At 32.0% G+C, this 144,179-nt stretch overlaps 1 protein-coding gene across 1 annotated transcript; it reads right to left on the reverse strand.

Moving 5' to 3' along the window:
• Positions 1-17,877: 17,877 nt before the first annotated feature.
• LOC115881324 (tyrosine kinase receptor Cad96Ca) lies at positions 17,878-116,003 on the reverse strand. Its single transcript, XM_030898759.1, has 10 exons — positions 115,580-116,003; positions 82,571-82,815; positions 70,471-70,902; positions 68,755-68,943; positions 60,981-61,103; positions 60,667-60,802; positions 33,297-33,634; positions 28,403-28,526; positions 25,470-25,627; positions 17,878-18,483 (listed from the first exon to the last, which is right to left on the reverse strand). The coding sequence occupies exons 1-10, from the start codon at positions 115,635-115,637 to the stop codon at positions 18,259-18,261; spliced, it is 2,028 nt and encodes a 675-aa protein (XP_030754619.1). The 5' UTR covers positions 115,638-116,003; the 3' UTR covers positions 17,878-18,258.
• Between the last annotated feature and the right edge of the window lie 28,176 nt (positions 116,004-144,179).

A 144,179-nucleotide genomic window follows, 5' to 3' on the forward strand; every position in this document is an offset into this window, starting at 1 on the left:
TCGAAGAAAATGCATTTTTTATAATTTAGACCTCATTTATCACTATACCCATGGAATATTGACATTTTAGATTTTTTTTAAAGTAACATATGTACAAAATACTATTCAAAAATAATAATATTGCAAGCCCATTTGTTACAAACAGAAAACTATTTAAATCTTTGTAAAAGAGTATACCTATTAAATACAATTTCCTCACAAAAATTAGTTAATTACATACTATTTTAATTAATAAATTATTCTAAATAAATGTGGATTTGACTCAGAAATCAATATAATAATAAGTTACGAAAATGAACGTCTCTGTTATGACAATAAGCAGTCGTGAAAAATTAAAATAAAATTTATTTTTGCACATGTAAAATTCAGTTTTTTAGAATTTGGATTTTTTTTTAGTTTTTAGTATTGATTAATCAACGTAAACAGTCAATTAATGTAGTCTGAATACTAGGATCATATTAATTGGTCCTTTTTAACAAATAATATTTAAATTTTTTTTTTAATTTTTTAATGAAATAATCGAACTATATCGACAATATTAGTATCTGTACTCTTTCAAAATTTGTTACATTTTTAAAAATAATCTAAAATGTCAATATTCCATGGGTATAGTGATAAATGAGGTCTAAATTATAAGAAAAGGCATTTTCTACGAAAACTTGAAGAGATAAGTAAAAAACGGTATAATATAATTTGATAGACAATTAAATAGTGCATATGAATTAAGTATAATATACAGGGTGTTCCATTTAAATTAAACAAGTTACAGCCGTTTAAAGCTAGGCATTATTTAACATAAATATTTGGACACTCTGTATAAGGAAGTATAATTTTTATTATCGCAACACAATATCTGATCAATAAATAATCTTCAGTACATATGTAGTATTAAAAACTTTGATACCCTTGGAGAAATGAAGCCTTAAATTTTTTACTGCAATTTCACAAAATTGAAAATATTTCAAAAACGGTAAGGTTTAAGTGTGATAAACCTTAATCGAATTTACCTTTATTTCATTCGTAGAATCTAAAAATTGTATAATATATAGTGTGTTTCATTTAAAAAATACAACTATAATATTTTTTACATATTTGGCACACTCTGTATCTTGTAAAAATATTTTTAAATTGTAGCTCTAATAGTCCTTCAACGAACCCAAAACTTACAATTTGTAAAAATCTAATCATTTAGCTAAAATGCTCCGTGTCGTATGTGGTGAACAACCCTGTATTATTATAAACTTTTTTTCCGATTTAGCTGAAATTTTGAATGCGTGTATAATTAATTTAAAAATATTAAGAAATACATTACTAAAAATTGTATTAATCAATAATAAATATGTAAAAAGTAAAAATAAATATGTAAAAATTAAAAAAAAAGATTAAAAAGAAGTCGCCTTGACTACGATTCGAACCTGCCTCAATACGGATCAACGCCTTCAAGTCCTAAAGCCGGGTTGTGCTTCATGTCCTAAACTGCGCGAAATTGTTTCGCGAAAAAATGTTTCGCGAGAAATGTTTCGCGAGTGTGTTTCGGACAACGAACATACGTTTCGTGTTCCAAGCTGAAACAAGTGGTGAACCGCCAGTTTGCGCGAGACAATGATTCTTGATTCATTTCTGGCGCGAAACACACGATACACGTTCACACTCTGAGCAACACGGAAGACGAAACTCTTTTGATGCGCGAACGAAAACCGACTGACGCTGGCTCACTTCGAAACATATTCGCGAAACGAGTTTCGGGGTGAGTACGAAGTATACACGAAGCGAGGCTAGTTTCGCGAAACCGTTTCGCGTCGCGAAACTGTTTCGCGCAGTGACAACCCGGCTTAACGCCTTTAACCACGCGGCCACTTAAGGACTTGAAATATTCTGTGTAAAATTCTTACTTAATATTTAGTGAAAGTACTTTTTTATTTATAAACTTTTATTTAATTCTGTCTTTAGTATTTGTTCTCATAGCGACAACATAGATACATTATCTGTTAAAATTTCAACTGTCTAGCTATAACGGTTCATAAGATAGAGCTTTGTGACAGACTGACGGCCGGAGGGACAGACGGACGGACGGTCTTAGTAATAGGGTTCCCGTTTTTACCCTTTGGGTACGAAACCCTAAAAAAGTCAAGTTGCCACATTTATTTATTTATTTTCTGACATTTTCATTTGTTTTGACACTTTAGTTTTGCATTACGAGTTTGTGATTTAAATGAATTGTGCATTCAAACATTGTTTTTTTCAGAACCTTTTTTAATGCAAAGTGTACAAGATAACTGTTGCAAAAAACGCATTGCAACATTATTAGAATATTTTGAACGGGGAAGCGGTAGAAATGGCCCTTTTTGTCCTTTAAATGCTGTTAAGGAGGTGAGTTTTGTTGATCTAAATAATAACTGTTTATATATTTATAATTAATTTATTTTTGTTTTCTAAAATACTTTGAATAAAAGCTGTGCGGGCTATTTTTTTTATTTTATCACGAACTTAAACGTCTTTGAAAATAGGGGTGTTTTGACACCAATAAATAATCGGTATCTTAAAATACAGAAAAATCATAAAATTGGAATAAAACTTTTATTATATTTTTTAATATCATGCGAATACCATAAAAACCAACTTCAGCCTGCTATAACACTATATAACACGTCTTACTATGGTACAATATTATGAAATATACGTTCAGATAAACAGATTTTATGTTTTATAGGAATATTTAATAAACAATATGCGGTGTATGCGGTATTCTATTCTAATTAAATCACAAAGTCCTCACAATATGAATTGACCTCAAATCCAAGGAGGCAATAGAGAAAGAGGGACATATCCTCTATTATATATAGATACGGGACAACACCGGTATCACGTCTAAGGAGAGACTAGGGCTCGTATTCTGTAACTTTGAAAACGCTAAGTGCTCAATAAGTAATTGATAATTTACAACTTGGCAGCTATAAATATTGTTCAAAACATCGAAAATGCTGAGAAGATTCTTCAAAACTTCGCTCGTATAACATGAATAATGACATACCCATAGAAAAATTACTTTGATATAACTCAACAATATGTCATGAAATTCACGTAACATTGACATTTTTCATTGTTGCATCCGTCAGTTATCAACTTTTGACTACTAGCTACATTAGAAATTGTGATGTTGCCAATATCTGCTCAACGCGTATCCAGAACACGATTCGCATGGCAACTTACGCTCACCGCTTTGAAAGCGTAACGTTTTTATGCCAAAGTTACAGAATACGGGCCCAAGTTAAAGAGGTGGAGAAAATGTGGACAGATCCTCCAGCCTACACCTCACGGGTATCTTAGCCGGAGGCAAGCTCCTCGACTGTGAAGGGCACGGAGGGCTAAACTCCAACCGTGGAAGGGTGTGTACCCTCGGAGGACGAACATCTGTTGTCAGAGGAGGATGGGAAATACCCTGTCCCCTCTACAACAGGGGTATGATGGGTTATAGACTGTGTAATGACTCAAGATGCAATAGATTTGACTCAATTAACGAAAGAGAAAGAAGAACCATATGACAAGATTGAGAATATCTACCATTATCAACTCTATTACGTACTATAACAATAGGCCACTCTAACCGTGACTAGGTTAAAAAACGTTCTTGTCCTTTTTTTGTAATGTTTTTACAGTTTTGAAATAAACAAATAATATTATTTAATTCATTATTACAAAGCTATGTCTTTTATAAATTACCAATGTTACCATACGGTTCTTAAAATATTTGAAAAAATGTGTTTATTTTAGTAAAGATTGATTCTCTCTAGCGGACAAACGAAGCACCTTTGTATAGATACCTACATTACATACGTAAATTGTGTCAAATGAACTTATTTTAATTCCAAAATTACGTAGTAGTTCTATGTATACAGAATATTGGGACAACCTGTATATTATCGCTATCACCAAACCATTTTCAATCAAACTTTTCTAAATCTTCTCCAACACCAGCTGGTCATCTGGGTCAATGCAAGTCGACATCCTGCACCACTGCTTTTTGAGAATCAGGTTGAGACCTTGACACCCTTACTTACGGATTTTCCATCCTCCATCTTAAAACCCAGGCTGCGACTCAAACAAGTAGGCCAATTGGCATCTGATAAATGTATTGAATACTGGAAGAACGTGCGGGATGTGATTTTTCCGAATATTCTATTCTTTCCTGAAGCAAGCCGCTGCATATGCGATTTCTTATGCAAAAGGCCGGTTTTAAGAAAGGAAAGTGTTGTTTAAAACATTTTTGCTCCGTATATAGTTGTTTCTTTTTGCATATACTTGATACTGTTATTTTTTTGATAAAACATTTGTGACAAACCTTTTCAGATTCTTCACTCGTTCTGGGTAGCGTGACTATCTTATAATAACCAAGATAATTTAATTGAGCGGTAGGCAGAACTTGAATCAAAAATTGCAACGACTCTTTGGGACGTATGTTTAATGTTTTGTCTTGATGTTAGTTGGACAAGTCTTTTACTTACCTTTATTGCGGCCCAACCTCTGCCTAAAAATCTGTAACTCTTTTCTGGTCTGTTCTGGATCTTATTCTGCTTGTTTATGATGATACTAATTATATAATTTTTAAAACATACAGTTGTTATTATTGAAATGAAACGCCCCGAGTTAGATTACATAAACTTACTTTAATATAAAACAAATAAAAATAATAAAAAAATGTAAGAAAAGTTACATTATGGATTACTTATGGGTACAAGAAAATTATCTGGTGTCTGCTTTTTACTTGAAAATAAGCCAATAAAAATAGAATAATTGATACCGCCCTTCAAAATAGTGAAAAAGTTCGTATAAATGTATGTCTTAAAATACTTACGAGTAGTTTCGAAGGAATAGGGTGTATAGAAGTTTCATTTTTATTTCGATTGTTTCCAAATAATTTCTGAAGTAACATCAATATTTGGATGAAAATTGGTGTCTGGGAGTTTTTTGGCATGAGAAATTTGACTTTGATGTCAATATAACTCCTACTAGTAGAGGGCGCCACCTACATGTGTTTTAACTGTTTTGAAGCGTAACAACTTTTCGTGCCTACCTGTATAAAACTACTGGGTGAAAAAATATACATTTCCGTGATTTTTTACGTGAAAAATGTCTCTTAATGGCTACGAGTAACCGTTCTCAAGATATTTAAAATGGAAATAGTCAATATTGACAAAAAAATAAACATGAGTGGATAGTTATTTGACTGAAATGATAAATTTGGGAACTTTATTTTTTCAAATTAATCATAATTTTCATAACATTCATCAATAACAGTTTTTTTTGAACTTTTGGCACAAAACTATTTCAAATTTATGATTTCAGTCTAATGACTGTTTAGTCAACATGTTTAATTTATACCAATGGCGACAGGTATTGATAATTTTGATTTCAAATATCTCGAGAACCATTACTCATTGCGATTTTTACCATGAGACCTTTATCTAAGTAAAAAACGTCGTAAATGTATATTTTTTTACTCATTAGTTTTATACAGGTACGGACAAAAAGTTATTGCTCTTCAAACTAATTAAAAATTGTGTAGGTGGCGCCCTCTACAAGTAGGAGTCATATTGACATCAAAATCAAATTTCTCATGTCAAAAAACATCCAAACACGAATTTTCATTCAAATATCGACGTTACTTCAGAATTTTTTTGGAAAAAATCGAAATAAAAATGAAACTACCTACACCTACCTACACTCTGTATCTTCAAAACTAAGCATTTTAGGACATACATTTATACAAACTTTTTTTACTTAATTTTATTTGCAGAATATGCTGCCGCTGTTTCCGGAATACAGTTCGGACCACCCTGTATACAGGTAGGAATTTTATTTCTCATGTCAAAAAAATTCCAGATACCAATTTTCATCCAAATATTAACGTTACCTCAAAAATAATTTGAGAAAAATCGAAATAAAACTGAAACTTCTACACCATAATACATCACTGAAACTGAGCATTTTAGAACGAACTTTTTTACTTATTTTCATCTGCAGAATATGCTGCCAAAATTTCCGGAATACACTTAGGACCACCCTGTATATTGGGTCAAAACAACAATCATATAATTATATTGGATAAAGATATATCTATGACGTAGAACAATATAATTTATTACATTTTTAAACACGTAAGCTAAATTGTTGTCTGTTAAGTCTATACATTTTTTGCTAATAGATAAATAGAAAAAAAAAACTGGCCTAAATATTCTCTCAGTTCAATACACTTTATATCTGATATTTTCTAAAATACCAAAGTGCATTATGGCCATTTATGACATGATACACCAAGACATGCAAAAGGGCAGTTGATGTAATAATGCAAACAGGATAAAACTACTTTCTCGTGGTAAATATTAAGATATGAAAAGCTATAAATTACAGTTAAAAACTGATATTGTCCTTAATCGTTGTGTAACTAGAAGGAAATAATATTTTCATTAATCACTCTACTTTGTATTTAAAAAGAATTATTAAGCAAAAAATTCTTTATATTTTAAAAATAAATCTAATTAAAAACAGTAAGGAAGAATGTTAATTAATTTTCTACATTTTTAAGGTAATAATTTTTTTTTTTTCTTAGGCATTGATCACCGGGATCATTAGCCATGGACAACACATTATTGATAACGATGCAATTATTACAGGGGATCAGTCAAGGGATCACTCTTACAATTGAAAATTGAAATCTACATTGACGTAAACATTTAAAGTTGAGTGACAAAAGATCAAAAACCAAAAGATCAAACCCAACCCAAAAAAGTAGAGGAAGAAAAACAAACAAGAAAAATAGGTAAGTAGTCGTATGTACATCACATTATTATAGTATCACAGTATCACAGTTTGACGCTATCTGAGTATGATCAATATTATTTACGATAATAGTAGTACAATAAGGACCCATAAAGGAATAAACAGTCTACATACTAGTCATGACAAAAATTAACTTATTTTTTTTAATATTTTATTTTGAAATTTAATTATACAAAATAAGATATACAGTGTGAGCCTTAAATAAGTGCAAATATTTTCAGGGCTGGTAGATCTCGATAAAAGAAAGAGATTTTCTTATTGCCGTTTTACAAATAAGTCTAAAATAACGGAGTTATTTAATTTTTTTTAAGAGAAATTTTAAAAAATATATTTATTTAAAAAAAAATAAGAGCCACCTGATTTTTCCTGTATTTGCATCCTTTTTAGTGCCGTAACCAAGGTAAGATCACAATTTAAGAAAATATATAATAATAATAATTATTAATAATAGCTCCCGTATAGCGTTTAACGTCTTGGGAGTAGCAAAGTACAGCTTGCCATACTAGAGCCGTTCGGTATACAAAGGAAGGTGATGTGGCTAGCATTACGCTTCAACCGCCTATTATTACCTCAGGATTATGAATCCTAAGTACTCATTTAAGGCTGAGTCGACGGAGGTACCCAAACTATTTTTATTTTATTAAAAAAATAGTCGGCTGATGAAATGCCGGCTGTAGGATTCGAACCCACAACCTTTGAATTGGTAGACGAGAGCTGTACCTCTACGCCACCGGGCACCTAAATATATACCTAAGAAAATATACCGTGGGAAAATTTTCGGTAAACGGGCAGTTCTAAAAAGTTTTCTTAAATATACAGGAAAATATAAAAAATGTACGATTCTCAACCTCTTTGTTGTACGAAAAAAAAGCCTTAGAATATGTAGCTTGTCTATCGGACTTCATCATAATATAAAAAAGTATGATTCGCCTTTTCAAAAAAATGTGTTTTGGACTTTCAGTGCCTTTATTTTTAATAGCGTATAACGTTTTGCCTGATATTACATTTGTTATATAAGTTTTTGAAAAAGTAGTGTGAAAATTCGTGTTATATTTCGTGATTAGTCTAAAAGACTAATTTATTTAGATTAACACAAGATGCTATTTGTATACTGTAAACGGAATATTTAGTTTGTATTAACATACGGAGAAATGCATACGAATATGTAAAAACTAGTTGTACTATAATCAAAAATAAATAAATAGATATATGCATTTCATTTCTTTCGACTATTTTTTTGTGTATTTTGTATAATCTGCCTTGTTTGGCAACCCTAACATTTCTTGTATTTTTTTTAATATTTAATTCTTTTTATTTACATATAAATTAAAAATATATAACTATAAAAAATATCAAATATCAAACACTAAATTAATCAAAATAGAAATGGAAAATAACTTTTAACTTGAATATTAATAATATTGAAATATCGGACACGTGCCATTTAATATAATACAAAATGTTTAGAAACAACTATATTAGATTTCAAAAGCTGTTTGACACTATCTGTATAATTGTCAGTAATCAATAGTTGTATTGCTTTGATATTATTAATTATGATATGCTCATTATTTTGTGCTTCAGCGACTTGAATAGGCGATATCTCTAATTAATATTAATTACAAAACATACAGTATGGATGTGGATGATCTTTACTTACCTTTGATATATACAGGGTGATTCACGGCCATGGTACTTTAGACGTTTATAGAGAACCGGTGATAAGATTTTTTTGAAAATTTGGATTTTTGCAGAGATCTGATCTTTGCCTGCCAGAAGAAGACACCTGCTTCTTCTGTCTAAATTATTTTTAGAGTTACAGTGTCCCAAGTAGCATCTATCTGACTTCGAACTAAATCTGCCCTGAAGCGACGTCAGACTTTGTGCAAATTTAGGTCGGGTGCTGGTGATACGACCGGTGACGTCGCTTTCCTATTAAAATCGACGTCGTTGGATCCGAGTCAGGAAATCCAACGATCTGTCGACGTACAAAATAACAACGTACCATTTTTATTAATTTCCCAACGTCGTTCCCACGTTCGCTTGCACAACGTACATATACTTGAACTAGCCCGACGTCTACCCGTTATCCGAATAGGATACGTCTCACTGATAATCGTCCGTATTTTATGTTCATATTTATAACCTAATTTATGTAGGGGAGACCGGTATCAATTGTAACAGGGGTCAATTATAACACTCGTATTTGCAGATCCACCTGTTATCGAAAGAAACAACTAATTGCACCGTCGTGTTCGTTTAGACACCCGACTGAATCGGCAACAGTGCAACAGTCATTTAATTTTCATTGTTCGTGTATGGTCGTGAATTTATGCTTTCAATACTAATTTGTAAGTATTTTACCTATTATCAAAATGTAAATCGTTCGTTTATGATTACGTACAGGTCCTAATTGTTTAGTATGCTAAAATTAGTGTTTCTTCACGAACATTTCAAGCTATATTGAAGTTTATGAATTTGAGGTTATGTATAAATAATTTGCGCGGGTATTTTCTGATGTGCCCTGGTGTCGGTGGTAACATTTGCATAGGTGTCGTTTGTAACATGTTACAACTGACACCAGTTCGGTAGCCACTGTTAATTTTTAATAAACAATCCGCTAATATATTGCTCTTACTGTAGGATAACTCACATATTGTGAAAAAATGGTCAAACCGAGGCCAAGAAAAACGAATAGAGGCGAAATTCCCCGAGAATTATTTGAAAGAGCCGCACATAAAATAATAAATGAAAATTTGTCTATAAGATCAGTTGCAAAAGATTATGGAATATGTCATGTGACATTGTATCGTTTTGTAGCAGCGTTGAAAAATAATACCATACCGACAATTGGTTATAAACCTCATAATAAAGTCTTCACAAGAGAACAAGAGGAGCAGTTATCTCAGTATTGCGAGGATTCTGCAAAGCTTTATTTTGGATTATCACCAAAGGAGTTACGCAAATTGGCATATCAATTTGCCAAACAGAATGTCTGCAAATTTCCCACTGGATGGGAACTAAAGCAAATGGCCACCGAAGACTGGCTTACGGCGTTTTTAAAACGAAATAATAAACTGTCAATACGTACGCCAGAATCAACTAGTCTTGCTCGCTCTATGAATTTTAACCGGGAAAATGTAAAGAAGTTTTTCGACAATTAAGCAATGGTAATGGATAGGCATCAGTTTACTCCAAACAATATCTACAATGTGGATGAAACTGACTGCACTACAGTGCAAAAACCTGGTAAAATAATTTCAAAAAAAGGTATAAAACAAGTTGGCGGTATTGTATCTCAGGAAAAAGGTTCCTTGGTAACAATGTGCATAGCCATAAATGCCCTTGGGCAGAGCATTCCACCAATGTTCATATTTCCGTTAAAGCGATACCATGAACGTTTTGTAAGAGATGGTTCTCAGGGTAGTATTGGTGGAGGGAACAAAAGTGGTTGGATGCAGGAGGAAGATTTTCTTCAGTTCATCAAACATTTTGCAAAATATGCAAAACCCAGTGAAGAAAATAGAGTTTTACTGATTCTAGACAATCATATTTCTCACCTATTTATTCCAGTAATAGATTTTTGTAAATCAAATTTCATCACTCTCTTATCATTCCCTCCCAATTTTTTTAATTTTTTTATCCTGTGAATTTCTTTATCCATGTACTTTTGTTTTTGCAATAAATGTGTTGAAAAATTCCTACGATCTTTACCAGATTCACTTTAAAACTGTAGTATATTTCATGTTACTATTGAGACGGTGAGCGTTACATTTGACACCTTCCCGGTGTTAATAGTAACACTCGACTTTTCTTCATATTTGTTAATTTTCTTCACGAGAGAAACAATATTCATCCATATATTTGTTAAAACTGTGTTCGCAAAGTACCATTTTAATTATTGACATACAGAAGTAGACAAGATTTTTTTAATCATCGACACAAAAAAATAAAATATAAATTTTGTTACAATTGATACCGGTCTCCCCTATCTCTATTTACGTCCGTAAATACAACCCATTAAGTAGCATTTGCGACCTAATGGACATAACCTAATAAAGTTTTTGTAAACAAACTTATTTTTTTTATTATGCCTAAAAAACACTAAAAAGGAATTTAGACATTCATCTACATTTTACAGAAAGTGGTCGAGGCGTTTGCAAAATAATAATAGTAGTAGTGATGTCTTGCCTCCACCCACGAATGCTTTTTATCCGGAAGAGATGCTGCATTACACTGGTGCATCTTAATTTCTTTTTTTAGGGTTCCGTGTTCCGTACCCAATGGGTAAAAGCGGGAACCCTATTACTAAGACTTCGCTGTCCGTCCGTCCGTCTGTCACAAAGGTCTATCTTATGAACCGTTATAGCTAGACAGTTTAAATTTTTACAGATAATGTATCTATGTTGCCGCTATAAGAACAAATACTAAAAACAGAATTAAATAAATGTACTTTTACTAAACATTATCGTTTAAGTAATAATTTTAAATAGAATAATAATAAAGTGCTCGGTTGGCAGGCGTTGAGGCGTTGAGCCGTAGCAAGGCAGGTTCGAATCGTACTGAGGCGACTTTTTTTTAATGATTTTTTTTTAATTTTTACATATTTTTATATATTTATTTTTACTTTTTACATATTTATTATTGATTAATATAATTTTTAATAATGCGTTTATAGATAATGAATGGTACGGAACCCTTCGTGCGTGAGTCCGACTCGCACTTGACCAATTTTTTAGCTTAGGAAACCAGCAGATCCCATCCTCTCCCCAGCCATTTTAAAATCGTTTATTGTTTTTAAAATTTATATTCACATTCCGAATTCTAGTAGAATAATATTGATAAGGTTGAGTTTGGGGGAACCACAGTACAGTTTTATGATTAAACCAGCTAGAAAATAAAAAAATATATTTTGCGAATTTCTTTTTTATAGATATTTTTATTTCATAAATCTACCTAATTTTGAAGGCATTCGTTGTTTTTCGGAGTATTTTAATCAGATATATAAAAAAAGTGACTTCCGTTGACAAAACTGATGTCTGGATTAATGATTCAGAATTATTATAATATGAAATTACGTAGGCACTTATAGTTATATTCGAGGAGTGATTATGAATCCATTTGTAATTAGGTAATTTGGTTAGTTTTTTATGTATTCTTGGTAGCGAATTTGAAACCAAACATAACGTAAGTGCTTAGCGACGAATTTTAAGTAACTGAAATCCAACGTAATATGACGTTGGTAATTGGTAAAATTACATTCCCTATTAGGTCAGATACCGACGTCGAGGCGACCCGAATATGTATTCCCCATTTAGGTGCAAATAAGGGTCGTCAGGCGGTCGAACCTTCTTGAACGAGGAGGGATTTTTTAGCCGGTAGGAATCCGGCACTACCCAACCTATGGGTGTCTTATGGAAGATTTTTTCCCTCCTCATAGAAAAAAAAAGAAAAAAAACAAGGCGGTCGAACCGACATTGGTACCCGACGTCGGGTTTATTGAACGCGACGTATACCCGACGTTAGATAACGTCCAAATGCTACTTGGGGTTGCCGTTCCATACTAAAAGTGGTAGCACCTTTGTTATTTTAAATGGAACACCCGGTATATTATTATGTTTTTTTGAAACTACTTCCATATCTCAAAATTTTTATATTATATTAACCTATACCAATCCCTAATAGTTTTCGAGATAAAAAATAAAACATTTGTAAAATAGACAAAAACATGATCTTGAACAAGCATTGGTTAAATCATAAATGCGGTATATTGAAAGCTAATATTTGGTTTATGGGTTAAGGAAAGTCGACATATTCGATCTGTCTAAGTCAACTGATTGGATATCAAACGGTTGAGGCTACTAGAAAAGAGACGAGAAAAATTAATTTCCGTTTGTTATAAAAAATTATTGTTATTTTAAATTCAAGTCTATGTATATTATTTAAAAAATCGAAACCCTAATAAAATTGCTTTTCACCGACATATTATGTTCGTATACCTAAACCTTCTGGTTTCTTCAGTAAAGCCATTTAAAAGATAATAATTGTTTCTTTTAAAGAAAACTGTTACCATGACAAATATTTAAACTTTATAAGTATAAATTGGAGTTTACGTGCTAAATTTCTAAAATTGTAATGGCAACGAAATTCTTGAAATGGGACTATATTAATGGAATTATTAATTTTTAAATAGCTCTACTGAAAAAACCGGAAGATTTAGGTATAGGAATATGATATTATATCGTTGAAAACCATTTTTATTAATCAACAGGTTTGATTTTTTTATTATTTAAAAAATCAACAGATTTTTTAAATAATATACCTACATAGGGTTGAATTTAAAATAATAAATATTCGAGCAAGTTTATAACAAACAAAATTAAGTAATATTTTCGCTCTCCCTGTGTAATATCCAGTCGGTTTCTTTAGACAGTTCGAATATATCTACTTTCGTTAACTTATAACACAAATTAATAAAAACTTTAAAAATGTTTAACTCTTTAAATTATTTTACCAATGCTTTTGTCAATTTTACCCATATTTTATTTTTTACCTCAGAAATTATTAGAGAGAGGTATAGTTTTCAAAAAAGTAAGAATATACTGGATGTTTCATTTAAAATAAGAAAGATCACTTTTCAAATGATGCGGCAACACTGTAATACTGAAAATAATGACCGGTTCTCCACAAACGTCTAACGTGCCACCGCCGTGAATCTCTCTCTCTCTCTCTCTCTCTCTCTCACCCTATATATTCAATAAGTATTAATATAAAATAAAAACACGAAAAGTTAACACAAAATATGTTTATTAAAAAATGTGACTACAAAATTAATTATTATTTATTCCTACAATAAAAATTACTGTCTAATATCATATAAATATGTACATAAAAATTTAAAATTATTTTTATTGCTACAAAATTCTTAGTATGTACAAATCAGAATTGTGCATAATATCTATCAACAACCACCTAGAGTGAGCATTCACAGAAACAACATAAAAACCTTAATTCTTATAAATATTAAATTAATTATATTGTAAATCTAATCTTAGTATATTTTTTATTGCTCAGTACAAGTATAACCTATTTTAAGACTAGAGTTTATAATAAACGAGTAGTTTTTTTCTAAATTATTACTACACATACAAGTAAAATAACTTATATCACTTAGTACATTTTGGGAGTATTTATAACATAATTCGTAATTTGCTTTTTTTTGTTAAAATACAGTTTTATAAGTAAAAATACTGTGATGATACTTTATTTTTTTCGAATAAGTAATTAGTTTAGACTAAAAAAAAATTGCTACAACATACTCGACCACTTTGTATATTGTAAAATTTTACCTTCAGCTTTGTGGATACAATATTGAATTTCAATGTTAAAAGTAAATTTTGCGAGACAGTTTTTTTTATAAAGAAACCCGATAATTTTTTTCTAGAATACTTTTATCAAGTCCTATGCTTTCACATTTTTGCTGAAAAAAGGGTTAACTTATTTGGCTTTGTTCTGATGACCATGAAAACTTGTTAATTACATCAAAAAACTGCTGTTAATTAAAAAATGCTAAAGGAACTGATAAAGAAAAGCTCCGAAAACGTTTTGTTTTCGGTTTGTTTATTAAGTGGAATACTGATACTAGTCAAATATTGAGACAAAAGAAGAATAATAAAATCACTTTTTTATTTTTTTTGTATTTCATATCGCTAAGTTATTTTTTTTTAACTTAGTGTTATTATTAAAAATTTTGTTTCATAGTCTCTATAAACAATGAAAACATTAAAAATCTTATTATTCTTATCTTATTTTTCTTAATTCATATTTAAATAAATGAGAATAATATACCGTGAAATTATGATTGCAGAATATGAACCTGAGAGACACTTTGTAAAGCAAGGGGGCAAAATGGTATTAATTAAAGCTTCAGTTATTTTTTAAAACCTAAAAAACCTTTTTTTTGAAGGCATTGCAATATACAGGATGTTTCAAAAAACATGTGCCACCTCTCGTAGGGAGATTACTTACGTAAAAACAATATTTATTTTTTAAATCAACATAGGGTCTGATTCTGCCTTGTTTGATAAAATACCAAGAGACGACACTTAATCGGTATTAAACTGTCTACACAATTTTGCTAAAAAGAGAAAGACAAGATAAATTTCAGTAATATAAAATTAACTTTAATATAAGAGAGGGCAAATGAGAAATTACATTGACTACACCGCATCGTTGAGACAATTTGTCAAGGCAATACATATTAGGGTGGGTCAAAAAAACTGACTATTTTTTTTAGGCTCTAAAAGGTTGGTAGACACTCAAAAAAATTCTCTCCAATTATGAGCTTTTAATTTTTTATAGGAAGGTCCTCCCACCTTTCAGTTTTCTATTTTTTTCCTTATTATTAGAAAAAAAAATCATATCTTGGTATCTAACCATTTGGAAAAATATCTCGTCCCACATATTTGCAGGAAATTGAATTCTCTAAAAAAGGTCATTTACAATTTTTTTTCTAAACCTCACCGTTAGAAAGTTACTAAGGGTTGAAATTTGATTATTTTAAGACAGATTTCTTTTATGAATTTTATAACTCGTTAACAAAAAATCATTGTGAAATGCGCCACTCATTGTTTTGTAGAAAATTTACTGCTCTACAAAAATGGTTTCCTATGATTAGTCGATTAAATTAACCGTTTAAAAGATATTCATCGTCAAACTTCAATGCACAATAATTTTAACAGTTTTCGAAAACAACTTTCAAATTTCAACAATTTAAAAAGTTCCTACAAATATGTGAGACGAGATATTTTTTCAAAATAATAGATACCGGGATATAAATTTTTCCTTCTAATAATAAACGAAAAAATAGGAAACTTAAAGACGGAGGACCTTCTTATTAAAATTAAAAGCTCATACTTCCAGAGAATTTTTTTGAGGGGTCTACCAACCTTTTTTTCATAGTATAAAATGAAAAAAAATGGTCGACTTTTTTACCCACGCTGATAGATATTCTATTACAGTTTTCTATTATTAAGATTGTTATTATTGTTAATTAAGTTTGGTTTGGCTAGATGCACTAGCTATACCCTACTTTAAAGCTTTCTTCAACTAAAGCTCGACATGTAGTAGATATAATCGAGAAATCTATCCAATTCAATGCAATCAGTCTCTGTCGTTATCAGTTTTTCGAGCAGCTGTACCAACCAGTTCAGTTCGGGAAAGGAGAAGTGATAAATTGGTTTTCTTTATTAAAATAGATCTAGATTGGCAAAGTTGCCAGAAGGGGAATTACAAGAACAAGTTATACCATAGAGACCGAGATTAATGAAAAGATGTATAAAAATAATAATACTTATGTCCAGTATAGGAAAAGAAATAATGTAGGAAATTAAATGAATTGATTTTTTATATAGATTTAGTTTCTAAATAATGCCATCAACTAAGTACCAATAAATTTCTTTTTGGTTATTTTTGCTTATTAGATGAGTAAAGATAAAACCTCGCTATTTTCAATAACCTGTGCTACTTTTTTATGAAACAAATAAAGGTAGTAAAGTTGCTCACATGACTGTGATACTTAAATGGGAATAATATTGGAGCTAGAAAGCTCAGGTTCATAAAGACTGCGAGATTCTAACGTTATTAATAAGAGAAATAATTAATTTAATAAGAACAAAACAACTATCACCAAAAGAATTCAATAAACTCAATAAAGTATTTTCTACGACAAATTACGAATTATTTGGGCTACAAGATACAAACGTGTGGCTGCCACTGTTTTTATTACACTGATTTTCCGAGTATTTAAAAAATTACCTAAGCTACACTATTAAAGAAAAAAATGACATCAAATTACGAATTATTTTGGTTACAACGTGGCTTCAAAAACGAGCGTCTATGCACTAAATGCTCTACTATCTATACATTCTGATATTTTACCCTAGATCATATATACTTACGTGGATAACATCGCTATAAGATTAGCATTAGAAAGGGTGTATCTAATATTACGACGTGCCATTTTCATATCTTCTTTGTTGCACTTATAAAGCGTTCAGGGCTGGTCACGTATACAAAATGGAAGAAAACTGCCTACCGAAATCTCTTCTTTTCGGTAAGTTTGTAGACGGTAAGAGGAAACGGGGTGGAAAACCCAAAAGGTACGAGGATATTTTCCATGAAAACTTAAAAGGGGTAAGCATGTAGAATCAGAGGGAAGAAGCAGCGCACAATAGAATGCAATGGGGAAGAATTGAAACTCAGTTAACAACGACAACCAAAAAGTAAAGAAGCAACAAAATAATGTGATTTTTGAATGTTCGGAGTGCGGAAGAGAGATAATATCACATATCGGGCTTTTCAGTCACAGAGAAGCTCATGACAGGAAACGCCGTGTCTGGATGCGTGTCAAATACTCGTCAGCGAGTAATTGCAGTAAGTAAGTAAGTAAGTAGGAGGAATTTTCAATTAGTGGAAAAAGTTAACAAACTTATAACTTTCCACTAATTATACTTCAAAATTTGAGGAATGTCATTTTCGCATTTAATTATATCATCCGTCAAGTAAAAATGTGATTAGAAATTAAAACTTTATTGTTTTATAAGCTAAATATTAGGCTTTCTCTATGGATACAACTCATTACCGCAAGCTCTTGCTGGGATATTCTATTAATTTTAATTGTGTTTATTTAGACATCGTAAAAAATATAAATTAGTGGTTTCAATTACATTGCATACTTTCTAGTTTACGATCATTCACAATGTTTAACAAACACAATTAAAATTAATAGAATATTCTAGCAACAGCTTGCATTAGTCAGTTGAATCCATATAGAAAACCTAATATTTAACTTATAAAACAATCAACTTTTGATTTTTAACCACAATTTCTCTTGACGGAAGATAATCAAAGGCCAAAATGACATTTGCGAGAAATGTCAATTTTGAAGTATAATTAGTTGAAAAATTAAAGGTTTGTTAACTTTTTCTACTAATTAAAAATGCCTACCACTAATTTTGAGGTTCTGAATGCATACATTGAAATTAAAGGAACAAACTTCTACGCTAATGGAAACCACTAATTTATTCTACTAATTGCCAGGTTCTGAATGAAGATTAACACTTTTACATTACAAAGGATGCAAGTGTGTTCGGTTATAAGTTAATTTTATGTTTCTTAATTTATAGTTCTTATTGATTTTTAAAATTCATATTTTCAAATTCGGCGCGTAGTCCTTAGTTGCCGACCAAATATAGATAGAGCAGCAGTACCGCGAGTGCAACAAAGAAATAATATACCTAGTGGCATGTCGTGGATATGTTTACGACAGTTTTTTGGTTCTCTATTTACTCACATAAGTATATTGTGATCTAGATTTTTTTACGCTTTTTATCTAGTAACCTACACTAGCGACACTCTGTGTCAAAGCTTCTCTCCGCTGAGGCTCATCATATTGTAGTAGGAATGATCGGGGAACCTCTCCAATTCGATATAATCAGTCTCTGTCATTATCAGTTTCTCCAACAGCTCTACCAGCTCGGTGAAGGAAGGCCTCTTTTTCGGGTCCTTGTCCCAACAGTAATACATGATATTGTAGAGTTCCCTGCGGCAGTGTTCGGGTTTGTCCAGCCGATATCCATCGCGGACCTGTAATGGTAATGAATGTTTTAGGTGGTTTAAGAGGGTTAACGTATATGCGTAAAGGTTTGGGACTAAAATATGGTCTTAAAAGCACGAACAGACATAACATTTTTAAAAGAAAAAAGGAAACAATAAGGGATATTTTTCATTATTTTTGTTATGGTAAATATTTATTTTAAAATTTGCAAGAGGGTTAAACTTAGGTTCATATACACGCGAATTGCGAAATGCAATACCAAATATCGCAAAATAAAACCGTCTCTTATTTACGCAGTTCATATGTTAGCAAAATTCGTAATGAATTCTAGGGATATTTGTGTTTTGAAACACACGTTGAAAATGTAACTTGAATGAAGTATTTTATTTTTGTCTCCAGTTCTCATTTTCGTTCTATTATGCTGTGATGGCGTTTGGTTATTTTACATAGGTTTATTTTTATAAGCAAACAGGGTGTTAAAAAAAGTGTATCTAACTTTGTGGGGGTGGATTTTGAGGGGTGGATGATTCTATAGATAAAAATAGTAAATGGTTAATTTATAAAATGCTTCCCAAAGAAATTACAGCCCTGGAACGGTTTAATAAAAATAATATAATTTGTTAATTTTTAAGAGCATAAGCAAACCGTTTTTCTTGAAATTTGGTACTCTTACACACATTTTAATGCCAAAGCGAATGGCAATTGCGAAAATTTCCGTAATAGCCTTAAAAGGGTACTTTCCATTAGCGTAGGGTGTATTACTGCTGGTACTTCTTTTATCCTTATAGATAAAGTAATTTCAATAAATGATACACAAAGCTAGGATACTTTTACATAAAACAGGTGCTCTTCGTTTAGCTCGAAAAGGCGAACGGTTTTTAAGATATTTGCGTTTAAAGATTACGATGCATCGATTTTACTATTAGTAATATGATCAAATGTAAAGAAATTAATAAATAAATTTATCTGCTGATTTCGCTAATGCTAAAAGCGATGCATCGGAACATTTAAATGTAAATATCTTGAAAACCGTTCACCGTTTCGAAAGAAAGGAAGAGCACCTTTTTTTCATAAAAAAGTCCTAGCTATAATTTTCATTTATTGTAGTTACGGAATCTACAAGGATAAAGGAAGTACCACCAGTATTATTCTCTACCCTAATGGAAAGTAACCTTTCAGGGCTGTTACAGAATTGTATACTACCGCCATTCGCTTTGGCATTAAAATGTGTTCTTAAAAATGAACAAAATACATTATTTTGATTTGACCTTTCGAGGGCTGTAACTTCTTCGGGAAGCATTTTAGGGCATATATTCATAGGAACTTTTTGTTTTATTTTTAACTCTAGAATCACCCACCAAAGTTAGGTTCACTATTTTTTTGACACCCTGTATTTTGCATAATGGATAAAATTACTTATTTTTTGCGTAGAAGTTACATTTTTGCGTAGAAGACGTAGGAGATTGCTGTATATCTACATATATAAAATGCTAATGTTAATCTGTGTCATCTCTACTGAAGTAACGACTTGTTCTAGAAAGTTGCTTTTTTTACTAAAAGATAGCTAATTGGCTCTTCTAAAAACTGTCGTAGCCGGATTTTTTGTTTTTCATTTAATTAAAAAATAAAATAAAAAGTTTTTTTTTCCTGATGTCGTGGCGGATGCGCCAGGCTTCAACTAGTTTATTAATAAGAAAAATAACAAAAATAAAATACATAGAATAATTGGAACATGTGTAATATTTAAAAAGTGAAAACGGCAAGGAGCATATCACAATTTAGTGCAATAAATGAGAATTAACGATAAAAAAATAAGAAACTACCATAGAATGTCTATAATAGAAGTATTTTCCAATTCTCGGTGTTTTTGAAAAGTTTTACATTAAAACATTACCAGTTTGTAGTCAAAACATTAAACTTCGCACTACAATTTAAATAAAAATTCAATTAGATTGTAAAAAAATAAATACCTACATAATAATTATTAAGTACAGTTTTTTTCATAATTAACCATTGATTATATTATTATAATCATAACAATAAATAAATGACAAGAGATGGCATATTATAACCTAAAAATTCAAAATTCGCAGTGAATATTTAAATTATGCAAATTCGCAAAATACCAAAACAACTTTCTGTCAATTTTGCCGCCTCTGTATTTTTTAAAATCGACCAGTAACCAGAATATTTGAAATTTGCATGGTTATAGTGCAACTATGTATTGTATGGTTATAGTACAACTAGCTTTTACAAATTCGTAACCATTTCTCCGTATTTTAATAGAAATTAAATATTCAATTTACAGTATACAACAGCATTACAAGTTGCATCTCTTGTTAAACTAAATAAATTAGTCTTGTGGACTAATCACGAAATAAGACACATTTTTTCAAAAACTTTTTTAACAAATGTAGTAACAGGCAAAATGTGGTACGCTATTAAAAATAAAATCCAAAACACATTTTTTTTAAGAAAAAGCGAATCATACTTATTTAAATTATGAAAGTCCGATAGACATAGACTACATATAAACAGGGTGAGACTTAATTAAGTGCAAATATTTTTAGGGGGATTAAGTTTATTAATTATTAATAAAATAAGGAAAAGGAATGCAAATCGTAGTAATGGCCATTTATGTCCCTCCAGTGCTGTTAAGAAGGTGAGTTTTGTTGGTGTGAATAATAACTGTTTGTATATTTATAATCAATTTATGTTTCCTAAAATATTTTGATTAAAAGAAAATATATAAAAGCGGGCAATGCTGTGCCGGTCAGGATTAACCACGTGACTAAAAGTTTATTTGGTATGAACTGTATATAAACCTTCCTTAACGTATATGGGTAATTTATTATAGCTTGTACTACCTATTAATGCGTTGATTTTTTTAACACTTTTTTGTGAAAAAAATTACGCAGATATAAATGTTAAAACAACAGTACGGGGGGTAGGGTTTCCTGTCGCATAATATAAATAACGCTTTATAATTAAAAGAATAATATTCTTTTATAATATTATTATTAATATTACTGATGTACTAATTCCATTAAATATGTTTTTTTAATAATACTACAATGTTAGCAACAGCCTACGCTAGACTTTTTTAGATATCTCTGTATATTTAGATTACAATAACGTAAAATATCAAATAATAGATGAATTAATTATTAATTGTAAACTTCCGAAAATAGTTCTATACATTTAAATTATAATTACGAAAGCTATCTAAAAACATGACAAAATTAATTGTAAACTTAATCGATATTTAAATTTGGATTAAATTTGATATTAAATTTAGATTTAATTTAAATTTTATTGCTAAAGTTTCGTTGCCATTTAAGTGCTCGTGATTTATCACCGTTGAATAAATTTCGAAATATACGATTTAATGAAAGAAACATCCTGATTAATTTATTTCATTTCTAGTTTGCCAAATGTACCATATTATCATGTTTTACCGAAATACTTATCTATAAGGAGTAACGAATTAAATTTAATATATGTACAGGGTGGTCCGAACTGTATTACGGAAAAACGGTAGTGTACTCTGCATAAAAATAAGTAAAAAAGTTCGTATAAATGTATGTCCTAAAATGCTTAGTTTCGGAGACACAGGGTGCAGAAGTTTTATTGTAATGTCGATTTTTTCCAAATAATTTCTGAATTAACGTCAATATTTGGACGAAAATTTGTGTCTGGGAGGTTTTTGACATGATAAATTTGATTTTGATGTCAATATGACTACTTGTGGAGGGCACACCTACATATTTTTTGACTGGTTTGAAGAATAATAACTTTTTGTCGATACCTGTATAAAACTACTGAGACAAAAAATCTACATTTACGAAGTTTTTTACCTAAAAAAGGTCTCTTGATAAAAATCGCTATGAACAATGGTTCTTCAGATATTTGAAATCGAAATTATCAATACCTGTCATCATTGATATAAATTAAAATGTTGACTAAATACCGTATGATCGAAAAAAAAAACGGCGTCCAGTTGGCTTGGAAATGAACATCGTTGACATTCCCCATATAATTTTACATATAAAATGACAGCGATCTTCATTTCATAGCCATCGCTGACGCCGTTTTTATTCGATCATACGGTGTTTGTTCTTAAACTGTTTATTTTTTTACAATCAAATCGCGGTTTGCCGTTTTATCAATTTCTTGCAATTTTTTAATTAAACTTTTACATGCAGCCTCTCTTTTGTTTTCATTATGATAGTCCTTTGATTTTACTTGCCATAAACAAAGATATTCTCTATAAATACTAATGAACTCCGCCAATACCTCCCGCATACTTTTTTCATGTTTACTAGCCATTTTTATCTATCTTATAAAAATTATAATATATTATCTTATAAAAAAATAAGAATCAAGCAATAAACCTACAAGAATCAACTTCAGGCTTGCGCAAGTTTGATACACATGTTCATGCATACTTGCGCAAATCACTGAAAAAAATTTGCATGAAAAAAATTTGTACAAGTCTATGCCACTTGCACAAGCCGGAATACTTGTACAAGTTTGTTCCTACATACGTTCAAAATTCTTATACAAGTACGCTTGCACAAGTACACTTGTCAAGTATGCATGAACATCTGTAGCCCCCTTTAAATGCTTTTTTATCATCATTTTTTATAAAAATTTATGATTAATATAAAAAAAATAAAAATTTCACAAATTTATTATTTCACGCAAATAACTATCTACTCAACGTGTTTATTTTTTTTTCAATAATGACATGTATTGACTATTTAAATTCTAAATATTTTCAGAACGGTTGCTCGTAGCGATTTTTACCAAGAGACATTTTTTTACTTAAAAAGTAACGGAAATTTTATATTTTCACTCAATGGACGAAAAGTTATTACTCTTTAAAACAGTTAAAACACATGTAGGTGGCGCCCTCTATAAATTGGAGTTATATTGACATCAAAATCAAATTTCTCATGTCAAAAAACTTCCAGACACCAATCTTCTTATTTTATCTGAAGAATATGCTGCCGAAGTTTCCGGAAACAGTTCGGACCACCCTGTATATTTTTTATTTAACTACGTTTATTAAAAACAGAAGAGATTCTGAAAATTATGTGATTAACAGCGAACAAGTATTTTCTGCAAAAAAATAGATATAAAGTAATATAATATGACATTTTAAATTCAATAAAATACAACATGTTAATTACGGGAAACTACTTGAATTATTATTAAGATGAGTCTTAAATTGGTGCAAATGTTTTTAGGGGTGGTATATTTCGACTCCAGAAACACGTCTATGAGGTTTAACGAAAAAAAAATTGAAAATTTGGAATTTTTATCTAAAAATTTTGGAATATTTTTTATTTTTTAGTTAAAAAACATAATTTCTTGATAAACAACTTGGCAAAATAAATTGTAGATTAAATTTACAAGAAAGAAAACCCAGAAAAGATTAAAATTTAAGCAAAAAATATATTTTTTTTTATTTTAAGTTAAATAACTGGGTGGTTATTTTAGACTTCTTTCAAAAATAGTAATAAAGTAACAGATTAATTCAGTTAAAAACATTTAATGATATTATAAATAAAGTTAACATACTTAAGGTTAAAGATTAGTTTTTTTTTCATACACATATATTATGGTTATTTGTGTCAATAAAGCTCTACTTCGGTGCATAACGGTAGTATAGCCAGCAGCCAGCATAAGAGACATACAGGTACCGTAAGTATAACAGTTAAATAAACTTTAAAAAATCTTAACTTTAGAGAGCTTATGTAAAATGTTCAAAAATGCTGGGAAAACAAACATGTAAACCTAACATCTTTCGCTAATCTCAAAATATTCCAACTGAACAAGGGACCTAGACAAATATTCATCCCTTGATAATACATATCTATCCGCTGTTACGGCACCCCAGGGTCAAGTTTGCGCCATTTCGTTTACAATAAAAGGTAAAAACGAGGGTAAAAATTAGAAATGTCACGTAGTCCTTTACAAGTTAAAATAAACGTATTTTGGATATAAAATTGTGGAATGATTAAATTATATAAGGTGTTTGGAAGTCTGGACGAATTGTTAGAAATAATCTTCCTTGTTTTTTCTTGCAATCTAAATAATAAAAAAAATATGATATACAGGGTGGTTCGAACTATATTCCGGAAACTTTGGCAGAAAATTGTGCACATAAAAATAAATAAAAAAGTTCATATAAACTTATATCCCAAAATGCTTCGTTTCAGAGATACAGGGTGTAGAAGTTTCATTTTTATTTCGATTTTTTCCTAATAATTTCTGAACTAAATTCGGTATTTGCATGAAAATTAGTATCTGATGGTTTTTTAACATGAGAACTTTGATTTCGATGTCAATATGACTCTTTTTTTAACTGGATCGAAAAATAATAAATTTTCGTCCGTATCTGTCTCGGTATCTGTCTAAAACTACTGTTTAGGTAAAAAATGTCTCTTGGTAAAAATATCTTCGAGTAACCGTTTTCAAGATATTTGGAATGGAAATAGCCAATACACGTTTGTTATTGGCAAAAAATAAATATGTTGACTAGATGATAAAAAACGAAATGATAAATTTGTGAACTTTTTTTAAGCTAATCATAGTTTTTGTTTAATCTTTGGCACAAAAACATTGCAAGTTTATTATTTCAGACTAATAACTATACCTTCAACACGTATAATTTTTGTCAATTATGACATGTATTAACTATTTCCATTGCAGATATCTTGACAACGGTTGCTAGCAGCGATTTTTACGAAGAGACATTTTTTAGGTAAAGTAAGGCGTAAATATATTTTTTTTACTCAGTAGTGTAATACAGGGATGGACGAAAAGTTATTACTATTCAAAACAGTTAAAAAATATGTAGGTGGTACCCCCTACAAGTGGGAGTCACATTGACATCGAAATCAAATTTTCGATCTCGACCACATAGAGCCACGGCGGGGATAGCATAGGCAGCAGAGGTTCCTGCTGATTTAAGTATTATTATATTTAAATAATTTTTAGTACCTACCTTTTTCATTACGTCCGCCGCTGATATTCCGGGATATGGCGTGCTTCCTAAAGTTACCACTTCCCAGATGAGAATTCCAAAACTCCATACATCGGACTTCACCGAGAATATATTGTCGTACAGAGATTCCGGTGACATCCATCGAATTGGTAAACGACCTGGCATAATAAAATAATATAAACAAAAAATTAACAATGGTAAAATCAAACAAAATCTATATACATACAAAATATTTCATAAAATAGCTCGATAAAAGTTCTAGCCAATGTAATTAAACTATAGACAGGTTGAAAAAATACTCTGAAAATGTTGACGTTGAAAGAGTAAGGCCGTGTTTATTTTGGAGCTGTGATAAACTTTAAAAGCAAATATACGAGCGAAGCAATGAAATAAAATGCATTGTGTATACTATTTTTGGGTGGACAGCATATCGCTGAGTACTGAGTATGTTAAAAATGTGTTTGCCTGGGTATTGATATATTTATCTGTCATATAATAAAAAAAAATAAAATACTTATTATATCAAAGATAAAACATGTAAAAGATAAAGTAATGTACAACGAACTAGTAGACAGAAAAGACATTCTAATAAATAACACAAAATTGGAAATAGGAGAAAAACACATATAATATATTCGGGACAACTAATACACAGCTCGGGATCCCTACTACCAGAAATCAACCGAAGAGTTAGCATGAAGTACTTAAGGAAGAAACTCAATCATATTTAAATCTAAAATGCTACTGTATCTAAACAAGAAAACATTCAACCAATGTGTACTACCAGTCATGATCTATGCATGCAAAATCTGGACTCAAAATGGACATTTTAAGGAAACTGCAATATGCTGGGAATAACCCAGAAAGACCAAAAAGAATAGAGTGGATACGACAATGGACAAGATACCCAGGTAATAGATGTCATCCACAGAATCAAGTGGCAATGGGCAGGACACCTGGCGAGAAGGATGGACAACAGATTGAGCACAAAAATTAGAGCGTGGTACCCACGAGGAATTAGAGAGACTTAGAGGAAGACCAAACCTGATATGGGACCATGATATTAGAAAATTAGCAGGGATAACTTGGGCCCGCATAGCCAACAATAGACAACAATGAGAAATAGTTGGTACACCATAATTGGAAATGGTTGAATAAACTGACATAGATGATGATGATGATGATGATGATATTAAAAATATGTACTTGAAAAGGTGGTATATTATCAAATTAACGAACCCCTGAAAGTAACAACAGCGGCAATAACCATTCAAATGTACCCTCCTTCGATGCGTTTATATTGGAGCTGTGACAGGTAGAAAAGTAAATACAGTTAACCAGTGTTTATAAAATGATTAACTAACTGGAGAAGAATTTTTTAAATTATCTTCAAAATCTGCAACATGGTATATCAGAAACGACAAGCATCAACGATAATAACGATAATCAACATATTTCGGACTAAATTGAGAGAATTTCTTCATTTATACACCATTTAAGTAATTTAAGACTTCCATATGTGTATAAAGCCGGAAACCTTTTGATTATGTTATACTAGTTTTATGGACCAATGCAAAAAATTTAGTTGATAAAAGTAAAGAAATATAAACATTTTTTGTTCATGGCTGTTTTTTATCGCTCGCCAATAAAAAGTAGTCAGTCTACTACAATTTATTTCGTTTCTTCACTAGCACCTTTGCTTTTATCATTTATCACAACTCCAAGATAATCATGTCCAAAATTTCGTAGATGTAAAACAGATTGGTTGAAAAAGTGAAAAATAAATTTGAGATCAATTTTTTTTCAAGCTTTAGCCAGAACTCTGACTGATTACTTTTAAAATGAAGATACTGTTTTGCTAAGTAAGGTAAAAAGGTAAGACAGAATTTGGCACTGACATTTGACATTTTCTTTGCGTCACTCTATGTCAAACCCTAGCTACGCTCATGGCCCAGACAGACTGAATTTAAATACAGGGTGGTCCGAATTGTATTTTGGAAACTTATGCAAACATATTCTGCACATAAAAATAAGTAAAAAGTTCGTATGCCCTAAAATGCTTAGTTTTGAAGATACAGGATGTAGAAGTTTCATTTTTATTTCGATTTTATTCAAATAATTTATTAAGTAACGTGAATAATTGGTGTGACTGTGATTGGTGTTTGGAAATTTTTTGACATGAGAAATTTGATTTTGATGTCAATATGACTCCTACTTGTAGAGGGCGCAACCTACATATTTCCAAGGCCTCCTGGTAAAAATCGCTACAAGTAATGGTTCTCGAGATATTTGGAATCAAAATTATCAATACCTGTCTTCATTGACATAAATTAAATACGTTGACTAAATAGTTATTAGACTGAAACCATAAATTTGAAATGTTTTTGTGCTAAAAGTTCAACAGAAACTGTTTTATCATCATTTTTACAAAGAAAAATTTATGATTAATTTAAAAAAATAAAAAGTTCCCGAATTTATCATTTCAGTCAAATAACTATATGGTTGGTTGGTTGAAGTGGCGAGTGCGACCGCTTGTCGAACTCTAATTAGCAGAATTGCTATTTTGATACCACTCACTCTGAGACACTAGTAGCTTTATACAGGTACGGACGAAAAGTTATTATTCTTTAAAACAGTAAACCGTGTAGGTGGCGCCCCCTACAAATAAGAGTCATATTGACATCAAAATCCAATTTCTCATGTCAAAAATTCAATTTTCATTCAAATGTTGACGTTATTTCAGAAATTATATGAAAAAAATCAAAACAAAAATGAAATTTCTACATACCGTATCTCCTCCGAAACTAAGCATTTTAGAACATACATTTATACGAACCTTATTACTTACTTTTATCAGCCGAATATGCTGCCGAAGTTTCCACAAGAAAAACAATGAGTTTTTTTCAATTACACCACTGAATTTGCTTGCTTACCTTCGCTTTTTCTTTCGTAGACGTGCGAGGCGATTACGTCACGTGCAAAACCGAAGTCGGCGACCTTGCACGCGTGCTCGTCCGTGATGAGAATGTTCCTGGCTGCCAGATCCCGGTGGATTATCTGGAAACAAGGAAAAATTTGCCTTAATCCTGTTATAAGACTTGTGGAAAGTGGCGAGCAGTAAACCACTTACACTTTCTTATCTCCCAGATTCCGTTTTCAATTTCATACCTTCTGAAATATACAGGGTAAGTTTTTTTTTCGATTATCTCTATGGTCATATGTCTGAAACTACGGAAGATAGAGAGTCGATCAAGTGGGGAAAGAATTTTTTTTACTAATTTCACTTGGCACGGTATTCTTATTCAAATAAGATTTATCACTTGTAAAATATATCAGTTCATTACAGCAATTGAAGAAATTAAAACCTAAAAAATCTATATAAAAACAAAATGTAAACTTATTGAAAAAAATGGGGACATAAATTCTCTAAAACCCTCACAAAACTGCATTATTTTCTATTTGACTGACTCTTTCGCTTCGTAAAATTAATAAAATAGTTTAGTCATTCTGAAATACTTTCAATATGAAAAAAGTTAATTTTTTAATTCTTCATCTAGATGTAAAAGATATAAATACAGGGTTTTCAATGAAAAAAAAAAATGAAGAAAAATTATTTTATATTTTAGAAAGTTTGGCACAGAATTTTAAACACCTTGTATGGTTTAAATTGCGATATTTATAGCAAAGTGCAGTGCAGACCAACTATATCGTTTTTTATTACTAAGAGGTATGTTATTATTTATTTATTTATTTATGGACAATTAACTAAACTAAATTTTCAATAATGGGTATGACCCCCTCTTGCTCTAACAACATCTCTCATACGATTTGGCATAGATTCGATCAAATTTGATATTGTTTCTTGCGGGATGTTAAGCCACTCTTCCTCTACTGCAACAATGAGCTCTGGGATAGAAGTTGGGGCTCTTCGTCTAGTACGAATTGTTCGTTTTAGCTCATCCCATAAATGTTCTATCGGGTTTAAGTCTGGACTGCATGCTGGCCATTCCATAACTCGAAATCCGACTTCTGAAATGTAATCGTGTACGGTTCTTGATGTGTGTGCCTTCGCATTGTCATGCATAAAAGTGAATTCGTTTCCAATGTAGTCGACGTAAGGTACCACATGAACTGCTAAAATCTCCTCAATATACCTAGCACCAGTTAAACCTCCTCTCCCGTACCGACGGTCGCCCCAACGGATGAAAACTGGGTCGGTTCGCGCAGTTATAGAAATTGCATCCCAGATCATGCAGGAACCACCTCCATAAGCAATCCGTTCCTCAATGCAGCATTCTGCGAATCGCTCACCTTGCCTCCGGTACACTTTTCTTCTTTGGTCGATAGCATAGAGGCATATCCTGGTCTCATCTGAGAATAAAACAGATTCCCATTGTTCTAGTGTCCAATTCAGATGTTCCAGTGCAAAACGTAGGCGTGCTTGACGATGAGCTGGGGTAAGTTTTGGACCAATTGCGGGTGTTTTGGGGGTCATGTTACTTTCCTTCAATCTTCGTCTTACTGTCCACTGACTAATAGTCACTCCTCGTGTTTCACGGAGCTGTTATTGCACCTGAATAGCATTAAGATGCCGATTTCTTAACATTGTTGACACAATAAATCGGTCATCACGATCCGTTGTATATCTCTTTCTACCAGTTCCAGGTCGACTACGAAAGGATGGAGTCTCCTCATATCGTTCACACACTGTTCGAACCACTCCGCGTGTCATATGTACTTGCCGAGCTACAGCTCTCTGTTGAAGTCCATTTTCGATTAAAGCGATTACTTAGGCGGCTTTTTCCGGTGATGTATGCATTAAATTGAAACACTAATCAAACAATGAAACACAACTAATCAAAGAATAAAAGGACAATGTGAAAATTTCGATTACAAAGATAGTAATTGCAATATTTGACAAGTTTGTTATTCTTATTGTCACCACAACACAAATACCTTGGTACGCATATAAACGATAAGTACCCTGAATAAATTTATGCTCATATTAAAGCATGTTAAATTGTCTTTGAAACAGCTCATATTTTTTACTTGCCATGATAAATAGATTCTAAAAGACACAGTTAAAACCAAAAGTTCACAGTGGGCCGATTTCTATGCACGTAAGCTTATTTCAATAGGTTCAGAGATATTAATAAATAAATAAAACATTTCTATTTTTCAGCCTATTTAAAAAAATTATTAATAATACAAGAAATGTCCTGAGATGAAAACTATATTAGGCATTTACTTTACATGACATGTACTTACTTTGCTAAAAATTTTGTGATTTTAAATTATATAAGGTGTTCAAAATTCTACGCCAAACTTTGTAAAATATGAAATAAATTTTCTTGATTTAATATTTCATATGGCATTTTCCACAGTAAACTTTTATCAGAGCCACCCAATATTTTTTCTCTCGTATTTTACCGTTGAAAGAATCATATGTAATTATACCGCAAATATCTGCGAAGCCGTTAAGAATTTTGAAATGCTCTAAATACAAAAAATGTTAATTTTTTAATTATCCATTTATTAAAAAATAACATAGAGGTTTAAATTATTTTATATTTTAGAAAGTTTGGAGTAGAATTTTGAACACCCTGTATGGTTTAAGATGACGATATTAATAGCAAAGTACGATATTAATAGCAAAGTACAAACCATCTAAGGTAAATATCTATGGAATATGTTGATTTTCACGACAGTTTTTCTATTTTTAATATTTTTTTTTAAAGTGGCTGAAAAAAAAATATTTATTTATTTATCAATATCTCTGAAACTATCAAAACGCATCTAAGAATATCTTAGGACTATGTAAAGCCTGATGTAAAGTGATCAGAAAGGAAGCCAAAAATATACCGGGTGCGTCTCAAAAGTGGCTCATCCCTATAACTTTTTTAATTCTTTCAGTTCGCTTCACGAGATTTGGTATGTTAGTACTTATATGACATAAATTAGGATTGATAGACATACTCAATTGTTTTCGGTCACTTCTTCTTTCACCGGAAATGACTACAACTTTTAATTTTTAAATGGAACTCTCGGAATTTTTTTACTTTATTTGGTTGGAAAATTACACTCTGAATAGAATGACACTAAACCTTTTGACATTTTCTTATATGGTTTATTTGAAATTATAAGTTGCGGTCCGTGACGAAAATTTGACTCGAAATACCAAGTGTGTGGAATCAAATTATTCGTAAAAAAATGCTTTTTCGAAATATGCTAATGAGCTACCCTCGTTGCATTTTAAAAAATTGAGATATGATTAAAAATACGATTTGTGCATTTTCCATAACTGGTCAGGACAAGACACTAAAAACATTGATTAAGAACTAGTGTTTTTGACGTAGCCATGGCACTCTAGATTGAATTTTAAAATACGATTTTTTATTAAGCGAGAATGTCAAAAGTTTACATATGATATGTCATTCTATTCAGAATGTCATTTTCTATCGAATAAAGTAAAAAAATACCGAGGGTACCATTTGAAAATCAAAAGTTGTAGTCGTTTCCGGTAAAACAGGAAGTGACCAAAAACAATTGAATAGGTCAATCAATCCTAATTTATGTCTTGTACTAATATACCAAATCCCGTTTTTGTATCTGAAAAAATAAAAAAGTTATAGAGGGGAGCCTCGAGAGCATAGACAAACTAACAAAAGCAAGACGCGTCAACGCTGTACTGCAAAACGGTAACAAGTTTGATAAGAGTTTATTACCGCGCTTGCGTCAACTGGCCTTTTAGACGAGGACGGTTTACTTATGGATTGTGTATTTTGTAGTAGCCTTTTAGACAAGGATGTTTAATTAAAAAGCGTTTATTAAAATCAAATAAATTTATTTCCATCGGTAAAATAAACAATAATTTCTGGACATAACAGATATAAAAACAAAAGTTAAATAAACGAAAACGTATTCCTCTTATTAAAGTAACAAAAAAGATGATAGAAAAACAACAGTTATGGTAAACGAAATAAAAGCATTATTCTTCAAAAGGTACAAAAAAATAATTATGTATATCATAATATTAATAATAGGAACAACAAGAAACATCTTAAAAATATACAACTTTTTCAAATATAAAACAAAAACATAAACTTCACATTTTCACAAGAATTTGCAAAATATTAACATTTCGAGTCTATTATAAAATATAAAGCACGAAAATTCAAATCATAAAAAGATTAAAAAGATAAAGATTCTTATAACTTACAGTCAATTTGTAGGACCTTCGTTTTGTCTACGTTAATGTAATCACAATAATATGTATAATCACAGTAATTATTATGTTCTTCATAAATGTAAAATGTATTAAATTATTTGTTTTTTCGTTTTGTACGCTAATAAAATAATAGTAATAACCAAACAAAACGCAAAATCAGGAATTCAACAGTTCGTTCAAGGATGGTTCAAGGCAAAAACGTTTTTCGTTTTATTTAGGTTAGGTTTGACGAGTGCGACTGCGCGATGATTTCTGACTCAACTGGCCAGCGCAAAAACAATAATTCGACTTCCTCAATCCTTTGAAAAGTCTTGCTTTTGTTAGTTTGTCTATGCTCGAGAGGCACCCGGTATAGGGTGTTTTATTTAAAAAAAATCATCCCTATCCACTCACACTGTTTTGAGTCACCCTGTAGAGGTTAAGTTATATTTTCCCGCAATACATACTTCAAATTAATTTGCACTTAAATAAAATTCCTAAGTTTTATATGTTAGGAGCTACAGATGCTGAGAAATAGAGAAATAAATAAATAATAATAACCTTTGACTTACATCGGTATACTAAGCTCACTTAATAAAGCTACCGCATTAATAACTCACCCCGTTCGCCGACAGGAATTCCATCCCCCGCGCCACCTGGTAGCAGAACGACGTGAGGTCCCTCGAAGTGAGCGACTTGCTCTTGCCGTGCATATTATTGTAATAGCGCTCCGCCCTCGAGTTCCTCAGGTAGCTCTGCAGCTTGCCCCGCGTTATGTACTCCATAATAAGGAAGACGGGCTCCTTGTCCGTGCAGCAACCGAGCAATTTCACCACGTTCGGGTGCGGTTCAAGCATTTTCATCACCTGGAGCTCGGACAGGAGGTCGGATTTCTCCTTCTCGTTGGCGTTCTCTTTCAGGGTTTTGACGGCGACGATTGTGGGACCGGCGTCTTTGCCTAAAAAGAAGAATAGTGTTCAGTGAGTAAGAGAGTTATGTAAATTGTTTGTAACATTGCAGGTTATACAGGGTGTCCCAATATTCCGCGGACATAGAACGACTACGAAGTTTTGGAATCAAAATAAGTTCATTAGATACAATTTACCACTATATAATAGTGCTTCGCTTGTCCGCTAGAGGACATGAAACTTTTAAAAAAATAAACACATTATTTTTTCAGATATCTTAAGAACCGTTATTCCGATTTGAATGAGATTTTGGGGGACTATGTTTTGCTAAGTGGCTTTAACTAGTAGTGGGAACTATCGAATGAATACTATCGAAACATTCGATAGTTGCAATTCATTCGAATGATTCGATAGCTAGTAAAAAAAACATTCGTTGAAAACTATTCGAATAAAAATTATCGAATAGATGCGTCATCTGCCTTGAAATATTGTATTCTAGTAATTCGGTAGCAAAAACCATTCATTTATAAAATTCATTCATTTATCAAATTCATTTATTCGTCAGGATCGATTATAATAAAATATTAACTGGATTTTAGTTGTCGCCCGGCGACGTAGGTTTCTTTCCGAGAAACCCGACAGCGGTCGGTGGCAATGCTATGAAAGAAGCCGGCATCTTTGATTTTTTGCGGAGTCATATAAAGATAAGGACACATTATTTTTTTTTATTGAGGTGCTAGTATTTACACAGAAAATACATTATGAAGGGCGCTGTTGCCATATATTGGTATTAGTTGATATTAGCAAAGAATATTATTGTTTGGCTTTAGTTAGTTAGCGATAGTAGGTATGTATAAATATTTTGCATTTTTTTTATTAATATTCTGTTGTTAGGTTAGGTTAGGTTAGATAATAAAATATTTTGGATGTAGGAAAATAATTTTTAATGTTTTTAAGCAAAGACTGGTTTAATAAAAATAATAATAACAGTAATAATTTGTTATACCTATAACAACAAAATTTAAAATAATTTAATATAAACATTTTTTTACGTAGTAGCAAAATATAAACAACAAATTAGATGTCAAAATTATTTATATTATATCCTATTTAAAAATAATATAGTCTTTAAATTTTTTGTGGCAACGTTGGTTTATTAAATAATAATAATTACAGAACTAATTTGTTATATTAACAACAAACTTTAAAATCATGAAATATAAACATTTATTAATTTTCTAAGCATGCAGTGTAATGGAAGGAAAATATAAATAAAAAATTAGAAATCAAAATTATTTATATTAGGTACTTTATATTTACTATTTAAAAATAATATTTACTTTTACTGGCATTTACTTTAAAAAATAAATGAAATATTTCTTCGCAAAAAACTACATGTAAGAGAATTATGCCCACTTGCACCGTTTGTATAAACTTTGTTTAAAGGCTAAACAGTGATTAACTACAATAAAATATGTATAGTTAATCACTGTTTAGCCTTTAAACAAAGTTTATACAAACGGTGCAAGTGGGAATTAGTATAAACAAAAAACAAACATTGTTAACTTTTTTTTTAAATTGGCACGTGTAAAACTTTCAATTTAATTTTCTCACCCCCATAGTTAGAGTTCGAGAACCATTTACTTAACCACATTACTTAAATATGATTATTAAGTTCAACTAATTCGTATTATTAAAACATCTAAAATACAAATATGTATTTTTAAAATTTCCCATTAAAAAATAGACCTATAGACCATATAAAATAAAATAATTGAAAGATCGGGCTACGGAAAATCACACAAATTTTCGGAAAAATTTTGACACCTGCACACGCACACAATCGTCAATTAAAAAAAAACTACTATTTTAGTATTTTAAATATTTTAATAAACGCAAAAATAGCACAGTATTTATAAGGTGAAGTTATAAAAATTTGGAAGAACTAATAATGCACTGACGCACACAAAAATCAAACGAATACTAAATTTCATTTATCAAAAAAATTCGATAGTCGTGGCTCAACGATAACCATTTAGTCGCACGGCGAGGTTGTCACATATGCTTTAGTATACAAATGAATGAATGATTTTATTCGAATAAAACCATTCGATAGTTGAAATCATTCATTCAGTAACCATTCGATAGTCTAATTCATTCGATAGTTCCCATCGCTAGCTTTAACATTTGACTTTCACAAAAATCAAGAAAAAGTAAGAGGAGGGTGAAAACTACCCCCACCCCTAAATAAATTTTAGTAAAATATTTTCCAACTCTACCGACGACAGATTTTCTTTTCGTAGAAAGAAAATCTGTCGAAGAGAAAGAAGCGTCACATCGCATAATTTTTGAGAAAAAACATTTTTGGAGAAATTGTTTTTCCAAAGCAGACCTACAAAATATACAAGGAGTTCCAATATTCCGTGGACATAGAAGAACTACGTATTTTTTGAAACTAAATAAGTTAATTTTACATAATTTACCCTTATACAAAAGTGCTTCGCTTGTCCGTTAGAGGGCATCAATAAAAATTAAACCCGAACGTTTATTAATTTAAAATTTATAAATTTCTTAATCTTTTTATAATGCTTATTGTCAAATATAATTTGAAGGGTACAGGGGGAAAACGGGCTAAGTCAAATTTTATGATTTTGAGATAAAGCAATTTTAAAGTTCAAAACGTTGCAAAAAATACAATATTTCAATTTAAAAAATTCTTCTTTTACCCATATGTTCCCTAACTATCTCGGTTCTTTGAGTCATAAAGTTTTCTCTTTTAGAAAAAAAATTAATAGAAAAATCAAAAATTTATTGGTGAATGGTCGTGACTTAGCCCGTTTTTTCACTGAATTTATAACACTTTGGTATTTTGAAGTATTTTATTTCACTCAATAACCAGATTTATGCCTACATAAATAATATAGAGAAACAGCCCATATAACACACAATATCCGCAGGATATTCATAGAATGTCGGAATGTCCCATTATAAGATCATCTTATAAAGACATCTATAGGATATCCTCCAGACATCCTGAAATCCTGTAGATGTCTCAGAGTAGAATATCCTATGGATATCTCTGTCGCATATCTAATGTACATCCAGCTGAGATATCCAAACATGCTCATGATAATAAAATATCCTAACAATATCGTCTAGATATTTAGGAAAAATTAATAATGTACTACTTTTTATATTACATAAAATGCAATAAACCATACAGATAGATATATATTACGTCAAGGCAACAAAATATCCTGTTGGTATCTTCTGGATAATCTGGATATTTATGAGCTTGGCCACTCCCAGTAATACAGAGAATTTAAAACGTCCGCGCAAAAAAATTCCAACAATCCATCTCGACAGTTGTTTGTTTTTGCATCGTGTATTATTCAGTTCCTTGATTTAGTGAAATTCGAGGTGAATTCGGTCGTTTGTCGATATTGAATGGGCTTAAAATGACTGAAACTAACAAAACTGGTTGAGTTTGACTTAGTTTTTTCTTATACTCATAGTTCTAGCCTTGTTCTAGCAGAAATTCTATCCTAACCTCAACTAATGTCGAAAAACGACGAACGACTCACGGTCTCACAATGAAAAATTTGTGACAAAATTATAGGTGAAAATTTGTTGAAAGGCGCTTGTTCTTTATTCCTAAACCCATTTTCGTGTTTGATCTATTCAAACAGAAATCCTATTTTTGTGTTTAAATTGTGAGTTTCTGGAATGTGTGGTGTTAGAAATTATACCTATATCCTGTGTGCTAACTTTGATGTAAATTGTTGCTGCTAGACAAACTGCTAGACTCCATAAAGGGTAGTATAATCTGGTATAATACCATACGATCGAAAAAAACGGCATCAGAGGTGGCTTGGAAATGAAGATTGCTGTTATTTTGTATGTAAAATTATATGGGGAATGTCATTGATCGTAATTTTCAAGCCAATTGAACGCCGTTTCTTTTTGATGGTACAGTATAAATTGAAAGCTCTTAACTCATACAAATAAACTTCTAAATTTTGACTTAAAATTCATTAACATAATATGAATTAGAGCTGTTAATAAAAATATTCAATGAATAACGTCAAAATGTGGCTAAATAAAACTAAATCGCGAACGTTTTTACTATAAACTAAAGATGAAGTAAATATTGTCAAATAACAGTCCTCATATAATGCCCTCTGATGGACAAACGAAGCACTGTTGTATAGAGGTAAATTGTGCCCAATGAACGTATTTTGATTTGGTTTGTGTACGAGAAAAATTGAAAAACTTCACTTGCACACTGAAGCACTGAAGCAAACTGAAACGATTTGTGTTTGAATATGTGAATACACAGTCCGGTAGTTGGAACGGAAACGCTATGGGCTAGGAATGATACATTGATCTGAAGCGATTAAGAGCAATCCATTTAAAAATTGTTGTCCTATTATAGACCATTAAGGAAGCATTGCTTTTATCATTGTATTTAATGAAGTTCAAATAATAATCATGGAATTTGACTAGATACAAAATTAGATTTAATGTTTATAGTCCAGTAAATAAAAATTGAAACCATGGCTTAATTCGTCGACTGGGCCTTTTCGGAAACGGAAAGTTAATTTATGAGAATATAAAAGATGAGTCTTAAATAAGTGAAGATATTTTCAGGGCTTTTAGATCTCGATACAAGAAACATAATTTTCTTTCTAGGTTTATGGGTTTTCTATATTTCTGGGTTTTCTTTCTTGTAAATTTTGTTCCACTATCTATGTTGCCATATTATCAAGAAATTATGTTTTTTTAACTAAAAACTAAAAAAAAAATTCAAAATTCAAAATTTTCCAAAAAAAAAATTCGCAATCATGTTTCCACCCCTAAAAATATTTGCACTCATTTAAGATTCATCCTGTATAGTATAGTATAGTAATAACCACTAAATATTCTTAAACAGTTTTGTCAAATAACATTAATTTTTTAAATTTACTTGTATTTTTTCAGTGATAATAAAGAAAGTTTTGTTGCAAAACTTAATAATTCTTTAGGCCTAATTCGCTTCAAGCAAAACATTCCTTTTTTCATATACACAATGTTTTATTTTATATGTTTTGACTGAACAAGTAAGAAGTAAGGTAAAACGTTATGTTTATACCGGGTTCTACAACGAACCGTTGCGTTTAAAACTTCAACACTAAAGACAATGTGTGTTCCAAAAATGTTTTATTTCAAAATTCATCACGTTTCTTCTTTGAGCTCTACAAATTTTACAGAAACTTTCCTAAAATACACATTTATTTTAGAAGTTAAGTAACTGAATATAAAAACTCACTCGAATCATATATTTTTTCGCGCTGAACTTGTTCATAAAATAAATTTGATTCTAAACGTGCCTTCTACTAGTCTCCGGTTAACCGAAACGTCAAAAATTCAATTTAGCTGTGACCTGTTTTCCTTCAAAACCATATTTTCAACTCCTTTATATCTCGCTAACTAAATTGTCTCGTTTTTTCACGGTAGCTTCTGAATGGAGCAAGAGGCCAACGCAGTGTCTTTCTTCCGCTTGATATTTAAAAGAAAATTTCGCAGACAGTGCGGTCGTTCTTATCGCTTTCAGACTTACTGCGACCATTGTCTTTTCTATGTAAAGGCGGAGTGGCTTTTGTGGTGATAAGCTTTAACTTTTAATTAATTTTTAAAATCCACGAGACTTAAAAATAGTAAAGCTTCATTCGGAACCTCCAAATTAGTGGAATAAATTAGTGATTTCAATTAACGTAGAAGTTTGTTCATTTAATTTCGATGTAAGCATTCAGAATGCTAAAATTAGTGGTAGTCATTTTCAATTACTAGAAAAAGTTAACAAACTTTTAATTTTTCAACTAATTATGCTTCAAAATTTGTGATGAATGTCATTTTGGCCTTTAATTCTCATCTGTCAAGAGAAATTGTGGTTTGAAATCAAAAGCTGATTGCTTAAGCTTCATTCAGAACCTCGCAATTAGTGGAATAAATTAGTGGTTTCAATTACACTTTATACTTTTTAGTTTACGATCATTCACAATGTCTTAACAACACAATTAAAATTAATAGCATATGCTAGCAACAGTTTGCAGTAATCAGTTGTATCCATAAAGAAAAACTAATATATTTAGCTTATAAAACAATAAACTTTTGATTTCTAATGACATTTTCTCTTCACGGATGATAATCAAAGGCAAAAATGACATTGCAACTCAATGACAAACAAATGACTCGCAAATTTTAAACTATAATTACTGGAAAAGTTAAAGTAACAGTTTGGTAACTTTTTCCACTAACTGAAAATTCCTACCACTAATTTTGACGTTCTGAACACTTATATTCAAATTAGAGGAACAAACTTCTACGCTAATTGCGAGGTTCTGTATGAAACTTTAATTCCTAAATTTACTTATTATTTTATACAGAGCATTGAAAGATGTATGATTTATTTATATATTTTTAATTAAACCCGCTATACAGAACGGCGCTTTCATAAGATACGGAGGCTCCAAACAGAACGATAGTTTGAGGATGACATACCAAGAATGTGTAAAAATTTGAGAAACAGCTTAATGTAGTATTGAACAATAAAAAAAATAAGTAAGAAAAGTTTACTCAGCATTAAAAAGACCATGCCATAACGTGGAATACTTCCAAAACCAAAGCAGGGACAGCGGTATGAGTATCTAGGCCAAAAACTATAAACTCCGAACTAATGGGTACCTGTCCCAGCATCTTTCAGGTAGAAATCTACGCTATCGAAAGATACGTACAACTTGTCTTAGATAGGAACTACAGGAAACAAGAAATAACCATCTCATCTGATAGTCAAGCAGCGTTAAAAGCGATCAACTCAGTATCAATCAATTCGAAGTTGGCCAAAGAATGCGTAGAGAAGCTAAACAAATTAGGCAAAGAAAATAAAGTCCTCCTGCTCTGGATGCCTGTCCGCCAAGGGATAGAAGGTAATGAGAAAGTAAACGATTCAGCTAGAAAGGAAGCAAACCCTGGAGCAAACACTCCACTAAATCAGCAGAACCGTTCTGCTTCCCAAGTGAAAACCAACTCGAAGTGGAACTCAAGAACTTGGAAGACTCCATCCGCAAACTGGAATGGGAATCTTGCAATGGTCTATAAGACACTCGAAGAAATTTTTCAGGACTTACGACCGAGAAAAATTAAACATTTTTCTTGATTTATGTGAGAATAATCTTTGGATTGTCACGGGGTTTTTAACAAGACACGGTCTCGTCAATGAACACCTCAGTAGATTGAATGTAAGAAATAATGGCGAATGCAGATTCTGTGGGAAAAATGACTACAGTGACTTTCAAAGATTTTTTTCGATAAGAAAAGTTTCTAGAAGAACCCACAGATTTTTACGCACTATACTGCTGTATGATACGTGGAGATATGAAGACTGGGGACATAGAGCGAGAGCCTATGTACGTCCCAGAGAAACAAGATTATCGATTGAGACTTCCGGCTCCTGGAAACCAATTCAGCAGCACTCATTCCATCACAAATCGGTGGTTTGAAGCGCATGGTAGGATGGTTGGTATACATAAGCATATCGCTGAATACAAAGTTTTGGTCTGTTTTTTTTTATTACCCACACTGGTTGCTCCTCTTACACCTCTCACAACTGAACACTGGCCTAACCGTTTGCTTTAGATTACGGAGACAATAGAACCAGGAATAAAATCAGGCGAACTTAGTGTTGAGCAAATACAAGACCAAAACTTCTTTGCAAGTCTTTTTTCTTTTGAGTTTTTAATATATTTTTACTAGAGGCACTTTCTGCATAGAAAATCATGGGATAAATATCTACTCTTTTTAGTAATTTAATGTAAATAAAACATTAGAAAGAATTTGTCAGAATATTTTATCAGAGTAGTGGAATTTATCAGAGTATTTGTCATTATTTTAAAATATATCTATATATATATAAATCTGACTGTCCTGACTGATACTGACTCATCAACGCCCAGACCAAACCCTTGACCCTAGAAAGCTGAAATTTTGCACAGGGGTTCCTTTTATGATGTTTACGTAAGATAAGAAAGGATTTTTTTAAATTCATCCCCTAAGGGGGTAAAAAGGGGGGTGAAATATTACAATATTTTTTATTTAAAAAACGGTCAAGTTTCCGAAAAAACGCTTAAACACGTATATTTTATTTTCTTTTTTTACATATTTTAAGATTTTTTAAAAATATATACAGGGTGTTTCGAAAAATCTGGTCATTGATTAATCACGATCCTGCTTAAAATGCTTGACGTAAAAAGATGATTCTTGGCAAACGGATTGACTGTGGGGTGTAGAGGTTCGATAAGAAGGGATTTTCCGAAACTCGAATTCTAAGGGTGTGAAACCACCCCTCAAATATTAGAATATTTTTATTTAAAACCGGTGAGTTTTTCGGAAAACTCTAAACACGTATATTTTATTTTGTTGTTTTACATATTTTAAGATTTTTCAAAAATTTATACAGGGTGTTTCATAAAATATGGCCATTGAGTAATCACGATTCTGCTTAAACTGCTTAACGTTTAAAGCTGATTTTTGGCAAACGGATTGACTGTGGGGTGTAGAGGTTCGATAAGGAGGGGTTTCTCGAATCTCAAATTCCAAGAGGGTGAAAACGCCCCTCAAATAATCTATCTATATATATATAAATCTCTAAGTCCTGACTGATCACTGGCTCATCAACGCCCAGACCAAACCCTTGACCCTAGAAAGCTGAAATTTTGCACAGGGGTTCCTTTTATGATGTTTACGTGAGATAAGAAAGGATTTTTTAAAATTCATCCCCTAAGGGGGTAAAAAGGGGGGTGGAATATTACAATATTTTTTATTTAAAAAACGGTTAAGTTTCCGAAACACGTATATTTTATTTTCTTTTTTTACATATTTTAAGATTTTTTAAAAATGTATACAGGGTGTTTCGAAAAATCTGATCATTGATTAATCACGATCCTGCTTAAAGCGCTTGACATAAAAAGCTAATTTTTGGAAAACGGATTGACTTTAGGGTGTAGAGGTTCGATAAGAAGAGATTTTTCGAAACTCGAATTCTAAGGGGTGAAACAACCCCTTAAATATTAGAATATTTTTATTTAAAAACCGGTGAGTTTTTCGGAAAACTCTTAAACGCGTATATTTTATTTTGTTGTTTTACATGTTTTAAGATTTTTAAAAATTTATACAGGGTGTTTCATAAAATATGGCCATTGAGTAATCACATTCTGCTTAAACTGCTTGACGTTTAAAGCTGATTTTTGGCAAACGGATTGACTGTGTGGTGTAGAGGTTCGATAAGAAGGGGTTTCTCGAATCTCAAATTCCAAGAGGGTAAAAACGCCCCTCAAATAATCTATACTAATATATAAAATTCTTACATATAACTGATTAATCACGATCCTGCTCAAACCACTCAACGTAAGAAGCTCAATTTTGGCATACAGGTTGATTCTAGGGTGTAGAGGTTCGATAAGAAGGGATTTTTCGAAATCCCAGTTCCAAGAGGGTGAAACCACCTCTCAAGTATTACCATATTTTTTATTTAAAAAACGATCCAGTTTCCGAAAAAACGCTTGAATACGTATATTTTATTTTGTTTTTTACATATTTTAAGACTTTTTAAAAATGTATACAGTGTTTTGAAAAATCTGGTCATTGATTAATCACGATTTAAGTGCTTAACACACTTTAAAGCGCTTGACGTAAAAAGCTAATTTTGGAAAACGGATTGACTTTAGGGTGTAGAGGTTCGATAAGAAGGTATTTTTGAAACTCGAATTTAAGGGGGTGAAACCACCCCTCAAATATTAGAATATTTTTTATTTAAAATCCGGTGAGTTTTTCGGAAAAATTCTTAAACACGTATATTTTATTTTGTTGTTTTACATATTTTAAGATTTTTTAAAAATTTATGCAGGGTGTTTCATAAAATATGACCATTGAGTAATCACGATTCTGCTTAAGCTGCTTGACGTTTAATGCTGATTTTGGCAAACGGATTGACTGTGGAGTGTAGAGGTTCGATAAGGAAGGGTTTCTTGAATCTCAAATTCCAAGAGGGTGAAAACGCCCCTCAGATATTGCAATATTTGTTATTTAAAAAACGGTTAGTCTTTCGGGAAAATGCTTGGACACGTATAATTTATTTTGTTTTTTACATATTTTGAAATTTTTTAAAAAATCATACAGGGTGTTCCAAAAAGTTGGGCAATTGATTAACCACGATTCTGCTCCAGTTTGTATGTTAATGGAAATTCTTGCTTTGCTTTATCATATCACCATTACAAATGATTAATTCGACGCGAACGAAGTCGCGGGTACATGCTAGTATTATATAAAATCAGCATTTCTCTCTTTAACTTGTTATGCATTCGCCGGAAAGACGCTATTTGTTCGAAGTTCTATGACCCGCTCATCACTAGGTGATATTTATGTGGTAAAAGACGTGTTCCACACAATATGACACAGAACGTCATGTCCACCACAGCGTTTGTAGCGTTTTATTTTTCTTTTTATAAAATTCCAAATTTTAATATTGCTGGCGCCATCTATTCGCTAGATGTTAAACTTCATTCAGTACAGGTAGCGGTTCCTTTCCATAAAAACAAATTTCATCCAGTATAGACGATAGAGTTCACTTAACTATCTTTGGTCATATGACCTGTCAATTCGAAGACTTCCGTTTTGCGAAAAGGAGGAGGTAGGCTTTTTCCGAGAGATTGAGATCAGAAAAAGACGCGTGGTTCAGCGTCCGACGAATCTCAGAGAAAAAGGGCTTTCTGAAACACTTTTCCTAACAGTAAAGGCACGGGTATCCAAAGGTGGAGATTTGAAATCCTGTAGAATATACTGTTCAGAGCCTAGTTCGTGTTTTTTTGGCCTTTTCCTGGAATAAGATCACAGTAAGTGTATCTACCATTTTGTATCGCCATGTCTAACTAAATTTTATTTCAGTTATTCCCGTTTTTTATTTATTTTGATAATGTTTGATTGTGCATTACTGGTTTGGATCAGCATATAGTTTGGCTATATTTTGGAATGTGTACAGCTGATTTTCAGACCGTAAGTTATTTTTTTTTGGTATTCGGTGACTGTTCTGAGAGTTTTTTTATAGAGTAACTGGCATATAAGAAATTGACGTATAAGTAATTGGCATATGAGTAACCACTTTTGAGACAGTATTTATGACTCTACATTTATTCTACTGATATCGAAGACTCCTGCTACTATCGAAGAGTCTACATCCACTTCCGTTAGTCTGGAGACTGCCTGCCTATCTGTTCACTACGTCATAAATTAAAAAAAAAATACAGATAAGTTCTAAGTTCAACACACAAGGTATTCCCTAAATTTTTTTTACTTTGAGATAATATTTTGAATATCTCTGTGAATTGTTGTCATTTATTCCATATATTATAGTCAAAATTTACCTTTTAGTTAACATTATAAGTCATGCTTTGTCCTTAACGGTACGTTTTACTTCAGTATGATCTTTTATGTGAGAATCGCTAACACGGATTCATTTTTGAAGGTTATTGTACACGATTTGTTTCGAAACATCATCGTATTGGTACTTACATAAATTTCACCTGTTTATATATTACGTAGTATAGTATACTGAAGAGAACTTTAACTAAATTTGAGTTTACTTAAAGCAACTAACGATTTCATTGGGATAATTGAAACTGGGTTTAAACTGATTGATAATTGTGTTCGTTTTTAAATAAATGTTCAACGTAGGATAGTTATATATCTGACTTTTATTCTTGATGAACATAATAGACCCTTATTGCTGTTGATTATTTTATTTTAGCTATTTCATGATCAAATTTTTCTTACTGGTTTCTTACTTTACCTTTTCATACCCAAAGTAAGTGGCGCCTTTTACTGTCTTTGACCATTACTATTTGAATACTTAACATCAATTTTAGAATCTTTGCAGCCTATACCTTATTACTTTTATTTTATTATTTAACAACATTATTAAGTCACCACAGGTCACAAGTCTTACCTACGAACCCAGCTCTCCTCTAACCCTGAGCAACGGATACCTTTTTCTTTCTGTTTGAGTGATGACAGAAAAAGTCGTCACACGTTGGCGTATAAGAAATTATAACTGCATATTGTAAATACTCGAACCATGTGCGATTCTGTATCCGTACTCATATATCATAATCCATTAACCCTTTAGACCCTAGGATTAACATCTTTCTACATTGAACATATCTGGGGTCGTAATTGATAGCAGGAGATTGAGACTCTAGACGCCCTACAGAGTTTAGCAGCCCTTTCTCATGTAGTTATTTCCTAATTACTTGGTTATTTTTAAATCTATTTTTCTACATAATATCAATCTATTTAAAATTTATAGGAACATTTTTTTGAGTGACATCATAATGTGTTTATTAAAAATGAAACATTTACAGGAGTTAACTTATATTAAGCTTCAGTTATATTATGTCTATTTATGCCAAAATGAATATACCTAAATCATTTTAAATCCAAATAAAAATATATTAAGTACTGAGATAATAAGAAAACATTTAACAGAAAATTGTTAACCAGATTTGTATGTTGCAATTTGGAACCAATTTACTATCTTCATTAAGTTTAAATTGACCACCCTACTACCCTCCTATAATAGTAAAACGGTCAATATCAATTTTCGTCACTATAGATCAGTGGACATATACTAAACTAGCCCAAAGATGTTTGACATTACCTCATTTAGCCCAGGGCTGGCATTGGACTTAATTTGATTTTAAACCGGACTATTTTAGTTATTGGTACAGATAGCGTAAAACGAGAAAGAGCAAAGTGTAGAACATAAAAAACTAAGTGACAACTATGCGAATTTCGGACTTAACATTAGTTTGCTTCTAGGGCACAGATATGGGTGTTAGAGAAAGATAGGTGTATTAGAGAAATATTTATTTTCTATTTTTGAAGAATTTTTTAACATATTTTAAATAATTTTTTAAAGAAGGATTTTAGAATTTAAAATATAAAAGCAAAATCTGCAAGTTTTATTTACTTGAGTAGGAAATAGAGTAAAGCAGGCATCAAAATATTATCTATTTACAACCACATATGTGAGACTGACATTACTGACTTTTAAAAAATTTGAAAGTGTCAAATTATCTACATTTCTTCCATCTTCCTCACCCATTTCCCTCATCCATTTCCCTCACCGATTTCCCTCATTCGGTTTTTCTTATTTCTCGCCTCATTTAATTAAGCAAAATGTTCTTGTAATATCTTTATTAAATACTTATTTAACATCAACAAAATTAAACAAGAAGATTAACAATAATAATTGAAGATTTTAATACATTTATTTGTTGAAGGTAAAAATGCTAGACTTCTTTGACTTAAATATTCTGGCATAAAAAAGTGACGAGTTTGTGATATTTTGATATGTCAGTATTTTCATCGGCGTTCTCGCTTTTACCGGAACGAAAATTTATTTATTTCTGCACAGAGGGTATTAAGAACTAAAAGTTGGCCAAAATTATGTTTTATGATTTTTTTTGCTTTTTTGCTAGTAATATTAATTATTAGAGGAGAGGGTGCTAATATGGAACCTCATTTTGTTTTTCCTACACAATATTTTTTCCTCTACTCTGAAACCCTTTCCACCGATCAAATAGGGCCATTCTGTGCAAAACCAAGCAATTGGATGAGGACGCTAGAACAAGAAAGTAATTTGTATATTATCGACGATATTTGAGCGAGGATGGGTGTTATAGGGTAAAGACTATTTTCTTTAAGAATCTATTTAAATCAATGTTTTTTTGGCAGTGGCAAATATTGGCAAGATTTTTGTACATATTCCAAAGCTGGAGACTTTAAGCATTGAACGGATACTAATTTCAATGCGGAATATTGCCGAATAGTCTTACACCTTATAAAAATGCCTCTGATTTTTTAAATATAAAACATTATAAAGAAATAGAATAGAAGGAAACGTTTCAAAAAAAAATATGGCATAAAACAGGACTTGCCAGCTGGCTCTGTATCCATCATGACAGTTATTATAAACAATTTGCAAAAAAAGCACTACAAACAATTCCACTATTTTATAATCTTAGAAATATTCAGAATACACTCAAGATAATTCATACTTATAATTGAAATATATTATTTATTTGATAGTCAACTTACGACTTAAAAAAAGCTAATAAACGTGCTTACATTTAGAATTTATAGATTTGTATTCCGTTAAGATAAAAAGTGAAAATAAAAAAAATATCACTTTTGGCCAGGTTTATAGACCAAATACCCCTATGTGCGGCCCCGGCGCGGCGGGCGCGGCGGGCGCGGCGGGCGCGGCGTTTCAATATGGTTAGGTTAGGTTAGGTTAGTTAATCAGGTAAATTTCCTCTTAATTAGCTACTTCCGAACCCTGCTCGCATCTCCGAAAAAGCCACATAACAATACACGTGATGCATATACGCAAAGTTACGCATCACGTGTATTGTTATATGGCTTTTTCGGAGATACGAGATATGAGCCATATTTGAAGATGCGAGTGATCAAGAATCAAGAATAGGTGCCCAGAGACGGCGCTGGCTGCCGGAAAGCAGAAACCTGCCTCCACTATGTTCGTACCCTTAGAGTATCTATAAGCGCGAGAAAGATAGTTTATTGAGACCCGTCGGCATGCGGCTGACGTAACAGTATTTTGGAGTACTTCAAATTTTCATAAAAACAATTTTTTTTGGGTTTCATTTCAATTATTTGCAGGCTTTTAATTCAGAGATTATTTTGTTGGAATTAACTTACCATGTAAAAATATGTATTTATAAATTGAATATTGACGTGCATAGTGTAAATAGTTTAGAATAATTACTGCAAATAAATATTTTAGTAACTACTAATTTCGCTACTAACTACTAAATCACAATGGATAAAAAACATTTAAGTTGTGTAGTTGGTAAAAAAGATACTAGTGACAAAGTTATTGTTTTTGATGAAGGCAAACTACACAAATGAAAAGAATTTTTAAAAGTGCGCCAACAACATGGTTTAAAATTTAAAGAAGTGGTTTTACCAGAAAACGTAGACCCGACAAAAGGGTACCATATACAGTGCTAAAAAAAAGTATTCTGGAATTTTATTAAAGTACCATTGCTAATCTTTCTAAATAGATTCAACAGTAAGTAAAAGTGCTTTACTTTTATGCTTAGGCGTTAAAATGACTTTTTTATATTGTCAATCAGGTCGCAAAAATTAATAATAATATAATATGTCATACAAAAGTATAATAATATTTATACTTTTGTGACGTTTGAAAAAAATATATTTTATATTATGCTAATTTTTAAATAATTATTCGTCTTTTTATTCTTTCAGATACAAAATACTTAAATTGAAAAGTCTTCTTATTGAAAGGATTTCAATCATACATTTTTATTAAAAAATGTTTCTTTTTATTTATTCAATATTAGTTAGTTTTTTTTTATTTTTTTTAAGTTTTTACGACTCTAAAATGCTGTTACGTCAGCCGCATCGGCTGTCGACCGTGTCTCAATAAACTATCTTTCTCGCGCTTATAGATACTCATAAGACTTTCTTATCGCGCTCATTTAAAATCTTTATTCGCATCTGGCAAGTATTAAATCCCATTGAATTCGTCTGGCAATTAACACATATTTTTTAATATCATCTAATAAACACGCTGTAAAAATTTTAGAATGCCTAAAGTATGTTTTCCAGGTATAATAATTAAACATATTTGGAATGGTCTGGTTACACTTTAAACCCGAAAAAAAAGTCTGGCACACTTATTTCTAGGTTAAATAGATGCTAAAATTTAAATAAACAAATTTCAAGTTGCCTAAAGAATGTTTTTTCGATTTATTTTTTTGCAAATGTTATGGGTTGCGCAGTAGCGAAATACCCCCAACCCCCCAGCCAGACTTAGGATTCTGGGTTCACCAGTTAATAAACTATACATTTTTAGTTATTCTAAATTATGTTCTCAACTCTAAAATATGTTCTCTAAATATGTCGTCAGCTCTTAGGCTATTAGCATTTCTTTCGGCACATCATTTTTCGTATCTTTCAATGTTATTATTTCATATCGCCCCCTACTTTTCTTTGGAAGTAAACTGGCGTCTGTTCTTTTTGCAGCTCCTGTAAGTTCTGGTGGAGTACCAATATTAAAGTAATCTCCATTATCAGAACTTTCCGACAAAATTCTGGCTTTCTACGTTATTTAAATTCAAAAAAGTGAACGAGAAATTCAAAACTGTCACTTAGTTAGTTTTTTTTGCTGTTGAAGGTTTGCGCCATAAAGACCACTGGTACCGGAATTACCTATAGATATGGAAATGCCAAAACAGAAAACGACAAATTTTCACACATTTGTTTTTTTTTTTCAAAATAAATTACTGTCCCTATTTTTTAATTAATGATGTCGTTGTAAATAAAATAGTATACAAACCTCGGAGAAAAGTTTTCATTATTGTCGAGATTTACGCCCGTATTTATAGTTGCGTCTCGAGACGCCAAGACGGTCTTGGGCTCTTGAGAGCGGAATCCACAGAATACACGAGCAAACGTCATTTTGGAGATTGCGATTTTCATTTTGGAGATTGTCATTTTGGATAGTTTATGTGATCTGTGGATAGTTTCTTAACTTAACTTTTTTAGTAAACAAAATAAATCCCTTGTAAATCCGTTTTGTCTGATTAAACAGTTTTGAATATGTTAGATGAGTTTGAGGATATTTTGGACCATGTGGAAGAAGAAAATCGTCTTCGAGTTCCAAAACGATATATAAGGGATGCAGGAAATCCAATAGAAATGTTTAGCGAGGGGGAATTTAATTACCGATATAGGTTTAGCAAGGCTACAATTATAGAAACTATTTTACCTCTTGTAATTGAAAACTTGCAAAAACCTACCAATCGTGGTTTACCTATTCCCCCCGTTATTCAATTATTAATTTGTTTACGGTTTTATGCGACTTCTAATTTTCAGATAGTAAGTGGAGACTTGCATGGTGTTAGCCAACCTACAGTAAGCCAGATTATCAAGAGGGTGTCCATTTTAATAGCAGAACATTTGAGTGAATTTGTGTGATACAACCATGAATGGTTGAACAGCATTATTATTCCAATGATACTGGCTTCAGCTTGTGCAGATGATGACAACAAATGGGATACATATATTAAGAATATAGAAAGAGCTATAAATACATCTGTGAATAAATTCACTGGCGAAAAAAACACCTGAATTATTATATGGATATATTCCGAGGATTGAAGATTTATTTGAAGATGGACAAGTGAGGTTATTGACAGTAGAGAATGAAAAGTACTCGATTACCTGAAAAATTGAGAGAAGAGGTTAAAGAACATATAGAAATGGAACAAAGGAAGTATAAAAAAATTTATAGGCTAGCAGACTAGCAAAAAAAGAAGAGAAGATTATCTAAATTTTCCCTTAAACCAATATTATGAAGAACAGCTGTTGCACAAATAATAGCAACAGTTGTTTTGTAAACCTCGGAGACATGGAAGACGTTTTTTCCAAGTCCCAAATAGCCTTTCAACATTTCGCGTTCTTCTATGGGCAAAGTTATACCTGGTTTCTTGTTGATTACCTAGCTGTAGAACAGGAGTCAATAGAAATGGCCTACATCTATATGCATTGTCTCCAAGAAGTAAACCAGGAATATCACTCCTTTCCATTAGCATTCTTAAATTACTTGGATCGAATTTAACACTATCATGACTTGACCCTGGATATCCAACTATAATATCCATAATTTCCCTTTTGGGACCTGAATATTTAGACTAAAAAAACTTTTGAAATTTTGAAATACTTCCACATTATTGCATTATTCTTGATTATCTGGCTTATTGTAGGTTGGCTAACACCACGCAAGTCTCCATTTACCATCTGAAAATTACAAGTCGCATAAAACTGTAAACAAATTAGTAATTGAATAACGGGGAGCATGGGTAAACCACGATTGGTAGGTTTTTGCAAGTCTTCAATTTATAAGAGGTAAAATAGTTTCTGTAATTGTAGCCTTGTTAAACCTATATCGGCATAAATCCCCCCTCGCTAAACATTTCTATTGGATTTCCTGCATCCCGTATATATCTTTTTGGAACTCGAATACGATTTCCTTCTTCCACATGGTCCAAAATATCCTCAAACTCTTCTAACATATTCAAAACTGTTTAATCAGACAAAACGGATTTACAAAGGATTTACTTTGTTTACAAAAAAAGTTGGGTTATGAAACTATCCACAGATCACATAAACTATCCAAAATGACAATCTCCAAAATGAAAATCGCAATCTCCAAAATGACGTGTGCTCGTGTATTCTGTGGATTCCGCTCTCAAGAGCCCAAGACCGTCTTGGCGTCTCGAGACGCAACTATAAATATGGGCCTTAGTTAATCTCTCGACAGTAATGAAACACTTCCCTCCTCGTTATGTAATATACTATTCTATGCCTATTTCAGATGTCGTCTTTATACGATCACGTCTTATTATCGATCATCTTTAAAATTCTATTCTTAACTAAAGTGGTGTTAACGAGTTCCCCAAGTTAGGCATAACTGTAAAGGAATAACCAAATAATTTCTTAAAATCACAGAATGTATAGCAAAAGCTGCACCTGCGCTATTTTATGAAATTAGTTGGGAAAACACTGTCAGTCTTCGGTGTATTGGTTTTATTATAAGCTGACGTATTTCACTGCGAAAGGTAAATATTTGGTGACAATTTTAGGAAGGTTACATGTAACTTGTACATTATGTATACACGGACACAAGATTGGTAAACGGAAAGGAAAGCATTCATTATCTATACATTTTAAAAACAAATTTAAGTGTATTTGTTTTCAGTATGACAGTAACGGACCATCAAAAAGGGTATGCTAAAATCTTTGTAAACAAATTGTGTTAGTCTAAATTATGAATTACTCTTGAAGAATTATTGTTAAATAAAGTCTAAAATAAACCTATACTCTATACAGAATGTCACAGAAGTACGTGCAAGTATTTTAAATGGTGGTAGATCTGGACAAAAGAAACATTTTCTCTTTACCCATTTTTAAAATTAAACTGAGTTATTTAACTTTGAAAATTAAAAAAAATGGCAATATTTTGAGAGCTGCCGGCAGCAATCGATAATCAGTCACAAATACCAAGCAATTACCTGGATCTCGGCTTATTAGACGCCCAGTGTTGACATATCGACCAAAAATTCAAATTAAAAGCAAAAAACTTACCTAACATTATAAAACGGGACCCCGATAGATAGCGGATCGATGTAATTAGATTAGAGCATCGTTTTATCGCTTTACCTAAAACCGCTACCCTACACTTAACAACACTTCATTTCACTGCGATTCTTGACAGTACTATACTTAAATACCCACGTGTATTTCGCCCAAAATACATTCATATGCCATCTGAATTATTTAGGATTATTTTTGGAGAATTTAAACCCCTCTGTTTTTCTATTTCACTCTTATTTTTGTGAATAAACACCAAAATGATTGATATTTCTATTTGAATAATAAAAGTGTTTTTACAGACTTACCTTGAATTTGCCTATTTTTTATTTTTGTCAGAGGCTTACTGTTTTGAGTAAAATCTCAAATGAATTGGATAACCTTAAAATTCAATCAGCTGATCTGTTTAAATGTAGTTCACGTTGACTAAGAAGGTGAAAAAATATTTGATTTCTACATTTCAGTTATCATTGGGTTTGTCGGTGTGAGAAGATTATCTGTCTTGGTATTATTTGTCTTGGATTATCCGTTATGGTAGAATGTCAATCTCGGATTACTTACATGATAATTTAATACGCCGCGCTCCAATTCAGATTTATTTAAAAAAGGTTTTTAATGCATTTATGTAGAATATTCTTTGATGTTTAAAAATTATTTTTCTTTTGGGTAGTTACTCCAGCAGATATGGTTTTAAGTCCAAAAGTTGATCTCTGCCATGATCAATTAAAGCAACAAGAGTCCATACTTTAGTACTAAAAACCATATCTACTAGAGTAAACGTCAATAAACAATAATAATATGACTTTTCAATGACAGTGGCATTACAAAAACCACTGCCGTTCTTTAAAAGATCAGCCTGGGGGCGGACTTTTGTTTACTTCATCAGCTGTACATACTTAGATATTGGGTTAGATTCCGTTTCATATTTTGTCGGTTGATTTTTGGTTTTAACTCTATGATTTTTGGTATTATTTATTATTGTAGTGCAAAAAACTAATTATTTTGGTGTTTAAGTGACATAAACTACTACCAGATATATGGTCTCTCTCGGTTTCGCATAAAAAAATAGAAAAATTGAAAAATTACACGTTGTGTAAGTGATTTAACCTAAAAGTGCCCATACATTTTTGACTCATCGTGATTTTTGTGTGTGTTTTTTTAAGACTCTTTTAGAAAAATAATGAAAACCCAAATGAAAACTTAAATCAGCGTTTTTCCCGAACCTAAAAATCCCAAGAAAATCAAAAATTTTAGAATAATTTAACATATAAAATGCCAGCGATCTTCATTTCATAGCCATCGCTGACGCCTTTTTTTAGATAATATTGTATTATTTGTAAATATAATTTTTCGAACATTGATACTTGCAAAATATACATATAAATTTTGTGAATGCAAATAATAATACATCACTATTAGTAGATATTCAATGTTTTTTGTTAAATTAGATCGATTTTCAAACCCCAAAATTTAAAATATATTTACATTTTACCCATTATCTTATGTACCTATACATTATTTGTACATTGTAAAACATTTGCTGCATATGTATGGTTCATAGTTTATTTGCCAAAGTATTTATTACTATAAATAGGTATATATGTTGTAGTTATTAACTGTATATTATGTATATTTCATGTAAACTATATCATTTTTAAAATACAAACCAAAAATCTGAGGAATAATTATGTTTTCCATGTATTCTACAACATATTTATTAATCCGTTATATCTAACTAGCGTGACGTCATAAATCTCGCCCGTAGGCTGATCTTTTAATAGAAGGCACTGCAAAAACAATATCACTATTTTATAACTATGTTGATGAGAACCCAAAATCAATGCTAAAACTGCGTTAAAATCGTTACTGTCTTATTTAAAAGCGAATACCTCCAATAAAAATGAAGCTATTGAGGCGAATCAAAAAACAAACTATCGAGAAAAGACGTAATTAGATGATATTCCACATTCCACAGGGTGTTTCAAACATTCACCAAAATATCAATATTTTGTTTTCCCTCGTACAATTATTGACAGATGGAAATTTTCATTTTTAGTTTATAAAAAGATACTGAAAACTCAAATGAAATCATCAAAATCGGCCCGTTAGAACAAAATATATTAAACTTCAAATTACATCAAATTTTTAAGGTTTATCATATAGTGGAGTGCTTTAAGCCCTTATGGGATACAAATCTCGGAATTCATTTACTTTGAACGAATTTTTATAAAACTTTTTGCATTGTATTGTTAATAAAATATATTAAAAAGCTTATCCATTTAAATTCGTTGCTTTCACTTTAGTATTTAAATAAACACACATTATGGCTCCGTATTCCTAAAAAGCTCTGTATCAGGATTCTTATTTGAGATTTTCACTCCAAATCTTTTACAAAATATGTGTTTAATGGCAGTTCACATTTCACAAATATTTTTATAGATATACAGGGTGAATCAAATATATTTTTCCACGTAAGATTTAGTTTTTTAAATTAAATGCTTTATATCTGTGCATTGAATTTGCTATAAAATTCCGGTTCCAAAAATACCCGAATACCATAGAGTATGCTGAGTGGTTTTTCAATTATGACCACGTTCATGAGGACGTCAATCTAGACGTCCAGGACCATTCGTATGAGAACTTCCAAACTAGACGATCGACTTATTGTAAGTTTATCGCTAGAAACCGCCGTTTGCCAGCTTTTCAAATTTATAATGAATTGCACCTAAGAAACGTACAGCTGGTTCCAAAAAAAAAATGAATACAACTCTTTACACAGTTTTTTAGAATATTTGGGCAGTGTATATTTATGTGTCAAGTATTTTGACATGTTAAGGTTATTGTGACATTGTATAAAACCTTTGAATAAGAAGACTAAGGAAGGAGCATATCAAAAATCTTAGGTACACCGCGATGGGCCTCAAATATGGCCGACTTAAATTCCGGTTTATCAGTGTCGTTCTAATTTTATTTAAAAAATGTAAAACTATGATGTAGGGTAGACGTGGGGTAGACTCAATAATTTGTTGTTTATTTTACGTTGTGAATAAATGTTGGTAGTTATTAAATTGTTATAAAATATATAATTCTAATAAAAATAGATAGATTTTATAAGTATTTATTAACACAAACATCCGATACGCTACTGAAGCAGGTAAGTCAAATTAACGTATCTAAATTCTTTGATATCTAATCTTTGACAAGTAATAAATAAAAGCTAAAATGCAAGAAAAATATATAATTTAGTTAATTTAAGTGAATTTCATAAATGATCGGTTTACTACACGTATATATATTATATAGTCACTTACTAGCGAAAAGTTGTTCCATTATTTCACTCAGTTTTTGCCGAGATCTACCGCACGCTACACAACCAACTATTTTAGAGTCTTTTTCGATAAATCGCGATAATGTCATTGTTAATTTAAGTTCTGCCACAATTTCCATCTAGATTTACTGCCTTTATACAACTATCAGTAGTAGAATAAATAATAAATAACATAAAATAAGCTCCGTAAAGACTGACAAATCCACAAAATTTCAAATCAAATTCAAATGTGTCAAATAAATCGTCAAACAGAACTGTCAAGGATCCACCACTAGAGAGCTTTTATGGTGGCTTTTCCGCCCACCATGCATGAATACATGGATAGCATTATGCTCCTTCCTTATTCAAAGTATAAAACAGTCTTCTTATTCAAAGTATAAAACAACTTTGCTTTTGACAAAGTCGCAAATAAATTTTTCAGAACGTCAGTATGACATGAGTAGAGAAATGCGAGACTGGTATCATAGAATATACTGCCCGAAATAATAAAAATATGTTTCAAATCGTATTCAATTTTATTGAAACCAACTAACTAACGGACTATAAGAAGAAAACTAAAAGCAGCAAATCTTATGTTAAGAAGACCTGCTTCGGGGCCAGAACTTATTAGATCTGGTGACTAGAACCAAAAGCAAAGGTGTGGTTTTAATGTAAAAATTACGAAAAAATGTTACTGTCTTCTTCAAAAGCGAATATATCCAACAAAAAAAAGCCAACGAGATGAACTGAAAAATAAACTATCGAAAAAGGATGTATCTAGATGATAAATTGCTTTTTAAATTTCTTGCTGTTTTAACATATTCCACAGGGTGTTTCAAACTTTCACCAAAATATCAACATTTTGTTTTTCCTCGTATAATTAACAGATGGGAAGTTTCATTTTTAATTTAGAAACAAATACTAAAAAGTCAGATAATTTGGTTACATACTGTTAAAAATCATCAAAATCGGCCAACTAGAACAAAATATATTAAACTTTAAAATACTTACGTCAAAGTTTTAAGGTGCCTATTTTTCGTGCCGGTGAATGTATTTCAAAAACTATACATTCATATACTTTTCTAATGAAACTCGCTTTTATTTTTTTATTAGAATCCGAAAATCAATTAATATATAGGGTGTTCCATTACAAAAAACAGAACTTTGATGTTTAACTTTGGGGACACCCTGTAGAACTCTATATAATTTTAGAAAATGCTCTAAATTGACTTACATAAGCTAAAATATGGTATCTTCCCAGACAGGCTGAAGTTGGCATTTATTAAACCAATCTACAAAAAAGGGGATCACTCCGATTTGAATAATTATAGACCAATTAGTTTACTGCCAAGCTTTTCAAAAGTATTTGAAACAATAGTTGCAAACAGAATATTAACTTTCATGAATAGTTGTAAACTGTTTCAGAATATACAACATGGGTATTTGAAGGAGAAAGGTACCATTACTGCATTGTTCGATTTCACTACATCAATAATACAACATCTGGAAAATAAAGATCTGGCAATGGGTATATTTCTTGATTTATCGAAAGCATATGACTCTTTAGACCACCATTTACTACTAATAAAACTCGAAAAATATGGAATAAGAGGTCCAGCACTCAAATGGATTACATCATACTTGACAAATAGAGAACAACAAGTTATTGTGAGAAAAGACGAAAAGATTAGTAAGTCCAGTATACAAAAATCGAATATTGGTATACCTCAAGGCAGTATCATTGGGCCACTACTTTTTATCATCTACTTAAACGATATTAGTCAAACAACAAGAAATGCAAATTTTAGCCTTACATGCTATGCAGATGACACTAATATACTTACTCACGGAACAACACAAGATATTCTGAAGGAGAATGGCAGCAAGGCTTTCATAAGAGTAGAGGAATGGTTTGATGCAAATAGACTAATGCTAAATAAAGAAAAAACTAATACACTAATTTTTCGAACACAACAGAAGAAAATTGAATTAGCGAGCAATTTGAAAATTGGAGAAATGGATGTCGCCTTGGTGGTGAATGCAGATTTCTTGGTATTTACATAGACGAGCATTTAAAGTGGACCCAACATATTTATAAGCTATGCTTGAGACTTGGCACAATTTCTTACAGTCTGAGAATTGTGTCAAGTTATGTGAACCGAGACTCAATGAAGACACTATACTGTGGGAATTTTGAGGCACTGCTGAGATATGGAATTATTCTCTGGGGATCAAATTCAGAAACTGCAAAAATTTTTGTGATTCAGAAAAGAATTATAAGACTTATAAAGCAACTTCAATACAGAGAAAGCTGTCGAGGACACTTTAAATCCTTCGGAATTATGACGCTTCCAGCTCTTTATATATATGAGTGTTTAATATTCATCTTCAAACATAAGTCCCTATTTGAAATGGAAAAATCTCATGAATACCAAACAAGATCCAGTGATGCCAAGTTCCCCTCACATCGTCTCACCTTGACTGAAAAAAATCCAGTATATATGTGTGTAAAGTGTTACAATAGCCTCCCTGAAGAAGACATAAGAGCAATCGAAAGTCAAGAAACCTATAAGAAATCATTGAAAAAACTCTTAATTGAATTGGAACCCTACTCAATCAATGAATTCTTAATATAAAAGTCTCTTCACCGCTGACAATATTTCAATATGTCTATATATTTGTAATTTTATTGTACATATTTAGATCATTTTTGAAATAAATATTTTTATTATTATTATTAAGCCCACGAAATTTCACTTCAATATAAACTTTTGTTCTCCTTGCAAAAACCGCGTCGTATATGACGCGCCACCCTGTATAATTCGATTTCAATCAAAATTTCAATGATTAGAATATAAGCAGAATTAGTATAGCTTATACATTAGAAAAAATTAAAAAAATCAAAAAATTAAGATGAAAATAACTAATAATTTACTAAAGCTACTAAAATGAAAAATTAAAAGCAACGAAACAAAAATGGGTAAACATTTTAGTATTTTATCTCTAAGACACAATACGGAAGGTTTCACATTAAAACATTCAAAGTAATTGAATTCCGAGGTAAAAGTTTCTGGGCACTCCACTAATACATACCTTAATATGAGTTTTATTAAAAAAATACAACACCTAGCCTAACCTACATTGTTACAAATACACTTATTCAATAATTAAATTGGTAAACCTTCGCCCCTTACATCCATTTATTTCATATCTCGTTTTCATTAGTGTTACATTATTACGGAAAACAAATTTAAATATCGCCAAAAAATTAAACATATTTAATGGTTGTTTTGAGGCTGGTATGAGCAGCTGATTAATATTTGCATATCTTAAATTTATTGCTAACTAAACGACCAAAATCAATAGGCTATTTCAATCATTGCTGATCGCTCCGTATATTTAACCCCCACATAACAACCCTCGTCAAGGTGCGAAACATAAATTCCTCTCCATTAAAGTCATTAGACCGTAAGTATTTCGGAAGTTAACAGTCGATTTATATCTAAATAACAGCCGCATCAGCATTTTAAAGTGGAGAACCGGACAAATAAGCTGGCAATATCCAGACATTCCAATTTTGTATCTTTCTGGGGTTTATGAAGTCGTAAACCGTTTTACGAGCGAACAGGACGCCCTTATTGAACTTTCATTTATAGAATAGATGCCCATTTGGTTTCTTTTGGATTATTTACAGTAAGGCAGTGTCTGGATATAGTAATAAAAGAAAACACTTGATATTTTATACTCACAGTACTTAAACAGCGTAAATTTGCAGTTAAGAGTGTTTACCAAAACTTCACCTTGACATGATATAGACAAATGTACTTTAAAAATTGATAAAACAGAATTTAGTGTGAGTTTTATGTCATTTTATTGGTTTATTTAAAAAATGACAGTTCATACTTATTTCATTATTCTTCACAATAACGAGGTGGCTTTGGATTATTGTTGTGTACGATTGAATATGGTTCTTATAGTGTCGAAGATTGTGCAAAAGTCATTAATCTTGTTGAAGATGACCAAAATTCTGTATATTCGCTTAGTCCATGAAGAAGCATGGGAAAACAGCACAATATATTTGCAACCTCATTAACAATTCGAACCGACCGACGCGACGTATACAGTTAAACAGTTAAAGCAGCGGGGGAGGTAATACAAAGTATTAGAGTATTCTTCAGTGTTTAAAGTTTTTCGTGTATTTGTACACTTGGTTATTACAGTTATTTTTTTAAGATCCTTTGTTCTGTTAGTGTTACTAATCTGTATTAAAAACAAGCCTGTATCGTTACTTTTTAACATTTTTTAAAATCTAATCACTGTCATCAACCAAACCTAACTCTTGACATTAAAAAATAACATTATAAGGTAACGAAGCAATCAAAACTAAATCTTAGCAAAAAAAAGTCCAAACAAAGAAATCTGTTAAAATTCTTTATAATATACTCTTGACTTAAATTTAACTTATTTCAATTAATTCAATTAACTTACCATGTAGATCCATGGCTTCGCATTTCCACACTTGCCCAAATGCACCTTCTCCCAGAATATTAAAAAACTTTAATCTGTGCCTAGGAAACTCCCACGGATCAGTATTTTTCACTGGAAATGAAGCTTCCGAAGATAACTAAAACAATGAAAAAGACAAAGGCTAAGAAAATTCCTTAAAAATGTAACTAACAATTTGCCTGAACTAATTATTTTTGGCCAATAAAAATATTTATTATTTAATATAAATATAAGATATTTTTAAATTTCTTATATTTTACATTTAATATATAGATTTATATGAGACAATATCTTACCTGATGATGTTCTTCGCCTTGACACATTTCATATCTGTTACTCAAGGCTCGAGGCCCTCTCCAATCATGCAAATGGATGCTTGGTTCTTCACTCACGGATATGGTCCCCGTAGATTCCTTTCTCTAAAATAAAAACCAACCGATTTAATTTTTGTCTTCAAAATATCAAAAAAGCAGTTTTATTTAATATTTTATAAAAATGGTTTAAAGAACAATTTTAACAAAAACTTTGTTTCAAAAGATAGTATTTATTATGTAATTCTTTTAGCGCACAAATAGGCACCTACCCCAGAATCCTTTAGGCAAATATCTACACAATCGAAAGATGCATACAATTTATCTTAGATAGGAACTATCGGAAACAAGAAATAGCCACCTTATTCGACACCTAAGCAGTCTTGAGAGCGATCAACTAAGTAACCATCAATTCAAAGTGGCTCACAGAATGGTTAGAGTATCTGAACAAATTAGGCAAAGAAAATAACATCCTTCTACTCTGGGTGCCACCAAGGCATAGAAAGCAATGGAAAACAAATGATCTAGCTAGAAAATGAGCGATCACTCCTCGAACTGCACCAGAATCGTTCTGCTTCTCAAGTGGAAACCAACCAAACCAAACTTAGAGCGGAACTCAACCTGGAAGACTCCATCGGTAACCTGGAATGTGAATCCTCCATCCTAAGACACTTGAAGAATTCTCCCAGGACTTTCAACCAAGAAACACCACAACCAAGGTTTTTGTCAAAGTCCTAAGATTGTATGATGAGTTACACAACAGATCAATAAAGTCACGAAAATTAACGTACCCCTCCCATACAATTTACAATGTATTTTTTATAAATGGTAATAAATAATTGAGGTATACACACAAATAGGCACCTACCCCAGAATCCTTTAGGAAGGAATAACTCAATATAGGGGGACACAACAGATCAATAAAGTCACGAAAATTAACGTACCCCTCCCATACAATTTACAATGTATTTTTTATAAATGGTAATAAATAATTGAGGTATACACACAAATAGGCACCTACCCCAGAATCCTTTAGGCAAATATCTACACTATCGAAGGATGCATACAATTTATCTTAGATAGGAACTATCGGAAACAAGAAATAGCCACCTTATTCGACACCTAAGCAGTCTTGAGAGCGATCAACTAAGTAACCATCAATTCAAAGTGGCTCACAGAATGCTTAGAGTATCTGAACAAATTAGGCAAAGAAAATAACATCCTTCTACTCTGGGTGCCACCAAGGCATAGAAAGCAATGGAAAACAAATGATCTAGCTAGAAAATGAGCGATCACTCCTCTAACTGCACCAGAATCGTTCTGCTTCTCAACTGAAAACCAACCAAACCAAACTTAGAGCGGAACTCAACCTGGAAGACTCCATCGGTAACCTGGAATGTGAATCCTCCATCCTAAGGCACTTGAAGAATTCTCCCAGGACTTTCAACCAAGAAACACCACAACCAAGGTTTTTGTCAAAGTCCTAAGACTGTATGATGAGTTATAACTCAACATAGGGGGACACAACAGATCTATAAAGTCACGAAAATTAACGTACCCCTCCCATACAATTTACAATGTATTTTTTATAAATTGGTAATAAAGAATTGAGGTATACAAAGGAAAATAATAAATATTAAGAAGTTAAAATAAGAGAAGAAAGTAAAATAAGAAAAAAATATTTGTGTTTTCAAAACTACCACATAATAGTTCTGTGATACATTTACCATTATAAATTCAAATTAGTACAAGTTTTAGATATAAAAATACCATATAAATTTATTTGATGCTCATATAAAGAACTATAACGATAGAAAGGTTATTGACTCTGTGTTCATTGGAATGAACTGAGTCATGCATTTCGCATTTTTGTGCTAAATAAATTAAATCAGTAGGCTTGTAATGGCGGCGATGAACAATAAGAAATACCATACTATCGAAAAAAAAACGGTGTCAAATGGGGAATGACAGTTGATAATTATTTTAACGAGATCAAGCCCTAGGTGTCATTTACTTAGCCAGTTGGCCTTAGGAAGGTTGAAATTTATTTTTTATTGAGTAAAAATTATTTTAAATGGTATAGTTTAAAAATTGAGAAAAAAATATATTTTTGGAAATAGATTTATGTGTCTGGTGATGTTTTAATCTCTTTTTTAATATTTCTATAATTAGTGTTAATGTTTGACAAGTTTTATGTCAAATTTTAGTAAATGACGTCTAGAGACTGACCTCGCCAAAATTATCATCGATTTCCATTCCACAGCTGTCTTGTAATATATATTTGTGGCGGGTTAATTACTTGAAAATAGCCTGAGTATTTTCCCACTGAAAGAGAAATTTAAAAAAATATTTTTTTAATAAAGTGCCACTGCATAGAATCCAAACGGACAACAGCTTATCAGTGTCTTTATACACGTAAACAAATTTGTCTAAACAAGAAGAAATATACAGGGTGTGTTTTAAATAAGTGCAAATATTTTCAGGGCTGGTAGATCTCGATAAAAGAAACATATTTTTTCTTTACCGTTTTTCAAATAAGTCTAAAATAACTGAGTTATTTTACTGTGAAAATTTCCCAAAAAAATGATTTTTTGCCAAAATTTTGAGAACCATTATATCTTTTCTGGTTTTTCTTTGTTGTAAATTTAATCTGCTACCTATTTTGCGATATTATAAATTATGTTCTTTAACTAAAAACTAAAAAAAATTCCAAAAATTTAAAAAAAAATTCCAAACTTTAATTTTTTTTTTCGTGAAAAAAACTTCATATCAATGTTTCTGGTTTCTGTTCGAAATATACTACCACTAAAATTATTGGCACTTATTTAAGACTCACCCTGTATAATAAAATTTTTAGTAAAATACAAAATATGTATAGCACATGCAGACATTTTAATCTTTTTGGTCTTGTTATCAAATTAGGTAATCAATTGTCATCAGGTAGTGTTTGTTAATTTGAATTTGTATTTTATCTAGATAATGTCAGTTTCTAAGAATGGCAACGGTTTTAACCATAGACTTAAAATAAAATATAGACTACACTATTTACATCTCAACGCGGTCAAACAATATTTTTTATACACATGTTTACTTCTGGGTACAGTCGACCGAGCCTTCCTCATCCAGCCTATGTTGTCACGTCTTTAATATTATCAATATTTTTTTTTCTTGTTATACACATATATTAAGATATTAATACTACAATTTAATAAAGTAGGTTTTAATATTCCATAGATGTATTAAATAGTCCTTATACTACTAAATTATAAGTCGGATACTGTTTAAAAAGGATAAGTTCTTTACAATATGACAACACCGATTAGAGGCGAGGGAGCCTATTCATTCATTTATTACCTTGTAGTACGCGTCGCACGTGTGCGGTAAAGCTTTGTTGCCGCTATGTCCCCGGCTGTATTAACGCATTTTCTTAGCTTGTAGCCCCTAAGTGTTTATTTTATTGACTTTTTCTGTTTAAGAACTATAAAATATGGTTCGCCAGTGCCAAATTTGCAAGAAATTTGACTTAAATAATCCATTTAAGTCTTGAAACGACTTTCGACCGGTAGGCAACTCTCAATTTACCCATTAGGAGTCAGTAGCGTTGTTGTAGAAAGGCGCTTATTTAGATAATATTTTAGTAAAATGTAAAATCTGAATTTTTTCTCTTACATTACATTATTTACTTACTTACATTGTAACAATATCATAATTATAACCCTGTTAATAATTAATAATGTTTTTATTAAAAATATATTCCGGTTTATTCTAAAATTATCTTCAGAATGAAAAATGACATAAAGAATATTAAAATGATATTACATTATGAAACTATTTTTTAATATACCGGGTCGTCTCAAAAGTGGCTGACCCCCTATAACTTTTTTATTTTTTCAGATAAAAAAAACAGATTTTTATGTTAGTAGGTATATGACATAAATTAGGATTTATTGGACGTATTCAATTGTTTTTGGTCTCTTCCTGTTTCACCAAAATGATTACATCTTTTGATTTTTAAAGGCACCCTCGGTATATTGCTACTTTATTCGATAAAAAATGACACTCTGAATAGAATGACATATCATATGCCAACTTTTGACATTGTCGTTTAAAAACAAATCGTATTTTAAATTTCAATCCAGGGTGCCATGGTGTTGTTAAAAACACTAAGTTTTAATCAAGGGGTCTTGGAAAAATAGTTTTGATCGTCTAATAGGTTTCGTTGAAAGATGTACAAATCGTATTTTTAATCAAACATATGTCAATTTTTTCAAATGGAACAAGGGTGACTCATTAGCATATTTGGAAAAAGCATTTTTTTATGAATATATTGATACCACTCACTTGGTATTTCGAGTCAAATTGTCGTTATGAACCGCGTGTACAATTACAATTAAACCATATGCGAAAATGTCAAAAGTTGACATATGATATGTCATTCTATTCAGAGTGTCATTTTCTATCGAATAAAGTAGAAATATACCGAGGGTGCCGTTTAAAAATTAAAAGTTATAGTAATTTCCGGTGAAACAGGAAGTGACCAAAAACAATTGAATGCGTCAAGCAATCCTAATTTATGTCATATACTAACATACTAAATCTTGTTTTTTTATTTGAAAATATAAAAAAATTATGGGGATGAGCCACTTTTGGGACGCACCCGGTATAATAAAGACAGTACCGAGTTAAATAAATGTACTTTTCATTTTATCCACTTCCTATCACCTTCCTTGCTTTAATGGAACAGATTTATGTTTTCTCTAATTTACATAATAAGACATCACTTAACCAGAAAAAAAAAATACAACAATCATATTTTTTTTCTCCCCCTGTCGCCGATTCTATTATATCTGTGGAATAGATCCTGTTTTGATTAATATTAGGGGTTGCAAATGTTTGACTAAAATTAATAATTTATTATTAATTTTAAAAATTACGTAATTTCGATTATAAAATTTCTTCTATAACGTGTATTTTATTATTTTTATCCTTTTGGACTCTAAGACGTTTTTTTAAACTTTTATTTAAAAAACCTGTCCTAAATCTTAATAAAATATAAAAAAGTTTAAATACGATATATTTTTAATTTAATTATAGCTTCATTAAAATAAAAAAATTACCCGGCTATGATACGGAGAGTTCAGATGTACTTGAGAAACGAAAGACAGTGTTGTGTTTCTCGGCAGAGTCGTCAGGGAACGACCGTTACGACAGAGACAACCTATCTATCGCTCGTGTCGCACTCGTTATAACCTAAAACAATAACACAACAATAACAAGACATTGTCTGACCGCATGTTCCAGCTATTTATGAATGAGATGTTCAGTCTATATTTTATTTTAAGTCTATGGTTTTAACCAAGTTTTAACTTTCCGTTAATCGCTTCTCCTTTTTCTATGTATGTACTCGCGTGGGGTATTTTGATACCCCAGTGAATTTTTGATTAGAAAAACTAAAAATAATAATAATAAATTTGGATATCGTATTAGCAATTATGTGAAATGTAATACATTTGTTTAAATTATAATAATTGCAAACATTCAGAAGCGATCAGAAATTTCAGAATCTGCTTTGTCACCTTTGCTAGGCTACTCTTGATGGATTTTACATATACATTTGCACTTGGGGTAAATAACTGGGTTTTTCCTCTCATGATTTCTAGGACATGAATAACACCTTGTTCTTTTTTTGTTTTGGACATTTTTTGCACATATCGAGCTTTAAATAAAAATTTTAAGCAAACATCAAACTTATTTAATAAAATAGCAATGTTGTTACCGTACAGTATATTCTATAATAATGGATTTAAAAATGTACAGTCCATATATTTTGATTAAATGAGAAGTGGTTGTTAAAATTGACTTGATGGAATGTTAAAGCTCTTTAAGAAGCCAGTTATTTTGATGGTATTCTAATCGCATTTGAACCGTAATATTCACTGAAGCAAAACAAACTCCTAATGCTTCCTGCTGAACGCTGTCATTACTCCACACTGTAACTGTTGATTTTATTTGAGATTTATATTGATTTGCCCTGAAGGAGATTCTTAAAGTTCTTTGATTTCAAGCACTTACGGGTAACATTAACGCAATAATTTGTGGGTTTTGTTTTACGTTATCAATAAATGTTAGTAATAGTAAAATTGTAAAAAATATATTACTAATAAAAATAGAAAAGTTATATTTTTTTAACTTTTAGTCTTTTTTAACTTTTTTAACTTTTAGTATTTTTTTAACAAACTGTATATAAATCTATAAACTTTAAGTCACAAACTTAGTTTTTTTATAAACTTTAGTATTTGGATTATTATTCAGGGTTAATTGAAGGGTTGTTTTTTTTGTCCTAACTTTAGGAAAATGTGCTCACGAAATTATTGCACAGGGTGTTTTAAAGATAAGGTACAAAAAAACTTTTCGATTAAACCTGTATAATAAGTCAAATACTAAAGTTTATAATAAACTGAGTTTACTAATTAAAGTTGATATATTCTTAAATTAACTTTCTTGGAACATTAGGTTCAGAAAACGCTCAATTATGTTTTCATTTTGTTGAAAAATCTTTATTTAGTCTATGAACAAACGTTTCGTAGCCTTCATCAGTGTTATATTATATCACAAAAGAATTGACAAAAATTAATATCCAAAAAAACATACAATCATCACAGCACAATGACATAATATTCACTAAAGTTGGTCAAATAATATAATGTCGTTAAAGAAACAGAAAAATAGTTCACATTTTGTTTTAAATGTCATTTTTAAGCCGATTCACATTTGCCAGCATTGCTTGCCCGTGGCGTATACATAGCCTTATCGTACTGCCAGTACGATACAGCCGCGGGTTTAAGAATATTTCGATACAAGGTTCAAGAACTTGAAATTTCCAGGAGTTGATATATTTATATAGTTTTCTAAAAAAAATCAAGGAAACAGGGCTAAAAATAAAAAATATAACATTTGACGCTAGACCACAAATTTTTCCGATATATTTTTTTGCATCTGAGTGTATTTGTTGTCGTTATATCGTAACACTTTTATGATCATCAGCATCTTATCTTGGTGCAGAGCTAGTACTGGGAATACCCAAATGTATGGTCCTTAGTGCGCTAAAACTTTGGATCAGGGAAAAGCAGAATGTCCACTGGAGAAACAGACAGGGGCACAGGCACAGCAAAGTTTTATCCAAGGGCCTAGCTCTAAAACCACAAATGAACTGCTAATGCTTAAAGTGCGTATGACAACAGGTCCCTTGACAGGACACATGGCTGTAAAGTGTTATCTGAACAAGCTCAATCTGTATCAAGGAAGTCTTTGCTGCAGACTCTGCGATAAAGATTTGGTTTGGTTTGGTTTGGTAAATTTATTTGGGAAAGCTAGTCTAGAACCGGAGGAACTATCCTATCAAGGACCTGCATAAATCAGTGCAGGGCACAGGGATAGGAGAATGGAGATATAGAAAGGGGACAAACACAATAGGCCTCAAAGGTCTCAGTGTCTCCGGCAGAGGACGGCCCCTTTTTATTGAAAAAAAAAACACTTTTATGAGCACCTTGTAAAATAATTAATAAATTATTGTATAAATTTAGGTAGAGTATGACATTTTCTAGACAAACAACATATATTAATGAAAAACATGCATGACTGCTGAAAAATATTCAATTACCTTTCGCACTGCAAGTAATTACACTAAACAGATACCGATTTATTAATAGATAACCTAAAATACTATAAAATAACAATAAAAATATGTTTTCAAACTCACCATGTCATCTTTTTTCTCATCTGACTTTCCTAAATTGATTCTCTTTCTAAAGACAACTGCTACAACACCAATCGTGAAAAATATTGCGCATACAGCTAGAATTGGTATCAAGGCTCCTCCTAGTTCTGGTGACTTTACAGGAGAATCTGTGGGGTCCAGACTATTTGCGTTGGTTTCTTCTTCTGAAACCTACAAAGATAAAAAGGGAACAACTTTAATTCCCCTTCCTAAATTTAACAGTCTAAAATATTATTGAAATACCCGAGGAAATACGAATTTGGTTTTGTTTTCTTAGTTTTAATTGTCTAAATCCCTGCATAATAAATACTAGTTGAATGAATTTATATCAAACCATGCTGGGTGCTAATAAAAGTATCGTTTATAGATTTCTCTTAATAACAATAAAGAATCATTGCTTTTAAAAAATGTCCGTGGACCATACTTTTGTTGACAGCGAGACAATCAAAAATTTTCGATTAATATCGATATATTGATAATCTTACCAGTATTACACATCAAGCAATACTACTCTACTACTCCATACTAATTCATTATAATAAAATTAAATCATAAAAATATTGTAAATATACTCCTGCAGTTTAAGTAAAAAGTTTTGTTCTTAAATATCTACTATACATATTATAAACGCGTGTTCAAATCTTAATTTTGTGGAATACATATCAACATAAAACGAGATATAATTAACGAAATATCGTAACACCAGCTATTTTAGAAACATCTAGGTTTACTTATTTCACTGAGATTTATGAAAAAAGTCCTTTGCCTTGGGTACAGATACCGCCACGTTTTGGGAATAGCTCAAAACGAAACAAAATTGAACGAGGCAACAAGAAAGGCCAAAAAAATCTCTCCACGCCCTCCTCACGGATAGTTATTAGGCGCTTTTAAGAACCGAAAGTAAGTCGAGGCAAACCGAAGTGGGTCAAGACAACTGGAAATAAACCGCAACGCTACAAAGTTGGGCGATGAAATGCGACCTTGACCTGTTTCTAAGAGTTTTCCGCATAGTGGAGAGGATGTTTAATATATTCGGTATGATTTAGTTCTTGTGAGTTGGCAAAATTATATATTTTTTTTGTTACTAAAAATGTTTCGTTTGGTTCCGTTTTTTATAATATGTTTAGTAAGTTTTAAGTGTTAAAAAGCAAAATAAAAACACTAAATCACCACAATACACCAACACACTTTTACTTTTACACTGGACGCGCGTTTCGCTAACCATGTTAGCATCATCAGCAGATGATTATAAACTTATTATATCGTTTCCTCTCTCACGGATACCCCGTATCTACAGAACGGACAGACGTACTGTATATATGAAAATTTTACATGTTACTAGTTAGCATGGTAAATTTTACAATAAAATAATTTAAATTACAGAATACTTTAAAAATAAGTACGCGCCTGCCCGAGGGTTAAAATGGTCATATTTCAATAACTATTCAGTATACCTATATTATGATATAGGCTACTATTATAGATATAATAGTGTTGGAATGTAACTTATAGCCAACAGCAACAAATATTCAACTTAACAAAAAAAATGTTATTGCTATATCATCAAAATGAATACATTCAAATAAAAAAAAACAGCGTCATAGTTTTTTTGAGAATTAAGATCGCGAATATAAGACAATTCACGTAAAGTCCATAATCTACTATAAGATTATATTTATCCAGAATTAATAAACAAACCTTTTCATCTTTTTTCTTATCCTTATCAGCTTCCTTTGACGTAGTCTCGTACAAATTATTGCTGGACCCATCGACACCATTCCCGTCCAACGTCTGGTTCCTTCCAGGCTTCTTCGGTCTATCAGGATATGTTTTCTCCTGGAACCTGGGCCTAGTCGGCATTGGTGGTGGATTGTTCGCTATGTGAGCCGGAGGGTTGTTGTAGTAAGGCAAATCGTCAGGAGGCATGTTGGATGGTTTGCCTGGTGGAGTGTTTTGAGGCCGTGGATTGAAACCTCCAAACGGACTGAACACTCCGGAGTTGGGGAAGGGAGGTCTGTTAACGGGAGGTTTGTATGGTGAGGAGGAGTTGAGGATGTTGACGTAGACCTCGGTTTTGGTGGCGAGGGCGCCGTTGGACATGGTGACGTAGAGATGGAGGTCCTTGCCACCCTGAAAGAAGAATACATTATTGATTTAATATCTATTAATAATAAAATCAGCTAGAATTTGTCCAAGCAGACAAAATGTATTTATTTAGCGCATGGCATTTCGACACCTTGAAAAATAATATGTAATAAACATAAAGGAAATTACAATCATCTAGATATTTTATATATTCTATTGTTTCCGGCATTGCAATCAGGAAATCATAAGGGCGACCTTGGTATGATCAATGGCGACATTCTTCTATTATATGTTTGATGGTTTGGAGATAAAATCAACGACACGACATAAACGTTGATGTTTCACGACAATGTGGTAACAAATCCAATAAATTTCTGCTATATTTTTGTTTTATTTATCTAATTTTGGTTTTGTTTTCAAATTCGGAGACTTTTGCAAAGATCAATAGGTTAAGGTTTTCTTTTCATATTTAGTGGTAAGTTAAAGACAAACAGGTTCATCAGCTACATTATGCTGTGATACCAATCACATGCTGTCAAATTTCCAATGTTATTGATATTCCTTTTGTTACAGTAATAACCTTTCTATAAATTATTTAAAATCTGTTAGGTCAACAAGGTTTATTTTATTTTAGGAGGGCAATTATTCCCTGCTCAGTCTTTATGCTCGTAACCAACGATACCAACGTAAATCAATGTTACGTAAACCAACAATAATTGTTGGTCGCCGAGGATGAATTACTCATCTGCATTGTTAAAATCTCAATTTCTTAAATGAACAGAGAATGATAAAAATACTGGCTGCTATCATCAGATGTACAAATATTTCTTGTTCTTGGTCAAAATGCCACATAGATACTTATTAATAGATCACTACTTCAAAATTCCCAATATCAATATTTAATACTATCTACAGTGCTAGAGAAGTTTTCTCATAGTTGTTTTAGTTTAGTCTTGTTGTAAAAATATTATTGTTGCCGGTTTTAGGTTTGTGTTGTTTTTGTTTCTCGATCTTATGTTTCTATTTTGTCGTGTTGGTCCGAATTCAGCATTTAATAGAGATTATCTTACTAAATACATGTGTTTCTTGTTCTGTCTTTTTTGTAAACTTGACGAATAATAAAACCTCTTATTTTCATTTCTTTGAGAGCAACAACCTTTTAAAGAACAACAACCTTAAATTCAACACTTGGATATCTCTTTCTCAATTAGACTATATTTATTTAATTATTTGTTCTCCAAAACTGGTTCAAATATAAACTCATCTTTATTATACGACTTAAAGACGCCATAGGCCGCTGATTGGGGTGATAGGAGTTTTAGTGTGTATTAAACTTACACATACCCAAGTATTTGTCTTAATAGTTAATCTTAACGGTCAGCTTGCCTAACTAACGAAATTTGCAAGTTTGTAAAGCATTTCTCTATCTCTAAACCATTAAATCATTAGGACTTTAGACTACCAATTCAAATAAAGCAATGAAACCATGAAACCAAAATAAACTAATATATATATATATATATATATATATATATATATATATATATATATATATATATATATATATATATATATATATATATATATATATATATATATATATATATAACCAAAACTAAGAAGAAAATTCTTGGGGATAGCGGTCTAGAGGCAAAAAATTAAACAATTTATTACAAACGCCGAGCTTTCGGAAAATATATTTCCTTTTTCAAGGCTAAAACATCACAAAAGTCAACTGAATATAATATAATATTATATAAACTTACGTGTAAAAAGTTTAATTATAAAAATAGAAAAATATATCAATTTCTATATGGAAGAAAGGAACTAAAATTTTGTATAAAAGTTAAAATCTTCTTAAATATTCATGATTTCTGACATTACTAAAAATTATTTTGACATAGAAAGGTAAATTTAATTATTAATAAAAAAACACGTAAAAAACATATAAGGTTAATCACAAGTTACAAATAAAAATAGAGAAAAAATCAAATTTTAAATATTATTTTTATTTTTAATAAAATGGAGTAAGAAAGATATATTACTAAGATCCTCAATATCTTTTCTTTTATTAATACAATTATCATTAATGTAAATTTCTACCATTTCAAGAAAAAGTCTTTTATTAGTATTAAATTCAGTATCCAAAATTTTTGCATTTTTAAAATCAATATTATGTAGTGTATCAATCACATGTTCTGATAATGCACAACTACGTTTACATAATTTAAAATCACTAATATGTCTATTAATACGTTCTTTAAGAACAGTAGAAGTACTACTATTTCTATATATATATATATATATATATATATATATATATATATATATATATATATATATATATATATATATATATATATATATATATATATATATATATATATATAGCTCAAATCAAATAAACTTTTAGTCACGTGATTAAGCTTGACCGGCACAGCGATGGCCAGTTTTACATATTATCTTTTAATCCAAATTGTTTTAGGGAACAAAAATAAATTAATTATAAATATATAAACAGTTATATTGGTTTTATTGTTATACTGGTTGTACATTTGGCCTTTGTAGACTACCAAAAAGCCTTTGACAGCATCGAAACCTGGTCATTTACAGCTGCATCTCTCCCAACTTATTTACACTGGCACTGGAAAATGTAAAGAAATTAGAATGGGAAAATAGAAGTCTAAACATCAATGGGGTATACCTTAGCCATCATAGGTTCGCAGACGATATTGTCTTGCTGAGCACCGAAATTCAAGAACTGAACACCATGCTAAAGGAGCCAAATGACCAATCCCATAAAATTGGCGTTAAAATGAACTTGGCGAATAGTAAGATAATGAGCAACAATAGCCATAACATTACCGTAGACAACATTGTTATTGAAGACGTAGACCGTTATATACAGGGTGGTCCGGACTGTATTCCGGAAACTTCGGCAGCACATCCTGCAGATAAAAATTAGTAAAAAAGTTCGTATAAATGTATATCATAAAATGCTTAGTTTCGGAGATACAGGGTGTAGAAGTTTTATTTTTATTTCGATTTTTTCCAAATAATTTCTGAAGTAACGTCAATATTTGGATGAAAATTGGTGTCTGGGAGTCTTTTTGACATGAGAAATTTGATTTTGATGTCAATATGACTCCTACTTGTAGAGGGCGCCACCTACATGTGTTTTAACTGTTTTGAAGAGTAATAACTTTTCGTCCAGACCTGTGGAGTGAAAAAATATACATTTTCATGTTTTTTTTACGTAAAAAATGTATCTTGGTAAAAATCGCTACAAGCAACCGTTTTCAAGATATTTAGAATGAAAATAGTCAATACATGTCATTATTGACAAAAAATAAACACGTTGAGTAAATAGTTACTTGACTGAAATAATAAATTTGGGAAATTTTATTTTTTTTAAATTAATCATAAACTTTTCTGTGAAAAAATGATGATAAAACAGTTTCTGTTGAATTTTTGACACGAAAACATTTAAAATTTGTGATTTCAGTCTAATAACTATTTAGTCAACCATGTTTAATTTATATCATTGATGACAGGTATTGATAATTTCGATTCCAAATATCTCGAGAACCATTAGTCGTAGCGATTTTTACCAAGAGACATTTTTTACGTTAAAAACTGCGTAAATGTATATTTTTTCTCGACTCACTAGTTTTATACAGGTACGGACGAAAAGTTATTACTCTTCAAACCAGTTAAAAATATGTTGGTGGCGCCCTCTACAAGTAGGAGTCATATTGACATCAAAATCAAATATCTCGTATCAAAAAACTCCCAGGTGCCAATTTTCATCCGAATATTGACGTTACTTCATAAATTATTTGGAAAAAGTCGAAATAAAAATGAAATTTCTACACCTTGTATTTCCGAAACTAAGCATTTTAGGACCTACATTTATACGACCTTTTTTACTTATTTTTATCTGCAGAATATGCTGCCGAAGTTTCCGGAATACAGTTCGGACCACCCTGTATATTTAGGTAATAAAAAAAAGCTGGGTAAAGAGAACCAAACTACGGAGATCAAACGCAGGATCCATTTGACATGGGTAGCATTTGGAAATATGAGCGATATTTTCAAGGATAAAAAGGTGCCCATCAACCTAAAGAAAATGGCTTACGAGCTGCATTCTACCTGTGCTTACGTATGGCCTAGAGACTGTGGCAATTATTCAAAAAACAGCAGAACAACTACGAGTTGCACAAAGAGCCATGGAAAGTATCATGTTAGGAGTCACCATGAGGGAAAAAATACGGAACACCCACATGTGTCAAAAAAACAAAACTAACAGAGGTAGTTAAAAGAGTGGCAAGTCTGAAGTGGCAATGGATCGGACTATCGGACATGTGGCAAGTCAGGATCCAGACGGATGGCCTCAAAAAGTCATTCTATGGAGACCTAGGGGAACAACAAAAAGTGTGGGCCGACCAAAAAAGAGATGGGTCGATGACGTCAGAACAGCGGCAGGAAGACACTGGGTAAGATCGCAAAGCATGAAAAAACCCTAGAAGCGGCCTCTGTGCAGCACTGGATCGAGCCCGGCTGTGCAAGAAGAATTAGAAGAAACAGATATTATTTACATCAACAAAACTCACCTTTTTAAGAGCACTTAACGGACATAAAGGGCCATTACTATCGATTTCCCGTTCAAAATATTCTAATAAAGTTGCGATGAGTTTTTTACGGTTATTAAGCTATCTTGTACACTTCGCACTAAAAGAGGTTCTAAAAAGAACAATATTCGACTGCAAGGCCTACTGGTAAATTTTTTTAAGTTCAAAGTATCACATATCAACACTATTTATTTAAACCAAAAACTCGTAACTAAAGTGTCAAAACGAATGGCAATGTCAGTAAATAAATAAATAAACGTGGCAACTTGGCATTTTTTACAGCAGAGTTACCACCTGCATCCCCATCGTACCGCCAAAATTCAAAACCAGCTGCCTACTGGACAAACATGCTTGCTTCATCCACGTTACCGTAGATGGAGCTAAGAAGGTTTAGGTAGGGTATATATAATAAATGAACAAAAAATACGAGTAGCGGAAAAGGGGGCCAAAAAACCCTACATATGTATATGCTTATTCTCTGCATTAAGTTCATCAGACCGAAGGGAACAGCCATTCGACGACCGGTTTCGGAGATTTTTCTCCATCGTCAGGCCGACTTTGCTGTAACCCTCGATCTGACCAACGAAAAGCAGAGAGGGAAATATTTAAATTCTAGTTAGTCAGCCCGACAATGAATATGGTGCCATGGTTGGCAACAATGAATTGAAAAATCGCGCCCTCGATTACGTAACTAAAAGTTTAATTGGTATCAAATATAGGTACTATTGTTGTTAAGTAATTATATAAACTGGTTTTATTTTATCAGAAATATATTTTTTAATAAATTTTAATAACATTTATTGACTCAACGAAGTCAAAACCACCAAATTAGCGTTTCTAGAGGTGACGACATCTACTTGATAAAAAGTAATTAAAAAAAGGAACAAATCACAAAGTAAAGTTCGCAGACAGACCAACCCCAATTCGCTAGATGACTTTGGCTTTTTTACGCCCCTTTTCATAAAAAAGTTTGAAATTGTAATAATCTTAAGTCGAAATGAGGGTCGCAGTTGGCGTAGGGAAGAAGGTCTGACAGTAAAGAGGGAATTTTCAGGGTGTCGGCTTTTATGGAGACATTTTTTTCCACTAGTTTCAGCAAATTGAAAAGGGAAAATGAGAATTCCGATACGATGAAAACGAAAAAATATGTGTTCAAGGGTGAATTATTTCAGGACGATAATGAAATGATAATATTTATTATTTGCGGTTATAAGAAATTAATAGTTATTTTTATACAAGACGATAAAATGGTATTTTATCGTCGCGTCGACCGAAAAGATTAATGAATTAATTTCTGGTGACGATAATACAATTTTATCGTCGTGTGTATAAAACAATATTTTTTCCCTAGCGAGTTACGTTTTAAAAAATATTGAAAAATTATTATGTCAAGGAATTTATTACGAGTAGAAAAAATATATTTAGAGGGCAAAGTGTAGGGGAAAAGATCAGTAGGAAGACGCCAGAATTCATGGCTAAAAGATTTAAGGAGATGGTTTAAACGCTCGTCTGCGGAAATCTACCGGGCTGCAGTTTCCAGAGACACAATTGCCATTTGGATCGCCAACCTTCGACAGGAGAGGGCGTAATAAGAAGAGAAGAAAAAATATTGTGCTGGGTTGGCGTTGGTTTCTATGTAATTTGACAAGTAAATAAAGCTGTCTCTTTGGTTGTCAGTTTTGAGTCAATATTTTTTAATTCTCTTTCGAGTCGATTGCTGCGATTGAATTGGAGCCAGAGATGGCTCAAAACGAAATAAGTAAATTACCAACAGATATTCAGGCTGAGGCGACAAACGCCATATCCAAACTACTTTCATTTAAATCCCGAATAACTTATGAAAAGGAATACAAAAATTTTCAAAAATGGAAGCAATTAAAAAACGTGCAAGAAGAAATAAAGTTTCTAACCTATCCTCGCTGTTAAAGTATCATATTTAATCTACTCTTGCGGTTAAAATACTATTGTATCTACTATTTTTGATAGATATAAGACAATTTTAACAGTTGCTATGGAAAAAAATAAATTGGATATACAGGGTGGCGCACCTCATTCGCCTCGGTTGATTATACGAAAACGGAAAGATGTAGAAACAAATTTTTTTGTGAGTATATGTAGAGAGACAATGTGCATAATTTAAAATTATTTTCAAATGTACAGGGTGTGTCAGAACCTCAGTCAGAACTAAGATCCACACCAAAGTTATATTTTTTCTTATGGAACACCCGGTATTTTATTTCATTTTTGGATTCTTGGGCATAAAATAAGGCATTTATTATAAGGGTTTAATATGTTTAAATGCTTTGATTTTTGAGATATTTAAAGATATTTAAATATGCATGCTATAATAAAAAAGTTTGTCAACACCCTGTACATTACTTTTCAGAGTCAGTTCTTGTGCTGATTTTGAAGCCAGAGAAATAATCTTTAATAAAAAAATTTTATTGATTCCTTTTAATGTATACAGGGGTATCAAAAATTGCTTGTATCAAAAATTTACACAAAAACTTCGTTATTTCAAAATACAATAACTATGTATTTTTTAAAATAAGTCGAAGCAGATTTAAATGCCCTTTCAAACTATATTAGGGTTTCCTATACCTATCTGGCTCAGATTTTGAATAAAAAAAGATTTTTCAATAAAATGGCAATCAAGATGGCTGGTGTCGCCATTGCAATTTGCTAGTCACAGTTAGTAGCTATTTTCAAAATCGACATTAGTTTATGGACTTTATTTAAATTTATAACAGTTTAATTTTATTTAATTTGCCTAAAATAGGTTAATAAGTAAGTATTTATTTATTATCATCAAGAAAAATGAAGCAGTATCTGCTTTTTTTAAATCTCAAATTCCTATCTTTACTAATGAGCATTAAAAAGTCAATTGAATCTAAAATGTACACAAATTAAAAACAAATCCAAAAATTACAGTGAAATCAATCCTTTTATCAGAGATATTTCTCTGGTAATTTAAAAAATAATCATTTTATATTCAAAAACATCCCTTCGAGCTTTCAAGTAGTCAATTGAGAAGAGAGCAATTCAAAGTAGTAAAAAGAAGGATAATTGAAAAGAGGAAATTCGATTTACTGGAATAAAAAAGCTGGTGGGAAGTGAGTTGATAATTTAAGCCGGAAAGAGTAACAAACGAGGAAATATAAATATTTGAAAAATCCCATCTTTAGAGTGTCAAAGGCTTGCAAATACTTTATTTGATGGCACGTGGAACAGTGAGAAATTCAATACAGAGTCTTTTAATCTTAAAAATCGATAAATTCATATTTACTTATTGCATTTAAAAAAACACATTTTTCTACTTATTAATCGAGTCACAATCGACCTCCTTTTGTTTTGAACAATAATAGTATAAATATATTAAACAAAGTCGGCTTAGTTACACCATTTGTATCTCGAGAACGGCTGGACCGATTTTAATAATTTCTTATTTGTTGGAATCGTCTCAATCCCGGATAGCAGAATCATCATAATTATCACTTTCAACTTATTCTACCATTTCCAAGTATGGTGTAGCCTCTCTCACATATGTAGATACTCTCTTTGTAGTTGGACTCATTGTTGTCTATTGTTGGATATGCGGGCCCAAGTTACCCATGCTAATTTCCTAATATCATGGTTCCATCTCAGGTTTGGTCTTCCTCTAAGTCTCTTAATTCTTCGTAGGTACCATGTTGTGATTTTTGTAGTCCATCTGTTGTCCGTCCTTCTTGCCAGATGTCCTGCCCATTGCCACTTGAGGGATTTGACTCTGCGGATAACATCTACTACCTGGATCTTTTGTCGTATCCACTCTATTCTTTTACGGTCTTTCTTGGTTATTTCTAGCATGTTTCGTTCCATTGAGCGTTGTGCGACCTGCAGTTTCCTTATGATGTCCGTTTTAAGTATCTAGGTTTCGCATGCATAGGTCATTACTGGTCAAATGTTTCCTTCTTTAAACAAAGTGGCATTCTAAATTTGAATATGATTGAATTTCTTTCATAAGTACTCCATGCTAACTCAATTCTTCTGTTGATTTCTGGTAGTAGGGATCCGGAGCTGTGTATTAGTTGTCCCAAATTTATTTATTCTTCTACTATTTCCAATGTTGTGTAATTTATTAGAATGCCTTTTCTGCCAACTAGTTCATTGTACGTTACTTTAGTTTTTGCTAAGTTTATTTTGAGACCCACTTTATTGCTGGCTGTATTTAGTTCGTTAATTTGTGCTTGTAGGTCTTCAGGGCTATGGCAATTTTGGCTAATGTAGTCAGTGAATCTTAGATGGTTGAGATATTCTCCATCTAATTTTAATCCTTTGTTGGTCCAGTCCAGTTGACGGAAGATTGCTTCTAGTGTTGCTGTAAACAGTTTTGGAGATATCGTGTCTCCCGGTCGTACTCCCTTGGCAGTTGGGAACTCTGGGGTTGGTCTTTTATATATCATTACTTGACTTCTTTACAGCAGAGCTACTACCTGAATGCTCAGCGGGAAATTTAAATTCCAGTTACTCAGCCCGACGCCGAATATGTAAATGGTTGGCAACAATGAATTTAAAAGTCGCGTCCTCGATTACGTATCTAAAAGTTAATTGGTATCGCTTATACTTAATCGTTATAATGTTCTAAGACCTTCGTGACCTTAGCAGCTTCAGACTTTGAAAATCTATTACACTGTACTGTTTGGGTCGCTCTCAGGGGTCGGGTAAAGCGAGTGTTTAGCCGAAGGAAATATATATTATATTTCAGATATCTGCATAAGGCTTAGCCTGGTCCTGTGGTGTTCAGCCGCACCCAGAATTCCAAACACACGTGTTTTGACTAAGGCTTGATTAAGTTTTGCAGAGCTTCGGCCTTTGCCATAAAATAGCGAGCAGTTTGTTACAAAACTATATAAGTTATATATCACTGTAATCACAAAACTTCAATCTATTTCCGCATTGTAACGTAATTTTAAATTACGTCTTTATTTTCGAGAAAATTTAGTCCAAACATAAGGAATGTTTTGTTGATGTTTGCTCATCAGAATCTTAAAAATAAAGATGTTATCTAAAAATGTGCTACAATACGCATATAGTATAATCCTTTATCTTTAATTTCTTTCTTCATTTGTGTAAAAATACCTAGCCAGTTTTGCATAAAACGTTAAATGCCGAACGCTTATTTTGCTACTTTTTCGGCCTAGTGAAATGGACTCTTAACAGTGAGCCACTGAAGAAGTTGCAGGACATGTATCCATGTCCGACTATCAACCAGTAGAAAGGCTTGCTTATGAACAAGATGAGCCCTTAGACAGTTTATACAGGGTCCGGCAATAGTGCGTCGGGCATCTGTAGCTCCTAGAATAAAAAACTTGAGAATTTTGTTTAAGTGCAAACCTAAAGTATGTACTAGGATGTATTTCAGGAAAATATGTAAACTTCTATAGGGTGGGTCAAAAAAGTGTGAGAAAAAGTTTTTTATTCTAGGAGCTACAGATGCCCGACGCACTGTTGCCGGACCCTGTAGAAGACCTAGCTGGGTATTCCGTTGGACTTTTTTTTTTAAACAAATACAAAAACAATTAAACTGTGGGTACATATACAACAAAAAAACAAATTATTTTCGTATCTATTGATAAAACTTTAATAAATAAAAATATAAACTTTTTGGTTAAATTTATCTTCCAATTCTTTTCAAGTAAAAGTAATGCTGTAGAAAATGCTCTTTTCGTTCTTATATATAGCAACTTTTTTACCTAAAAAAAGTAAGGCAACTCCACCAAAAAATTTATATATTTCTCAGATATATGGGAAAAATAAATCTCTGGCGAAAAGTAGATACATTTTTAATACTCACGAACTTCAGAAAAAGTTCTACGGTTGGAAAAAAATTGTAATTTGGTTTCTAACTTGTAGAAAGTAAGATATTGGTCTACTCAGACTTTATATTTATTTTGCAACATATTGCTTCTTTGCACTGATACTTTTTTACTCTTTTAAAATAAATGACAGCATCAAAGACCAAAGTTGTTTATGATTTAATTTCAAATGCGAGTTGCGCCAGTACATGTTAGGGTTATTGTAAAAAAATTATCCAGTGTCATCTAAAGATTACGTTCGAGAAAGTTTAACAAAATCTGCTAGGTTAATTAATGAACTCATATGCAAAAAACGCAACGTCAATATGACATTACGACAATAGTCACCCAAGCCATCTCGCGATATTTAAAAAAATAACATCATGAAAAAATAAGTTTTATGTTTTATAGTCTAATTTATTAGGCTTATAACTGACCTCCGCAAGATGTTGCCGTGATATTCTATGAATTTTAATTGTATTTTTTAGACGTTGTGATGATCGTAAAGTATAAAGCTTCATTCAGAACCTTGCAATTAGTGGAATAAATTAGTGGTTTCAATTAGCGTAGAAGTTTCTTTCTTTAATTTCAATATAGGCATTCAGAACGTCTAAATTAGTGGTAGTCATTTTCAATTAGTAGAAAAAGTTTACCAACTTTTGAATTTTCCACCAATTATACTTTAAAATTTGCGGGGAATTTCATTTTGACCTTTGATTATCAATCCGTCAAAATTGTAATTAGAAATCAAAAGTTTATTGTTTTATAAACTAAATATTAGGCTTTCTCTATGGATACAACCGAGGATACAACTGACTAACGCAAGCTGTTGCTAGGATCTTCTATTAATTTTAATTGTGTTTTTTAAACATTGTGATTGTGAATGATCATAAACTAAAAAGTATAAAGTGTAATTGAAACCATTAATGTATTCTACTAATTGCGAGGTTCCGAATGAAGCTTGAAGCTTCATTCAGAACTATACCGGAAATTTATTCCACTAACTGCGAGAAAATACTTACATTAAAATTTAAGGAACAAACTTCTACGCTAATTGAAACCACTAATTTACTCCACTAATTGTGTGGTTCTGAATCAAGCTTAAAGTATAACTGAAACCACTAATTCATTCCACTAATTTCGAGGTTCTGAATGAGACTTTAAAAGTAAAAAAAAAATATTGAATCAATTGTAAAATTAAACTTGACTCAATTACTTATTACAAAAATGCATAAACTTATCACTTACTTTTCCTGCCAATGATTGGTTCAGGTATACCATCCCGCTGTTCGGATCAATCCTAAACGGCAATGGTTCCGGATTGTCCTTCATGCCATAGAAGTGAATAGGTTCTAAACCATAGGTATAGTTATATCCTTCGATAATTTCGCCGTGGGCTTGGGCTATCTTGCTTCCAACGGGTTCGTTGTCGGGAATCTGCCAAGTCCTGTCGATGTACATGGAGGGTGGAGCTTGTAGCAGTTGACAATTGACTGAAATTAAATAGGGTTAATTAAAAATTGTAAAAGAAAAAATTTTGAAAGATGATCTTAACCCTGAAATGCTGACGCGGACACTGCCGCAATGCTGACGGAGATTCCGCCGCAATTTTGGCGCAATAGTATTTCATTTTATTTTGTCATTCTTGACTGCACCAAGGCAAGCATGACACCTAGTATATAAGCTCAGTAGTTTTAGGATTTAGTTTAGTTCATCGCTTTAGTGGTTTCGGACAGTGATATTTCTGACCGAAATGTTGTGTAAGCAAAATAATTAAAGACAATGCAAGTCCAAAACTCTTTTATACGTTGGAAAACCTGTACGAACGCTGCATCAGCGAAAAATTCCGAGGCTACGAAAAGAACAAAATTAAGCTGATAAGAAGAGGTATCTCACATTACCTTCTTATGTACAGCGCGGGATAAAAACATCATTCCCAATGGCTTTTACATTAAGTCACCTATCTAAGGAGCTAGAGCTCGGCGTATATTGGATAAGGACAGTCGAACACTAATGCGATCCCAAATTAATTATCACAGATGGAAGAAATCAATTCTGCTGAATGACATCCAACAGCGGTTTGAGGAAATCAAAGAATTAACTTGGGAATAAGACCATAAGCCTATATTGGATTGGAAAGACTGGATTGGAAGATTGGAAATTGATAGGATATGATTTCGAATTAAAGAAGACCTACATTCCAAAACTAGTGCCAATAAAGAGGTTAAAAGAACGATAATTAATTTATCTTCTAAGGTTTCTTCCGATTCTGAGAAACATATTTTGAGCAAAGGACTCAACTTTGTCCTTGTACCTCAGAAAACACCTACCCTAGACATTATGAGCTCAATGGAAACATTGAGAGTACAGGGACCGAATGCAGATGGAACTAAGATGGAAAATATGAACAGTCCTGGAAAAACCGGAAAAGCGGACGTCAAACAGCACCAAAGAAGAACAAGCTGCAATTAGAGAACTACGGAAGGCCGACACAATTAAGATTTTACCAGCGGACAAATGTAAGGCCACAGTTATATTGGACGCCCATGAGTACGATAGTAAAATCGTGGAGACTCTAGCTAAGTAAAGACTACGCAAATATACCTTAATATCTAGTGATCTTACTAAGATAATTGAGGGAAAAATCTGCCGAACTTTATACAAATATAAGAATTTCATACCTGATAATTCAAGAACATAGCTTACACCACATCACAGTAAACCACCACATCTTTATGGGTTACCGAAAAAAAATCACAAAGATGGTGTGCCACTGAGACTTATCACTAGTTCAAGAGATTCAGCAACTAGCAATTTCAGTAGATTTCTCCTTCAAATTGTCCAACCATTGGTAGGAAAAACTTCTTCATTTGTTAAGAACTCTAAACATTTTGTAGATATGCTTAAGAAGGTCCTTCAGACAAATTTGTCAATTTTGACTTAGAGAATTAATACACCAACGTCCTTTTAGAGGAATCGTTAGACATCATCGAAGCTAGATTGAGGGATGACGTAACGCTTTCCGAAAGAACTTCGCTGCCTTTTAGGAGAGTGATGGAGCTCTTGAAGTGTTGTCTGCATAATTCTTATTTTCAAGTTAAAGAAAAGTTTTATGCTCAAAATGATGGTTTTCCCATGGGTTCCTCGCTCTCTCCAGTGATAGCGAATATATGTATGGAATGGTTCGAGACCAATGCCATTAGTATCGCGGTCATCAAACCTAAAATCTGGCTTCGATATGTTAATGATACCTTTATAATCTGGAACGGAACCGATAGACAGTTGGATTCCTTTCTTAGCCGTTTCAGTTCACGACATAACTCAATCAGATTCACGATTGAAAAAGAGCAAAACTTCTATCTACCGTTTCTGGATGTTCTTTTCAGTAGAAGCGATGGAACCATTAGCACTGCTGTATATAGAAAACCCGCACATACGGGACAATATTATTTTTTACAAAATAAATTCTAAGTCGAACCATTCTGAAGCAACCAAAAGAGGTATAGTTAAAACACTATGTCATAGAGCAGTTGTCAGAATTATTGTATAATGATTGGAGAATATAATGATTAAAATTATATATTTGTGCCCCAGTGTAGCTGTGTATATTATATTGCCATTTATTATTGGTTTTTGTTTTATTATAATTTAAGAAAATACAAAACAGATTTTTGGTTGTATTTAGGAATTTTCAAAGAACATATCGGATATTGAGTCTGCTTGTTATCAAAAAAAATGCTTTTCTATATTTCCTTGTATTGATGAATTTTTATAAAATGTGTCATACTTATTATCGAACAAAAACAGTGTCGAAGATGGCTGAGGAATAACAATCGATAATAATTTTAGCACGGTCAAACTCTAGAAGTCATTTACTAAAAACTAACATAAAACTTATCAAAAATTAACACTAATTATGTATCAAGATTGAAAAAAATTGAAGGTTGCCAAACACACAAATCTATTTTCAAAAAAATATTTTTTTTCTATAATTTCGATCGTACGGTATAAATAAAGTAAAAAAATACGGAGAGTACCATTTAAAAATCAAAAGTTTTATTCCTTTCCGATGAAAGAGGAAGTGAGCGAAATTAATTGAAAACGTCAATCAATTCTGATTTATAGCCTTTACTAACATTACAAAATCTCGTTTTTTATCTAAAAAATCAAAAAAACGTTTGGTTTGGGGGTTGGGCCACTTCTGTACAAAACCCGGTATATCTCTAGATTTGCATTGTCTATATTTAAAATAATATTAATCAGATGGTTATATCATGAAATAAAAATTGAACACATAATTATATTCATTTCAATAATTTATTTCAGAGAAGCAACATAATAAATAAGTATAGTAAACAATAAGCTGTAATATTTTAATCGTTGTTTTCGATGACGTACATCGAAAACATGTAATTTCTGTGGGTGAACAAACGCAAACAAGTTTTGCCTAACAAGGTTATGTTCCCAGCCATAGCACGGTACTGCCCACTTTTTTCACACTGAAGCCACCTAGAAGTCACGCTATATAATCGGACAATATATTCATTATTGTTTATCCTTTATCCACTCATGTCTTCAAATCTAAACTTCTAAAAGTTACATAGATGTAAAGACTAAAATTTAAGTACAAGATTTAATTTTTTAGCCGACCATACTAACAGGTATTGTGGGCTATTAAGATCGAAAGTTTTTTTAATTTTACTCAAAAAGAGTTATTTGGGTCATAAGTGACCTAAATACAAAATATTTTCATGGTGTCTGTCTGTCTGTTCGTCTGTCCGTCTGTAACACGATAACTCAAAAACCGCTAAACCGATTTTAACCAAATTTGGTACAAAAATACTGTGGCAACCGAGAATCTGACCATTAGTTTTTGGTGGGGGTGTATTGTTGGTAAGGGGGTATGGAAGGGGGTTAAACATTTTAAAAAATCGTAACTCCAAAATTACAGTAGCTAGCGAAACGCGGTTTTCAATTTAAGATTAGGAATAATATTTGCAACAAAATTTGTAATAACATCAAAATCAGTCAAAGTCGCAGTTTTTGAGATAAAACAAATTGGAAAAATTCCTTTACTTTGAAACTAAAAGAACTTCGTATCCTCCCACCCCACCATTTTTGAGAAACTCAAAAATATTTTGGACTCGATTTTCTGGCTGAACCGTAGGTGCCACAGAAAATTTTATGGTACAAAAAATGAAGAGAATTGAGGAACAAGAAATGAAGAAAATGGAACAAAAAATGAACAAAGAATAAAGAGAAATTCTCTATATTTTCGTCTCTAATAAACCTCCAAATCCTACGGGGACAAATAAGTTAGAGGGAGCCAAAATCACTCAAACGCAGTTTTTTTTATTTTTTCCAGTAAAACTATTTTTTTACTGTCGCAAAGTTTTTAAAAGTATAAAAAAAATATCAAATTAATGTCTAACTTTTTAAAAATTTTACTCTTTACGAGATATGTTGCATTCATTCCCACAATGTGGGAATCAATGACGGTCGATTGTGTACTGCAAGTTATCTTCGCGGATTACCATGTTCACTCGAACTGAGGATGGTTATAACTCTGATCGTTTTGAAATTTTTTTAGGTGGGCTGAAGTTAGCGTTTTTGAGAAACTCAAAAAAAATTTGGATTCTATTTTCTGGCTAAACAGAAAATTGTATAAAACAAAAAATAAAGAGAATTCAATTCTCTACAAAGAGAATTCAATTCTCTACAATTTAATTTTTCAATAGCAAAGCTCTAAAACCTACCGGGACAAAATATTTACTCTGCAAACGAAAAAGTTCAAAACCCTCGCGTCTGCATTGCCAAAAGACGTCATTTCGTCAGCTGATCGAATAGTTAGTGCTGGAATGCGGACCAGAGGGAGGAACACGACAATAGGCCGAATGGTTTCACCCTCTTCATTTCTTGTTTCATAAAATTTTCTGTGGGACCTACGGTTCAGCCAGAAAATCGAATCCATTTTTTTTACAAATAAGTTTCTCAAAAATGGTGGGGTGAGGGGATACGAATTTTTGTATTTAAGCTTTCCCACTGGACCACTTACGACTGGCAAAGTATGAGAGCGGGGGGAATTTGATGGCAGTTAAAATGCCAGATTGATTGTACTACATTGCCGGCATATTATATAAATATGTTAGGAAGGACAATCGCAGGAACCTGAAATCTGGTATTGTTGATTGAATAAAACGAGTATGGTAATAATAATATATTGCGAGTCGATGAATATATGATTAGCCAAACAGTGTTAAGTTAGCGTACACAGTTTAAATAAGTGTTTTGGTGTATTGCATTATTTGATATCTGAAATTGCTTTTGATTGTCGTTTCCGACTTAACAATTTTTTCACTCTTTAAAAAATATATTTTATCTAACAAAGTCGGGTTAGTTTTAAAACTCAAGAACAATAGGAACGATTTTAATAATCTGTGATTTGTTGGACTCGTCTCCACATTGAATAAAATAGCAGAACTATTGAAATATTGGAAAAATTTACGGAGAAAAAAATATACACTCAGATGCAAAAAAAACGCAACGGAGAAATTTTTGGTCAAATTTAAAGTGTTATATTTTTGTTATTTTTAGCCCTATTTTCATGAATTTTTTAGCAAGCTGTATATAATTATATCAACTTTAATTGGTAACTCAGTTTTTTATAAACTTTAGTATTTGGCATATCATACAGGATTAATCGAGAGAGTTTGTTTTTTACCCTAATTTTGAAACACCCTGTGCAATAATTTTGTTCGTAAATTTTCCTAAAATATAATTTTACGGTCAGAACCAAATCTCCTGAGTATTTTGTTTTTCGGATCGTGTCAATACATACTTTGGTTAATTTTTAATACCGAAATGAACGTGCCACTAACAATTTGCAATTTTTTCAATTATCATTTCATTTTGAAGTTATTTTTCAATATGACAGGGCGACTTTGGAGATTATTGTAAACTATAATATACTACTATGAACTGCCCATCATTTTCAACGTTTGGGAAATGCTTGATAGGAGGGTTAGTCACGAAACGGTACCAGCTTCATTAAATGAACTTCGCTTGGTCCTTAAAGAAGAATGGAAAAATATAACGTAATATGATATATGCAGCCTCGATGACAGTATGAAGGAACCTATACAGGGAGTTATAGTAGCCCCAAGGGAGGCAATACAAAGTATTAGGATGGTTTTAACATTTTTTTCTGTTTGTATTATGATGTTTTCTTTAATATCGTTAGTTCTGTTATTGTTATTAATGTTTATTAAAACCCAGGCTGTATCGTTAGTCTTTAACGTTTTTCTTTTTAATTTAGTATAGAGTATCCAATGCAGCGTATTATGACGTTACGACAATAGTCACCAAAACCATCTACTCTAATGATAATTGAAAAAATTTCAAATTGATCACTAATCAGTTCATTTCGCTCTTAAAAATTAACCAAGGCTTGTATTGGCATGATTCAAAAAACAAAATGCTCAGGAGACATGGTTCTGACCGTAAAATTATATTTTAGGAAAATGTACAAACGAAATTATTGCACAGGGTGTTTTAAAGTTAGGGTAAAAAACAACCCCTCGATTAACCCTGTATAATAGCCCAAATACTAAAGTTATTAAAAAACTGAGTTTACGAATTAAAGTTGATATAATTATATACAGTTTGCTAAAAAAATTATAAAAATAGGGCTAAAAATAACAAAAATATAACTCTTTAAATTTGACAAAAATTTCTCGGTAGCGTTTTTTTGAGCGAGTGTAGTTAGTATTGCTACAATTTGTAATAGTGATTTTCATTTAAATTTCAACGAGTACAATCTGAATATTCTCTGACACAAATTGTGAGAATTACCACCACTCTTGTTGGCTATTTTCGTCTAAACTCAAGCATATTTAGCTATTTTGGAGATCTACAAATTGATGCGCAAAATGCAGCAGTGTTTTCTACAATATTGTGGGGTTTATTACAATTTATTTTCCGGAAGATAGTAGGAAAATAGCATAGTTAATAGAAAAAACGTTCGAAATGTAGAATTTTTCGAAAATATCTAAAGAAAAAATAACATCAACCGTCAAATCGATTGATGTCAATCATTCCAGACCATTCGGCCAATCATCCATACGACAAGATTGACAACAAAAATTTCACTTCACTACACCGTTATTAGATCGTACGAAGTTACCCGGGTCAGTTATTTTACAATAGTAAACAATGAATGATATTTCCAACTTTTACTATGAATCAATGAAATATATCGGAATAAACGAAGCGAAAAAACCGATTGAAAAGTGTCAAAGGGAGATTTGTCGTGTATATTCTGTGGCGCGCCGATAAAGAACAAATAAATAAAAGAAAACCGCCGCTAAAGCGATTGGTTTCGTTGCGGGATCGGAAGTTATTTTTCAGGGTTTCCTGTTTCAGTGCGTCGCAAACCCGTTTTCTTCGGTGTGTTATAAATTGTAAAAAATCTATTTATAAAATGTAAACGTATGACGAACGGGTATTGTAAGGAATTAATCTTATATATGAATTAAATTTTTGAAAAAAGTCTGGATATTTTAAAACTAAAACACAAACAAAATATTAATATTTTTTTCTAAAATGTCAATGGCTTTTGGTGACAGGAATTCCAGTCAGTGTGTGAAACAATAATAGCAACCAATTTTAAAAAGAAAGCACGGCTAGAAATACTGGTAAGACTATACAGGGTGTTCCAGAAATAAGTGCAAGTATTTTAAGGGGTGGTAGCTCGGGTGGTAGATCTGACCAAAAGAAATATATTTTTTCTTTACCATTTTTAAAGTAAATTGGTAATAACCGAGTTATTTAACTTAATTAATTTAGTTAATTTAAAAAAATAATGGCAACCTTTTGAGAGCCGCCGCCGCCGCCGCCCATCGATAATCAGGCGCAAATACCTGGATCAAAGTAATTACCTGGACCTCGGCTTGTTCGACGCCCACTGTTGACAAATCGACTAGAAAGATTTAAAAATGACTTGGAAAATTTCGATTAAAAGTAAAAAACTTGCCTAACAGTAGAAAATGAGACTCCTGTAGATTACAGATCCATGTAATTAGGTTAGAGCGTGATTTTATCACTTTATCTAAAACCGCTATTCTACACTTAACAACACTTCATTTCACTTCGATTCTTGACAGCACTACAAAATACCCACGTGTATTTGGCACAAAATACATTTATAGGCCATCTGAATTATTCAGGATTATTTTTTGAGAATTTAAACTTCTATGTTTTTTTATCTAACACCAAAATAATTCATATTTCTATTTGAATAATAAAAGTATTTTTGGAGGCTTACCTTACACTTTTTTTAGGTTTGTAAGAGGTTTACTGTTTTGAGTAAAATCTCAAAATGAATTTGATAACCTAAAATTCATCATCTAAACAAATAAGCTGATTTACATCAGCTGGTCTGTTTAAATGTAGGTCAAACCTTGACTATTTACATCTCTAATAGAGGGCGCTGATACAAAAAATTCGGAAATAAGCGAGGAAATAAGTGAAAAATATATTTGATTTATTCAGTGTCTTCAGACTCTCCTCGGTGGAATAATTGGTTTTTTGATGTGTAAATGTTAAAATAATATTTTCCTAAAAGTTATAATATGTGATGTTCAGTTTTTGTTAAAGATGATACGCATATGTCAAGATTTTTTTCCTATTCTGAGGATTTCTTTCGCCAAAAGGAGTTGTTCGTACGTATATGACTGCCCTAAAAATACTATAACGAAAATCTGTGTAGTCTTAAGTAGCAAATTGGGAAACTGAAAAATCGCAGAATCAGTTAGGGTTAGCTGGAAAAAAATGCTAAATCAGGGTAAAATAAAATCTAGGAAAGAAATATATTTCAGAAAATATCTGCGTAACACATTTTATAAAGATACTTTTTGCACTCTAAAGAGCAAAAATGTGTCATTTCTCTTTCTATTGCCCATTCTGCAGTTTCTTTAAGTTTTGGAGAGGTATCAATATTAAAATAACCGAAGTTTCGAATAATTCGAAGGAACGTGAACTGGTTTTGAAAGTTAGGACGTCAAAACATAATAGTATGACAAATTTTAGAATTTTTACTACATATAAAATTACATTTTTAGAATATGTATAATATTTCACTTATTTTTTTATTAATGGTGTGGTTAATGACAAAGGAGTCTTCTTAGCCCTCGGCGACACAGAAAGCGTTTTTTGCGTTTTTAGCGTTAAGCGTCTTTTGCGACTAATACAAAATAACAGGATTATATATGTGTGATTATATTATAGAAGTGGCATGACCAAAAGCGTGTAGCGTTCGGCGTGTCTCACAAAAAACGCAAATAAAAACAAATCAATTTGTTTTCTGTAGCGTCTTTAGCGATTTCTAAGATGAGACCCCGTCATAGGCGGACGTAATATTTAATAATACAATAAAAATAAATTAAATAGTATGCATTTTTTTTATTTCTAGGGTACCTATTATATCTAAAAATATTTTTATAGAGAACATAAGGGTTTAGGAACATATACTGTTTAGGAAGATTCTATTAAATTCAAAAAATTGAAGGAAATGTTTGAAAAAGTGTAGTTTGAAATGTTGAAAATGTAATAAATTAAATGAATATTTTTTTACGCCTAAAAAAAGGTTTTTATGAGTAAAAAGTGTTTTTTCTGGCCGGGAATCCATAAGCTTGCGACGTTACTAATTGTCATCTTGATAGAAACTGCAGACCTGCCGCTTCTTTTGCGGGTTTTTAATGAACACAAATCGAAAAAAAACCGTTTCAAACGGTAAAATCACAAAAAGCGCTTGACACGCAAAAAGTGCAAAACACAAAAACGCTTTCTGTGTGGCCATGGGCTTAGTCTTTCAATCTTAGTCTTAAGTGCAAGGGGTAAGTACATGACCAATTTCTGTACACCAAAAGGCAATGAATGCCTCGATTACTCGAATATGCCCCTTTCCTACTCAGTCATGCCCGACAATGCCCCACATTGCTCAACAATGTCCCGTATTGCCCAATAAAGCCTCGTATTGTCCAACAATTCCCCGTATTGCCCAACATTGCCTGGCACTACCCCCTAATGCAATATACAGGGTGGTCCGAACTTCGGCATCATATTCTGCACATAAAAATAAGTAAAAAAAGTTCTGATAAATATATGTCCTAAAATGCTTAGTTTCGGAGATACAGGGTGTAGAAGTTTCATTTTTAGTTTCATTATTTGCAAATGATTTCTGAAGTAACGTCAATATTTGGACGAAAAATGGTGTCTGGGAGTTTTTTGACATGAGAAATTTGATTTTGATGTCAATATGACTCCTACTTGTAGAAGGCGCCACCTACATATTTTTTAACTGGTTTGAAGAGTAATAACTTTTCCTCCGTACCTGTATAAAACCAGCGAGTAGAAAAATATACATTTATGACGTTTTTTACGTCAAACAGATCTCTTGATAAAAATCGCTACGAGTAATGGTTCTCGAGATATTTGGAATCGAAATTATCAATACCTGTCGTCATTGACATAAATAATTATACATCTTGACTAAATAGTTATTAAACTGAAATCATAAATTTGAAATGTCTTTGTGCCAAAAGTTCAACAGAAACTTTTTTATCATAATTTTTTCAAAGAAAAATTTATGATTAATTTAAAAAAAAATAAAAAGTTCCCAAATTTGCTATTTCAATCAAATAACGATCTACTCAACATGTTTATTTTTGTCAATAATGACATGTATTGACTATTTCCATCCTAAATATCTCGAAAACGGTTGCTCGTAGCCATTTTTACAAAGAGATATTTTTTACGTAAAAAATCACGGAATGTATATTTTTTCAACCAGTAGTTTTATACAGGTACGGATGAAAAGATATTACTCTTAAAAACAGTTAAAACACATGTAGGTGGCGGCCCCTATAAATAGGAGTCATATTGACATCAACATCAAATTGCTCATGTCAAAAAACTCCCAGACACCAATTTCCATCTAAATATTGACGTTACTTCAGAAATTATATGGAAAAAATCGAAATAAAAATGAAACTTCTACACCTTGTATCTCAGAAACTAATACAAGGAATACAAGTCGGACAACCCTGTATATCTACCTCTTTTCATTGTATGTGTTGAAAAGAGACAAATAATATTAAATGTTTTTAAAATTCCCATTAAACTAACACAAAGTAAAGTTTTTTAAAACTAAAACAAAGTTAAACTTTTCTTAAACTAAAGGTCTGATGGCAAAAACTTGCCCAAACTTGCTTTATACTTAAAATACATAAGATATCTTTTTATACTTTTTACATTTTCTTGGATATACTTTTAAGTATTTTTTTTTAATAAACAAAATTCCTAATTAATTACTCTACAGGGTATTCCTTTTAAACGATACCTCTATTGCACTTATTGCAGTCTCCGAAATGAATCGGTTTAAATTAGATATAGGAGTTGCCTTTTTCGAGGCCCACGCAAAAAAAACACGTTAAAGTGTAAACGTTAATCCTGTAATGCGTTCGTAGTATGAAAATTAATACTGTAAACGAGAGTCAAAAAAAAAGTAAAAAAAGGCCAGACGTGCAACTTTTCCCTAATTTAACCGACCGTATAGCTCTTTCCATTTTGGAGATAGCAATAGTGGTATCACTTAAAATGAACTCCCATATACATACTGTATATGGGAGGAGCTAGAGCGTTGACCTGTTGCGCTGACGACTGCAAGCCGTTTGAGTGTTGGTGACGTAATGACGTAATCAAATTGATGGTGGGAGGATGCGCGCGCAATATATTTAGCTTAAATATTGCACCACATTGCGCTTTCAATGCCTCACAATACCTTGTATTTCCCAATAATACCCCCGCAATGCCCCACAATGCCCCGCAATATCCGATAATGCCTAATGCCCCGCAATATCCGATAATGCCTAATGCCACGCAATGCCTGATATTGCCTCGCACAACCCGACAATGCCCCCAGGTTGTACACCACATTGCCTCATGTACTTACCCCCTGCTTAGGTGTCTTGCAGCAAGACTACAACCGACACCAAGCCACTAAGACTATTTATCAGACTACAAGCACAAGACCAAGGGGGCTGGTCTTGCTCTTGCATTTACTAATCAATAGTTGTGGTTGTAAAATAGTATACAAATACTGGAAGAAAGTTTTTAATGTCGCGATATTTAGTTACAAAATAAACCTCTCGGTATGCGATATTCTATTAATTATTCCATTGAAAGTGCCGAAGGCAAATAATAAATAAATTCTGCCTGTGTCTACTGTCCGCTGAAAAATCGAGTTGGAAGTGAGACATTATAATATTTATATAATTTTTATTTAAGTAGTACATTTCACCAGAAAGGTTAATAAATTGAATCTGCCACAATACGTACGAGAATGAGAAATCATTCATGACCCACTTTCATTTAGACATTCTAAGGGAAAGTGCTCGTCGGAAATACTTTGCAGACACTTTATGGCACTGCATTAATGCACCCAAATTGATGTCTGATTGTTTTGAGTACCTTTTTCTAAATACTAAGATGTATTCTTAATATCATTTGTAGAAATATATTTAGTAAATCAATAAAGCAAAAAAATTGCAATAATCAAAATACTCAAATGCTACTATAAAATAATGTTAATTTTTATTTGTCTGGATTTATTCTATCTGGATGATACTGATATGATCTAAAATACATTTAGTGCTATACCCTTGCTATACCTATATTGTTTAATTTATTTTTCTGTAGGTATTACATTTTATGATATCCTGTAGTCATGTCATTTAACTTCTATTTTAGTATTTCTTAAATACTTTTGATAAATTGAGAATTGAGATATTTATTCTTTCCTCTTTTTATGAAGATTTTGAACTACTTCAATAACGTAAAATCTTGAATAAACGAGTATATTAAGTTTATGGTCAAATAAAATCAATGAATATGACTAGTGTATTTTTTTACATGTCTGACAAAGACCTCTAGTCCGGAAGAATATAAGAGTATAAGTATTGATATTGACATCATTATTTCGGTATTTTTGGACTATTATTATTTATATAAATACATAATTTTTTTATTTCTATAAAATTCACTAAAAAAGCTTTATTGTTACTTTAATTATTTCATTAATTAATAATGATGAAATAGCGAAGAACTAAAAAATCTAAAAATTGGCATCTAATTTCTCCTGAATTATATTATAAGTATAATAAAATATTTATTAATTTTGTAAGTACAAAGAAAATAATTGTTGACATTGACATATTATTCTGAATTGAATAATTTTATTGTTATACAAGTCAAGGACCTAAAACAATAAGTTTAAGAATTAATATTCGTCAATCCTTAAAAATATTCAAATTTTTTATTACAAAAGTTGGGCTAGGAAGACACAATGGATAATCCAGATAAACTTTTTTTTAAAACGGTGATTGACATTAAGTAGAAAATGAAGATAGCTATATTATACAGAAAAAATACTCTGGAGAAGCACTACTAGTGCATTTTAAGGGCTTACCGTCTTAAATTCCATAGAATTACAGAATCAAGAAAACCCTATTAGTAATAAATGAAGACATGAGTTGATAAAGGGGTCATGTCGCATTTTTTTAAAAATCAGTTTTATTCAGTATTTCAACATCAACATCCCTTTGACAGGTCTATCCTCCAATAGACTCTAAATATCAAATATAAATCCCATAAAGAATATCCGAGGTGATAAAGGTGTCATGCTATACACCATCAATAATTTTTAGAGGTGTTTTGTCGATTTACTCGAAACTTTAAAAAAGGAACATCTTTATCCACTCAACAAAAAAAAAAAAGAAATCACACCTTTATCCACTCATGTCTTCAAATCTAAACTTCTAAAAGTCACATAGATGTAAAGACTAAAATTTAAGTACAAGATTTAATTTTTTAGCCGACCATACTAACAGGTATGGTGGGCTATTAAGATCGGAAGTTTTTTTAATTTTACTCAAAAAGGGTTATTTGGGTCATAAGTGACCTACAAAATATTTTCATGGTGTCTGTCTGTCTGTTCGTCTGTCCGTCTGTAACACGATAACTCAAAAACCGCTAGACCGATTTTAACCAAATTTGGCACAAAAATACTGTGGCACCAGAGAATCAGGCCATTAGTTTTTGGTGGGGGTGGGAAGTTGTTAAGGGGGTATGGGAGGGGGTTAAAAATATTAAAAAATCGTAACTCCAAAATTACAGTAGCTAGCGGAACGCGGTTTTCAATTTAAGATTAGGAATAATATTTGCAACAAAATTTGTAATAATATCCAAATCAGTCAAAGTCGCAGTTTTTGAGATAAAAAATTGGAAAAATTCCTTTACTTTGAAACTAAAAGAACCGCCTACCAACTTTTTATTAACATAATTTAGTATGAACGGCTATACGTGCCTCCCGGAGTCAATTTTTTTTATTAATAATAATATTGGAATGAACAATTCCACAAAGGTTTAGAAATAAAATTTAAAAAACATGCTTAATTCAACCAAATAGGGATAAATCAAATAAGCATGTATATTGTAGATTAAATATTTGGATATTTGCTGAATAATTTTAGAAATAGATCACTTAAATATACTTAATTTTTCTATCCTCATTTTTATTGATAAAAATGTAATAAACTGGCTGTAATACCTACCTAACATATCATTTGTAGTGCTAGTTCGCATTTCAAATACTCGTAATTACAAAACATCAGCTGTCTCTATAATGAGAAATTATTACATGAATGACGCACAGTGTAAATGGAACATTGATGAATTATTGAAATATATATATAATATAGAATATAAGAAAGAAATATGAATATAAAATAGACTCCTGGAAAAGAGGGTAAATGTTACGTCACTGAAACTAAAAAAAAAAAATGCCGCTGGATTTGTAGTCGTCAGCTTCCTAGAATCTCTTTTCTTGTAAATCGATTTGCGTAGCCAACATAAAATACGTTTTAGGATTTATATCAAAATTATAAAAAAAAAATTAAAAAAAAAATAAAAAAACGAAATAAAGAACAATACTGTTAAAATGACTAAGGGTGGCTGCAACGACCTCACGTAATCCTGCGGTTAAAACAAAAAAATTGATTTTTATATATGAAAACCAGCGTCCTGTAACTCAAAATCTACAACTGTAACAAGTGTAGAACTTGTTGAAGATTCACTTGTAGCTACAATTCCTGTTAATTTCTGTAACACAAAGTTCTCAAAATGACTTGTAATAACGGCGAATATTTCTAACAAGTGTAGCTAAAGCGCACAAGAGTTGTAGGATAGACGCACTAGATCGGTAACGTTCGTTTGTGTATTATTGCGTATGGGGATAAAAGACTTGTTTAGACAAGTTCGTTCTAAAATTAATTTTGGTAAAAATGTCTTCGAAACAAGTGGTGTTTGCTAGAAAAATGCAATAGCTTATACAAATTAAAGAAAATAAAGAGGTTCTTTTTGGGGCATTCTCGGATACTCTTCGAAAAGAAGACAAGGTGAAGCAATGGAAAGATTTAGCTTTTCGTCCTCAAAGCGTATGCTTAATGCCCTTAGAGAAAGATTGGACATGCGCAAGAGATACCCTTTGGCAAAATCTAAAGAAGAGTGCAGTGGTAAGTGTTTTATGTTGTATTTAGGATTAAAAGAGATTCTCAAAATTACAAAAATAGAAAGCGTCTAATCGCGTATCGGTTTTGTTAGTGTATGTTATAATCATAGAGTGTTTTGCAAAAAAATACCTACTAATCCATAATCATTTAGGCTCCTATTAGCTTGCACATACATATACTATGACTATAGTATAGTGAAAGCTTGGCCATTTGTTACTTTTTCATTTACCGCTGAAGAACGGAGTATTTGTTGGTATCTAGAAAAATAGATATGTATTCTTTAAATCTCCTATTTTAGTTAAAATTGGATAATGCGAAAAATTTGTCCCCTATTGCCTAACCAGTGTAGTGCAATCAACATTTTCTGTAGAGGCTGCAGCCCATACCACCGATTACTGCTGTTTTTGTAACTCCGGGGAGAGGTCTTCTACGAGATCCTGGCATTGCGCTCTACTTAGTCGAAATCTCTCCTCAAATTCTTTATCGGAAAGGAATGTAAAGTCAGTTCTCTCTCTGAATCGATATGGCAAACTTTTTTCAACATTTTCTTCATCACTTGAACTTGACCACATTGCGCTAGACGTGTGAATAAAGCAACGACTTCTTCTAAACTGTTTCTTGTAGAATTTTGTACCCACCTTTTAAGCATGGTTAAAATTTTCCTACAATTGTAATGGAATGCGTAACATAAACTTACAAGTGTTATCTTTGAGTTACAGAACAGAACTACAATTGTAAAATATTTTCTGTAATTATAAGTCCTACACAGGTAAGTACAAGTTGCCGTGTGTTACGAAACTTTACAAGTCTATATCCAAAAGCGTACAAGTGTAGCACTTGTAGGTCTTGTGTTACAGGTCCCAGCTGTTATGTTTTAACAGCAGGATTAGGGGACGTCGCTGCAGCCACCCTAAATCTGCTTAAATGAAGGGTTCAGGGGACCAGGGGAAAACATGATAGGCGCCATTTCACTGATTTTACAGGAGAGCGCCGTACGGCTGGTAGTTATCAAGTACTTGCCGTGTATTCTATATTTTGCTAGGAATATATCATAGGATTTAACAACTTATTGCCCTGCAGAGTTTATACATTTTGTAGGGATCATTTAGACCTACTATAACATTGTAATATCCTAAAATTAAGAAATTAGCACTTATCAAGTTTTTCCCCTGGACCATTCAAATACTTAGAGGACACTATAGTTATTTGGTACAAACACGTCTATTAAACCGAAATGGACAACTACACCTTGTGGCAATTATTATCTAACTAAAGAGATAATACCAAAATGCATACATGTATGAAATAATTTGTTTAAAGAAAATATACACAATATCACACCACCCAGCATAAATCCTAAAACAAAATATTTCAAATATCGATATTTTAAAGCTTTTTGATTTTATCTCATTAGGTTACTGTCATTAGCACTGTATTCCATTTCTTATCGAAGTAGGGGTTATGGTTTACTGTTCCGTTTCTATGTTTTTTTTTCTCTGAAATTTTTATTATGAACGAAACACATTCCTGAAAAATATCGGTCAATAGTCACCAAATTAACCAGCGTAAAAGCTAGTCTTTCTCGTTCGTTTGTTAATTATGTCATTATATTTTTTTATTGTTACAAAAAAAACTTTAATCTCCATTGAAAGGGTCAAACAACCACGAAATAAAAATATTCTATAACAGGAATAACTAAATTTGAAAAAAGTCAATATTTGACATTTCGACTATATCAAATATTGTTCCGCATTTTACCATTATTTTTCAGAAACCTATCTTTGCCGAAGTTTGCCGAAGTTCTCATTTTTGTTTTTTGATTTTGCTGGCGGGGGATATATAAAGCAACCAAACGAAACCTCCTGAAAGTTTCAGTGTTTCTTGTTGTCTAAGCATTTTCAACAAATAATGAGCCAGTTAGAAGGTGGCTTCAGTATCCATATACCGGGTGTTTTTAAAAAAAATCATCCTTAAAATGAGGATAAAAATTATTACATATATATAAAAAAATGGTATGTTAGTATACCACGTATATTGGGAATGATTGACGTATTCAATTAGTTTCGGTCTTCTTACAGTGCCATACTCTATATAGAGCGTCGGCTACCTCTCGCATGTACTTGTGATGTGTGTCATCAGTGTTTCACAAGTACACGGGACCTACAGTTTATTACCGAATCCGAACGGCACTATTTGAGAGGCTGTACAAGGCAAATATACTCAAGGTGGTTTGCCATTGCCTTCCTTGAGGTGGCGCGGCGGCTCGTTGGTCGCTCTATTTAGATAAATAAATATTTTTATTTAAATAAATAAAGCGACCATACTGGCTGGGGATCGAACCCAGTACCTTCGCAGTCGACACACTAAGTGTGCGAACACAGTGCAATCAGGTTTGCCGCTTACTGGTAGTCAGCGCCAATCTGGGCACCTATTCTTGACATCGTTCGCAACTTTCGGAATATTCGTACTCTAAAGGGTACGAACATAGTGGAGGCAGGTTTCTGCTTTCCGGCAACCAGCGCCGTCTCTGGGGACCTATTCTTGACCGCTCGCATCTTCAAATATCGCTCACATCTCGCATCTCCGAAAAAGCCATATAACAATACACGTGATGCGTAACTTTGCGTATATGCCGTGTATTGTTATATGGCTTTTTCGGAGATGCGAGATGTGAGCGATATTAGTTAATTAAGAGAAAATTTACCTGATTAACTAACCTAACCTAACCTAACCATATTCAAACGCCGCGCCCACCGCGCCGGCGCCGCACATAGGGGTATTTGGTCTATAAACCTGGCCAAAAGTGAAATATTTTTATTTTCATTTTTTATCTTAACTGAATACAAATCTATAAATACTAAATGTGCGTTTATTAGCTTTTTTTAAGTCGTAAGTTGACTATCAAATAAATAATATATTTCAATTATTATAAGTATGAATTATCTTGAGTGTATTCTGAATATTTCTAAGTATAAAATAGTGGAATTGTTTGTAGTGCTTTTTTGCAAATTTTTTATAACTGTCGGATACAGAGCCAGCTGGCAAGTCCTGTTTTATGCCATATTTTTATTTTGAAACGTTTCCTTCTATTCTATTCCTTTATAATGTTTTATATTTTAAAAATCAGAGGCATTTTTATAAGGTGTAAGACTATTCGGCAATATTCCGCATGGAAATTAGTATCCGTTCAATGCTTAAAGTATCCAGCTTTGGAATATGTACAAAAATCTTGCCAATATTTGCCACTGCCAAAAAAAACATTGATTTAAATAGATTCTTAAAGGAATTAGTCCTTACCCTATAACACCCATCCTCGCTCAAATATCGTCTAGAATATACAAATTACTTTCTTGTTCTAGCATCCTCATCCAATTGCTTGGTTTTGCACAGAATGGCCCTATTTGATCGGTGGAAAGAGTTTCAGAGTAGAGGAAAAAATATTGTGTAGGAAAAACAAAATGGTGTTCCATATTAGCACCCTCTCCTCTAATAATTAATATTACTAGCAAAAAAGCAAAAAAATCATAAAACATAATTTTGGCCAACTTAATACCCTCTGTGCGCCGTCGGCGCGTGCAAAAGCAGAAATAAATAAATTTTCGTTCCGGTAAAAGCGAGAACGCCGATGAACGCTGGTTGACGGCGCCTACCTGCTTTCACTGTGAACTAGCCGATTTGATAACACGCTTTGATTTTTCAAGGATATAAGCGCGAGGCGGCGCGGCGCTACTATCTATCCATATACAGGGTGTCCCAGAAATACGTGCAAGTATTTTAACTTAATTGGTAGTATAGTTCAACCCCAGAAACACGCTTATGAGGTTTTTTCTAAATAATTTTTTTTTAAAAATCGGAATTTTTTGAAAAATTTTTTGGATTTTTTTTTAGTTTTTATTTAAAAAACATAATTTCTTAATAATATGGCAACATAGGTAGTAGATTAAATTTACAAGAAAGAAAATCCAGAAAAGATCCAGTGGTTCTTAAACAGCGCCAGTGGTTTAATATAGGAGAGGCCAGTGCAATTATCCGTTTGGCTCAAGACAGGGAAGAATTCCAACTGATGGTCGCCAAGCTCGGATGAGGAGAAGGCACATGAAGAAGAAGGTTCTCAAAATTTTAGCAAAAAATCATTTTTTTTTTGGAAATTTTCAAAGTAAAATAACTCCGTTATTTTGGACTTATTTGAAAAACAATACAGAGAAAATATGTTTCTTTTATCGAGATCTACCACCCTTTAAAATACTTGCACTTATTTCTGGGATACCCGGTTTATAACAATACACGTGATGCGTATACGCAAAGTTGCGAACGATGTCAAGAATAGGTACCCAGATTGGCGCCGACTACCGGAAAGCGGGAAACCTGCTTGCACTGTGTTCGCACACTAACGCTGGAGCTACGGCCGGCCTCCGGTGACGGTGACCTAGTTTCGGTCACTTCCTGTTTAACCGGAAATCACTACTACTTTTGATTTTTAAATGGTACCCCCAATTTTTTTTTATTTTGTTTGATTAAAAAATACATTCTGAATAGAATGACATATCATATGTCGACTTTTGACATTTTCCATTAAAAAATGTATTTGACATTTCAACCTGGATTACTAATAAAAATATTAATTTTTAATCAAGGAGATTTGGACAAACCGATATGAATATCGTCTAATGTTTTTCGTGCATATCTTTTCCTGCCCAGTTAAAATGTGCCCATCTCAATGGCTCATTTTTCAAATGGATCGGGGTGGGTTAGCATATTTGAAAAAAGCAACTTTTATAAATAATTTGGTACCACGTACTTGGTATTTCGAGTCAAATTGTCGATATATTTATGGTATTGTAGATTGAAATTTATAATACAGTATAACTTCAATAGTCCGGACAGTCTCTAGAACGGCCACTCCGGCAATCTAGACACGGCTATTATGCGGGCATTTTAAAACATTTGCCTATGAATTAGGCACAAAAAAAGCATATGCAAACTCTCAGAATTTTCCAATCTGGACAAGCAGAGACGTTTACATTTTGCTTATGAACTGAGTCTATATTTCTGCATTGGATTCTAGAGCATATTAAATGTAATAGTTCCAATCAAACGAGCACATAAGATTCTTACACTCGCCAAAAAAACTAAAATTTTAAATTATCTTGATACAAGAAAATAACTCGCCAAATTGCTGAACAGATTATGGTTTCAAAATCTGCAGTGTTTCACATGAACAAAAGGGATAAAATAAGGAATTTTATATCAAAATAATTTCAAAGCCCAGTAGGAATACCATTACCGATGACGTATTACTTTAAAAACAAATAAAAACAACTTAGAAGAACAATCTAAACTTGAACTATAGTATATCCAATGGGGGGATCCGTGACAGCGATTACTCTTCTGTCTATCATTTTAAATCGCAGGTAAATTGTATTTTCTGCTATTTTTTGGATATTATCTGTTGGAATTTTCCCTGAATTCGTTAGACAAAGTATACCGTTGTACAACTGGCTTATACAACAACGAAATCATTACGCACCTATTTCATCAGAATTTCACGAACGAAAACAGAATTTTTAGTCAGTTATAAATTGCTAGATAAACTCAAGTAAGGACACAAAATACGTTTTTTTGACGATATGTGACCAGAAATGTTACTGCTTTCCAGTGATACCACCGTCGTGATTCCGTTTCAGAAAAAAAATAGATCTGTTGTTCTAGATATGACAATATGCAAAGAACAAGTATACAACGCAGATGAGTTCATCAAGATGAACAGTCAGATCCATAATAACAGATCGAAAAACTTCTTTATACCGTGTTACAATGCAACGTGGAATCAGGTTTTTATGGGAAACGATGGGAAACTAGTATTTATCTATAATTTAGATTAATAAACCTTATTTTTGCCAATGTTTGAGTTGTTTTCATTTTCTGAAGAAATAAATTTAAGTAGCTCCAGTAATCCGAGCACCTCGATAATCCGGGCCTTTGCCGGAACAATATCTGCCCGGACTACTACTGAAGTTATACTGTACTATTTTTTTTTAAGCAAAACTGTCATAAGTTGACATAAGATGTGTCATTTTCTATCAAATAAAGTAAAACAATACTGAAAATACCACTTAAAAATCAAAAGTTCTATTAATTTCCGGTGAAAGACGAGAGAATGACGAGAAAGAATAACGAGAGAAGTAAACGAATGAAATACTAAAATCAATACCCTTTATGTCATATATTAACATACCAAATCTCGTTTTTTTCAATCTGAAAGAAATAAAAACCTTATAGGTGTAAGCCACATTTGAAAAACACCCGGTATGTCTATAATAATGGTAGTAAATTTCTGACTAAAATATTTTTATTTTCAATTTGCAATTTATTGTTTATTTTTTATTTTTCTTTCTTCTATTATTATACATTAAGTTTTACTTTTTCAAAATATTTATACTTATGTAACGGTCGATGTCTCACAACAATAGAAAGACAAGAAATATGAAAGAGGATGTTTGCTGTGTGACGTGGTGGCGACGAAGGTCGTCATCAAATTTGGGTCGGACGTGTAACGGATATTCAAAAATCCTTTCACTTTGCAGGTGGCGGGCGGACGACCACTACCATTTCAGAAAGAGAAAACACGTTTTATAATCAACAAGCTTTTCATAATCCCAAGAAATTTGTCTGCCTTAAATCTTGTGGTTTTAAGGATGAAGGTTTATTTCATGTACAGAATACATTTTTTTCTTCATCTGACAATGGCGATAACATTTCTTTATTGTAAATACTCTGCGCTTCTTGATTACTTGATGTTTTCAAATTCTGATGAGAAATTTATCATAACATAATGACATATTCAATTATTACTTTGGTATTCTTACATTATGATATTTGGTTTTTGTAAGTTCAATATGTACATAAGGGGGTATTATACATACACTATCAGACAAAAGTAGAGAAACTCTTTAAAACTCGTCGGATTTCAAAAATCTCCAATATTTAAAATAATGTTTGTTTCAAACATATTTCCTTTTAGCAATACCATCTTTTTTGCCACATTCCAAATTTATCTTATCAGGTGTTTATTTATAATATGGTACACAAATATTTTTGTAGAGGCATAAATAAAGAAACCAACATTAAAATACTGAGTAGTTATTTGCTTAAGGTGAAAACTGTTGATATTCTGATTTACATTTTTACTAAATATGCCACGCGGAAAATATTTGTCTGAGGATCTTCGCAAAAAAATAATCAACCCACATCGGAATGGTGTACGGCGAATGGACATAAGCACAATGTTTAATTTGTATAAGTCTGTCATTAGCAAAACGATTTCCAGTTTCAAAACTCGCAATTCCTTAAAGACTAAGTGGACTTAAAAAAGTGGTCGGCCAAGGAAAAGAACGAAAAAAAAAATTGATAATTAAAAAAATTGCATTAGCTAATCCGCATAAATCAGCAAATCAAATTTTGTGTGCTGGTGTCAAACTACTACAAAAACTACCTGGTGTCTACGGGAAGCAGGATTATTTAGCAGAAGAGCCTGACTTAACCAGAAGCTTTACCTTTGCAAAAAAAATATTTGCACTGGTCGACGAATGACTGGAAAAAAGTCCTGTTTTCAGATGAAACCAAATTCAATATATTTGGTTCCGATGGCATATCGTGGATACATCGCCAAGAAGGGAAAAGATCCAAAGATATACCAAGGCTACTGTAAAGCATGGTGGTGGATCTTGCATGGTGTGGGAATGCTTCTCGGGCTATGGCATAGGACCACTGCATGTTATAGAAGGAACAATACATCGATTTATGTATTTGGACATCTTAAAAAAGTGATGATTCCGTTTGCTGATAAGAGTTTGCCTTTAACCTGGACATTTCAGCAAGATAATGATCCAAAGCATAAATTGAAAGCCTTACAAGAATGGTTTTTGTCTGAACAAATTAGGGTTTTGGACTTTCCTGCCCAAAGTCCAGTCCTTAACCCCATTGAAAACCTGTGGAAGGGACTAGATCGCCGGGAAAGACGAAGTCACATTAGCAATAAGAAAGATATGATAAGAATTTTGAAAGAGGCGTGGAATTCCATTGAACCAGATATCATAAGGAACCTATAGGCCTCCATGCCAAAGCGATGTCGTGAAGTTATATAGCTAATCACGGTTACTCTACCCATTATTAATTTTATTAAGTTAGCAACAACTATGTACTTGTAATTTTTATATTAATTTTTAGTTTGTCTATTTTTGCCCCTATAGTTTTCTTTATTAAACTGAATAAAATCTTAAGTTTTCGTGAGACGTGTGATTATTTCATTTAAATAAGAACTACTTAAGTATCTTTAATTTTAACAATGCATAAAATGGCCCTGCATAGGACATGACTGGTGTACTACCAGTCATGTCCTATGCATGCGAAACATGGACACTTAAAAAGGACATCATAAAGAAACTGCAGGTCGCACAACGCTCAATGGAACAAAATGTGCTGGGAATAACCAAAAGAGGCCGTAAAATAATAGAGTGGATACGACAAAAGACCCAGGGAATGAATATCTTCCACAGAGTCAACTTCCTCAAATAGCAATGGGTAGGACACCTGGCAAGTAGAATGGACAACAGATAGGCCAAAAAAATTACAGCATGCTACCCATGAAGAATTAAGAAACCTAGAAGAAGACCAAACCTGAGATGGGACCATGATATTAAGAAATTAGCAGGGATAACTTTGGGTTCGAATAGCCAACAATAGACCCAACTACAAAGAGAGTATGTGAGGGAGGCTATACCATAATTGGAAATGGTTAAATAAGCTGAAAATGATGATGATGATGATGATGATGATATCGTCGAAAGTTCTTTGCTACTATTTTTTTTCTCTTAATCTTTTGTGTATTTTTCCCCGAAAAAATATCATTATAACTAGCTTTTCACTGTTCACTTCACTATTCACACACAAAGATATATCCCAGAAAGCTGAAATGGTTTGTTTGGTTAGGAAAATATAAAAAGTTCGAAAAGAAAAAAAAAAGTGATCAAATGCAAAAAAAATGGATTTGTTTATTTTAATTATTGTATTTTTTTTAATTTTAATCAGATTTTTTTATTTAAATGGAATTTCTATGGCGCGTCTTCGGGCACCGATATATTTTATTCTGTAAACTTTGCCCATGCCACAATTTGCGCAAAAATGTCACCTGCCTAGTTTAGATTTTTTGAATTTTAGTTGGAAATGGTCTCGAGTCGAGAATAAAATTAGTTACCATTTGACGTTCAAAACGCAAGTTACTTAATACAGACCGTAATGCCGGGGCGAAAAAGCGTTTCATTACTTTTTCGTCCGATTGTGTGGTAGAAATTTGAAAAGAACTAGAAGATAAACTAATTGAAGAAGGCTGAAATTTTATTTTATATCCTCGGGAAAGAAAATATAGCCTAACATCAAAAGAAAATAGTTCTACCCTATAGTTTGTGAATGAAATATATTCAAACACCGGATTTCTTTCAACTGTTCTTAAATTTCAAAACAAAATCCTTGCCCTTTAAATCGATTAGACTTTTAAAAAAGTCTAATCGATTTACACGAAATTTCTTTTATATGGGTTCAATCGAACGATAGCTGTTTCACATGGATGTATTTGAAAACAATGAGGGTGTGATTATCTACATTCCTAAGCAATTTCTGGGAGCTGTGGCATCATTGGCGTCGGTGGAAACATTTTTTTCTTCGTTTAGATTAGTCCATTCTAAATTAACAAATCGACTGAGAGTAGAGAAGGCAGGCAAACTGGTGTTTTTATTTAAACAGTACAACAAGTGTAACAAGTGTAATTTGATGAGTATATACAGGGTGAGTTTCCTACGATGTTCTCTATGGGTATCTCGGAAACCACTGGATATAGAGAGTCGGTTCAATAGCTCATGACTTCATAAAAAGGGCCATTTTTTAAGCTTTTTAGTGATATAAGCTATAATATCTTTTCTTCGAAAAATTACTGAGTCAATTCATATCATTTTTAAACAATTTCACTTAGTTAGCCATGGAAACAAGTTCAATCGCTGTTGCTCTCAGAAATGTGAAGTTCTCACATCCAAACTTTGTAAAATAAAATAAACAAAAATTGTAAATATGAATTTTTCAACATTCACCGGTCAACGTATCCTCGAAAATGTATGGTCGAGAAAAGTTCAACCAATAATCCTACACGCTTTTCTTCATTTGAAAAATTCATATTTACAATTTTTGTTTATTTTAATTTACAAAGTTTAGATGTGACAGCTTCACATTTATGAGAGCAAAGACGATTAGACTTTTTTCCATGGCTAACTATGTGAAATTGTTTAAAAATGATAATTTAATTATCATTAATTATCTATTAATGATTAATGGCTATAACTTATTAATTTTTCGAAGAAAACATATTAGAGCTTATATCGCTGAAAAGATTAAAAAATGGCGTTTTTTATGAAGTCGTGGCCAACTATGGTTTCCATTTAAAAAAAACATATGTTTGTGTCATATGTCAAAAATGACAGGCTTTAGAAAAAAACGCAGGACACAGTCTCATTAAGGATGTGATTATCTAAAACTTTTATCTGAAAACTTTTTGTTTTTTTAGCTTATAATGGAATTAGGGAAAATTTTTAAAAAAGCCAAAATTTGTTTTTTTCGAAATATATAGTAGGCCATGAACTTTTTCAAAAATCTAAACGGCGCATATTTATTACCCCACAAAGCTGCAGTTCTTTCCTCATTTAACCGACTCTCTATCTTCAGTAGTTTCCGAGATGCCCATAGAGAACATCGTAGGAAACTCACCCTCTATAGGGTATATCTTTTATTGCGATAATTTTTTATACCTCTACAATTTTACACATATTTTTCGTTATATTTTTAAATTATTATAAGTATTCAAACAAGTTGATTTTTTTTTATTTAATTCCTATGATTAAAAAAAATCAGCGGATTTAAATCACGATTTGAATCTTGATTTAAATCTTTGCACCCTTGCACACTTACACACTTATTGAACGACCCTGGCTTGTTACACTACAATATGTCCACTATTTTGCCGCCCTCGTCATTGATCGGCACAACATTTTTAATTTATTTTTAAAGCAAACCGCTGCTAAGAAGCCAATTTCCGCTTAGTAACCATAAGTGGTATATTAAAAAACACGTTTTAATTTTGTTATTCTGTGGAATCTAAATTTGTGGCCAGAATACACAGATTTTTTTAAATATTTCACATTCACATTTGTATCCATATTTTCGATAATAATAAAATCAAATGCTTCACAAAAAAAATCAACTTTCTGATACCATCCAATGTGCATCATAAAACCTAATTTCAAACGAACGGAATTGTCCGTACATTTCTAGTATTAACTGCATTCATTAAATCAAACTCGATATTTTCAAACTGAACGGTTGTTATACTTGATAAATCAATCATTCAAAGTTGTATTTCGCTCATTCATAATTGGATTTTCCTGTGCATACTACAGTCCAGTGGTATGGTATCGGTTTTTTAATTTCGTAAATAACGTTAGAATATCGCATCATTTGTCATTCAAAATACCTACACTTGTGCTTCTATGAAATTCTTTGAATGTTACATTCTTTTAATGCTTGAAAGCTCATATACGTTGTGTAATCCAACATATTATTACATTATTTTTTAACGTACAAGAACTCGACAAATAAATAATAATATACAGAGTGTACACACAACCCAACTGATATGGAATCGCTCTTTATTTCAGACTAAACTTTATGCAAGGAAAAAAATGGTAGGTATATAACTTTAATATAAAGCTTTTTATTGAAAATAAACATGATAATAAAAAACAAACGATTGATGCGATTTATTTTCTTGCTAATTTTGTATTCAGTAGTAAAATCACGATTTTCATTTGATATAAAAAAATGTACAGAGGAGAAGAATTATTGCTCTCATTGAACAAGGATTGTCCCAAAGAGAAGTTGCGGAGATAGTAGGCGTTACCCAGGGTGTTGTATCGAAAACATACGCAAGGTACTAGGAACTGTCAAGAATAGGCCCAGACAAAGTCGTCAAAGGGTCACAACTGAACAACAAGACCGCTTTGTGTGCCAAAATGCTAGAAGAAATCCCAATGTTTCTCATTCAGAGCTACAAGGACAACTTCTGGCAGCTTGGTTAGGCTTCTTCTGGCTAGGCTTTGGTGCCTTCAACATCAAAACTGGACAATTGAGAATTGGCAAAATGTTCTTTTTTCGGATGAGACCAGAATGGGCCTAATGCTGCCAAATTTTTACCAAGATATAAAGGAGAAACTGGTAATTTAAAGAAAAGGTAATGTTCAGTTATGCTGGGAGCAAAAACTCCATTGTTACTACTTCAAAAAACTTTAACGGGTCAGAGTATATTGAGCTTTATAGGTTACAGTGGAATAGGCCATTAGCCATATTTTCGATTAATGATAGAAACACATTATGCAACTTTTGTTCGTTTAAATGCACCCCCAAAAAAAGAGAGGAGTTATTGCATTTATACAAATATCTCCACAGATAAATCAACAGAACTACTTTCTCTTTGCTTAGAGTTCTAGAAACATATATGTAGAGACAAAAATGTTTATAAATTTGCTGTTTTACTTTAGAAAACTTCTTATTTCAAAATTTGTCGAGGGATAAAAAAGTTATAGTAAAATATTACAGGTGCAGACGTGTCTTCAATCTTCAACACCCTGTATTTGACAAGTATTCAACACACTGTATTTGACACAAGGAAAATGTCATTTTACTTAAAAACACGACTTGATTTATGATATGTACAATGTACACCCAAATAATCCGTTTTTGAAAAAATATAAAAGCAAATACCTTTAGGGATTATTCATATATAAACAACCAAACTTTATATGGAATTATGAAAAATCATCTATTAACTTTCATAATTTTTGTGACGTATGCACATTCTGTGTTTATGAATAAAAATCAGTCCTTTTCAAACGCTTTTAGTGAAAAATAATCCAAATAACAATAAAAATACTTAATTAGTTCCCAAAATAAACACAATGGTATTTTCTTTTGTTTCTGAAACGAAATGAAATTTAAATTTTTAATGGTCAGAAAGCAAAAACAAAAAGAAAATTGATAATTTTAGTAATCCGTGTTACCGTCTCTAGCCCTTACGCAAGCTTCTGTCCATACTGACATGCTACTTATTAAATTATCAACATCGTCTTTTGGGGTATGTTTTCCCATTCTGCTAATGCTGCATCAATAAGCTGTGCGAGATTTCCTGGATTGTTTCGACGAGCTCTAACCCTTCTTTTAAGCTGGTCCCACAAGCGTTCGATAGAGTTTAGATCTAGTGGTCATGCAGGCTAGTCCTGAACTATTGACACCTTCCTTTTAAGATATTCTCTAGCCACTCTGCTGGTATGGGGAAATAGATTATCGTGAATGAAGTTAGAATTGTGCCAAATTGCAGATCTCCAAGCCTAACGGTGTTAATGTAATAACCCTTCTTTTTTTGGGGGGTAAGTTTAAATGAACAAAAGTTGCATATTGTGTTTCTATAATCAATCGAAAATTTTGGCTAATCGCCTGTTCCACTATAACCTATTCTCTAGGTTACATTCTCCAGTACTGTAAGTTTTAAAAAAGATCAAGATTGGAGAATAAAAATTCAAAAGATATAATAACTTGGTGACTGAACCCTCCATATGGTTCTTTGTCAATTGCTTATAATGGCCTAATTCAAAGAAACGTATATTTGTCAGGCTGTCGCAATAAAATGTATACTGATGTTACTTACTTCTTCTAATTGACAATATATGCACGTAGCTTCGTCTGTCAACGCCATCAATTTTAGATGCTTATATAGTTTATAATGCCCAGATCTACTTCAGTTTGGACAGTCTTCCTTCTTTGCTTATCAAGTCTACCTGTCTCTTCGAGGTGTTTTTTTTTTCTTCTAGAGATTTGTTGACTAGCCACTCGTTTTGTGGCCATTCATGTAGCTACTTTTTCAGCACCACAAAAAGATTCTGGACCTACGAATGTTATTGATGAACCTAGTTTTACCATTTTTTCTGGCATTACGTTGTCCTTGTGTCCCCCGTGTCCTGGTACCGTACTATCGATACGCTCATTCAATGTATTTAGTACACACACCATACCACACTAGTCTATCTGTGTAGATCTGTGAACAATGTGTTCTTTCCTGTATTATTATTTTTTCTACACAATAATTTATTGCCATCTGGAAAATTCTGAGCTCCTTGTTTTAGCTCTACTATTCCGGTTGCTAAGTTTTATAAAAAAGATATATGGTTCTCCTTCATTTAGGTTCATATTGAACTGAATAATACAACTTTACGACAAATAATATACATTTTTAGAGTTGCGATATTTATGTTATTTAAAATGTTTTAATTTTGAAATATTTATACGATATAATTAATGTCTTGAGACAGCTCCATTGAATGCTACACCGTTTCTGTTCCGTCTGTGACGGCCTTGAAGACTTAACAAGAATTTATGTTCGAGGAAGCCGGAGTCTGTATATAATTAGAGATATTTTTGCGTCATAATTATTAAATATGAACAGCCGAACGGCGAGACCTCGAAATGTAAACTAAGGAACGGTTTAAATTTTTATGTACCTACGAATTTTATTATTTTTTTCGAATTCGAATTTTCGAATCAGTATGTAGAAATTAAAATAAATATATGAGGTTATTTTGAATATTTTATATAAATATTATTCCTATTTTATAAATAGAAATAAACCTAACCAAAAATATACAGGGTGAGTCTTAAAGAAGTGCAAATATTTTCAGGGCTGGTAGATCTCGATAAAAGAAACATATTTTCTCTTTACTATTTTTCAGATAAGTTTAAAATATCCGAGTTATCTAAGTTTGAAAATTAAAAAAAATTATTTTTTTTTGAAAAAAATTTGAGAGCCATCGGATTTTTTCTGTATTTTCATCCCTTTTATTGCCGTAACCATAGAATAAAGCCTTAACTATGGTAATATCAGAGATTAAGAAATTATACCGTGGGAAAATTTGCAGTGAACAGGCAGTTCTAAAAAGTTTTCGAAAAATATACAGGGAAATTTAAAAGAAAATGCTCAATTTTCATCTTTTTTTAGCGAAAAAAAAACTCATATAGAAATTTTAAAACATTTTCCGATGCACGTCATCAACTTTGAGTGACAAGCGATGGCGACAGCGCTGCCAGATTGTGATGAATTTAACAGAAAAAAAACTATGAAGAACGGCAAAAAACGAGAATTACTCCCAAAAATTCAACAACACGATATTATACAAAATAATGACTGACAGGATAATTGTCAAATAATATACGACAACATTGCTGAACATGGCGCAATGTGACCCAACAAGGCGATAATAAAAATCGGTTTAAACTAATTTTTGCAGCTTTATTCTAAATAAAATATCTGTTACAATCATTTGCTCTATAAAGTATAATGAAGAGCTGCTTGGTATATTAAATTATACAACAAATTTAAACATTTTTGCTAAAATTTCATTTACTCAGGTTTATAGACTTTAGTGTCAATTTCGATGTGATTGATGACGTGCATCGGAAAGCGTTTTAAAATTTCTATAGACATGTTCCTGGGGTCGAAATATACCACCCCTGAAAATATATGCACTTATTTAAGACTCATCCTGTATAATGTCATTATTGAATTAAATTTCTAGCTTTACCGAGGGTAAGAAATGTACAGGTACTGCCAAAATATCCTTCCACTGCTAAGCGACTGCCAATGACTATAAAGAAGACTGCCTATGACTGCCATGTAATTATTATAGGCGACTGCCATAAGACTGCCAATGACTGCCAGCGACAGCCAAGAAAATGTGCATGTAATTCCAATAGTGAGACACCCCTCGAGCTTTACTATATGTCTATGACTGATTTTCTTTTTTTAGGGGAGATTTTTCTTTGCTTTAGGTCGATTGACTGATTTTCTTAACAGTGAAAATAACAACTGTTCTTTAGTTACTTAAAATCTCTGTTTTGAGTGAAAAATACACTACCTAATCGTTGGCATTTGCCTGGCTTTGTATTGTTACCTGTGCAGTTTTAATTTAAAAATATATGCAGTTTTTCTTAAATTACTTAAAATCGGCTTTCGAATTCAGTATACAATGAAATTAAGATCGCTGTCATTTTATAATATGTAAAATTATATGGGGAATGTCATCGATGTTCCATTTCTAAGCTAATTGAACGTCGTTTTTTTTTTGATCATACGGTATACTGTTTGACCAGCGGATCTGTAGCTACGGAAGGAATGCGAGAAAAAAAAATCGATATTGCCACGTTTATCTATAAAATTGCAAAATTGCCAGACATGAACTATAAATTTAATATATTTTTATTATATATAATGTGTTTACCATATATTCTGACGTATATTACTAAGGAATTTTAACGTAGTTCATATTGTTCGATATGTTTTATTTAATAACTTATTTCTTTCATTCTGTATAATCTGCTTATTATGAAAGTTGAAGATTTTCCAACGATATTTTTGGCAAACCGGCATCGCCGCGCATGGCCGCCTATTCATCGAACACGATTGGCGAGAGTACGTCACAGGATTTGTTACCACGCGGTTGCCATGGCTTTTACGCCTTTCCTATTCGCTTGCTTTATCCCCAACTTCACGGTCTCTTCTGAAAAGAGTAGGAATATTGAATACTATTGAAATATCCAGTGGCGGTGTCATTTTTTTGATCATTATTACTTTATTTCATTATTTTATACCGGTTATCCTAAACTTTATTCCTATATTTTTAGTATATTTGATAGTTAAGTTGTGTTTTATTGTTTTGTTATCTTGTTATAATGTTTTTCGTTCGTAGTTTTTAATTATTAATATCAAGTTTGATCGTATATTTGTGTTTTTAAACCAAAAACTCGTAATACAAAACTAAAGTGTCAAAACGAATGACAATTTCAGGAAATAAATAAATAGATGTGGCAACTTACAATTTTTTTAGCCCGGTGCCGAATATGTCCATGGTTGGCAAGAATAAAGTTAAAAATCCCACCCTCGTTTACATTACTAAAAGTTTAATTGATATTAAATATAATATATTGAATATATTAATTTCATTGAAAAAACTTAAACTTAATAATACATATTAATCACTCAGCATATTTTTGAATATTATACTCAAACATGCACTATTAGCATATTTTACAAAAAATAGTGTAAAAATTTCAAATAGATATAAAACCTGATATGAAGCTGTTATTTATTTGGAATACTGTCTAACTCACCCTGTAGATATGTATCTAATGACTCGATTCTTTTACACCGGTTTTTTCTAACACTAAATACTTTTCTAAAAATTCACTTAGGTTATTTCAACACAGACACTATAAAAATATACCAGAATATAACTTTCTAAAGAAACATTTTAAGGTACCATTAAGTAAAGATCTTTATTGCTCCACCTATAAGTATATTTTAATTAGTTACAATTACTTTTCGGTATTAAACCAAATAAATAATCCTCTATGAAAGATTCGTTACGATTTCAACTATAATTTACGTCTACTTTCTCTATTCCACGTTAAAAACGAACATATTTATTCTTACCGTGCGCTAGAATCCATGCAAAAGAAAGCAGTGCAATCCATAGTTTCCAATCCATCATCACTACCTTTACACAACTATTTTCTTCACTAAAAACTCACAAACTGACACTACACTATTATAGAAACTAATTTCAATGTATATCTGACCGTATCATTTTGTTTATTTAGTGATATTCTATTTAATTATTTTTATAATTAACACACAAGCAGTCGTCAGAGGTTATCTACCTGACTGCTTGTTGAAGTCTCCCAGAAATAACGGCACTGTAGGTTATTTTTTCGTTAGTTTGCACAACGATGCGTCAATTCCCGAAATGTCTCGCATATTTTCACTAATAATTCCTCAGATTGTCAAGTTTCAACGCTTAAAAACACGGGAAATATCATTTTTGACAGACGGACGTACCCACGATTGCCGACGTTGTAGCCATACTAAATCGAAACGCTCTCGAGTACCGACAGGTTTTAGAAAGTAAAAGAAACACATGACTGTGTAAACAGTAATGGCGTGTAACGGTGCAAGCTCAAAAGGCGGTTTATTTGAATTAATAGTTTGTTGTAAGCGGAATGATGATTATGAAGAATAAACATGTTCTAGTGGTGTGCACCTGTTACTGTATGCGTAAATTGTATATGGTGTACAGATGTCTAGCAGGAAACGTTATGATTTAGAAATAATGTCAAACTTGATATTATTTATTAAAGGTACACCGTAAGAAAAATACTAAGTTATAAGAAAACATTACTTAGTTTAATCAAGATATGTCAAAGAATTAAACAGTGTATTAAAATATACTCTGTTTTCCAACTCAGGTAAGATTTCAACAGACGATGGTAGAGAATACGCAGATGACGTCCATACCCATATATTTATTTATACCTAATTAAAAAAGTTTCTATTTTTTAAGTTAACTATGGAGGGTTTTATACAGGGTGTTTCAAAACAAATGCGAAAAACTTCAGGGGGTGATTCCTTGTTCAAAATAAAGGGTAGTTTGCTTTATAAATGTTGGGTCAAAAGTCAACCATTAGGGAGATCTCGCGGTAGAAAGATGGCGGAAAAATAATGTTTTTATTTTTTATCTTGAAAACGAAAAGAGATAGACTAATGAAATTTTACGGAAGCATTACTGTTATGAAAACACACTTTCTGGTAATTTTTTCACTTTTTTAAAATGAGTGGAAGGGGTTGAAATAAACTACCCCTATCATTCTTGTTAATGAAATTTAAAGAAAAATCTTATCAAACACATACAAAAAAAAATTAATTTTGATAGATTAGTTTATTTAGAAACTTTTTTATCTCTTGTGTTTTTTTGATATAACTCACCGATTTGAAATTAAAAAATAAAATGTAAAGCATTACATGTCAGGACAAAAAACATTTTTAGATAAAAAATCTAGTGGGCAGCTGTAATTTTTTTAGGAAAAAATCTAGTCGGCCGCTGTCACTTTTTAGGATGTTTCTAATAATGTTTTATTTGACATTACCCTACTGCAATACGTTATTATCTAGATTATTATTATTATCATTATTATCACTAGATTCTTAATCTAAAAATATTTTTAGTCCTGACATGTAATGCTTTACAGTTTATTTTTTAATTTCAAATCGGTGAGTTTTATAAAATAAATACAAGAGATAAAAAAGTTTCTAAACAAACTAATCTATGCAAATTAATTTTTTTGCATGTGTTTGATAAGATTTTTCTTTAAATTTCGTTAACAAGAATGATAGGGGTAGTTTATTTCAACCCCTTCCAATCATTTTAAAAAAGTGAAAAAATTACCAGAAAGTGTGTTTTCATAACAGTAATGCTTCCATAAAATTTCATTAGTCTATCTCTTTTCGTTTTCAAGATAAAAAATAAGAACATTATTTTTCCGCCATCTTTGTACCGCGATATCTCCCTAATGGTTGACTTTTGACCCAACGTTTATGAAGCAAACTACCCTTTATTTTGAACAAGGAATCACCCCCTAAAGTTTTTCGCATTTGTTTTGAAACACCCTGTATACCTTTATCTGATATCAAGTAAACTTTTAGTTACGTAATCGAGGCCGCGATTTTTAAATTTATTGCTGCCAACCATTGAAAGTGGTAACTCTGCTGTAATAAAATGTCAAGTTGCCACATTTATTTATTTATTTCCTGACATTGTAATTCGTTTTGACACTTTAGTTTTGTATAACGAGTTTTTGGTTTAAACTCAGGTTTAAATGAATTGTGTTGTGATATTTTAAGCCTAAATCTTTTTACTAGCAGACCTTGCAATCGAACATTGTTCTTTTTAGAACCTCTTTTAATGCGAAGTGTACAAGATAGCTTAATAGCCGTAAAAAACTTATCGCAACTTTATTAGAATGTTTTGAACAGGAAAGCGGGAGTAATGGCCCTTTATGTCCCTTAAGTGCTTTATGTGCTTTATAGGGGTGAGTCACTTTTGAGACGCATCAGGTAGATAAAATTGACTTAAATATAAACACTCATTATTTGCCCTATAAATTAAATTGTATTTACACAAAATAAGCACATTAAAACAATAAAAATAAATTAGATAAAATGTCATTATTAATACAATAATTATTAATTCTTTAAATTCCATTTTTGTTTACTTAGACTTACTCTGATCAGATTACTAGAAGGAGGGAAGACCAAAACACTGTAGTAATTAGACCCTATTGAACCTCTTGTACAGAGTGTCTCAATTTTGAGCCTCACCGCTGTGATCTCGGAAAGTAAAAGGGATTACGATTAAACGCGAGTTAGGTTAAAATGGAATGGCGCAATTTTATACTCATCAAAATACTACATAAAAGTTTTAAAATTCCTAATACTTCGGAAGATATTTGGGGAAAACAAATATTTACGATTATTTTTTTTTGTAATTTTATTTGAATAAAAATATCAAAATAAATTTCACAGCAACTTTTTTTTGTACTACATGTTTGTGTTATCAGATTTACAGCCCTCCGACTCGTCTTTGAGCTGCCATTATCAACTCTCTTTTTTTAAATATGGTCTAGTGTCCGTCATCCCAATGATAACGTTTGAATTTAGAACACCCTGTACATTTTCCTTTGAGAGTTACAACAAAAAAAAAGTAAAGTATGTCCAACGAGTCAGGAAAGATTTCGAAAGACGACATTCAAAACAAAACAGTAAATACGATCTTTGAAGTAACAGAGTTTTCAGATGGAGCGGAGCGTCCGCGACGGACCGTCCGCGACTTCGAGCAAGTACCATGAGCTTATATGAACGATTATTTCACATTGGTCGCGTATGCTCCGTCCGGATGAGTTAAGGATGATTCACGGTACACCGGACCGTACCCGAGCCGAGCACGTTCCGTAAAGAAGACACCGAGCCACGTCCGGGCCTTCAATATATGCAACACCGAGTGGACAACGGGGATCATGTCCGGGCCGATTATATTCTAGAAAACAGTGTTGCCGCAGTGGTACATGTGTACCAAATTTGATACTTTTAATTCTATTTGGTACAGTGGTACTACATATTCAAATCCAGGATAATTCGGTACAATAATTATTTCCCACGCGCACCGAAAATGAATAGATATTTAATAATTATCGTCGTTGATATTGCATTAAACGCTCTTACCGATACCATTCGGACACAATCCGCATTAATTAACGACGTATTATAAACGTTGTAATGTCTATAGGGTTGCCTATATTAAATAACCCGAAGAAAAAACTTAAAAATTTGCTGTTTTGTAACATGCTTCTATATTTGCGTTTTTTTTAATAAAGTTTAAGTTTTCCAAGTATCGTGTGTAGTATTAGAATTACTTACATTTCTTCAACCTATACATACTTATAATTGGGTTTTCTGAATTTCTATTTCATGTTTTTCGTCTCGATTTGTGTCTTTCTCCAGGAAGTTTTTTATGTAGAAATTTATGAATAAATTCACAACGACCAAACCGGTTAAAGTCATTTGCAGATGTATTTTGTTGTGCTTTAAAAAATTGTACCAAAGTGGTACATTTTTAGTTTATAATGTGGTACGCGCTATTTCATGTTTTTCGTCTCGATTTCTGTCTTTCTCCAGGAAGTTTTTTATGTAGAAATTTATGAAGAAATTCACAACGACCAAACCGGTTAAAGTCATTTGCAGATGTATTTTGTTGTGCTTTAAAAAATTGTACCAAAGTGGTACATTTTTAGTTTATAATGTGGTACGCGCTAAAAGTTGGGTGCGGCAACACTGCATCACCGCATAGTGATAGTGGGTCTTAAGGAACAAAACAAAGAATTTAAAAATAAGATTAATTTATAAACTACTGAACATTATTTCTTTCATTCCTGCAAATCGTTTTATGCAAAATAAGTTGCCTATCCATTTTGTTTCACTTTAAATGGCGACATCTATCCTCTAACAATAGCACATGTGCTATTGTTAACGTATTGCAGGAAACTGAAACTAGAATTAACCATACTTCTTCTTTTGTATAACAGATTACACACATATATCCATGGTGTTTTTATATTATATCATTATGATTCAAAAATTTTAATACAACAAAAAATTAAAATGTGCATAGATTTACCGAACTATTAGAAAATATACTCTCTATATTAGAAAGTATATTAATGTTGTCCTTGTTCATATACTTAACGTCAAAATCTACAAAATTTAACAAATCTATATTTACCTGCGTATTCACATTTTTTTTAAATGCCTGTGCATTGTTCCTGTTTCTCTATACCTGAATTTCATATTTAACTATATCAATTTTACTATTATAAATCAGGAGGAATAGAAAATTTAACTTTTATATAGGTATTATCAAATAACAAGATATTAAATTAGTATTAAATTTAAATATTATTTATTTCACATCATAAATTTAAAATTAGGTGTGTATTATATTTAAAAGATAAAATTATTCGGGAATAAAATATCATGTGCCTAAAACAGATTTAAAAATAAATATAATACAATAATATTATTGAACATTTGCGTCCATTATTTTGAATTCCTGCTTGTATTTCCTGCAATTGTGTATAATAAGTTGCCTAACCATGTACTCCAAAGACAGCAACATCCATCCATTTCAATATAGACGATCAATGAAGTTGTATTGTAGGAATCTAGAATGACATTAAAGGTGCTTTTTGCACACTATAAAAGATGGCTGTCAAAGAGAAATCCTCGAGAATTATTAGTAAATTATCGTTTGAATTCTGCAGAAAAATTAAATTCTTATCGTTAGGTATTATCATCGAATATTTTTACAAAAAATCAGGTAAGAGTTAAATAGTTAATAATTTGTTGTATAAATATTTTTTATACAAGATGATAAAATGGTATTTTATCGCCGACTGAAAAGATTAATTCACGAGCGATGAAATCGCGAGTGAATTAATTTCGGGTGACGATAATGCAATTTAATCGTCGTGTATAAAACAATATTTTTTTCCATAGCGAATTACGTTTTAAAAAATATTCAGAAATAATTATTTCATGGAATTTATTACGAGTAGAAAAAATATTGTGCTGGATTTGCATTGGTTTCTATGTAATTTGACAAATAAATAAAGCTGTCTCTTTAGTTGTAAATTTTGAGTCAATATTTTTTAATTCTCTTTCGTGTCGATTGTTGATTAGATAGGAACCAGAAATGGCTCAAAACGAAATAAGTAAATTACCAACAGATATTCAGGCTGAGGCGACAAACGCCATATCCAAACTACTTCCATTTAAATCCCGAATAACTTATCAGTACGGAAGCATTGTGTGTCCCGTGGGAAAGTTAATGAAGGGAAGGTACTAGTGGTACTAATCGATATAGATAAATATAGATATCGATATAGATAATATATACTAATCGATATAGATAAAAACATGTAGTCCAATAATGTCGATGGTGACACTTTCACAGATGTTGCGTGTGGCTACCATGACGTCATCCAAGATGACCGTCGCTTCATTATGAACCAAGTGGCATATCTCGGTCCCTGCTGAACCGATTCCAATTTATCTTATTTTGATCGAAAGGTATTTATACTAGCTGAAAAAAATATTCCTAACATGCATTGCGAAAAATGATAGATTGGATGATATTCCATCTTAAGCTAAAAACAGATTATTTTATGTCATCAGTGTCAGTTTTTCGAATATATTTTGAGTGTGCAAGACTTTTCAATTTTATTTGTTTTGTTTCAGGATAGAATATAAGTAGAGCCTTGCAATTGTAGATGCAATGGGAGAATTGCAGGCTCTTGATAAAACTAGCACAGTGAAAACTTGTAAAGATCTTGCAGATTTGTTCGTCCAAAAGATCCAAAGGAAATACTGGCAATATGATGAACTTCATGTCATTTTTGACACGTACTTGGACGAATCAATAAAAAACCTTATTAGGGATAAGAGGCTTCATGACGGTGTCGCAACACAATACAAAATATGTGACACAACTGACATATTAAATATAAATTTGAAAAAGTTGTTGTCACATACTCGTACCAAGGATGAATTACACGCACTGCTCTTTGGATTGTTTAAAGAGTACTCAAGAAGAAGCCGACACAAAAATTATACTTCATGCTATTAATGCGAAAGTTAGATGTGCAGATACACTACTGGTATTTACTAATGATACAGATATTTTAGTTTTTCTAGTGAGGCGCTATGCATGGCTTCCCGAAAACACTTTTTTGTAGCATCGTCAGGCGAGACAATATCAGTTAAAAAGATATATATTTCACTCGGCCACTAAAATCTGCACTGCCCGGGTTCCATGCAATATCTGGTTGTGACACCACCGGAAGTTTGTTTGGAAAAGGAAAGTTGTCATACTGGAAGGCATTTGTTTCAGCGAGTGAAGAAGAATTTACTTGCAACCTTGCAGAAACTTGGTACCAGGATTTAGTACCTGATGATGTTTTGCATCAGCTAGAAATATTTATTTGTCGAGTTTATAAAGCAAGTACTCTAACAAAATCACTTGCAGAATTACGATGGTCAATGTTTGCTGCCAAACAAGCCCTTGGAGATAAGTTACCCCCCATTGGAGGTTCCCTTGTACCCGCAGAGAGATTAAGAGAGCTAACCCTCAAGCCTTTGTGTGGTCAAAAGATGATGAGCCAAATGCAGTCATCCCTAAATCAGTTGGACACGGCTCGGCGGCTGGTATTTGGAAGAGGGAGTGCTTACCCCTGTTATGTGTGAAGAACAATGTGCTCCAGAGTCTCTTCAACTGATTAGATGCTCGTATCTTAAAAATTGATGTTCACCACTATGTAAATGTTTAGCAAACAATATGCCTTGCACAAAAATGTGTAGTTGTAATGCGGACCAATCAACTTATTATAATTTGCATCCGCCTGATTTTGCCGACGAAGGTAGTGATGAAATTGATAGTGATGATGCCGATTTGGAATTTTATTAATATATATGTGCAAATGTATCACTTAATTTGTTTTAAATACATGAAGTCATATAACGTAGACCATATTTTATTTTGGTAAAAATAATATAACACAATATATTTCAATTTTTTTCACTTTAAATCCAACCAGCAACCAAAATATTATTTTTTCGCAATACTTTCAAGAATTAATTGTTTTCCTCTTTACATTACCTTTCTAACAAGCTAAAAAAAATTGAAATCGGTTAAATAGCGGCGACGATAGCGCACATTGTCTATATTGCTATGGCGGCCATTTTGTTTAACGCACTCCAAACAAACGCAACATCTGTGACGGTGTCACCATAAAAATTAATAGAATACATTATTTTTCCTGATAAACAACTCCACTGGCACCTTCCCTTCATGAAGTTTCCCACGGGAAGCTATTTTTATACGTTGTGCTCCCCAACTATATGAAGGAATACAAAAATTTTCAAAAATGGAAGCTGCGAGAAGAAATAAAGTTTTTAACCTATCCTCCCTGTTAAAGTATCATTTAATCTACCCTTGCGGTTAAAGTACTATTTTATCGTATTTTATCTACTATTTTTGATAGAAATATGGCAATTTTAACAGTTGCAAAAAATGAATATAATAAACTCTACTTTGTAGTTTATCTTGGCTTTAAATATCATAAAATTTATTATTTAAGTAAAGCTAGTTTAATTTACGAAAAAGAAAACAAACCTGATTGGCAAAATAAAACACTAATTCACCACAATACACAAACACACTTTACTTTTAATCCAGGAAGCGCGTTTCGCTAATGATGTTAGCATCAGCAGATAGAAAAGCGCGTTAAATTTTAAAAAAGTGGTTAAAGTAAAGTATTTTGGTATATCGTTTTGGACGAATTGGTGTTATATTTTGCTGTTTTAACACCAAAGGTTCCAACCCCCACAATTATTTTCAAAATTAGTTTTAGGTTTAAAGAAATTCTACCAATTATAGAATAAAAAAATTCTAGAGTGTAAGAGTAAATTTGGAAACTTTTAATCCAGTTTTTCAGCTTAATATAAGGAAATGAGTTTTTAGAGTAGGATGTAGAATGTATGAGAAAAGGGTTAATCACCGTGACCTTATAAATCTATTGTATCCCCATTTCTTGAGTTATAACTCATCATACATAGGGTAGGGGTTTACCAGAGTAACGACAATATGAGATGTAGCCGCTTATTTTGTAATAATATTAACATAATAATAACATTCCAATTTTTTGTTATTTATGTTATTTGACATTTATTCATTTACAGTCTGTATAAAATTAAAAAAGAATATGTTTAAGATTTTTTTTGTGTCAATTTTATGGCATGGTTTCCTAATTGTGTGAACTTATAACTTGTTCCTCTTGACAAGTAGTATATAAAAATAGTAACTTTTCTGAAAAAAAACCTTGACATTATTGATTAATGAACAACATCAGAAAACAAAAGTTTATTTACCGACATCAATTCTTTTGACGTCAAGACGCGCTTAAAAGCATCAACCTAAAATGTAATGTCAATATATCAATAATAACAAAAAATATCATAAAAAAACTTCAAAAAACATTTTGGCTAAAAATAAGAAACTTATTACCATCTTCTTTGACGTCAAATATCAAACAAAACGTGTCACTTTTCAATTTGAGGATAACTGAATTTCTTAACTTTCTTAATTAACTGGATTACTTAAATGATATCTTCAATTTTCTGTCATGTTAAAAAGTGGAAATACTGAGTATTCTGTTATTGAAATAGAAAACTGATTAATAATTATACTATGCTGTTTAATATAGAGTATTATACAAACCCGTTCACTCAGTTTTTAGGACCAATTCAAATACAAAACTGATTATTATAGATTAAAAGTAAAGTAAAGTAAAGATTTCAGTAAACGTCTCCTTTTTGCTGCCAGGGCTAATCTGGACGGGGCCTACTTTGTTTCGCGGAATCCGAACCGCGATACTCGGCCATATCATGGTCAATGGCCTACCGACTTGGCAAGTGTCTAAATCGATTCGTACTCACGAGATATCCGATCTCATCTGGCCTCGAACCGGCGTGAATGAGCAGTGTGTGTCAATAGATTTTACACCTCTGCCTTTTTTGGACAACAACACGATACAGAGTTTCGAACCGGTCACCCGTCCATCCACTAGTATCGCCTTACATTGCTTAACTTCGGTGTTCTAATACGAACCGGTATTTCGAAGTAGCTGGGCCGTTGCCTCATAGATTAAAGATATTTCTAGGTCTTCTTTTTCCGACATATCTTACATTTTTTGGCAATTTTAGATTTAACCGGCTATTAGTTTGCTTATTTTAAATGCAACCATCTCTATATTTTTAACTTTCTGGATTCTATCTCTATATAATATTCTATACGAGGGTTTTTGAAGTAATTTTATATGTCAAATATGATATTTCCTCTTAGTATTTGGTTAGCAAATTAAATGGAAACAATGATGCTTTTTTATAAATTTACGTTGCCTATTTAAAAAAAACTATTTGAATTTAGTTACATTGTTATAGTAAATGATTAAATACCGGGTGCGTCTCAAAATTGGCTCACTCCTAGAACTTTTTTTATTTTTTCAGATAAAAAACGAGATGGTGGTATGTTAGCATATGACATAAATTAGGATTGATTGACATATACAATCGTTTTCGGTCACTTCCTGTTTCACCGGAAATGGCTACAACTTTAGATTTTTAAATAACACCCTCTGTATATTTTTTTACTTTATTCCATAAAAAATGACAATCTAGACTACCATGGCTGTGTTAAAAACACTAATATTTAATCAAGAAGCTTTGGAAAAATAGATTTAATCGTTTAATGTTTTTTGTTAATGGTCCTGGCCGGTTTAAAGATGCCCTAATCATATTTTTAATCATATATCTCAATTTTTTCAAATGGAACAAAGGTGGCTCATTAACATCTTTGGAAAAAGCATTTTTTACAAATAATTTGGTACCACACACTTGATATTTTGAGTCAAATTGTGTTATAGCCATGGCACTCTAAATTAAAATTCAAAAATGCTATTTTTTTAATTGAAAATGTCAAATCAAAAGTTCACATATGCTATTCAGGATGGCATTTTCTATCAAATGAAAATTCCAGGGGTGTCATTTAAAGGTTTTCATTTAAAAGTTGTAATCATTTCCGGTGAAACAGGAAGTGACTGAAAAGAATTGAATACGTCAATCAATCCTAACTTATCATATACTAATATCTTGTATTTAATCTTGTTTTTTAAAATAAAAAAGTTATATGTGTGAGCCACTTTTGAAACGCACCCGGTATTTACCGTTTGATAAACCGATGTACCCGGAGGGTACATCGCAGATGTATGATTTACCGACTTTTTTGGTGTTTCGATTCTTTTATATTTTGAATATTTGACGGTTGGACGTGTTTTAGTGTAGCTAAAGTGTGTAGTAAGTAGGATGACAAAATGTAAACATACTTTTATTGCATTTAAAAACAGTATAACATAATAGTACCTTGTAGAGAGAATCAATAAGTATACATAGTGTATATTTATATACAGGGTCCGGCAATAGTGCGTCGGGCATCTGCAGCTCCTAGAATAAAAAACTTGAGAATTTCGTTTAAGTGCAGATCTAAAGTATGTACCAGGATGTATTTCCGGAAAATATTTTAACTTCTATAGGGTGGCTCAAAAAAGTGTGAGTGGATCTGGATGATTTTTTTAAATAGAACACTCTGTATATTATTGCATTTTTGGCTTCCTTTCAGATCATTTTACATAATCCTAAGATATGAGTAAATCTATTTCCATAGTTTCAGAGATATTAAAAAACAAATCAAAAATATATATTTTTCAACCCTTCTTAAAAAAAATATTAAAAATACAAGAACTGTTCTGAAATCAAAACTATATTAGATATTTACTTTAGATGGTCTGTTCTTACTTTGCTATAAATATGGTAATCGTAAATCATACAGGATGTTCAATATTTTACGCCAAACTTTCAAAAATATAAAATATTTTTTCTTGGTTTTTTTAAATAAAACACCCTGTATATTATTTTTTTATTTGATGGAGAATTAAAAAATGAACATTTCTTGTCTTTAAAGTATTTCAAAATTTTTAATAGTTTTCCGGATACACGCAGTATTATTTCATATGACGCTTTCAATGGTAAAATACGAGAGAAAAATCATTGGGTGGCTTTGATAAAAATAATATGGAAAATGCCATATGAAATGCAAAACCGGGAATATCTGCGAAACCGTTAAAAATTTTGAAATACTCTAAATGAAAAAAATATTCATTTTTTAATTCTTCATCTATCAAAAAAATAATATACAGGGTGTTCTATTTAAAAAAACAAAGAAAAATTATTTTATATTTTAGAAAGTTTGGCGTAGAATTTTGAACATCCTGTATGATTTACGATTTCCATATTTATAGCAAAGTAAGTACAGACCATCTAAAGTAAATATCTACTATAGTTTTGATTTCCAGACAGTTCTTGTATTATTAATATTTTTTTAAGAAAGGCTGAAAAATATATAATTTTTATTTATTTATTAATATCTCTGAAATTATCAAAATATATTTACTCATGTCTTAGGATTATTAAAGTGCCCTGAAAGGAAGCCAAAAATGCAATAATATACAGGGTGTTCCATTTAAAAAAAATTATCCCGATCCACTCACACTTTTTTGAGCCACCCTATAGAAGTTAAAATATTTTCCTGAAATACATCCTAGTACATAATTTAGATATGCACTTAAACAAAATTCCCAAGTTTTTTATTATAGGAGCTACAGATGCCCGACGCACTATTGCCGGACCCTGTATATACAGATTGTTAACTGGACGGTTACTTATTGGGGAACAGAATGGCAACACTGCCTACATTCCAAATGAGTACTAAGTTAAACATACCGCGCACTTGTGCGAAGAGCGGCGCGGAAAAGCGTGGCAAAAAAAGAAAACAATTAAAAACCAAGCAACGTTGCTTCGCTTTAATCCGCGGACCTGCTATTATATTACATACAGTTATCCAATGCGGGGTTTTTCGCCGCGCTTGGTATAAGTGCGTGGCAAGCTTTAAGCTGCCGATTGGTCCCGTCGCGTCGGCATCATCTCTCGACGGGCGAGCCAAGGTTGCCATATTTCGACCATAAAGCTCTTGCCGCGAGTAATAGACAAATTAACAACCTGTATAGAGAGAGTATACATAGTATATAGTATATTATACTATGTGTATACAGGTGGAATGTAGATTTATCAATATATTATAAATTATAAGTGCATTTTTTACTGTTACTTATTCTCGTGCTTATTCCTATAATTGATTATTTGTTTTGAAAATAAAACTTATATATTTCAACCGATTTTTTTATAATAATACTAATAATAATAATATGCTTTATTGTCCAACAGATTACAAAAAATCCAATTACTAGACAACATGAACTGAAATAGAGTAAATTAAATAAACTTATATTAACTACAGAGTAAATTGAATAAACCTATATTACCTACAGAGTAAATTAAATTAAATTAAATAAACTTATTACGCAACAGAGTAAATCAAATAAACCTATATTAGCCAACCAAAAAAAAAAAAAAATCCCTACCGATGAACCTCAAGATTTCCAACCCTCAGCGCTCTTTTAAGTGAGTCTAAAGAACAATTATGCATGTCTATAGTAATATTGTTACAATTTGCTAAGTTGTTCCATAGAAAGCAAGAACGGTATATGGGCGCTTTCTGCTGCAGATTTGATGTCGCCAACGGCTGATAAAATTCACGACACTGTCGAGTATTTGCAAGCGGGACCGCAAAGTTTACTTTGTTTAACAACTGATTACACTCTATCAAGTTGTTGCACAGTTTAAAGATAAAACATAAGTTATTTTGTATTCTGCACCTCTCAAGAGGTAATATATTATAACTGTTCAACATATCCAGCTGATCAAACCCATGCGGGGGGTACTGTCCGCATAAGTTCTAAAATGTGATCATTTCAAGAACCTACGCTGTACTTTCTCCAAACGGTCAATGTGAATGGCGTAAAATCGAGACCAGATGACACTGGCATATTGCAGCCTGGATTTGACCATAGAATTGTACAGGGTGAGAAGGCTTGAGGGCTGCTTAAAATGCAATGTTGTTCGACTGATAAACCCTAACAGTCTCAGTGCCGATTGCACGATCATATCAATGTGTGGGTTAAAAGACAACTTTTTATCTATTAATACACCAAGATCCATAACCGATTTACAGTCCTCCAATACATCACCATCTAGTACGTAATCAAATGTAAATTCATTTCTTTTGTGCGATATAGTTATTTTTTTGCATTTGTTATTATTTAGCGGTAATCGGTTTACCTTACACCAATCAGATAAACGATCTAAATCCATCTGGAGGGCTTTACAATCATTTATTGTACGTATGGACCTATAAACTCTTAAATCGTCTGCAAATAGTAGTATGGAACTTTCCAGAGAATCGCAGATGTCGTTAATGAAGATTGAAAAGATCAAAGGGGCCAAGTTAGAACCTTGTGGCGCACCACTGGATGCAGTGAATTCATCGGACCTGTATCCGCTATACTCTACATAATGGCGCCGATTTGTTAGATATGAAATGAAAAAGAAAACCAGGTCATTCGAAAATCCCAAGCGAGACATTTTGCAAGCTACAATACTAAAGTCTAATCTGTCAAACGCTTTAGAAAAGTCCGTGTATATACAGTCCAACTGCTCGCCCTGCTTTATTGTTTCGTAAGGATCCTCCATGAGACAGGCCAAATTAGTGACAGTTGACCGTCGTGCAAAGAAGCCATGTTGTTGCGGATTTATTAAATTTTTTATCTGAGAGAACAAATTAGCATGCAGGCACGACTCAGATGTTCTGGCTAAACTTGAGGATATAGCCACTAGTCTATAATTCTCTATTTCACTGGTACTACCTTTTTTATGAATAGGCGACACTCGAGCTAGCTTCCAGGCGTTAGGAAATGTCTTTGTTTTAAGCGACAAATTAAATATACATATAAGCAAGAGGAGTCGCTAGTGCTCCTGCGCAATCGCGTAATAAAAATGATGGGATCTGATCGTGTCCAGCTAACAATTTGTTCTTTTGAGATCTTAGCGCACCAAGAATTTCTGTTTCACTAAGGCTATTTACTGCAATGTCATTCGATGAGTGTTCTTCTATAAATGTATCTTTATCAATCTTACGGGACTGAGTGAACGCGCTCTCAAAACATCGCGCAAAAGACCGCACTATTTCATTGGTAGACCTAAGTTCCACACCACTGTAGGTCATAGATCCCGGTACACGAGACTTTCTAGATTTCTGATGAAAGAATTTCCAAAAATTTTTAAGATTTCCCGTTAGAGACTGTTCCGATTTATCTATAAAAGTTCTATAGGAAATCCTAATTTTACCTTTAATTAGTGATCTTTTTCTCTTGTATTCGTCATAGACCGCCAGCGATCTTGTCGATTTCCATTTTTTATGTAAACGGGATTTCTCTTTTATGTCACGAATTATATCATAAGTGTACCATGAAGGGTACTTACCATTACTTTTGTTAACCTTATAAAGAGGAATGCAGACATCAAACAATTCGTAAAGCTTGTCATATAATGCAGACACAGCTGTATTTACGTTATCGAGCGTATACAAGAAGCTCCAATCGACCCCCAGTAGCCTTTCATATAAAAGTGTATAATTGGCTTTATAAAAATTGTATCGCTTTACAGGTAATTTGCACGGAAGAATACTACTAGATTCAAACTGTAAGGCAATGTTAATATCTAATGCGGGATGGAATGCATCTTCAGGTACTAGTGGGATGTTAGTTGTTTCTATATCGCAAGAAAAATTTGCCAATACCAGGTCCAACGTCCCGTCGTGTGAATTTTTTACGTCATTATATTGTGATAAATTAGCATACGCAATTTAGTCTTTTAAGAGTTGAAGTTTATTGCTATGTGATTGAGAAGATCCGGTAAACTCAATGTTCAAGTCACCCAACAAGAGCACCCGCTGATTGTATAGAAATTCCTGAGATTCCAAACAATCAAAAACTCTGTTATACAATTCATTTGAAGCTGAGGGCTGAACATACACCACAAAAATATACAGAGCGAAATATTTTAGAGATACCTTACAAGCTACAATGTCTATAGATGGTATACTTTCATGTAGAGTATGAAGATCAACGGGACTTGCAGATAACCTCGAATGTACAGCCAAAATAACACCTCCTCCTCTTGTTACACTCACTGCATCCAAGTCCCGATCCTTCTGGTATACCGCGTAGTTCTCTGGGAACAGTTCACTATCGAAAACTCCAGGCTGGATCCATGACTCCGAGACCGCAACAATGTCATACAGCCCCGAAGAGACCGACAACAAGAACTCATGCGTTTTAGTGTTAACTCCACGCACATTTTGGTAAATTGCTCCAACACTTAACTGTGGGTACGTAGAGCTGAATCCTCTGGCTTCCGAAAATTTTGTATTTCTGTTGGACGTGCTATTTAGTTTAAATGGTTTGGTTTTGCAGTAACAATGGATGGAAAGCCGTCTCTATGTATTATTTTCAGATTCGTTTCTCCAGCCGCCAAGCGATCATTAAGTTCCTGCTTCACCTTTCTAAAATCTTGTAGTTGAGCATACGTTTTATCAGAACGCACTGATATCCTTTCATAATTCATGTTATTTGTAATTGATCTTGTATTGTGAAGAATTTTAGAGGCAACATTAGGTGAGCTACAGATCACTCTCAATGGACGATTTTTCCCGTGAAAAAACTTTCCAAGACGGTGCACCCTAATGGTGCTAGTATCAACAGGGCAATCCTGGTGTGAAAGTTTGATAATTTCCTCGACCGTCTTCTTATCATCTTCAGGGCCATCTTCGGAGTTACGATCTTCCTTTCCAAATATAATAAAATTTGCTTTCTTCCTCTCGCGCTCATAAAACTCTTTAAGTATTGGTTCAAAAGACTGTCCCTGTCCTAATTGATTATTAGATGCTTTGAGGTGATTAACTTCACTGCGCAGGTCTTCCAATTGCGTTTCAAGTTCAGTCATTTTTATGGAGTGAGATTTCATTTCTCCAATTTCATATAATAGTGATTGTATTGTGCCATTTTGCTTCTGGATCACATTAAATAACTCGTTTACAATTTTAATTACATCTTTCAAGTCTGGTTCAGACTTAGATAAAATTTGGGAAATATTGCATCATTTGATTTGCTTGGATTAACAGCCTCCTGGTCTTTACTTTTGTATTGATTGCACAACCAATCCTCCTTCGATTTTCCAATCTTTTGATAGGTCTTCTTACTTATTGATAAGCAATTACGATGTTTCCATATCATGCAATTATCGCATAACAATCCCTCGTCATCGTCCGTTACAGTCTTGTTACAAATATCGCATACTTCCTTTTCCGACATTCCGACAACACTGTTTGGCGTCTTCGCACCGGTTCAGGAATTTAAGGAATTTCACTTAATCGATTATTGTTTTCTTTGGTGAAATTAATTTTTTTTTATCACAATCCGTACACCGACACTTACTAACTCAATTAATAATGTACCTACACAACAACGGATATATACCTACACGGATTAACCCTTGCTTTATTTGATCCACATTATCGAGTTTCTACTAAATATTATTTTATATTCTGAAATAAACTTTATCATGTCATTAATTGATTAAAGAATTATTACAGAACATTTAAAAAAAATCTATATGCGTAGATATCGTAATAATAGCATGCGTAACGCTTCCGTTAATTGCTTCCACCAAACAAAATAATTAATATTGTCAAATTTTAAATATTGATAAAATATAGTTAATCCTAGACAGAGGAATTTTGAAGGTGTGTGTCTCTACCTTATAAATATTTATCAGGCATTATTAAATATACGATTAACGATAAATGATAATTAATTTGCTTTGAAATGTATTAGGACAGCATCTAGTAACACATCCTTAAGTGTGAAAAACATCTAAAATTATTGATAAAAATATTTGAAATAAAATATAGAATATACCGGGTGCGTCTCGAAAGTGGCTCACACCTATAACTTTTTTTATTTTTTCAGATAAAAAAACAGATTTGGTATATCTATATATGACATAAATTAGGATTGATTGACGAATTCAATTGTTTTTGGTCACTTCCTGTTTCACCGAAAATTACTACAACTTTTGATTTTTAAATGGCACCCTCGGCATTTATTTACTTTATTCGATAGAAAATGCCACTGTGAATCGAATGACATATCACTTGTCAACTTTTGACGTTTCTTGTTATAATAATAATGTATAAATCATAGATTAAAAAATAAAAGTATACAATAGATTTGAAAAATAATGTTTAAATACTTCAGCCCAAGATAAAGTAAAGTTCAAACTGAAAAAATAAGAAAGAAAATTATAATGGTATATATAATTACCTTCAGGTCATTTATGGCGTGATTTTTAAAATATAAACAAATAATAAACAATATGGTATGTTTTACAGGAAAATATTTATTGTATAAACAATAATATTTTTATATATTTTTTTATTAAAGGTATGCATTTAATTGCCATTATGTTAATCAATTTAGAAATACTCATACACACCTGTATTTAAATGTCTACTTTTAGATTAGGTTTAATAAGACAATTATTAATAACATTTCATGTTTACAATTATTATTTTTTCTCATATAATGTTGGACGTCAAAAAGGTTGTTATAAAATTTTTCAACATTAATTAATGGATTATGTGTTATGCTGGTCACTATTTGTCTATGAATAGATAAAATGTTAAAAATAAAGACATTAAAAATTATTGTTTACTAGAATTCACTACATCAAGCGTAATCTGCCATATAAACAATAATTTTAATATTTTTTCTAATAACACCGACGCATTTAGAACACTAATTACAAAGTTAAAAATGATAAATTATTTGAACTGCCTCATCGAGAAGGTTAGTAGGTCTAATGGTGGTAATTTATCATATTATTAGAAATAATAGAAAGACATTGACGTAATACTAGATTGAAGCTTTGTACAAACTTATGAGCAAAACCAATCTTATCAAATATGAAAATTCATACTCCTTTTGAAATATTGATATTGTCAGTTAAAGGTTTTACTGAAAAAATTGTAGAGTATAACCCTTTATAGCTTGATGGTCGATAAATCGACCACTTTAATAATAAGTGAATTATCCCCAGTTTGTTTGCTATGCTTATTTCTATGCGCGCCTTGGCCATTTAATCGACCATATCTAAAGCTTAATATACGCTGGCCGAATTTTTGCGAAAAGCTAACGTAAGCGATTGAATATTCAACCAGTAAGCATTGGTGACATTGAGTTCGCCGTGTATCATATAGAACCGGGGTTAAACGAGGGGTTGTTTTTTACCCTAACTTTAAAACACCCTGTGCGATAATTTCGTCTGTAATTTTTTTCTAAAATATAATTTTACGGTCAGAACCATGTCTCCTGAGCATTTCTATTTTTGGATCATGTCAATACATGCTTTGGTAATTATCAGTCAATTATCAAATTTCCTCGCTACGACCTCTGTGTGCTAGCTCATAAATTATCGCAAATAACTATAATTTTTGCATCATGTTTACTATAATTTTATTGTTAAATATTTTATTTAAGTTTTACGATTATGCAACCCGATATACACCGCGATATTATACAGCTACAGCTACACAACATTGTCACTGGATGCGGCCCAGCAGTAGAATTTTTGTCCATCTCTCTTTATCTTTGATCATCACCTGTCCGTCACTTGTCACTGTCAGATCAAATCAGATGTTTTGGGATTTATTTATCCTTTGTTTTGGTTATTTAAATTTTATAATTATCAGATAAAATTTCGTAGTTAAATCGTTTATTTTTTATATGGATCGCAGTGTGCAATTCGTTCATTTTAATTGTGGAATTTCTAAGTTAAGTTCGTTCATTGACCGGATATGAAATATGGCAGTGGAAAATATTCTAGAACATTGTTTTTTATTTATGCCTTTTTGTGGGTTGGACTAGTCGAGATATATAGTTCTCTATCTATATCCTGGAGGAAGATTTCCGGTTGAAATCTGATTTTGTGAGGGAAATCGAATCCTTACATCACTTCTTGAGTACTCCCCGACCGAGAATATCGTCGTGAAGAACTGGCTGCCGTTTCGTAAAGCATTCCCTGTTGGTGTATAGCAGGTCTTCGTAGTGAAGGATTAAGTCTTCCGAAACACATTTGCTCAGAGACGTAGTTGGATTTTGTTGAGTTTACATGGACCACCCACCAATTTCAGTAAGGGATTAAATAGCCTAATTTTTCCGACCGATCGATATTCCGATTCCACGTGCCCAAGAAGTCCCCGAGTAGAGTTCCAAGGTATGCTATAATTCTTCTATCTATTCTAAGTCAATGCTCAACTGATTTTTGTTCGTATTGTTGACTGGTTTTCGACTTTTCCACGCCCACGTGGTGTAGAAAGATTAGTTAAGTGTTATCTTGGAGAAAAAGTAGATCCACGAAACTATCGGGGTATCAGTTTGATGAATGCCGTACAAAAACTGTTTACTAAAATTTTAGCAGAAGAAATAATGTCAACCGGAATATGTGAAGAACAACAAGGATTTAGAAATAACAGGTCTGCAATAGATGCCATATTTATCATCCGCCAAATAACCAAAAAAGCCATAGACTTTAATAACACAGCTTTTATGTGCTTCATTGATCTTACCCAGGCATTCGATAGAGTCCAATTAACTGATGTTATAAAACTACTGCAAAAAAGGAGAATTCAGTCGAATATTATAACAGTTATCGAAGAGTTGAATACCGAGAACTACAATAAACTAAGCAGAGAAATAGCTGTGACAAGTGGAATCAGGCAAGGAGATAGCTTAAGCCCAACCATGTTCAACATCGTAATGGACGAAATCCTAAATGAAGTAAAGCAAGCTGGGAGAGGATATCAACTGGAAGATAAAGGAATAAAAATAATATGCTATGCTGATGACGCAGTACTCATCTGAAGACGAAGATAACTTACAAAAGCTTCTATATAAGTTGCAACAAACGGCAAATCTATTTAACATGCAAATATCCGTCAAAAAAAAACATCCCTTACAATATCTAGAAAGCCTAGAAGATGCAAACTCGCAATCTATGATCAGAGTGTAGAACAAGTGATGTCATTTAAATGAAACAAAGGCTTCATTAATATCAGGATATTTAAGGGATATAATTCGGCGGAATAAATATATGGGCGTCAGAAGTAAAGTTAGAATTTATAAGGCTTGCGTGAGACCGGTTATGACATATGCGATAGAGACTGGAGCAGAGAACACAACAACAAAACGGCTCCTAAGGACAACAGAAATGCGAACACTTAGATCAATTACAGGATATGCCTTAAATGACCGCGGAAGAAGTGAGGATATAAGAGAAACATGTGAAGTACAGGATGTAGTAAGATGGGCAAAAAACAGGAGAAAAGAGTGGGGAGACCATGTGGACAGGATGCCAAGCGACCGGTTAGCGAAAATTGCTAAGGAGAAAAGACCCAACATGCCTCGACCGCCGGGACAACCATCTATAAAATAGTATGAAAGCTGGTTTTCATCATCCCAACTGTTCTTAGGGAACAATTGAAGAAAACACAGGACTTGGTCCTAACGTACGGAGAAGAAAATCGTGTCATTTTAGTGAAAATGTTTGTAGAAGTGAACACTGTTTATGTGGTTGTAAGACACTCAATAAACTTTTTTGTTGGTCTTGTCTAATATTTTATTTAACAGATACGTTCACAGCTTTGTTGTTTTACCTAAATTTAGTTGTATTTTTTAATTTGGTTTGATTACTTTTTAACCTGTTACATTTTTTGTATATTTTATATATTTTATATTACCTTCAAAATTGAAGATTTTAATTAAAAAAAAACACTTTATTGTATTGTTAATTAATTATGATATTAAAGAATATTAACTTAATTTTGCATAAATATCTACCTATTTGGAGAAAATTAAAACAGTAGTTTACCAAGTGACATTTAAAAATATGTCAGTAGTTGCAACGCTAATAATCTTATTAATTCATTGACCTAAAAAATAAGATCTCACTTCCTCATTTTATTGCATACAAACAGTTTAAAAGTTGTAAAAAATATATTCAAGGCTGTTTTGTTATATATAGGATTGGCAAAACTTATAATTTGCATATATCTCTTTAAATTGACTGAGGACTCAATAGTGACCTGAAATTACCTTTAATTTCCGCATCAAGTGACATTGATAGAAGTTGTTTGTGTTGATGTATTTTTGACTTGTAAATAAAAATTATTACAGTAAATTTTCAAATCAATATAACAGGAAAATTAATAAATGAAATATTATACAAAATTTATGAAAGTGTTATATAACGCGTCTTAATTTTCAAATAAATCATATAGCGATTACAAGATTATTACTATACGAGAATACAATATTTGTAATTAATGAAAATAATAATTTTAAACATAACTAATTTTTCATATCACATAAACGTGAAAAAATGTAATTCAATGTAATTCCAACAGTGAGACAGTCTTCAATTCTGGCCAATAAAAAATTAAATCTCCTTTAATGATTAGATATTATTTACTAGATATGCGAACAAAATATTTCGAATAATAATTGGACTAAGGTTTAATGTCTTTTCCATACTTATACATGCATAAAAATATAAAAAATATATATAAAATAGCAATAACAAAATTCTTTGACAGGTTTACGTCATAGAGTTTATTACATATTTTACAAATTTCAATATTTACTTTTGAGGGTAGCAAATAGTTATAACGTCATTATAATATAAATAAATTATAAATAAAAAGTGTCGTAAAGTGTTTATATTTTGCAAAACAACAGATCTAAAAATAAAAGATTATCAACCAGATACCTCGCAATAATAAAACCGTTAAAATGTTTGTTCCTTTAATACGTGAATTACTGGAACTTCCAATTCTTAAAAGCAATTTCTGATTTACTTAGATGACGTGATTATTTTAGCGGTAAGTATATTGACGACAGTCATTATGGAAAAATTACATTGGCAGTAATAATACTTTAATGCCTATTAATTTAGTGATAAAAATAAAGGTTTTACTAATAAAACCTTAATTTTAAATAATATAAAAATACTTTTTAAATCTAAATTTAAAAGGTATTTTCAGAATGACATATAGAACTTTTAAACGTGCCATAGTTCGTTTTTTTCCTGTGCCTATAGTTCTTTATCACTATACCTCGCATCAGTATCTGCAGTTCCTTGATTTTTAACCTGCTCTAAAATTCGTTTGCGATCAGCCTTATATAATATGTGCTCTGCTATTTCAGTATCACTATCCTAGAGCAGCAAAGACTTTTTTTGGTACAGATTAGGTTTTTTCAGGTGGCACATGATTAGCTAAAGTTATGTTCTGTAAAGAGATCTGGCTGTAATCTGCACTTTATTCCTGGAGAACAGGTGATGGAATTAAAAAAATATATTTTTGCATAAATGCGGTGGCTCCATCTGTCTAAATTATTTTCCGCATTGCATTGTTGCCGCTTCATAGAAAAAGTGATATCATCCTTATCATTTTAAAGGGAACACATGCATCGAATCTACTTTCATATCTGATAATTTTTCTATTATACTAATCTATACCAATCTTCGGATTGTCACGGTGTTTCTAACAGGACACTGTCTCCTCAACGAACACCTCAGTAGGCTGAAGCTGAAAAACAACGGCAAATGCAGATTCTGTGGGGAAAATAGGAAAACACCACAACACCTTATCACTGAGAGCGTCGAGACGACGACCGTTCGTGCCATCAACTTTGGTACGGCTGATGTCGAGGATGGAGAGCTGGCCTCTGTGGAGCCGTCTCAGATACTGGCTTTTGTTAAAGCCCTGAGACTGTATGATGAGTTATAACTCAAGAAAGACAGAAAGATCTGTAAGTTCGCGATGATTAACCCCCCCCCCCCTAAACATTCTACATTCTACCTATACCAATCTCTAATAGTTTTCGAGACAAAAAAAATCATGGGTAAAATTGACAAAACCATGATCTTGAATAAGTATTGGTTAAATCATAAATTCGGCATATTGAAAGCTTAAATTTGGTTTAGATGTTAAGGTAAGTCGACATATTCGATCTGTCTAAATCGACCGATTGAATATCAAACAGAAAAAACAAAAAATATTTATTTCTGTTTGTTATAAAATCGTTTTTTATAAAAAAAAATCTTCTTTGCCATGGGACACCATGTTTTTTGGATGTTTACCAGTTTTTTTTATGTTTACGTTGCTTAAATTCGGTAATCACTTGGGACACCTATGTTTGCATGTAAATGGTCCAAAAATTGCTACAATCTATAAAGATAATCTTAGGAGACTATTGTTTATATCATCATTCTCAGCTAATTCTACCATTTCCAATTATGGTGTAACCTCCCTCACATATTTAGATACTGTCTTTGTAGTTGAGCCCATTGTTGTCTATTGTTGGCTATGCAGGCCCAAGTTATCCCTGCTAGTTTCCTAATATCATGGTCCTATCTCAGGTTGGGTCTTCCTGTAGATCACTTAATTTGTCATGGGTACCATGTTGTAATCTTTGTGTTCCATCTGTTGTCCGTCCTTCTTGCCAGGTGTCCTGCCCATTGCCATTTGAGGGATTTGATTCTGTGGATGATATCTATTACCTGGGTCTTTTGTCGAATCCACTCTACTCTTTTACAGTCTTTCTTGGTTATTCCCAGGCATAAAGTATTGTTTATATATAAATTTTTATTTAATTAATGGGGGAAGTAATTATACAATAACAATTACAAAAGGTATGCATGCAAAAATTACATTGTCGCCAAAAAGTAATTAAACAGAACATACAAACGTTATTGTTATTCCACTTTAAAGTATATTATATTGCTCTCTGGGAAGTAATTAAGCTCTATTAATATTAAATAACCGTGTAAGATACTTTAAAAGTTGCAACAATTGGTATTATTCTGTATAATTGTATAAAGAGGGAAAACCAATTATTATAAGTCTAAAGTGATACTATATAAATCTATTTTTTTAAATGGATATATTTGTTCGATATAAATTTACTTGTACGAGATATATTTAGTTAGAAAATACATATCGCTTTTTTTGTAAATTACAGGGTGTAGTGGAAATTTCAAATATATCAGATATAATACTTTTTAACAATTTTTGTTGGGCATTTGTGTTTAGTTTTTATAGAATAGCAGACCCGGCCACGCGTTGCTGTGGCTAAGGTCAGTTGTAGGCAAGTACCCGGTATATTAAAAATTAGGCAAATTTTTGCACCCGGTATATATCCAAAGGGTCAATAAAGGGTATATTGAATTTGGGTAAATACCATTATACCCGGTATATACCCAATCATACTCACGTTTTTAATTTAAGGTATTCTAACAGTTTTTAAACAATTTGTTGTTAAATTACAATTATTGAATAACTAATATCGCTATTAAAAAATAGAGGTTGATGGTAGATGGGCAAAAATTTTGGGTTGTATGTTTTTTTTAATGTTACATCATATAAAAATATAAAAATAAAAAAAATGTTGTCCAAAAAATTAAAAATAAAATTTGAGGTGGACCTTATCACATAGGATTGTAAAAAATAGATATAAAGAGTTACTAGTTAAAAATTTTAAACTTGGCACTTTCAAAAAACATGTACCATCTCTCGAGGGGAGATTCCCCACTTAAAAATAAGATTTATTTTTTATATCGACATAGGTCCGATTCTGGTTTGTTCCGTAGCTACGGAGTGTTAAATTCTTAATATATTTTGGATTTATTTTAATTTTCTTCCAAGCACTTTTATCGTTTCGAATAAAATTGTGAGGGTAAAAGTTACTATAAATAAATAAATAAATAAATGCCTTTATTGTCAAAAAATTTTACAATTTGTAGACAACGGTAAAATAAACAAACAAAAGAGATTACCAAACAAGTATACAAATAACATTGTCAGTCTTATTGTTTAAAATAACCATTTATAAATGTTTACAATGTCAAAAAATAAAAATAATAAAAATACTATAAATGCGACATATTTTAAAGCTAAAAAAGAGTCGATATATTCATCACGGACGTGCATATAGGTTATCACTAGAATATCTTTCTAAAGAAGCATGTACGCCACTGACTTTTTTCTCTTGTTAGTGAAATAGTGTAAGCAGTTTAATGCCGATTAAGAGTTGTCTATTGATATTTTGTTCGGCCTCCTTGATGAGAAAAATGCAATTTTTTTACAAAGAACAAAAAAAAATAAATAAAATACTAAATACTAAAGGGACCATAAAAATATAAATAAAATACTAATACTAAAATACTACTACTACTACTGCCATTACTCGCTGACGAGTATTTGACACGCATCAAAAGATGGTTACGCAAGGCGTTTTCTGTTATGAGCTTTTCTGTTACTGAAAAGCCCGATACGTGATGTTATCTCTCTTCCGCACTCCGGACATTCAAAAATCTCATTACTTTGTTGCCTCTTTACTTTTTGGTTGTCGTTATTAACTGAATTTACAATTCTCCTCCATTGCGTTCTATTGTGCGCTGCTTCCTTCCACTGATGCTGCATACATATCCCCTTTAAGTTTTCATGAACAACATCCTTGTATCTTTTGAGTTGTCCACCCGGTTTCCTCTTTCCCTCTACAAGTTCACCGTAAAGAAGAGATTTCGGTAGGCGGTTTTCTTGCATCTTGCATACGTGGCCAGCCCATCTTAAGCGAGATTTAGTAATCATGACTTCAGCGCTCTCGCAGCTTGCTTTTTTAAGGACTGATACGTTTGAGACATGGTGGTACCATTTGATTCTTATAAGGTGTCTCTGTTGCAACTTGTTTAATGCGCTCGTGTGCCGGCGGTACGGCACCCAGGTTTCGCTTCCATATAACATGGTGGGGATTATTACTGCTCGATACACTGCAAGTTTCGTTTTTGTGCTCAAGTCATGATTGTAAAAAAAACTGTCTTTTAATTTCCAGAATGCTCTTGAGGCGCTGCTGATTCTGTGCTGAATTTCAGAGTCGATATGTGCCTTTTCCGAAATTAAACTGCGGAGGTAATTAAATTCCGATACATATTCCAATAGTTCTTCTCCGATTTTTATAGCGCTGTTATGATTTTCCGGGGGAGTGCACATGATTTTTGTTTTATCGATGTTCAGTTTAAGGCCCAAAGTCTCGTATGCCCAGGTATATGTGTTCAGCATTTCCTGTAATTGCTGTAACGTATTTGCAACTAGAGCGCAGTCATCAGCGTATTGGAGTTCTGTCACAAATTACCTATAACAGATGCGAAAGAAAGCGACTGCCTCGGAAACCGCTCGGCAAACCCCACACGCCTATTGAGTGGTGTAAATATACCAGACGTTTAGTCCGGAAACCTATGCTGTGTCGTATTCGCTTGCTGGAATGACATAGTGCGTGGTTATATGTTTCTTTTTAAAAACGGGTGTAGGATTTTTGTTGAACTTTTGAACTGTTATTTCTAAGTTTTGGTAATTTGTATATCCTATTTAAAATGGAATACAATTGTGTTTATTTATAGGAAAAAAAAAGATATTTATAGTATAAAAAATTAATTTATTTAACAAATTTTAATTAAAAATGTGACAAAATAGTACCTTTCTATTGGTTCTATCGGACTTTTTTCGACTATATATATCTTTATTTTTTGTAAACTTTAATGCATAAAATATTTTCAATCTAATAAATAATTTAATGATGTAAATAAGAGGAAATTTCTCACATGGGTGGTCAAATTCTATAGTTTTCATTATATCAAACAGCCTCTGAGAAATGTTTTCAACTCAAAATGCCTTTAATTATGTTTGACTACATCAATTAAAAGGGTCTTCAAATACATCAATGTGATATTTGTCTAAAATTGGCAAGAGAATCCGAATCTCTGGATAACTCGAAATTATTTACCCATTTTAAAGCCTTTGATCATGAAAGTGGAAAAATTTGTTCATTTTATTTACTGGAAATGGAAAAATTATTTATATTAAATTTTTTGCACTGAAGAAGACTGAAGAGTTTTGCACTGAAGAAAACATTCAGAGGCTGTTTGATATAATGAAAACTATAGAATTTGACCACCCATGTGAGAAATTTCCTCTTATTTACATCATTAAATTATTTATTAGATTGAAAATATTTTATGCATTAAAGTTTACAAAAAATAAAGATATATGTAGTCGAAAAAAGTCCGATAGAACCAATAGAAAAGTAACTATTTTGTCACATCTTTAATTAAATTTTGTTAAATAAATTAATTTTTTATACTATAAATATCTTTTTTTTTCCTAATCTCCGAACTGATATAATATGACGAGCAATCTATTAAATTACTGTGAGATTATATGCCTCAAAAACATATTGGTGCAGATTATTTTCACCCAAACAAATAATAACCCAAACTATACATTGATGCGGATTGTCAATGAACTCTTTCTGAAGGTCACAGAAACCTGAACGCGTAATTCGGTGTTCTTTCGCATCTGTTGTAGTTAATTTGTGGTTCTGTGATGAATTTTCTACGTGTTTTCGCCCTGAGTCTTTTTATGTTGAACAGACCGCCGTCATACCTGTATCCTCTACCAACACCCATTCCTCTTTCCTGTCCACTATAATAAAGAACGCTGCCATGAATATGTTGAATAGGAGAGGAGCTAGGACACATCCCTGCCTAACTCCTGTATTTGTCAGGAAGGGATCGCTCAGTGATCCATGATGTGACACTCTCGATTTGTTGTTATGGAGGCTTTTACACACACTAAGAAATTTGTTGGGGACTCCGAACTTTTGCATAATTGCCCAAAGCGCATCTCTGTTTACAGAGTCGAAGGCTTTCGTTAGGTCGATGAATGCAACATAAAGTTTACTCTGCTGTTCCTTTACTTTTTCCTGGAGTTGGCGGACGGAGAATATGGAATCAACGGTACCGCGGTTTGCACGGTTGTTACCTTGTTACGCGGTTGTACCTGCGGTTTAGCAATACTAAAATACTAAATACTAGAGGGACCATTTTACGAAAAGCAATTTTATCGTTAGTG

Source organism: Sitophilus oryzae, unplaced genomic scaffold (genome assembly GCF_002938485.1).
Source record: "Sitophilus oryzae breed Bouriz unplaced genomic scaffold, Soryzae_2.0 scaffold_1716_pilon_pilon, whole genome shotgun sequence".
In the NCBI taxonomy this organism is placed as follows: Eukaryota; Metazoa; Arthropoda; class Insecta; order Coleoptera; family Curculionidae; genus Sitophilus; species Sitophilus oryzae.

What these genes read in the sequence shown, in the direction of transcription:
- LOC115881324 (XM_030898759.1), bottom strand. Translation starts at nt 115,637, where the DNA reads ATGATGGATTGGAAACTATGGATTGCACTGCTTTCTTTTGCATGGATT. An exon ending in ACCAATCATTGGCAGGAAAA is followed by an intron (nt 70,903 to 82,570) that starts GTAAGTGATAAG and finishes TTCTTCTTTCAG; the next exon opens with GGTGGCAAGGACCTCCATCT. An exon ending in CGAAGCCATGGATCTACATG is followed by an intron (nt 33,635 to 60,666) that starts GTAAGTTAATTG and finishes TCTTCTTTTTAG; the next exon opens with GCAAAGACGCCGGTCCCACA.